General features: G+C 38.7%; 2 protein-coding genes, 1 long non-coding RNA gene and 1 pseudogene across 10 annotated transcripts; 2 read left to right on the plus strand and 2 right to left on the minus strand.

Moving 5' to 3' along the window:
- Positions 1 to 12,338: 12,338 nt before the first annotated feature.
- ppfibp2a (PPFIA binding protein 2a) lies at positions 12,339 to 38,533 on the minus strand. Of its 7 annotated transcripts, XM_042502937.2 has the most exons (24): positions 38,395 to 38,530; positions 37,179 to 37,420; positions 32,527 to 32,613; positions 30,650 to 30,763; positions 28,743 to 28,874; positions 25,897 to 26,193; positions 25,466 to 25,558; positions 23,541 to 23,652; positions 23,306 to 23,338; positions 22,615 to 22,676; positions 21,870 to 21,948; positions 21,587 to 21,711; positions 21,089 to 21,156; positions 20,945 to 21,005; positions 20,074 to 20,209; positions 18,771 to 18,912; positions 17,866 to 17,994; positions 17,394 to 17,544; positions 17,066 to 17,177; positions 16,688 to 16,776; positions 13,931 to 14,053; positions 13,514 to 13,639; positions 13,234 to 13,422; positions 12,339 to 13,135 (listed from the first exon to the last, which is right to left on the minus strand). In XM_042502937.2, the coding sequence occupies exons 1-24, from the start codon at positions 38,456 to 38,458 to the stop codon at positions 12,914 to 12,916; spliced, it is 2,988 nt and encodes a 995-aa protein (XP_042358871.2). In that variant the 5' UTR covers positions 38,459 to 38,530; the 3' UTR covers positions 12,339 to 12,913. The 7 variants fall into 7 exon arrangements, with proteins under 7 accessions (XP_042358871.2, XP_042359096.2, XP_042358950.2 ...); XM_042503162.2 differs by lacking the exon at positions 25,897 to 26,193 and having other exon boundaries at positions 38,395 to 38,533; XM_042503016.2 differs by lacking the exon at positions 23,306 to 23,338.
- On the plus strand, positions 15,202 to 103,119 carry LOC148190425 (uncharacterized). 2 transcript variants are annotated; one of them, XR_015776785.1, is made up of 3 exons: positions 15,202 to 15,357; positions 70,870 to 70,998; positions 102,757 to 103,119. It is a non-coding gene; the product is annotated as an uncharacterized LOC148190425 (long non-coding RNA). The 2 variants fall into 2 exon arrangements; XR_015776784.1 differs by lacking the exon at positions 102,757 to 103,119 and adding an exon at positions 76,584 to 76,711.
- syt9a (synaptotagmin IXa) lies at positions 46,498 to 77,369 on the minus strand. Its single transcript, XM_042488510.2, has 7 exons — positions 76,440 to 77,369; positions 64,153 to 64,648; positions 63,161 to 63,716; positions 51,347 to 51,467; positions 51,079 to 51,250; positions 50,757 to 50,886; positions 46,498 to 47,991 (listed from the first exon to the last, which is right to left on the minus strand). Exons 1-7 carry the CDS (start codon positions 76,585 to 76,587, stop codon positions 47,923 to 47,925), a joined length of 1,692 nt encoding a protein of 563 aa, XP_042344444.1. The 5' UTR covers positions 76,588 to 77,369; the 3' UTR covers positions 46,498 to 47,922.
- Positions 103,120 to 103,127: 8 nt separating the features above from the next.
- LOC148190426 (uncharacterized) lies at positions 103,128 to 106,153 on the plus strand (annotated as a pseudogene).
- Positions 106,154 to 138,152: the final 31,999 nt, after the last annotated feature.

The raw sequence follows: 138,152 nt of genomic DNA on the forward strand, positions 1-138,152 counted from the left end.
TATAGTATTTGGAGAAAAGAGATGTCCCTAGAGAACAGTTGAGGCAGTTGAACAATCAGATCCTTAGATTTATCTTCTTCTTATCTTCTTTGACCTTTCTGAAGAAATCTAGAATTTCTTTAAGTAAGAAAGAGTAAACGTAATGAAGTGTCACTTGGTTTGGACTCCTGAAGAAAGATACAAATATAGAGGATATAAAAATAAAGGAGAAAGATTCTGTTCATATAATAAATGTCAAGAGTTTTATTCCACAGATGATGAACTTTAATATCTCTTGTTGTCACATTTCTTATCTTATCATACAAGCCCTAAAACAACAAGGAAACTGGTTACCAATAAACATTTTGCATTATGTAATGCAAGTAACTTCTACGACCACATGGTGCTGTAATCATGAACAAGATGACGCTATGATCACGTAAAGATCGAGACCAAAGTTAGATAGTTAGATGGAGTCAAAGATAAGAGCAAGTACAGACTCTGTCCTCTTGCACCTGCAATTTTGTTTTAAGCCCATTCTTTATTAGTAAATGACCACCCCTTATCTGATGAGTTAGATGGTTTATTCAAGAAATTGTGGAGGACATGGGTGAAATGCTCTGCTACAATTCAGCATCAGGTAGAACCAGGAGAAGATGGACTGATGGATGGACATTAGACTGGCAGCAATAGAGACAGAGCACACTTAAGTTCGTCCACACTGAATCAGAAGATAAGTCATCATTCACCATTAACTTTGTATTCGGTTAAGGTGCCTTCTTGTTAGGGCTATTAATTAACTGAATTTCAATTTCAATTACAATTTTGACTTCACTTGATTATCAAAACAAGCAAACAACCAAAAATGTCCAAATGCTTCAATGTGGTGGAATGCAAGAGGGTGTTAAGTTTTTATCAGCTGCTGAACCAAAAAATTTGAACCTTGAATAAGACAAAAGAAGAATTTGGCAACAAGGCATTAGAAGGGAAAACAGTGGGCTCATGATGCCCGTGTCAAATGTGTGCAGCAAATATTGATAATTTGGCCAGAAAGACTGTAGAGGTTGGACTGGTTTGATCTTTATTAGGTTGCATGATGAGCTTTCGTGGTGATTTGATCAAAATAGTCTTAAATATCAGAAATATTTCACTTCTGGCCATTTAGTGTGATAATCTCTCTAAGATAACATTGGACATTGAGATAGGCTAACAATACTGAGTTTGACATAAGTAGAAACCTCTAAGGCTAAAAAATGAAGCTAGTGCACAAGTGCCCAAAACTGCAGTTCCTTGAGGGGCCACTTGAGGCAGGTGTTAAAGTGACTCAAACCTCATCGATCCCCATGTTAAAATGGCCAACTTAACAGCAGAAATAAACACAATAATGGTTTTGGCCTCCACAGCTAATTTCCTTAAGACGACTGAACAGGGGGTGAAACTTTGATATAACTCACCCTGTGAGAATATGATTAAGGCTGAAAGGCGTGCATAATTAAGGGCATGGCTGTTTTGGGGGACAGGTTGTTTGCAAGGTGTTGCCACAGTCTATGAGTCGGTGCACCCCTATCTGCTCTACAGTTTCACCTTCTCGTCCATATGGTCCCTTATGGCCCAAAAAATCCACATACATAAAAGTCCACATCCCAATGGATGATGTCACATTGGTTACATCAATTATTCTTATGCATTCTATGGTTTGCTAGTATAACGTTACCTCTCTTATAGAGATAAAATGCTAAAATAATCATTTTGCATACTGGAATCTAATGTTTTTAGCAAGCTACAGGCATTCTGTTAGTGCTAAGGTGTTAGTGTTGCATTTTGTGGCTCTGATGTTTTTCCCCTCTGATGGGCCTGGTTTTCAGAGTATGACATGTTGCACTCTGTCTCTTTGGACTGGACAAAGCTCTGGATGGGGGCAAAAAGAGGGAGACAGAAGAGACAGTGTCTTGCGTTCATCACATCAGTGCGGCTAATAATGTCAAAATAACTTCCGCAGTTGACTGAAGTTGTAGAGTTGAAGACACTAACCGTCTTATCCAAGAGGCCTCTTCACTTCTGCCGCCAGTCAGCAGAACAAATGATGCAGTCGCACCACTTGTTTGAGTCAGCCAGCAAACAGGGTAACTCTCTAATTGAAGATGTACATCACACTGCAACAGTTGCATATTATTAACACACAAAACAAGGGCCAATTGATCATTAGTGCATCAATATCTAGTTTGCATAAAATTATTTCCTTTAAATAGTCTGTGTTTGAGGTGACCCAGGGTTGGCTCATCAATAATGTAAATGAGCCATTAGGGCATTAAGAGGCTGTCTGTGGGAATGACAGACCACCAGGCATCAGTGAGTTAATATCCAATACAGCACTCTCTGTCACACAAGCCAAGGCTAGGCTGATTATAGACACAAATTGCACCTACCTAAAGCCTAGTCCTTTTTTTTACAGTTTAAGTTAAAGTGTTAAAGTTTAAGTGTGACAGTGGTTCACAGAAGTTGTTAAGGTCTTTGATATCAAATTACACATCTTTAATATCTTACATTCTTCAGGTTTACTTACAAACTGTTGTCTTTGTCACAGTTTCAAATAAACAAAAAAGTGATCAGAGATGATTACAAATGCAATCTACTCCTGAGGAGAATTCCCAATGAAGCAGTCAGAGCTCATCTCAGACTGTGCCCTTTGCCTCAATCCATAAGTGCTGCTGGCTGCCACCTGCAACCTTGAGACTCCCCCTCCTCCCCCCGGTCTCCCCTCCACTCTTCTCCATGTCTGCCAATAATAAGGAGCCAGATGAAGTGGCAGTGAGAGGAAATGTTTACCATGAAATTGGTTGTGTCATCTTTAGAATCTGTGATGCAAGCCGCAGAGAGGGATATCAATGCAATCCATCACACCATTGATCCTCGTAGGATAAAGGATTCAAACTCAAAGCCTAAAGGTTATTTAGACAAGAAAAGTCTGTCAGTCTGCAGCAAGTTGCTGTTTTTAGACAATGGTGCAGTAGAATAGAGTAACCCCAAGCCTAAATATACTTAAGTTTGAACTTAACAAGACAAAAACTGCAGGTATTTTTATTCAGCTTCAGTGTGTTCATGGGTGCCCCAGACAAAAGACCTGTGGGCACCGACATGCAAAAGGCCCAACCCCCCTCTTCTAGACAGGAGCAAGATACACAGACACTTTAGTGGTTTTGTTTGTTGTTGTTTTTGTCTAGTTTTGTTTCTTTTTCGGACGTTTTGTGTCTGTAGTCTTTTCGTCGCAGTGCGTCTTTTTTGGGTTTTTTAGTGTCTCTTCGTAGTCAGTTTGTGCCTCTTTGAGGCAACATTGTGGGGTTTTTTAGTCAATTTGTGTTTGTAATCAGTCATTTTTGGTCTCTTTGTAGTCAATGTTGTATTTTTTAGATCATTTTGTGTTTTTTTGGTTGTTTTGTGTGTCTTTCTGTTCATTTTATGTATCTTTGAGGTCATTTTGTGTTTTCATTTTGGTAATTATTTAGTCCTTGTAATCTTTTTTGGTCTCTTTGAGGCTGTTGGGTTTTTTTAGACAATGTTGAGTCTCTTTTGTTGGTTTTGTCTCTTTGCAGTTCCTTTGCATGTCTTTGTGGTATTTTTGTGTCTTTCCTGGTCAGTACCTCTTAATTTGAATGACGTTTTGCTTGTGAAGGCTAATGGAGCCCCTTGCACTTTAGGCCCTTGAATCTGTGTCCAGTAATGCATCCATGAGTATATATATTTTTGTAGGACAAATCTCTCTATCTTCCTCAGTGCATACTTTAAATACAGGAACAGGCTGTTTCATATCTGGTGAAGTACATGGCTAAATTAAGACACACAGCAAACTCTGTTGGTGTTGGTGGCAAAGAAAACATTTGTTTCCACCCCCCACTGCCAGTAGAGATGCTTGTGGAAGTCTTGGCAACTCGTGTGTGGATTGAAAATTCACTCAGTGTGTTTTAATTAAGTTCAGACATTGATCAGTGAAACAGAATAAACATTTACTCTTTATATGAAAAATAGTTGTGTATATGGTATTGGAAAAAGTTATACCATAAGTTCTTCTGTGGAAAGTATAACCTGACATGTCATTTACACTTAGACATGAATCTGTATTGGTCCACGTCAGAGTGGGAGCATAAATCAAGCCTATATTTGGGATGGTAGGATAATGATATACAGTAACAGCTAAAATAATATGATCATATGTCTCAGTGTGAGTGGGCCATATCTTTACCTGCCTTGCCACTCAGTGCCCATGCTCTGCCATCATCCCTGAATGCTAGCTCACGAGGGGGCTCGTTAGCCTACTATTACAGATGTGACAAGCACACCATAATAGCCCAATTATCCCAAAATGCCAAATTTTACTCCAAAGGAGAAGGAGTGAGTAGTGATTAATGGTGAACACTTAAGGGGAAGAGTTAGACAACGCTGTTGGATAGGAGGAAATATGTATCAGGCTGCCACCACTACAGATGCTTCCTCCCTCCTGACAACTGCAATTCATTTGAGATGCTATTAACATGCATAATTATGCTAATCAAGCAGTAATTAAGTGCCAATTCATCAGAGACCATTTTTTGTCTGTAATTTCATCAAGCATGGCTGTTGGGGTTTGTTTTTTCTTGCATATTTCTTTATACAATATTGCCCGAATGAGGCACTCTCATTTCATCTAACAGCCCCTTTGCTGTATGTTTTTGAAGTTTGTAAACAGGATGTGTTGGAGATGGGATGTAATGTATCCCATCTCTAACATTTCATTTATACAAGAGGTTCATAAAACCACAGCACATGGCGAATTCATGAATAAATGCAATGAAGGTCTTCCTGAACCTGAATGACAAAATACCCAATTATCAGTGCTTTCCAAAACAACCCGTATGATCATTCAGAAAACAGTTTATATGAATGTTTGCTGATGTGCCACCCCTTAGGTTCAAGGAAAAGTTTGACATGTTGGGAAATAGGCTTATTTGCTTTCTGGCTGAGAGTTAGATGAAAAGATTGATACCACACTCTTGTTTGTTTGTTTAATATGAAGCTTTTTTATAGTAAGCAGCCAGTGAACTTAGCAAAAAGACTGAAAGTGGGCGAAACAGCTAGCCTGGCTCTGCCGGTGCCTTAAATGCTTGCTAGTTAGCAAGTCAGGCTTGACCTGTCAATTTGTGCTTTTCAATCTTTAAAACCCCATCTGGCTTTCCTAAGGGAGTGCATTTGCTCAGTTGTCGTGGTGATGGTTTAGTTGTACTGTAGTACTTGACATCTGATATATGTGCAACACTTTCACCAAACTGCTCTGCTCCAGTATCAGCAGCGTCATCCAAAACATCAATGACATCTGCTCAGACACTTCCTATTTTAAGGCAGCAGAAGATGATTGTGCCATTGACCGACAATAACCTGGTCTAAAGTCAATAACGCAGTAGTTTCCTGCTGTTTGAAAGGCACATTATTCAGGTAGTTAGATTTGCAGGTGGTGAAAATTATGCATTATTAATGAGAGAAATATCACTTGCATTCTCTAAAATGTGAACATAGCAGAGTGCAGAGCAGAGGTGCTGAGCTACTGGCCACTACTGAAAAATGCAAAGGGCCCCAACTGACTCCAGTGCCCCATTTGCTTCAAGCCTGAAGGAATGGCACCGGGCTTTGAAGCCACTTTGACAGAGTGGCCAAAACATTTAATTTCAATTTCCGGGTCTGTTACGTGATGCCATTTTGCCCAAAAAGACTTTTTCTCATAGACTTACATTTTAAAAGTAATGTATGTAAATCACCAGGTAATTGATTATTTTTAGGTACATCTACTTTGGAGTGTGAACACTTAAATGGCCTTTACTTAAATCAGTATGTGTGAAAAAACATAAACTCATTTATAGAGTTATTTTCCAAACATTATTTATGTGAGTGAGCCTTATACCGAGCTTTTGGGAGCGGGGTTTAAGGATACGCTTGTGCACTTGCTCTATTGACCCTATGATGCAGAAGATCCAAGTAATTTAATACCTGGAAGTCAAGCTTTTTTTGCTTTTATGCGCACTGAGTGCATAAACTTACATAGGAACACGTCTATGATTTTCATTTGATGCATTTAGTCATTGCTCACATTGAATAAGACTGCGTAGTCACTGACATCTCATGTGGCTTTTCCAGCTCGATTGCTTGTGGCCAGCTTCAGATTTATCTGTGTCATCCGTTCACTCTAAATACCCTTCATTGTGATATTTCAATTGCAGTGTTACAACGTTATGAAAAAAGTACATACGTTTTGACTAACGGAAGCTTCTGCCATCTGTTCTGAATTGATTTTTTTGGAAACAATGGAAGTACATTACTTCTGGTCGGTGTGGTAAACCTGCAATGAAACAGGTATTGCAACTAATGGTTGAAAACGCAGGATATACAGCACAGTATGTATAAATACATACACCATGTCGCAGTTTTACTTAGCAACACTTCAAGGGTGTTTTTACTTTCATCACCTGTCCTCTGCTCACATGAACCTACTCGTTGAGTCTCTCTTCGTGTCCCTGTATTGGGCTTCGAAAAATAAGAATACACCAACCCACATAAAGATGTGCAGTTTGCATCCTCTAAAAGCTGTCTGAAACAAAGTATCTATTGGTTGGTACACATCTGTGAGTTTAATTCCCAAATATTTGTATCATTCACAGCAAAAACTGTCATTCTCCGTTATTTTCCATATCTCTGCCCCTGCTTCACTACACAATGCCACCATGTCCTCTTAAACTGTGTGGCACATATGAAATGTTATCCACAATGGCATTTCTCTGTCCAGTTTCACCCAGAGAGTCAGACAGGTGTTCTCATTGGACATGAAAGCCTCTGGTGATGCATGTCAGTCTTGATCACCCATGATGATGGCCTGAGGTAAGGAAACTGCTTCCATTCCTCTGACATGGGAACTCTTTTGAGTTTCAGCACTTTTGTGATAGTTTTGGCAGCCAGAGCAACCGTTCAGATATTGAGGTGGACAGTTGCAACTCCCTTTTTGTCAGTCGTATATGTTTCAATTTCAAGATCCTTTTCCTCGACTATTACAGAACTTGTCATTTTACTTCCTGTCTACCTGTGTGTGTCTCAGACTATTTGCAAATATCCCCGTTCTCTATTCCTATGCCAACAATGTGTCACTTGACCTAAAGGTTGATCTTTGTATAGAAGTCTGGGGTCCTGTTCATCCCAGTGTGTGATGTATATAATGGGCGGAAAACCACCACACTAACATAACTGAGAGCAGTAATATTTGATTAAATGTGATAAGCCAAAAAGAATCCACCTTCTGTTATATTCATTAAGAGTGACGAAGCTTGATAATGTCATATATACATGTATGCGAGCTAAAATGATTTGTCTATTAATCGATGAGCCAATAAACAGAAAATTAATCGTCAACTATATTGCTAATCGATTAATCTTTCTGTCATTTTTCAAGCAAAAATGTCCAAAAATGCCTGGTTCTAGCTAATTAAATATGAACAATTAAAAGAAACAATTTGAAGAAGTTAGTTTGGGCTTTGGGAATTTTTCACTTTTTTATTATTCTTTTTTTTTTTTTTTTTACATTTTATAGACAAAACAATTGGTTAATTGTGAGAATATTCAGCAGATTAATTAATAACAAAAATAATTGTTTGTTGCTGCCCTAACATGAACATCATAACTGTAACACCTATCTGTTGTGGATTTTGTTTTACGTTATATTTGATAAGAGAGACTTTAACAAATGCCCAGATGTGGACTAAATGACCAAAGTGGTGACACAATGCTCAATCTTTGGTGGGTTGAAGGACTCCTTAAATGTCTCTATAATTGTGTTATCTCTTAATGACTGATGTCTGCTCTCGCTTTTAATGAACTGGCCACATTTTTTGAGGCAATGAAAAAGCCTGTCCAGTAACTAAGCAAGAGAGGGAGCATGTTGCCCTGGCTACCAATAAATAGGCCTCTTGGCGCCAAGTGGGCTGATCATAACCAAACTCTTCTACATTAGTTCCCCAAATCACGCCCCATCACTCTTATTTTGGCCTGCCACTGTCAGGGTTTCTAAGTGGTGAGTTCAGATCGTCGGCCAATAATTGAAGGAGATTTATAGCCCCTGAATTCCAGAGTAAATGGTATAAAATAACGTCTAAACCAGATAAGGCTTTTACATGGGATGCAGTCAGCATGGAGAGCAAACAGAGAGAAACAGCCTGGCTGATGGTGGCTGGCTGTACAGGAGGAGATGGGCTCTGAGGTTTGATGGGGCAGAAGAAGGCTCATGCAGACGGCTGGCTGCTCCTTTTGACGGCGTGTCAGGGTTGGCTCGCAAGCTGCTCTGCCGCATCTGGATGATGCAGTCATCATTGTGGCAGGCCTGTCAGAACAAACTGGTGCGCTGGAGACGGATACAGCTTTAGTGGCAGGATGGGGAGTACGCAACACATGCACCACCCTAACATCGAATATGTTCCCCAAACTGGCAAGCTGGTGGCAAGTTAATGACAGGAACGACCAGTGACATCATATAAAAACATGATTACGCTCCACTAAAGACATCTGAGTGAGTCCATAGATCAAACAGACAGGGTGATGACTCAAAGCACTAACACACTGGCTTCTGGCATTACTTTAAACAGGAGCCTTGGTAACAGAATAAAAGTCTGCCTCTATAATTTTAATGGAAAATTTCACCACAAATAGAAGATACAGAATAAATAAACATTACTCTCTCTCACACATACACAGAGAAAAGATGAGACAGAAGAGAGAGGGCTCAGGCATTGCCAAGAGGGGAGTTTCTGTTGCATCACCAATGCAGTGTTTTTATTTGTGATGTATTCAAATGAATTGGCAGTCTCAGTGGGAGAATAATGTGTAATCATTAGCAAAGGGTTTGCAAATTATTTATGCTACGTAAACCATGATAATTTACTTCCACTTCTTTTTCTTATACTGCCATTAACAAGTAACTTGGAAACCAATAAATGTCACAATCGCTTTCACTTAATTAAAACAATAGGTATCATATTACAAGGTAAGATGTCAGTCATACCACAGTCTCCTGCACATAGCAATTTACTGCTAAAGTGTTATGAGAGACGGTGACACAAATAATAGCTATTAAACTGTCAGCAGTGGAGGCTGGATCACATTACTGAAATTAGCTAAGATGCAATATTATAAACAATGCCATCTTCTCTTAACATATGCGTACATACACATCGATAAACCCACATGAATACACACACAGCAGAATGGAGAACACAATTTAGATAGCAAGGTACATTTACAGCCATGTTTTATCTTTTTGAAATGCTTTAACCCTTTAAAACCTGAGCAAATTGGTTTGATTATCTTTAAAAAAAAAACATGGGGAAATGGCAACAGGCAACTTAACAAGACATAAAAATCAGCAAAGAATTAGTAAACACATCATAAGAAAATTTCCTGAAAATAAGCAGAAAAAACAAACAAACAAGAAAATTACCTTAAAAAGTGCTGAAATTAATATATGTATGTATATATATATATATATATATATATATATATATTTTATATGTTTAATTGTTTCTTCCTGTAATATGAAATTAAATATAAAATTATTCTAATTATAAATACAGTTTTCTGGACATTTTCCCCTATTTTTTGAATAGTTTTCTAATAATCCTGCCTTCTATTTTAAAAGGTATATTTTGGCAATATTTTGCTAGCTTTTACTACTGTCTTGCAATTTGTTTGACATTTCTTGCCAAGTTGATCATTGCCTTTTCCCCCAAGTTTTTGAAAGATATCAAAACAATTTGCTCACTCAGGTTTCATAAAGGGTCTGAACACAGCACACGAAAACTTTCAAAGGGTTAATGCATGCTTGTTTGTATTTTTGAGATTGATCATTTTATTTTGCCTAATTAAAGGAATAGTTCACCCATAAATTGACCATTTTTATTAGTCAAAAACTTCGTTTTTCTCAAATGCCTCCATGGAAAACAGCGAAAATATTGATTTATTTATTGATTGGGGACCAAGTATAAGAACAGCAAAACTACATCAAAACTTCCATTTACAAACTCTCACACAACTTGAGCAGTATAATCCAGTCATTTATTCAGCATGTGTTTTTGCTTAAAAACAAAACAAAAAAAACCCTTTGTATTGGAGTCTGGCTTTTAGGAGAGCAGAGATAAGTTTCAGTGAGACTGTAGCGAAAATACATCAGCAATGAGCAATACCTGGATTATGCTGCACGAGTTCTGCAAGAGTTTGTAAGCAGATGTTTTAATGCAATTTTTGCTGTTGTTAACTTTGGTCCCTAATCACATACATCAGTATGTTTGCAGGTTTCCATGGAGGCATGCCACAAACTCAAAGATTTCTGTATGAAAACACTATAACATGGCATGACTGATATACAAATGGTCATTTTGCGGGTGACGTTTCCCTTGAAGAGTCCAGAATTGCTTTTAATATTTAGTTGCTAATCCTGGACTGTCCATCATCCACCTGGCCAATGCACAAATGACACAGAGCTCTCATTTGTACCACAGTGAACTGAGCCCAGTATTCTTCTTGTCATGTCCTTTGTGCTGGCATGACACCATGTTCCAGTTTGTCCAGCTCATAGAGTAATTACAAATGTAGTTATGCACTCTCACTACACATAAAGGAAAAAAACACTAAGGCAAAATGACAAACAAGTTAACCCTCAGTGGTGCACCTCAGTGAGTCAACTGTGAAGGTTCAGCACTGGTAGCTTTTTATGGCACACGACATATCCACAGGCAACACTGACATCTGCTGGTTTAAAATGAGGATTTTCTTTACCTTAAACATTTACTAAATGTGCATATGCTGTCTTTCATCATAAGTGTCATACACTTCCCCGTCACTAAAAAACATTTTTGTAGTACTCTTACCTCCACTGTATTCAGCTGTCACATTTGCAAATCCCACTATTCCAGTCCTCATTCCTAATGTCCTCTGTTTTCCATTTAACACGGATCAATTAAGTTGCGTTGCACACTTATCAGCAGGACTAATTTATTTATGAACCTGTCATTTGTAATCATTGATCCGGATGTTTACCGTTAGGGAACTAATGATATGCAGAGGTAAAAGATTCCCTAATTATTGTGTTTTGTCTAATTGAGGCTGTGTGTTTCTGCAGGAGGGTTCAGAGGGGAGCTGACTGCGGCCCTGCCTGCCACACTAACAGACGCGCCTGCAGAATCTGAGTAGATTTATTTATTTAGACTTCATTTCATTACAGCACTTAGGCTGTGTAAAATGCAATACTCTGACCAAAACTGGTTCTGTCTCATTTAGCAAGCACAGTAACTGCAAAAAAAACTACAACACACTGGGAGTGGATAAAGTGAACGTTGGTTAAAAGCATGCGAATAGCAAACTAGAGGCAAATTTAGCTCCAGTCAAGGCAATCGTCTTAACGTCTTATTACGTGTTTGAGCCACAGTATTTTAATAAATGCCATATCAACACCACTCTACTCTGCTTGAAATGGCGATTTAGTGTTCTTCCTTCACTCCAGTCAAAAGAATTAGATATTAACCCTTTGAAACCTGGAGCAACATTGCTTCTCGTGTTCTGCTTTCAGAGGCCTTTCAAAGGCATAGTTGACATCAAAATGAAGGTGGTCCGGGAAAGGGAGGCAGAAGTAGCTGTAAGGAAGTAGGGAAGGGGCCACCGGCCCACATCTGTTCAAAGTACCAGATTGCTGTATCATGACTAGTTATTGTTTACCAATAAAATTGTCAAAATTAGTTTCCTCACACTTGAACAAAAATTGAAAAAATACAAAAATGCATAGACATAGTATTCACTCTCTACTATGTTTTATCAAGATTTTCATTTTTTCTGACATACTAGAGTTAAAATAGTGAAAGCTGTATATTGTATATTGTATTTTATGTTTCATATTATAAACTCAAACCACAAAACATCTTTTTGGGTTTAACAACATTCACAGCACAGCTGTCTATAACTGCCTCAGTTTAAATGAAAGCTCTTAATATTCACGAGAGTATGGTGTATTTTTGCATTTTTGTTTTTTGACCAACAGTGGGCAGTCTTTGATCAACTGCTCATGTCGAGATCTGAGCGCCATCCTGAGGAGATGTCTCATTCACTACATGAAATTTACTGCAACAATGCCAATCATTTTCAGAAATTAAAAATTCTCTAAACATAAACTTGAAAACATCATTTTCTCATATTAGTCTTGTATACTGTAACTGAGCTAAAATTTAAATATGATTCGAGTGAGCATGTAAACAGCAGATGGCAACAAAAGCATCTGCTTTGATTATCCAAAAAAATTACAATAAGACAGCTGACCTCATGTTTATTTTATTATTGCATATTCACAATGTTCTTATGAAACAAGGTTTGAGTTGCAGAATTTTAAGTTATACAAAATCAGATGGTGCAGAGGAGTAAGTCTACTGTCAAAAAAATGAAATGATTTAATTTGGGGATTTTATTTGTCAGTCAAAGAGAATGAATGAGAGACATCGTTGAAGTAGTCAATCCAAATATATAACAAGAACAGGTTGTCAGTATTCTAACTAAATCTCCAGATGTTTAGATACAAAATAGTCAGTAAAATGCATTGTTTTAAAGCAAAAGTATAAGCTTTGGAATCCATCTGTGTAAGGAATGCAGAGAGCAGCTTTCATAAAACACAATATCACCATTCATCACCATTTTAGATGAATTTTGCTAAAGCAACATCTGGTTACAAATACATTAACAACAATTAACATCACCTGTTTAACACAGCATCTTTGCAGCCCATCCAGCAAATCACAAATGGAGTCATCTTGGGTACATTTCTGCATCCAAATTTCCACTGTTTCACAAAGTCACTTAGTGAGTGAGAGGAAAGCGTGCTGTATTTTTTGAAAAATTATTGTTTTGGGCTATTCGCCTGAGCTTTTACGCCCGTGTGCTCCCGCCTCTCAGCCTGTCTGTCCAAGGTGGGGCTGAGGCCCCTGAGTGCAGCAGAAGGTAAGCGAGAAACCCCGTTCACTGTGAGCGCTCCACTGTCTATTGGGCAGATATAGTCTGCAGATTCATCAAGTCTCCTCTTTCTGAGGTGACTGAATTGGGTGAAGCCCAGCTTCTTTGGCTGAAAACACACAAAAAGTTAACCCCATAAATAAATCATTTAGATTTTTTCTGTTGCAACAACGACAGAACATTTTGATTCTTAGATCATGCTGTTACCTTTACTTTCGCCGTGGTAGTGAGAGGTACATGGCCTGTGGCGTTGCCATATTCTCGCTTCTCCTGCGTGGCCTGATGCCCCACCAGGGCAGAGAAGGCGGTGGCAAGGTGGCGGCGGAGCAAAGTCTTCTGTGGAGGAATATTTAACAGCAGGGCCAAAGTCTCAGAGCTGAAGCGTGGCTCTAGGATCTATGGAAGAGCGTAGTGACAGCAGGAATATATTTAGGTCTCCAGGCGTGTAATACCAGTGTGACTTGTAGACAAAAGGTCCAGTACTTACAATCAGCCCACCATGGACGCCACTGCCCCGTAGATTAGGTGCATACTCTGCAAGATCCACTGCCCTCAGCCACTCCATCACGCGATGGTTAGACCACTGCACCACCTCTGACGGAGAGGGCTGTTTCTGAAGAAGGTAAATATATATATAAATTAACTGGAATTATACCTCTTCTATCTGATTCTTAAATGTTTGGCCCTTCTTCTAAATATGTGGGCAGAGTGAAGCTTAAACAGAACCAGGACTTTGGAAACAAAATGCTCTGTTTGGATTTATTTCATGTTTGTCTGTCGCCATCTTGTGGACAACAGTTGTTATGACAGCTGCTCACCATCTAACATTAACAAAGACAACTACTTTATACAGTTTAGCCTGGCACAATCCACAAGTTGAGCTCTAGTTTTTCTCCTAGCTTACCTCTTCCCCCGGCCTACGTCGAAGACAGTTGGGGTTGAACTTGTTGGCATGGAGAACATGGATGGCACATTTAATACTGAGATGATGAAGCTGGCTGGTGACCTTCAGAGTCAAGAGGTCATTCTGAGTAAACAGCAAAAGAAAGTCAGTGAACTTTATGAAAATTATACAAATTCACGACATTGTTTTATTTTATGATTAATTCTGGAATTTAAAGGTCCAGTCTTTAGGGTTTAAGGGGGATATATTGATAGAAAGTGAATATAATAAGAGGATGATTTTCTTTAGTGTATAATGTTCTGAAAGTAAGAATTGTGTTTTTTATTTATTTTTATTGCTTTAAAGTATTAGCCGTTTATATCTATAAGTGAAAGTTAAGAGGTTTTGAAGTGGGGCTGTGTAAGACGCTCATGTAGGCTATAGTTATCGTAGGCCTATCACATACAGTAGACAGGGCACGCACCCCAAAGCTCAGCATAATACTGTGGGTTCATATCAACACTTTACAATTTTTGCCACTTTAACCCTTGCAACCCTTGTTTTCTTGTGCCACGTTCAGACTCCCTTTTTATAACCCATAAGACCCTTTGAAAACCCTTTGATGTCTTTTGGAAACATAGGGCAAAAAAGGCACTGACCAACTTGGCAAGGAATTTCCCATAAATTGCAGGAAATTTTACCTAAAAATTTATTTGAAAAAAAATGCTGAGTTATTAGAAAATACTACAGAAAGTTTGGGAAAATGTCCAGACAGCTATATTTATATATAATAATTACATATCTAACATTATATTACAAAAAAACTGTATATAAACCAATACATATATTTTTAAAATATATATTTTTTCAGCACTTTTTTCTTGTTTGCCTTTGCAATCTTTTTACCTTTTTACTTTTTTTGTGCCAATTTTGGGGCCATGTCTTGTTATGTAACATGTTGTATTCTATGTCTTTAAAAGAAATCAAAACAATTTGCTTAAGTTTCAAAGGGTTAATAAAACCTGCCTACAAATGATCGCTGCTTTACCTCGCGGTCACACAGCCCTTTCTTTTGGCGCTACATTTTTCAACCGCATAACGACCGTATCCCTACGCAGACGCCCACCTGAGCCGTGCACGGTATTAGGCCGCCGATCAGCTGTTTGAGTCAAACTTTCGGCGGGTTATCGATGAAAAAACAAATACAAGAGTGATAAAGAGGGCGACGACGAAATGGCTACTATCGCGGAGACGAGGGGACACTTACACACCGGAGTACGAGAGAAAAAGTTTTGAAAGGAGATTGAACAGGCCGAAAATGTGACATAAAAGGGAAATGCGTGGAGGCTGTGTGTGCGAGCAGAAGCTAACTGTGGACTGTAAACACACAACCTCAGGATCCGACTGAGTATCAACGTGCCAGCACCTCACACTTCACTGGTTATTTGGTGAGTCGCTTCATACGTTTGTATCTTGATGTTTGGGTACAGCGGTGCTCTCCTGTGTATCTGTGGTTTATTTGGATGTGGTTTTATTATCCTCATGAAAGAAATAGTAAATGCAAACGCAGAGTTATCTCAGTCTTGCAGGTAAAGTGTTGATATATGTGTCAAGTGTAACTTTATTTGAACAGCCCAGAAAAAAAACATTAGCATGCAAAATCTTCAGAAATGTGACGTTTAGTTAGCACTTTCAGACAGGCAGCAGGATAATAGCGTGCACGGCTCAGGGGTCCTCTGCAGGAAGACGGAAGTTGTGCGGTTGATGTTAACCCCTGAGCTGGGCTTTACGGTGCGCCGATATCCAGCTTCTACTATCACTTTTACAGCCCCCCGGGGTGACGAGCATTGTCATAAGGACATTTTTTTAAAACGTGAAACCGCTTTATTCAGTGTTTTTACCGGTTTAAATCACCTGATGCCTTTGTTTTGAAAAGGGGTCGGCCTGGCTGATTATTGGGGCCAAGATTTGTAATTATGCCCATTATCTGAATCGATATTTTATTTTAATGATTGCTGATAAAATTGATAAATTAAAAAGTGCAAAGAAAGCGTTAGGCATGAGAGGAACTTTTACTTTGTAGAACCTCAGAGAGATATTTTTATTTATTCATTTTTTGCTTGAATTTTCACTTGACTTTATACAAAATGTTGCTGGGAACTTGCTGTAGCCTATATGATGTTGAAGTTTTGATTAAATGTTTGCTAAAGGCATTTAAACAAAAGTTTTGTGTTGGAGCTTGTTATATTCCAAATTCTAAATATTGACAGAAAGATTTTCATTGTCATTGTAAATGCACATCTATTCCAAATATTGATTGTCGGTCTCATTAACTACTAATAATCCTTATTGGTATTGGCCCTGAAAATCCAATGTCGGTCAACCCCTCCAGTTTTGAATTGGAGGAGATCTGCGGATGATTCTGCTCGAGTAAAAACCTCCTGAAGGTCAGCACACATTAGGTGCTGGGTAGCAGCCTGTCTGCAATGAGCCCAACAGCATCAGTGAAACACTGATTTGTAACATGCAAGTGATTAATTCAGTGTTATTACTGGATTTAATCATCTTGTCTAGTTTGTTTTGGAGAGGAGCGGAGAAGAGAAGGAATTCTAACTGGGAGTTCAGGCTTGGCACACAAAATGAGTTTCAGTGTGCTGAAACCTACAATTCTCACTACTAGATGGCACTAAATCCTACACACTGCTCCTTTAAATGAATATATTTACAGCCCTGTGCTTTAATAGATGGCGTTACAGTACATGCGGGGTTAAGTCTTACCACTGTGAGGTATTGTATCATTCGACCATCCACTCGGGCTTCATGGAAATTGTCTTTATACTGAGGCAAACCGATGTCATCCAACCAACCTAAATGGGTGAAAATCAGACATTAACTCAATTCACTGTCTAAACTTTTGAGTGCTGAATCATCAGCTGTCTAAACATATTTACTAAAACTGCTCACTTAAAATAGCCTGCAGTTCCTGGTTTCGAATGCTGGCTATATTTGCATTTTTTATAATACATTTACATCTCACACTGTACATGTCTTTGTTTGGTTCGGTTCACCAGAGGTCTCATTGTCTGTTCGTAGATCATATTCAAATGAGAACACGCAGCTCGAGAAGTAAAATATTCCATGTAGAAAGAGTCTTACGAGTGACCCAGATGTAGTCCAGCTCTGACGATTTCTCTATAACTTTAGTGGTGAATGCCTTCAGAGCGAGCTGTAGCTTCTTCCTGTGCAGTGGATTCTTCATGCCCATCTCCTGGGGTCAGAAAGGATGTTGTTAGAAACAAACTAAATTTTGTGGTATAATCAGTGGTTTACCCACACACCATGCAGCTTGGTGTAGCCTAATAAAACTTCCAGTTTATCTGTGAATATTTTTTCTGCTACAATCTCATGGTTAGATCGGTAAAAGCACGACAATTGAGTTTTGAATTCAAGATATTTCTAGTTTATTTTAAAGTGGCATTCATACCTTTTCAAAGTCCTGGGGTGTGGCAGACAGCAGAGTCTGTCCATTTTCAACCCACTGCCTGGTGAGATTGACGTACTGGCCTAGTCCATAGTCCTCTAGCCAGCCACACACCTGCTCCTTGGTCCACTGGCTGAATGGAATATTCATATCACTGAAATTTAAAACAAAGAAGCACAAATCAGATTATTTTTTATAAATGTATTGCAAAAGTATTTAAAATCATCTCCTTATTTCATAAATCACACAATACATTTAAAACAGAATTTGTTACACTGAGGCCTTTCCAAAAGCCCTCAAGACACTTTCTTTTGGTATTGAAGGATATGGTGGAAGTGAGTGATGAGGCAGGAATACCACACAAGATTATAAAAAACAGCAAAGCATAACAGCGACCAAGCTGATACAAAACCCTTAAACGCCTAGAAAAGGAGTTCTGTACTGCCAGGTCAGGCAGAGGCACACTGAACTTTACCGTGCAGAGTTAAAAGATTCGGGGGTCCTGGTCAGTCTGGGTCCTGCTGTTGCACGCAGTCCTCCTCTTTTAAACTGACCGCCATCTGGATCCGCTGCCTGGAGCCCTCCAGACTGGGTTCTTCGAAGTCTGTATGTGCGAGGGTAAACAGTAAAATGATTATAGATGTGACAAAAGTGGTACATTTATATGTTGTTGTTGATAATTATAAACAATAAGATGCAAGATAAAGGTGAAATCAGAAATACTTATAAAACTTAAAGTCAGTTACAGTAATCCTTATTCAGCATCTGATATTTGTGTGTAATTGTGTAATTTCAGTTATTGTATAGTGTTTACTTGGCAAGTATAATAGTAGGGCAAGTGAAGACAGTTTAATATGTGCATAACCTATTTATTAATGAAAAAATCCTTCTATATTTTCCTCTCTTTATGTTACAAAGACCTATATATTTTAATTATAAGGCTGTCAAATAATAATATTATTATATTGTTAATCTCAATTAATCATTTTTTATTATTGATATGTTTTCAGTGCTTAGTTTGAATTTTTAAAACAGTGTGACGTGATTGGCACCACTGGACTCCGCAGGTCATATACTTTCATAACCAGCGTTACAACTCAGCCCAGTACAGCCTCTTAAAAACAGGAATGTCGGTAAAGCGATTTAAAAAAAAATAAAAACGGACCTTAATCATGCGATTAATCGTATTAACGCTGATGATGCTAATATTACGCGCAATTGAAAATATTCTATCTAAACCATGTTATTTAGACTTGCTGTACATAATCATACATAAACTTCATTAAGGTCTATTTAATGTTTAAGTTCCTTTTTTTTTGCCCTGTAGTGTAATTTGTGTTGGCGCATTGTTGATGTATCACTGTATTTCCCCAAACTCACTTTCCCCAGAGTCTCTTAAAGCTCCTGTTATTCTTCATGTATTCTGGTGAGCCCACAGCTCGTTGGCCCGCCTGTGTGTTTGCTCCCGAATGAACGGGGGAATTATCGCTTGAAGTGCTGTCATCAACTTTCTCCGGCTTTCCTGTAAGAGGTTACAAAAACCACAGTTAGTGTAATACTACCAAGTACTAATATGGTTCAAACTGTGTGAAAGGCTACTTAGATGCAACATGTCATAGATGCATTTGATTGGTGAAAAAAAGGCAGTTTACTTGTGATAATTAGAGCAGACATAAACTCCCTGTAATCTTGCCAAAAACAAAAAAACCCCATAAACAATGGGGACGATTAAACAATCTAAATTAAAGGTTTACTGTTGTTTAGGCATTGTTAAGGACGAAATCTTGCTGACTGAGTAAAAAGCAGTAAGTGCAGTTTTTTTTTCTTTTCTTGCATACCAAACAGAACACTAAGAGCTAAGTAGTGCATGTGTGGCCGCCTCTTTTTATAGTACTTCTCTCAGCAGAGGGAGCACAGGTTACAGTTGAGTTAAGCAAATAATTCATCGGTTAATGCCCCATGAAAAAATAAAGGGTTTGAGCTAAATATTACAAGGTGTGATGTGTATGATACGGGCTGCAGTCAGAACGCAGCAGGGTGGGGCTTAAGTTAAAACTGGTCAGTGAAGCTGAGGCAGGGTGGAGCTGGGATGAATGTGGTCAATCAGAGCAGGAGAGAGGGTGTGTTCGCTAAGGGAAGTCTATCCCATGATCCATCTGCTCTGTCAGTAGCCCCTGCAATTAGATGTGATCAAAGGTACAGTGGTCCTCTAGTCAAAGGAGAGTGGTTTGCTCCAAATATGAAAACTGCCGTTGCTCATGGGAATTGCTGGCCTCGTGACCATTTCACATAAGAAAGAAGTCTGAACCTGCGTCAGGGGTTATTACTGCAAACTATCCAAGGCTGTAGCCAAGAAATCAATATTGGGTGGAGGGACCAAATCTGCAAGGGTGTGGTTGCGGTACCATAATGTGAAAATATATTTCCTACTATATTTTTATCATACTACTCCTTTCCTGTGTGTCATAAGCAAGTACAGCTATACAGTATATTGTGCAATACGCATACAGCTTAACATAAATGATTGACTCATTACTCAGACTTCATGGGGGATACCCGACAAATATAGTTATGTAGATAGATATTCACGTGAGTTTTCTATGTCCCTGTGTACTGGGCACGGCAACACAGCTTGGACAAACCACACGTAAAACAGCAGTACAGCTCATATGTGTGCATTTACTTTGGCTGGAGTCTCCATCTTCGCTCCCATCTGGAGACCTCTGACTGTGGATTTCACTGCTGTCTCTGCTCTCATTCTGCTCTGAAAGAGAGGAATTCACCGGCAGCGTCTGACTTCTGGTGTCATCCAGACCACTCTGGGAAACCACACAGATACAAATAGAAGAGACAGTAACTATAAATAAATGTACCAATTTTCCTGCTATTTTAATGGGAGTTTAAACATAGAAGAGTTGGCTACTCTAAAAGTAAGATAACCCTCAGAAAGCAGTCAAAATCAAACAGAATTTTATCCATAAGGTTAAGCATTGTCCAAAAAAAAAATATTGTGTATAATGTAAAAAGCCATTTGAAATCACATTTTTCAATAACCAAATTGTAATTTAACTACTACAGAATTGTGTGGTACTTTGCAAATTGTCCTACAAAACATGACAACAACTCACACAACAAGTTAACAAATTACATATACTGAAAAAATACTTTTTTAAGGAAAATACATGTTTAGGAAACAACATTTTCATTAGGTGAATGCAAAAATAATTATTTTGATTATAAGTTTAAGTAATAATAATAATAAAAAAATAATAATAATAACCATTTCTGGTGGCGACTCGCGAAGGTAGCAACATTGAATAAACCTGTTGACTAATTCCGCCAATCCCAAAAATGTACAAAACCCTGTACTTAACAAATGCGCAAATTTTAAGTTCTCCCATGTACCAATGTATCTTGTAAATGTATCTTGTAAATACTGTAGGAAAATAGATAAATAAAAAAGCAAAAGAAGCATTCTGGGTTGATTATGATCTACATTAAAGAAGAAATGACAAATTATTGGCCTGTTAGGCTAAATGTTGATCACAAAATACCTTTTGTAAAGGTCCATTTGGCAGATCATTCAAGCTACTTGATAAAGTATGTGGTTCTGTTCTGAGAAGATAAAAGTACAATAATTTTAGAAATTATACTTAGAAATATTGGAGATGTCCACTAATGAAAAGCTGCATCACTACCTGGAATCACTGTCCTTCTGCGCTGATGAAGTAGATGTTTGCTGGGAGGAAGAACTGCTTATGGAAACCTGTGATGAGTAAAGAAAATAAAATTAAAATTATGTCCATACAAACAAAACACTTAAACAAGATGCTGTTTGCACTAGCGTTGTTAAAAATATCTATTTATGGTTACCTATCAATTATGCATGTTTGAAACCGTTTCAGTACTCATTTTCATTGATACAAATCCAGCTGCACTTTCAAACTCTCGCTTATTGTTGATATTTACTACAGTCATTCTGCTATTCTCTGCTACTAACCAACAAAAAAAAGACATTGTTTTCATGGTATAGTCTTATTATATTTATCTTTTGACATTTTTTAAAACAATTTTATGCCTTCAATGTCAATTTTTCATCTTTTGGTTTCGAAAATGGTACTGAAATTCAGTATTTTTCAGGGTATTATTTCAAAGTTAGAAACTCTAGCAGTGTGACAAGATAAGTTTGCACTCACTTCAGACTTTACATCCTCAGATTTTGTACTGGCAGAGTCAGCATTCTTCATCAGTACATGCTCCTCTTCCTCACTGCTGCTCGATGGAGTCCTGCCATTTGACAATGAACGAACAGCAGATGGAGCTACAGTAACAAAGAGAAACAAATACCTTTTCCGTAACTCAAGCAGTGTACAAAACTGTTCGAAAGGGAAGTGTGGAAGCTTTTACTCTTCTTAAAATTGTTGCTAATGTAATGCAGATGACACAAGGGAAGGACAAATGAGCGAATAAGCTGTTTACCTTGCCTTGTGGTGTGAGTGACTTCTCTGAATTGCTTGCACTGATTCAGGAGCAGAGTGAGCTCCTCAATGCGTCGGTCCTGAAGAAAACAGAGGAAACCCATTTAAGATGTTTATCTAAGGTTAGGAAACACACATATGGACCATCGGCTTCACTCAACTACTGACCGAAATGCCACACAAACGTCCCACTTTCACCATATGGCCTTTACATCAAAGTAGTGAATAGGGAGGGTTTGACACAGGCCTGGCTGGAAATCTTAGTTGTGGTAACCAGCTGCGTGCAGTGTGTGTTTTTTGAAGTGGTGCCCATGCCTGGTTTTGTCATGGTTCTCTTAATGCAGCGCGCTCCAAAATTAGGCTTGGCAGGTCGAGGCCTACTTAAGTGTGGCTTTGCCTGAAATGGCCCGCCTTGGGGTGTGTGGACGTGTGTGTCTTCAGTAGTACGCCACATGTAGGCCCGTGTCTGTGAGTCTTTAAAGTCCAAGATTCTCTGGGAGGGAGAAGACAAAAGCCCCTCTGTGCTATAAATGGTCGGAGGGCGGCGCCTCGGAGAAATGACAACATCTAAAAACAGTTACCTTCTAACCTTTTAAACAGCATGATGATAGCAATTATTTATGCAGGCTGGTGAGACACTTTACATTGTAGTAAACTGATGACAACACACACACACGTTGCTCTGTGCTGCATAATCACATCCAGCTGTGTTGACCAGAAGGCCAAGGTTTCCACTGGTAACTTACCTTTTCATCATTGGCAGCCACCAGTGACTTCATTCCACTCCTCAGCCTCTGCAGCTCCTGGTCTATAAAGAGAAACCCCACACTGATCATTAATCTGTATCGGCAGCTGCCCATGCCTCATAAATTAGCGTCTTGTATGGACACGTAGTGACGCATGGTTATTTTGAAAGAAAGAAAAGGCAAAATACATGCTAGCATGTTGTAGATTTATTCCTCACCAGAGTGCCATCCAAACCATGTATATTTAGATTCCCCCAAGCCCTTTTTTAATCTACCATTCATAGCTTTAGCCATGTCAGCGTTTACATATTTGGGCCCACAGTCCGTGGACACTTCCTTTGTAACCACTGCAGGCACACAGGCAGCATTGCTGGTGAGTGACAGTGATTATACCGGGCGAGTGCCCCAGAGATGTGTTTATCTATGACAGACAAAATTAAGAACAAACAAGACTTTATGCTCTCAGGAATCCATGACAGCATAAATGGAATGACAGAGCCAAAGGGAGGATAGATAGTGCATCGAGTAATTTTTGGAAACCAGTTGGTGATTGTCAGCGCTGCCCCTCAGAGCACAAGGAAACAAAAGATAATAAAATAAAGAGGCATGTCTGGAGTAAGGAAATAAATGAAAGATCAAAGTTAGACATGGCCCGGGGGTTTAAAATGATTTTCATTAGGTTCAGGCTTACATTTGGTGTTTAGCCTCTTCCTGTACATCTCCTCTGAGAGAGACAGAGAGACAGAGACCCATGATGAGACAGTTTATAAAGGGCCGAGAGACTTTTCCCACAGCTGTTACTGTGAGTTAATGTATGCAAAAAAGCAGCCGTTACCATGTCACCTCTTAGGCTGGGTAACTTTGTCACAATGACAGGCTGCTGTTGGCAGGTCGGTGGAGGGCTCAAGGCTGGGTGCTTTGCTTACCTCTCTCCGAGCTCTCGGGGGATAGAGAGGGTCTGGCCAGCAGCTGAGTGTGCAAGCTCTCGATCTCAGCGTTCTTACTGAGCAGGAGCTGCTGAAGGCTGCTGATCTCTGCCTGGAGGTGCCACACAGTGAGAGGAAACTTAGCAGAATGCATGCATGCAATTCTGTGCACTGTATGTGCCAACACATGTCATGATAAAACATCTTTCCTATTGACAAAAACAAGACATTTACATGCAGTGAGTGCACGTGCCCCCACTTGAAACACAAATATCTCACCACTATACATAAAACACCCACAACAAAGCACAGCAATCCTTTTTGAGTATAAAGGGGCCAAATATTGGGCCACTTCTGTTTGGAGTTCATAGGTTGTTTTGAAGTAGGTTGCAGATAAAGAAAAAACAGATGGCAGTAAGTTAAGGTTCAGGCTGTTCTCTGTGCCAGTGTGTTCTGTTTGTGTGTTGTGTAGAAAAAAAGGAAGGTGAAAAAATAACCTTTTTGCCTCATTTACTCCCCATCTCACTTTATCAAAACACTGATCCCTACTGGTTTCTTTAAAAAGCTAGAGTTAGATACATAAACACACACATAAAGATATTTTTATATAGTCCAGTATCTGCCATGTCAACATCTGTAGCCAATTATTCCAGTGTGCATGCACGTTTTCCGAGCTTGATTCCAAAAACATATTTGCCTAGCGATTTGCTACCAGAAGCTAAAGCTCAAGAAGTAAAGTGAAATGTAATACATGTTCATTTTACAATTCTAGGTAAACATCCAGGTACTGTAAAGATTCAAATGGGACAGGGCTTAACAATGAGGATTGCCTAATTGCCCAGGGCAAGTAAAATCCCATGGCGGGCTAGTAAATCTAGTAACTCACTTGCCCAATTGGGCAGGCGGTTAAAAAGAATTGAGCACTTTGTTTTTCTGTAGCTGATAATGGGAGTAGCCAAAGAGTGAGCCGTCTCACTTTCTTCTGTTAGGGGTTGAACATGCGCCATACAAATCAGGCACTCCTGCGAAAATGGCGACAGATTTAGTTTGAATTTCAGTTATCCTGGAAACAGGAGTATAGCTGGGTGGCATTGGAGGATGTGGGCGAAACCTTTGCTATGTATTGCGCAGTTTTCCATAAGTTTGAGTGCAAGGTGAATAACTTCATTGGCATATGAAGTTTCTGTTATTTTATAGCTGCTTATAACTAAAACAATATGTATAGGGGCAAGTAACAATTGATTCTGGCTAAGTAGATTTCCGACCCACTTGACTTACCTAACAAGTGAAAAAACAACATTGGCGTTGAACCTTGCAGATGGTAATACAGTTTTTACATACACAAGCAACAAACCAGGTGTACCTTATTTGAGAACTACTGAAAGTATTGAAGTATGTGGATAATTCCAACCTTTAAAAAATGTCAGGCAACATTTATATGATGAAGAAGTAAATTCAAACAACTGTTTGAGTGGGCAGCTCAGTAAAATATATCTAATACAAAGACACAGGCAGATATTGTACCGGAAGGGGAAGACCACAAGAAAGACTGAGCAAGAGATGATGAAACAATGGGAAAGATAATGATTTTATCAAAAGGGCAAGAGCAAGTAAAATTTCTCAAGAAAGTCTGTGAAGTTAGTGCCATGGGATCATGCCAACATATACAAGTAGGGCAATAAAAAGGGGACTAAGCCATCATTAAATCTATGTCTACAGGACTTTAAAATAGAAGGTGAAATCGTTCTCAGACTTCTTAAGAAAACATAGGTGAATGTGCAAGACAGAATGACTCACTTAACTGGAAGGAACATCTGGTTTGGACAGCATTTAGGAAAGTTGAGCGGACAGTTAGCAGTGGAATTTGGGCACTGATGGTGTACTGCAAAGTCTAGACGCCATGAAAAATCAGAACTTTCTTTTACCTTTGTTACTTTGAGTTTCTTCTCGTACTGTATCTTCTGATCCTCCAAGTGCTCCACTTTGTCCTTGAGAATCCTGAGCTCTTTCAGTAAGACCTAAAACAGAACGTATGGGAAGAGTTAGCTGAAATATTTAGGTGATGTCAGTAAATCTGCACGTTGTTCTTTCATAAAGCGCAATGTTAAATATTACACAACTTGCACTCTATTAGTTGTGACACACACTTGTGCATAACTGATAAATGCAATTTTTCAGATCGAGTTGCACAATAACATTAATTGCTGCTTTAGTGAGCACAGGAACATTTGGTGCTGCACAGGATTTTTAGTGAGTGCTTGTGTCATTTGCATCTGAAGCTGAGGATTACACACACTTAGTGAGACAACCCATGCTGCACATAACATTACAAGTCATGCAGGCAGGCTGTGCCTACACTTTCTTCTCCGAAGTGGTTCTGGTGCTCTGCATCTGAGCTACCCTCTTCCAGACCGCATGTGTTCCCATCAGGCCCATTTGGAACCTCCTCTAGTTTGTGTGTCACCCCTGAGGATCTGTCACAGGACGGCCCGGGATTTGAGCCCTCGCCCTCAGTGGACTCAGTGGGGCAGGCCACTGGAGAGCTGCCATCAGCTGGGATTTCTAAGGCCTTTTTCTCCTGGATCTTGGTATTGATCTCCTTCTGAAACCTGCACATCTGCTCCTGCAGCTCACTAATGAAATTCACTACAGTCTGACAGATGCAGTGGGGGAAAAGAATTGAGAGAAATACTCAGAAAGAGAAGAGGAAATACTGTAAAGTAGGTGTTTATGTAGTTGTTTGTGTGTGAATACATCGTTTTAGGAGTGATCTTTCACATCAGTTTTTCCTCATGTCTACATAATGTGATATTTTAAATCCAGAGAAAGTGTAGATTTGGTCTTGAGCCTGAATACATAGTCACCCAGAGAAACAAACACATTCTCATCCCAACTCGTCAAATATTCCCTCTTTGACAGTGGACCTAGACGTCAAAATATGACACACCCAGGTACCCTTCTGTCAGTTTTAAACGTTGAGGGACAGCATATCAATTAACGCCTGTTCCATTGAGTCTTTTCAAAATAAACTTCAATTCAGGTTTACTTCCTTAGGTTTAGGCAACAAAAGCACGTGGTTAGGTTTACAAAAAACATCATGGTTTGGCTTAAAATAAGTACAGTTGTTATTAACATCATGTAATGTCAGGTGACACGTGTCACCACTGTAGCATGCTATAGACACTAGCACATTAACTCCACTGACTTTGGTATCACATGGGAAATAAACAGCGGGCTCCCAGGTGAAAGTCCAGAGTTTGTTTGACCGATTCACCTCCCCACCTCCCCCACCCCTCCGCAGACTTGTTGCCGGTTAAACTGCTGCCAGTCAGTGCGTTGCATATTGCTGTTAAGGGTGCCTCTGTGTGTCAGTGTCTTAACACTGATATCCACTGACAAAGCAACAGTTTTTGAGGAGTTGGGTTGTTGTCTGCTGCATCAACAATTGCCATCACCCAGTACATATCATTGCGAAAGTTGCCTCTTCGCATCGGTGTCTTACACAGACATCACTGAAAATATGCAGCATTTAATGAGTTGGGAGTGAGGACGGGCTGGAGAAAGACAGATCCTCGACTGGTGCCCATAAACAGACATGTAATCTCATCTGGTCTAAACATATTATTTTTTGTTTGTTCATGAGCCTGAATCATTGCCTTGACCATAAATCTATTAACACTTTACTGTTCCATACTCAAGAGTTCAGGCATATTCAGTTTAGGTTCTCTGCATTGATAAATCACAAAAGGGGTGAGCAGGTTTGCTACCCTTTAGAGGTGATCTGTGCCCATGTTCCTTCAAAAAGAGTGTAAACAGCAGCCAAGCTATGCCCGGACTGTGGACAGAGGAAGTCTCACTTGGGGTCCAGTACAGCGGATATGACAGATGATATGGAGTGCCTGCGTGGCTAAATTTAACTGTGAGCTTACTGGCTCCACAGCAAGGAGGCTTCCACTTTGTGTGTGTGTGTGTGTGCATGCATGCGTGAACATGTAAATGTGTGGACATGTTTGTGTAGTAGAGGCAGCACGTGGGAGGCCAGTAAATAGCATTTTTTTCCCTTTTCTCCTTAAGTCTAAGCAGCTGTTGTAGGGAAAGTTGTACACACGACGAAAGCAGGATTAAGAAGTGTTGAAACATTGCTGTCTACGAAGTCACACATACAGTATGCCATTTCTTTTTATGAAGAAATACCAAAACCAAATCCATATAAACACTTGAGCATAATTAAGTATATCTTTTTCATGAATACAGTTCAGATGTTTTTGGGAGCATGCTTCCAGTTAGGAAGAGGGTTCTCTTTTTCAGAATGGCCAAGTCAACCTTTACCCACCACCGAGAACAAAATTCTCTGAGCTGAAGCCTACACACACTCATATTTGGCCCGCAATCCATCATGCCAGCTTTGCTATGCAGAAACTCTTTTAACCTGCGTACACAAAGGCTCTTTGACCAGCAGTGTTTTGACAGTAACTACATATATTATAGTATCCTGCCTGCTGCTTTCCCTGCTTCCCCTTTCTCAAATTTATATGGTCAATGAATGCCCAGGAAGTCTGCTGGTAACCTAACACATCGCTCTTAAGCAAATACATGATTCACTTTGAACTGACAAAAAATTTAAACCCTTTCGGAGACCTTTTTTTCCTGTGGACTTTGCCCAGGAACAACTAGCCATGGTTTGGGCAAATGTTCCCCTCCATCCGTCCAGAAAGTGTTTATGATCTTCCATAAAATCAGCAGCTGACTTCAAGGTTAGATCCATCAGAACACAAGACAGATTTTTGTGTGTACCCTCGTCATTCCTGGCAGAGTTAGGCTCAAATTTCCGAGGACTAAAGTGAAACAGAAGTTGCTGAGGATTTTGGCTAAACTAATTCCTCCTTGTAAACAGTCCTCAGTGAACAAACTGGAAGAACGTTTGGTTATGAGGCATTCACATTAAGCAAATTTGCTAATTACAGAAGTATCATCAGAGTGAAATGATTCCCTCAAACTAAGTACATCGTGCCACTAATTAAAGAAAAGCAAGTAAATCAAGTCCAACTGGCACTGCTCAACAGGGCAATCTTGTTTTGATGAATATATATTAGCTTTAAACACATTCTTACAAACAAAACAAACATACCTACAGGCTGTATTATAAATTAAAAATACAATACCATAAGAAAAAGGCAGAATTGGCTCAGAGAAAACCCCTACCTCCGCTTTGTGCTGCCTTTCAGCCCCATGGCCCTGTTTTCCCTCCATGTCTGCCAGCTTTAATTTCAGGTAGGAAACCTCCCCCATAAGATTCAGCTTCTGGCTTTCCAGTGACGTCCTATGCAGGAGCTCCTGTCATCAACAACACACAGCAAGCGCATGAGGCAACACAACAGACACACAGGTACATACAAACATACATGAATACATAATCCTTTAAATGACACGCGGCACTCAATACTTACTGAACAAAGACGGCATTAAGTATGAGGCACAGCAAGCTTCCACTGCTGTAATGACGGTCCCCTCAGACAAACCCACTGGTTTCAGACGCTGTTTGAGTGGCTAAATATACACAACCCATGACCACTATTTATAATGCCTATTTCACAGCTCTCTCAAAGTACACACACAGCAGAGGGGGAGAGAGAGTGAGAGAGAACGATACCAGAAGCATGCAAAACATTCATAGAAACAACATTAAAATAACTTTGACAGGTGCATTTTCCTGTCACTTTGAACTGCTGCCAATCAAACCTGGTGCTGTGGGAGACTATGGGTCAGCTGTAGTTCTGTGACTATCTCTTCTGAATGGCTGTCAGCCTTGAGAGTTAAGCCACTACTATGCGGGCAGATGTATTACTAATTTAGTTGATGTCAAGCAGGTGCTAAATCACTTAAAGTCCAGAATTGAGCATCGGAGGCAGGCAAACAGTACATATGGATACATCCATTTAAAACTCCGGCTTTGGAAAAATATCTGGGCTTCTTCTCGAGTATACACATGGAAAATATTAGAGCTTTGTCACCAGGAAGAGATTTACGGCTCACGTCCAAAGCCTCATAATGACCATGTCTCCAAGAAACCAGCCCTGGCTGCCCTTTGATACACTGCACACAAACAGCACTGAGCGTAGAAGTAGACACCGAGAGCTTTAAGTTTTACAACTCATCAGATAGTTAAAAGACACATTCCTGGCGCTCAGTACATTTGTCAGAATAGGTTGAAGCAGTCTAGTTTAGTGGAAATTTCGCAAGAGCAGCAAGTGTAAAGTACATTGATTTCTGTGTACCTGGTTCATCTTATTCCACGGTCTGACTGCAGCAAAAGAAGAGTAAGTGTGTTTCCCTCATGGATGCAATGGTTTCAAATGTCTTGTAGTTTTAGACGATTTCAGTTTCATGCATCCATTCCATTCAGTGTCCTCTGTGGTGTTTAGCCGTCTCTTGTAGAGCAAACAACTGAAAGTTGCACACACACACACACACACACACACACACACACACACACACACACACACACACACTTCGAACTCTCAAAGAAGCACCACCCCTGTTCTTTTTCCCTCCCATCTCTCCACCTTTTTCAGCTGTTCCTCACTTACTCATTTGTCCCTCTCTCCTTTCCTCTGTCTCTCTCTTTCTCTCTCCTTCTGTCTCTCTATGTGTGTGTGTGTGTGTGTGTGTGTGTGTTTGCACACGTGTGCATGTAGGGTCCTTGTTGTTTCACATTGGGGGTGTGGCCAATGCTGTAATCACCTGCCCAGACAGACCAGTCTGGCCCTGCATAAACACTTTGAGACACTGCCGTGGAATGAGTCGGAGTGTCCCAAATATTTTGGTTGTCAAGGTAATCTGCAGCCAGAAACAGTGGAATCTGAGCTAGGAATTCACTCTCAGGAATGTGAAGTTTATGAGAAAATATCTGCAGAAGAATCCTCTTTAAAAGAAAGATAGATAGTCTTGGACCCTGTCACATGTTATTTAATGGAAAAACAACATTGAAATAAAAACTCTGGATGTAAGGGAAGTCAGAGTTTCCTGATTTTGGTCCAGTATACATCAAGCATTTTGGTTTTTGGTATTGACAAAGTCCATTGTAAGTTGTTTTGGCACAAGGTCAGTACCTGCTGTAGCATCTCCTCTGTGGAGTTGAGTTTGTGCTGATGCTCCACTAAAGAACTCTGTAGATCGCTGATCTTGGCTCCTTGAGCTTCCACCTGGTCTGTCAGCACACTCACCTGTGTGTAGTTTTGTATGAGGACAGAAAGTTAGTTAGATGAGTCTTTTTTAAACCAACACTTAACAATCAAACTGTTTTGCCATCATTTAGTTTCACCCTTTCTAACATTATTCCAGTCCGGGCTCAGCAATATTCTGTAGGCCTTAGATACTCTCTCACAGTACACATTAATATCAGCAATTTATATTTAATTGCTGTGTTCAATGAAATGTCTACATCTGCGCCAGATCAAACAGGGCAGTCGTTTCCTTTGAAAAGAAATGAATGATCCTTTGTGCCTCAGTAGAGTGCTTGCAACACTTCAGTGGCTCTGGCAATGTCAGCAGAACGCAGGTTAAATGTAAATCCGCAGAGAAACTATTAAGGCCACATAATAGCTAATCACATGCTTAAAAGGCTGGATGGACCAGCCAAGTGGAACGGATTTTCTAAAGGAATGTTTTATGTGGAGCCTGAAGAAACAAACAGGGCACCTGCTCTCACACACACCTACACGCTACAGCACACGGTGGTGCTAGCCTCAACCTGTCTGAGAGAAGCACTTGTTCAGCACTCCTCGTAACTACACACACCTACACACATGCATATGCAGACAAAGACATCACACAAAACAAGACATTCTGGTGTTGTAACAGCATGAAACCCAGATTTATAACTGTTGCTACACCCATGCAAAGGAAATACAGCTATTACGCAACGTTTACAGCACAATACCGTGATCTACCTTTGCCCTCGTCTCTTTCCTCTGGCGCTGTTATGCGATATGGGCACTGTTTAAAAGTAATTCCTACAGTGTGGTGTCATATGTTCTCTTTTGTTTAAGCTCACTAATATCCAGTGGAATTAATTCACCTTTGAAATGGATGTCCAGGCAAGCTTTAGGTTCAGGCCTGTTTGTTGCTGGAGGCATTACGTCTTTGAGTTGTCCATACCATTCTCGTGAATATGATATCTCAAGAACGCCGTGAGAGAATTCCTTCAAATTTGGCACAAACATTCACTTGGACTCAACAATGAACTCATCATATTTTGGTGGTCATTGGTCAAGGTCTTTCTGGCCTTGTGTCTGTCTCATTCATGTGAATGCAATATCTCAAAAAAAGGCATGAGGGAATTTCCTTAAGTTTGGTTTTGAGAAAATTCCTTCAAATTTGGTACAAACATCCACTTGGACTCAACAATTAACCTGTTACATTTCAGTAGTCATAAGTAAAAGGGTAGCGTCACTGTGAACTGGTTTGTGACAGTCTTGTTTTGAATGTGATATCTCATGAGGGCCTGACGGGAATTTCCTCAAATCTGGTACAAATGTTCATTTAACTCAGTAATGAGCTGATTAGAATTTGGTGGTCAAATGTCCAGGCCACTGTGAGCTTGTGTCTGTCTCGTTCTTATAAATTTGATATCTCAAGATGGACTTAAGGGAATTTATATTTAGTGACACTAATCTTGGGCATCCACCTTGAAACTGTGGTGATGGTATAGATCCTCTCTGCTGCTGGGTTGAAGATGTGTGTGAATCATCCACGTTCTGTAATATCTCACTTCTTTGCAGCAGCACCTATATTTGAAGTATTGTCTATTGTCATGGCGACATATGAGTCTGGACAGACATGGCTGTGAACTGTAACTATAACCTGGCTGGTTCTCGGAGGTATACAACTGTGAGGCAGTACTTCTAGTTTAAGTTTGTCTAAATCTTACACACAGAGAGACCAACAGAGATCTATTGTTTTGTATGTTAGGAGTGACTAATCTCACCTGCAGAATCAGTGACTCTTTGTCTCCCTCCAGACGTGATAAGCGCTCCTGGTAGGACTCACTATTGCCAGGGGAATGGAGGTTTACCTTCAAAATAAAAGTCAGCTATTAAATTCAGTAAATAGACTGTTAATATAGGACAGTTGCCCAGTGGGTGGGATTTGTTTTTCTTCAGTGAGGTCGCAGCATTGGACACATTCAGGCAAAGCTCTAGTCACAAACTTTGTTGTGTCAGTGGGTCATGAGTGGAAATGTCTGTAAGTGGTTTGCAGGTCCTAATCCAGCATTAAAAATGTGAACATTTTATACTGGCTGATTAGTGGAAAAAACATTTGAGTGAAGGCTGATCGGGGCTGCTTGTGTAGTCAGGGATATTTCAGAGCCATCAGTGTGCAAGGGAAGCAAAGTGCAACCAAATGGGCTCAAATTTCTCCAAAATCCAGGCTTTCAGCCACAATCATGGAAACATTATGTAGACCAGCGTTCATTATCCCGAGCCAACGAGTGGTTTGCAATAATTTTGAAATACCTTTAAACCTTTAATATGCTCTTTGCATCAGACTTTAAAATACACTAAATACATGTGTTACAGCTACATAACAGTACAGTATGCATACATTAAGTAAAGTTACATATATTCTTTGACTTAACTGTTTGTGATCGATAACATTTTTGTCCCGCACAGTCCCTCCTCTCGTCCCCTCAGTATTTTTCATGGTTCAGTTTTTGTGGCCAATAGTCTCTGGCTTACTTTAAATTGTGAACAGCTCTCATATGTTCTTGCTTTGTGCTTCATTGTTTTTAAAATGTTTTCAAGCCAACTTTAAAAAAATAAATACAAAGCTAGATCCAACTCCTCCTTTTTACAAACAGTGATCCAAACTTTCTTTTATTTCCAAAATCTTGGGAAACGCACAAGTGCTCACAACACTATATATATCTGAATAATCTCCAGTGGGGATTATGTCCAAAAAGCAGCACTGATCTTTGAGTTAAACTAAATCACTATATGCATACACTGTATTGCGATTCAATCCAAAATAATAGCCAACACATCCTCTGAGAAACGTCACAGTTGTAATTGTTGTTTACTTAAAAGTGTGAAATATTTCAAAAATTTAGTATTGTCACATTTGATCAGCGCTGCCTAGTTTGACAGTTTGACCACATTTCAAAGCTAAATATGACCAAATTATTTAATTAAAAAATGTTACCAGCTACAGCTTTAACCAAAGACATAATACATATCCAAAAAATGTCATGAAGATTAGTCATATCTCTGGTTTCTGGAAAAAATTAAAAACTACTTTTCCTATGTAAGTTAATAGCTGACACGTCCTTGATACATTATGCATCCATGGCTCAAAATTGTACATAATAATGATTGACAAGTACATGCATGAAAATGCTTCCTCTATGGATTTAACATTCAGTAAGAATTATAAGCTAATGGAGGCAGTGAGGACTAATGCCTTCTTAATGGCAGCAAGATGGTATGTGCTGTCCAAAGATTCCCTATAGGTTACAGTGGCAGGAAATGATCTCAGCGGACAAGCATATCCATTTATCTTCCACCTCAAACACTTTAACCCTATGACCAGTTTGCAGGATGTGTTCAGCATGTCATCCATGATGATCCATTCAAAGACATTTTAGCTATTGTGTCAAAATGTTTTATTTCAGCTTGAATGAACGATTCGTCAGTGGTCTGGAGAGTTAACTCGCACCTCTGCAAGAGCCTTACTGCTCTGTTGAGTAAAATCAAAAATGTTGTTTAAGACAGAGAAAACAAACCATGCAGAATGTGTGTAATCAAATAAAAGGTGATATTCCCTGATGGTCCCTGAAATCCTTAAAAGTTTGTAGGAAAAAAAATCAAGGCCTCAAAGGTTTTTGAAAAGTGATGTAAATTAGGGCTGGGGTGACGCGTCGACGTAATCGACAGCGTGCATCATGAGAATGTGAGTTGGCAGAGCATGTTGTTTCGGCGCTCGTGTATTAAGTTAGAGCGTGCACACTGCTCGCCTGAGCGGCGGTTGTCAGGTGCATCTCAGCTGCGTGTCAGCTGCAGCACATCTAGAGAAGCGGTGGCTTGCCGGTTTTCACGCGTTATGCTCGCGTTTGTTGACTCGATACCACTTAATACTGCAGTTTAAAGTCTCTCTCTGTCACAGAGATGAGGAAAAACAAAGATGTTTGTTTTACCTCAACTACCTTGCTTCCCTTTCAAAACAAAAGCTATCTGACTGTGTCTCTGTGGACAGAATGCCATCATGCTGATACAATGCATTTTATTTTTTGAAACATTTATAGCATGGGGTTGTCAGCTGTACAGGAGCTTGTATAACTTCATAAATGAGGAATATGTGTTTATAAATATGAAAATACAGCACTCACATCAGTAGGCAGCTCTGTGCCTGAAGGCCCAGTTAAGGCTGGACTATTTTAATGCAGAAAGAATGGACTAGTTATAATTATTTCTGTTAGAGAAAAGTTCTAGTGTTATTCAAATTGCACTAATTTTACTGTTTTTAATGTTAAGTTGGACTCCAAGATTTGAGGTTTGTTACTGTTACAAAGAGTAACTGTTCTGTTAAGTGACTTGAATTTGACATTGTTTTATTTATTTTGCTGTTGGATTGCTAAATGTAGATTGCACTTCATTCCGTTAACTTAAATGGAACAAGCTCTTGCATTAATTTTATTTTGGAGAGACTTCATATCAGACTGTAAAACACAGATTACCAGTTAGGACTGGGCTATTTTTGTTGGAGAATAATGCCCTGCAGTGCAGACAAGTTTTAAAATGTTATTTTTGGTAAATTTGTTGTCATATTAATTGGGTAATAAAAAAATAATAGTTAGACCAATAAAAAAAACATTGATAGATTAATAGATAAAAATAATCATTAGGTGTAGGTCTAATGTAAATAGACATGGCTCAATGAAAGTGCTTGAATTTATATGTATTCTGCAGATGTAGAAATGGCAGTGCATTTCATATCGTCTGCCATCACTGTAATGCAGCACAATGGAGAAGTGTTCACACAGTTTGTGTGAGTTTTTGTCAATCCTGATAATTATCTGTGTTGTAACGGTAATTAACCTTAATCTGTGTCTCCAACAATGCCGTGTTGGCTCCTTGAATTTGAGTACAGTGGGCCTGGAAAATCATTGAACGGTCCTTAAAATCTGACGTTTAAAATGGTGTGGGAACCCTTCAAAAGTGAGCTGCTTCTTTTTCCTTTAGAGAGCATGTGTTGCATATTCTGCAGCACACCTCTTCGACTCACAATCTAAAAACGTCTTTCTCCCAAATCATCTACCATGGCAGCTATAATTATGTTGTAAAAGCAACAACACTGCAAGACCAAAACAAACAACCAAGATCCTTTGTGCAAGTTCTGGTGCAGTGCAAAGGTCTGAAGAGCAAACATGCAAGTAGAGAATGTCTTACCTTCTTCAGCCAGGCAAAATGTCTGTAGAAGTCAATATCATACTCCATTCTGCAGGCCCATTGTATTGTAGGTCTGGCTCTTAGATACTAACAGAATTGAGCCGATGCTATTATGCATCAAGGAGGATGAACAGATACCAAAGTCCACAGACAAAGCAGTGGCTCTTAACTGTGCTGTACCCTCAATCTCCCTGATCCCAACTCCTTTTACAGACCCTCCATACTGCAGTTGTAGAGAGAGCAGAGAGGACCTTGGTCCGTGTGGTTTGGATTCTGAGCAGCCTGAGACTTTTAGAGCTGAGGCGAATAACTCAAGCTATGCCAGTTGGCTGTACTCCCTTTCTTTCTTCTCCTCCCTTTTTTTCTACCTCTTTCTTTCTAACTCCCCCTTTTTGTTTTCTCCTGTTCTCAAGCACACTCAAACCACTTTAGTATTTCTGCTGCATTTCTGCTGCACCTTATGATCTCTCATCTTTGTCTGTCCTCTCTGTCTTCCTCCCCGTACCTCTCTCTGTCTGTCTCTAACCCGTCTTGCTCCGTCTGAAGTACCTCTCGGTCGAGCTAATTTTGTGGGGCTTCCTAAAGGGGCACAGGGGAGAGGAAACATTCTGCAGCACATGCTTGTCAGATGTTGTGCAGAGCAAGAAGTCAGTAAAGACGAGGCAGGAGGAGGAGGAGGAGAAGGAGACTTAGGGGGAGCATGAGCGTTAAGTTGATAATATTATAGTGAACTTGAGTAGAGGACAAATATTAGTGGTAACCTGGACTAGACATACAAACAACTGTTGCAGAAAAGAGAGGACAGGAGTAATCCAGGGGTATAAGAATGAAGGAAATGAGGGAGTGAAAGGGGGAGCAACTGCTTGTACTTGAAACAGGAGCTCTGGATCTCATTACTGGTGCAGTTTGCAATGAATCCTTCTTTCAGCTCTCTACGTCTTTGCAGTCAGGAAAAAAGCTCTCCAGATGTTGATGACCACGATCAAAGACCTAATAAAACCTGTGGACTCGTGGAGTAGTGTACTATAGTAGTATGTCTTTGCACTGTGCTCTTATCCTTTCTCATACAGTTGGTTTTCTATATCAGTTTTGGATTCATATTTGATGTAGGATTTGCATGTTACATAATGCTGTTCTAGTTTATCATTCATCCCTGTTTGAGTGTTCAGAGGCCATCAGATGATGCAGCACTCACCTCATCTCTCTTCAGCCATTTTAGTATAATGTGTGCTGTTTCAGTGGAGACTTGTTTCCTGAGAGAGTCCTGTTCTTCCTCACTCCGCTGCCCCTCCAACACCACCCTGAGGGCCTCAGTCAGCTGGAGAGCCTTGAGGGAGGGGACCGTGGCTGGGGCGAGGGATGAGGTGCACTCTGAGGTTTGGCAGTCCTGGCCATCTAAACGCATCAGAGCACTGAATAGCCCTTCACCCATTTTGCCTAGAGGAAAGAACAACAGAAAAATAGCAGAGAAAATTTGATTACAGCATCCTTGTTTCTTGGGCATGAGTGTTCAACAGATTTGAGAGGTGACCGGTAGGCTGCAGTACATTAAGAATAGTTCCTGAATTGGCCTCTTGGGGATGCTAGTGTGCTCCAGTGTGGCTCACTGGATGTAAACAGCATCAAATGGCTGTGCACTGTGGGATCTGAAATCCACAAATTATAAGTTCAGCTTGAAGGTTACTATAATCATCATGTCTAAGCTGCAGAAAGTACTTTATAGTCTTTGAAGTTGAATCAAAGGTACAGTGATGCAGTCGGGACACAATGGGGACATTATTTTTTAATGTTTAATGTTCAGTGATATAGTGTGTGACGTGTAGTTATTAGTCATCATCTGTGTACTAATGGTTGCACTGTTAACATAATAGAACATTGTCTTCTGACCCTGTACAAACACACTAACAGACTGCTGAGGTTGTGACAAACCGCACTGACTGAAATGTATCACCTCTGCTAGAAAATAGCAGAAGACACTGGAAAGGAACTTGTGCAATTAGTGCAAAGGGAGTTTTAAAAGCTCAAGGAGAAGCACTAAAAATACAAAAGCATCAAACTGAGTGAGTGCCTGATCGCAGAATATAAAAAAAGAAAGATTACAGAGAAGAACTCATCTGTCGGGGAAAATTATTATGTATTTTCTACACCATCATAGAATCAAAAACTTGCTTTCTTCTATTTCAGTCAAACCTCTCCAACAGAAAAAAACAGATCTCTCGCTCTCAGCAAATGCTTTACTTATATTCTTTTCTTTTGTAGCTCTTGTTTGAAACTTATCTGTCACAATTTTAAAAGTTTTCTTTCCTGTGTACTGTATATGTGAAAATCACGTGGGCAGCACTGGCAATATGGAGGCCTGAAATTACAAACTGAGCAGTCCCAAGGTCTGATAATGAAACAAAAACTCTTACCAGCGATAATGTCATCCATTTGCTCCAAGGCAGCCTCCAACATGTGGCTGGCATTTGACGCCATGGCAACAAACTGTCTTACAAAGCAGCACTACTAGATCCTTTTTAACTGGTACGAAGAAGAGAGTGTGAACTGGTGGAATGAAAGGGAGTAAGACAGAGAAAGACAGAGCGTCGCAGACTACTCCCCTTTTTTGTTGCGCTTAGATCTTTTTACAGCAAAGCTACACACAACAACACAACACACTACAACAGCTGTCCTGACATCTGAGTGGCTTCCAAGTAAATAACCTCCTGAATGTGGCTTTTGGGTTTTAACTCCCCTCTCATTTTGTGGCCAGAGCCATACCCATTGTCAGCGCTGTCATCCACATCAGGCCAAAGCTCATATTTAGAATGGTTTGTTTCTTTGTTTCTTAAAGTGTTCATAGTTTGTTTGTATACACTTTCACTAAACATCAGCTACAAGCGTGAAAGTATTTGACCGGTTGGTGAAAAAAAAAAAAAAAAGTGGAAGAAACAACTATATATTTAGCTAAAAACCAACAGTTTTGGTGGAGCCTCAGAGGTCACATCAGCACATTGGACCATAGTAACCAGATTTTGATTGATGTTGATGACAGAGGATACACTGTATAATGATAAGCAGTGCACAATGAGGCTGGAAAAAGCAGCGGCTGACTGAACAGTTGCACCCAGAAGAGCTTGGTAATATTTCATTCATTCATTCAGTGTTTTGACTCAATATACTGACTTTAAATATGCTATCATATTTGATGTAAGACCACATCAGCTTGATAAGCTAGGAAAACAATGATGTGTGTTTCATTAATCATACGTCTTTGTTATGAAGAAAAAGCTTTCTTTGGGGCAGAGATCACCTGTCACCTGAAGGGAACATTAATCTGTGGAGATAAAAAGCCAAACAATGTAATTTGTCATTGATACTAATACATAAACTGCATTTCATTTAGCTTGTGTCCATGTTGGTTCGAACGGCATTGCACCAAAGACAAAAAAAAAAATCCACATCCAGTTGTGCAAACAAGAAAATAATGCATGCTATCTGATAAGAAATTACAAAATGTTGCAGTCAGATTTAAGGCTCCTTTGTTGTAATACCTTAATAACCTCTAAAAACAAACTTTATTTTAACACTGTAAGTACTAATACATTATCTTTTCTACATATTTCACTGTGAAACCTAAAGAGTGCAAAGTAAAATTGTTTTTGCATTTAATGATCATCTCTCTTTTGGAGTGTAACTGCACAAGTGCCACTAAGATTATATCTGATCTTATTTAGTCTGAGTAATTCACTTGACTGGTTTGACTGGTTGGGCAGCCCCCTTAACCTTGCTATCTCTTTATTGATATGTGTGAAATTGGGCTATGTAAATAACATTGGCGTGACTTGTTACCTAAACTTTTATATTGTGTTTTGGTCCCTAAATTGTGCTTAGATTTGCAGAGAATGGCCAACAGGGTGCATCACAAATCAAGAAAAATAACATATCTTCATACAAAAATCTCTATATGAAAAGCACAAAGAAAAAAATAGAAATGTACTGTAGGTTTTCAGTTTTGGTGTGTAGGTTGTTCGTCTGTTGGTGCTATGGGTTAGGGTACACCTTTCAAATGTTAAAAAAAAGAAGAAAAAAACTTAAATAGAAAGTCTGCAAGCGCTTTTATTTTTCTCAAGATATTAAAAACATATTCTCTTTTAATGTTGGATCTTTCTTGATAATGTGTATGTATTTGAATAAATATTGCACAGCATATGTTCTCAAACATATTATCTTAAACAATAATTTAGCAGTTGCTCATTATCTTGGCTAACCACATGTGAAAGTACACTAAACCGTTTTTTTTTTCTTTTCTATTCACACTGCTGTGCTACTTCGTCTTTGAATTCCCAGAGCACATGTTAAATTTCAGAAGGTCAGCGCCCAGCCTTGTGGTCTATACAGGGTCAGGCCCCGGTCCACATCCAGAGATGGGACAGAGAAGGAAAGAATAGAAATATATGTCAGTATTTCTAATATCATTGGCCAGGAAACATATTTGTACTCTTCCACTGTGAGACAGATAGTCCTTGTGAACCTGTTCCTTAAAGAAAAGACTTCAAATTAAATTTAAAAATCCCTTATCACCTCACCAAATAATTAAAATCTTTGTTTTCTATTAGTGATAGATAACAGTATCAGTGAGTGAGCCTTGAAGTCAGTCCTGCCATAATATAAGGCAAGTTAGAGCAAACTTATTTCTAATATTCTACATCAGTAAAACACGCTTGTATTTGGTAAATGGTTGATATTGTTGTCACGTGCTGTTAATATTATTTAAGTTCATTCAACATTTTATGTTTAGTTTGAACAGTGTATTCTAGATGGTTTACGCGAGGGTTATATGTTTGGATTTGCTATTATTCTTTAAGTGAATACAGAATAAATTATAGAATACAGGAATGTGCTTTTGTTTTGCAACGTATGATGGTGCTGCAAGACACTTTTTAGCGCACATAGGTAGAAAAAGTTCAGGATGACGTCATGTTAGAAAGATGCAGAGAAGTTTGTAAAACCTTGGGTTCAAACAAGCTTTTGATCTTAGTATTGCACATGTGTGTTTGACCGTATAATGTTTCGAGTGATGATGTGTATCAACACATAATTAGTGTCGTTTAAGTAGGAGTAGAACATTACTTTGGTAATGAACCAAGCTGAGCTGTAACGCTGGATACGAATCCCTGCCTGGTTTACTCCAGACTGTCATTTAACCAGCCTCAAGGATTGTGGGTACACTGGGTTTTCACAAGAAAGCTGGTTTTAGTCCATAATTGAGATAATTCACAGAATGTGTATAAGGTATAAAAGTATACACTATGTGTATAAGGTGTAAAAAATACTTAACAGAAAGAAGGGAAATGCCACTATTTCTGATATAAATGCTTTTCTACAAAAGCATGTGCTTCATGTTCTCTTCTTGATGATAATTTAGTATACACTTAGTATTGCTGCCTGTTTTATTTTTAATTCCCCTTATAGGCTCTAGTTTGTTTGTGCTTTGGCATCTCAGAATTCTTTATGTCATGCCAACAAAGCAAACAGACAAACAAACAGAAACTAAATCTCCATTTGTGTGTCAGTGAATGCCAGACAGAGATCCGTGAGGGAGATAGATTTATACCTGAGGTAATGTGGTGATTATTTCAGTTTTTGGAAATGCAGATAATATGGGCTGAGTTGTAAATGTTTGTTCCAGTTCTCAATCGAACGGTGACTTTAGTTCATGCTCTATTCTTGATTTACCACAGTTTGTAGTGTAGTGCTGTAACTTTTCATTCCCCCCTAAGGCCATTAGCTAAACTATAAAAATTTTTTTTAAAATGTTTTGACACAAACATCAATATTTATATGTAATTTAGATGATATCTCCTCTCGTTATTAACCAATTGTAGGCTAGGTGCAATGGCAGAAAATGACAGCATACCTACAGTCCTGCATGTTTACTGTGTAGTTCTGTGGATACTTATCAGTGGAGACTCTGACCTTGGTCTCACCAGTATGCTCACACTAATGTAGTTTCCGCAGAGAGGAGAATCGATCGTGTTGAAGATGAGCTACCCAGCCATGGTCAGTTTAAGGATTGCCCTGAGCAGATCCTGTCCCAGCTGATGGGACCAATTATTGAACCAAAGGGGGAGATGGAGGAGGGAAATGCACAGCTCAGAGAGGTTACACTGGTGCCTTGTTTATATCCCATCACAGCTGCACAACACCAACATCACTGCAAGACAGTAGAACATGGAAAAGGACGAGGATGAGACATTCAGTTTTCTCTTACTATCTTTTCAATCGTTTTGCTCTTCATCCATTCTCCTTGTTTCATCTTTGTCTCTCCTAGTTAATTAACCTCAGTTACAGATGTAATTTACAGTTGATAGTTAATCCCATTATTAAGAATTGACCCTGAACCTTTGCTGTACAAATCTCATTTTTATTTCTTTCTTATCAGTTTTACAGATTTTTAAAAAGGCTGAGTTAAAACAGTAGCTTTGAATTCTGCATACTTTAATCAAGAATGTAATTAAATTCTGTAATATGTTTTTTTTTTTTTTAATGAGACTCTGATTTATTTATGTGTTCCCCTGAATGCTGAAGTCTGCAATATACAAAGTTAACAGAAACTGCTTTTTCTGTAGTTTCCAGACACACATTTTCATCCCAACTCGTCACATGCTGCTCCGTCAGTGACCTTACGTGTCTCGTTCAGAATGAGAACGGGCTGTTTCTACAGCAGTTGCATTAACAGTATCAGTTCAGTCTTGACATCTAGCAGCACTACTGGAGACACAAGGCACTTCCAGCTCAGAAACATTTATGCTGTATGTAATAAAAGCCTTGAGTGTGATGTAGGGACAAGAATCTGCACCTTAAAGTTTATTTTTTTCAAAGTGCCCCCCTCCCCCACCCAGACACGTTTTAAAGTACGTGAAAATACTGATACTGATGCTAATCTTTATTCACCATTGTTTTTACATATAATAGTAAAAAAAGAAGAAAAACAACTCTAAAATGCAGATTTCGTCTTTCTCTCTAATTGAGAAATTCTGGGTCTGGCCTCCGTCCGTCCAACCACCACTGCTTGGGGTAGGTTTCACTTCTTTCTGCTTTTTTCCAGCTCTGCTTGCGCTAGTTTTCAGTGAAAGAGCAGCGTGCATCAAGATGGCTATTATTAGAGAAAACACTGGAGAGTTCAGCTACACATGTTTGAGCCTCAGTCAGACTCAGACTTTGACGAGCAGTCTGCTGTGCGCCAAAATCAGCATCTAGTAAATGTGTCAGAATTGTAAGTGTAGTTTGCATTTTTTATTTGTTTATGTTGTTTGTTAGCTTGGTGGACTAACTGGCAAAGGCTGACACTGTGTGCTGTAGTTGTGAAACATACAGTATCTGCTAAAATGGGGTATATGGTAGATAGTGTGAGGAAGCTCCAAGGTCTAGTTTGCATGTCTCCTTATTGGTTTGTCACTGTTGGGAAAAGAAAGTGTTGTTTAGCATGTTACATTTGGTGTTGTTGTTATTGTCCCCCAGAGACCAGAGGACCCCGAGCAACTGCTTCTGTCACTTTATGGGTAGAGCTATAGCTCTGGCAGGAAGTTACTACTCCAGTGCATAAAGAGGCCACATTCTGCAATTTTAAAACAGTCGGTATATCATTGCTGCCCAACCTGTTGTACAGCAGTTGACACACAATAAAGTGTTTGATGCAAAGCATCCCAAATATGCCTGTGTGCCGCCCCCACCTAGAGACAGATAAGAAAAAATAGTGCTACCTTATACTTAAATAGCTACCCATAACTCTAGCATTTAAAAAAAAACAAGTTACTCTTCTAGTCCATGGGTGTCTTAGGATTTTGTAGGTGGTATTGCTGCTGCCCATAGGGTTGATTTGGCATATTTGCTGATCACATTGTGGATATTTAGTGCACAAACATGCAGAGATCTTTTAAGTTACTTCATAGTCCCAGAGTTATGAGTCAGCTTCCTTCTACAGTGAAAGAGGCTCCTAGGTTTAAAAAAGTGAGTTTTAAAAACTGAGAATCAAAGTAATAACAACCACACTAATTTTATTCACAAGACAACTGCTAATAGTTGCTGCACATAAGACCTCATACTTCTAAACTGTCGTACTTTTTTGCCTCTGTGCTGTCGAGTACATGGCAGACAGATAATTACAGAATAAGATTATATGTGAAAAGAGCGCCTCTACCCTTCCTTGTAACCATCCACCTGGCTGGTTGGAATTTGTACTGCCTACTAGAAATGTGTCATACACAGCACCCACTAACAAGACCTTAACAAGCAACCCACACACCCCTGTCTCTGCGATGACAGCCCACACCCACCCTGTCTTTTTCTCTCTCTTAGATGATTTTCCATCATGATACACACACAGGGTGAGGTATAATGAGGGGCAGAGTGAGTGGACAAGGTCATTGTATCAGCCAGATGGAAGCAGCTGGAGGATAGTTGACTTGAAGGCACCTTGGGCGACCACTGACACTCATACTAAGCAGAGCTGCGTTTTTCATCTGGAGCCTCATAGCTTCAAACATCCATGGATAGCAGCCTCCATGGAAACCCTCGTAAGATAACATCTTTATATGAGAGTGACAGTTGGAACAGCACAGTAGTCAGGTAGTTAAACTCACAAGAAAATGGCATTTTGTTTGTTTAGCTTATAGTTATATGACGCACATCTTGAATACAACTAAAATCTTAGGAAAAGAAAAAGATTTTTTGAGGGAGTGTCAGCTGGGGCTGAAGCCAACACAGCGAGTGCCAAAAATTATAGTTCCTCTAATGGCCACTTGAGGCCGGCTTCAATAGCGGGTCAATTCCCATAGAAACCCATCTTAAAATGCCCAGTTTTACAGCAGAAATAAATGTGTTTACAGCCAGGTATAAAATAAATAAATAAATAAAATGTTGGTATCTATAACTAATTTCCTCAGAGGGGGGTACAATTTTGCATAACTAGTGTAAATACATTTTATTAAGGCTTAAAGTTAATCACAGGTGGCCCCATATATGGTCATTGTGGGTTCCAAAACACCAAGATGGCATCAGTTGAAATGCCAAATTCGAGACTGTAAAATGACCGTTCACAAACCAATGAGTGACATTACGGGAACGTTGACCATTATTTTTACAGTCTATGGTGTCGAACCGTGTTGTCAAATTGAGAAGTTGCATATTTAATATGATGAGAGGTTAGGCATATTGGAATACTGCTCAGGTTTTTGGCGTTGTCCAGATTAAACAGTTAGCCCTAAATAGTGGACAAAATTGCCATTCACTAAAGAGAAATTTCAGTGGGTGAATACATGCCTGTGATTGGTGGAGAGTCTTACCTATAGAGTCCAGTAGAGGGCAGAACCTGTGTAAGACAGAACAGGATTGTGCTGTGACCCGAAGATATTTGTATTTAACGCAGCAATGCATCTAAACTTTTTGTTCACTTTATTCATCGCTCAATAGGCAAAATGAAGCAAACTATTTAACTGATTACACGTTTTAAGTTACATGGCGTGGTACATTCTGTTTATGCAGAGATACAGAAGATTAAAATGATGTAGCATGCGATGAAATTGGTGAAATTGGCATGCTACTTTAATATTCATGAAGTACAAGGCATTATCAGATTCAGTTGCTTAATCAGCTTCAGCTCTTATTTCCTGTCCTGGGTGTTATAAGATAGCAAGACAGACTGTTCCTTTTGCTCCGCTCACCCCCCCCAACCCCCCATCTGAAAATACTGCTTTTAACCTAGAAAAGGTCCAAGACTTTAGTGTTCATTCATGTATCGGCTTCATCATCATCATCATCATTATTTATTTCTAACCTCTTACAGGCCGGGGGGACATGAAAGTCAATCAGAAAGTCAGTGCTTCATTTTCCTGAAAGCTGAACAATACTTTTTGAGTAACTTAAACATTGTAGGCCTACTTAACTTTCCCTGAACTCAAAACACTGTAATAGGAACACCCACAACTATGCATACACGCTGTGAATCCCCCCACCCAGGCTGTAAACATGTTCATTTTTCCTGTAAATTTTGGCATTTTAACATAGGAGTCTATTAGGATTAACTCACTCCTGGAGCCAGCCTCAAGTGGCCATTTTTCCACAGTTTGCCATTTGTTGATGTGCCTTTACTTGGTCCGTCTCTGCACATTCTATAAATATTTTATTTACTGTTATATTCCCTTTCATCATTTTACTAGCTCTTTTTACTGGGTCTTTACCTTACATGTTAATACAGCAACACAAATGTGGTAACAAAGGGAAAAACTGATTCTGACAAGAATTTGTTAAACATACATTTCACACATTACACAAAAATGCATATCACAATTTTAAAGCATATAGCATGTCTGTTTTTTAATATTTTGATGAAAAGGCAATGTAAAAGCAAATGGCGTATTTTACAGTAGGCTCTCTTCCTTCTGGGGGTTTTGAAAATGCAATTGCTCTGAGGGTTGTGCTTACTGCAGCTTTGAATTATCCATTAAAACAGCATATACAGTAATGTATGCAGCTTCAAGGATATAATCTGTGCATGTAAGAATCAATGAAAGACATTTTATCCCAGTAACAAAATTTTATTGTAGCTTTTACTCACCACCAGGGCTGTTCTCTCACCAACACACAGGGCAAATAGAACAGCCAAATGTTACAGGTACAGACTTTGAGAAAGGAGTAACAGGAGTATCTGCTACTAAATTAATACACTCCCGGATGCAAAAAGATGATATCAAACTTACAATCACTTCCTGATTAGGTGCAAAACAAAGGCACGCACTGTACTCATCCATCAGTATCTGAAGCTTCATTTTGAATCCAGCAGTCTATCGCTCACCAACAACTTTCCAAATTAGTAGCAACACATTTGAGTGCTTCCAATCCAGTGCATAGTCTAAAATTAAACTGATTGCTCACTGCAAAAGGGGACCATTGCAAATGTGTGCTGTGATAATGTATCTTCTTTTTTTCCCCAGCTGCTTCAGAGTAGTAATTTGGCAAAGGTTCATTTTAGAGTTGTGCCTTCAGACATTCATAATCTGCTCACACAAAGCGCCTTTCTTGCCTGTTTCTGAAATCCACTCAGCTGTTTTTTATGGATTGCACTTCTAATGACACTTATCTTACACTGTAATAGAACTGACATGCTACGAATCATATGACAACTTTAACAATATAATTCAGACTCTAATTCAGTTTTAATTTTTGTATTTTTTTGTTTCACTGATTTTCTAGTTGTCCACCATGTGGAATTAAACTCAGACCCTATTTTTTCTTATATTTCCTGAAATTAAGAAAAAAAATGCACACAAGAATTGAACTGGCAGAGATCAACAATGGTTGTTTTGTTGATGGAATAATATTTATTGATAACATTTAACATATTTTTCTTACATATACTTTGTCTAGAAATCAACTGTCACTGCACATCAACTGACAGAACAACACGTTGTATTCCCAAAAGCAGAAACCGAAACAAACAAATGAGGAGAAGATATCCCACCAAACCATGACCTCATGCACCAAATCACCACCAAATAAAAAAAAGCAGTATGGCAGTTTAACTGGTTGTAAGTGAGTTGTGGCAATACAGGCTCACTTCATTAAAACAAGTAACAAGACTATGTAGAAAACAGTAACTACTGTATAAACCCAGGAATAGCACAGACTTAAAATGTCTGCAAATATGCCTGTTGTTTTTCTTACGGAACATTATATAAAAGAAAACATCCATCTTTGCGATCATTCAACATGCAACTGGTCCAACTGAGCAGAGCTCAAGACAGTTTGTGTCTCTCTTTTCCACAGTAGTTATTCTGTGTCTGCCTCCTTCATTTAGAACCGTGTGTGTGCGGCACTCAGCAGCACCACTGTCCAAAGGTAGAGCCAAGGCTTCAGGTTGATTGGTGCTTTTATGCGTGTTGCTTTAGTGTTGCTCAAGGCTACGGAGAAGGAGGTGTCTTCAGAGAATTACAGGATCCTCCCTGGCTACTGCCTGTGGTTCCCTGGTACTGTAGGAAGAGTCCAGCAGAAACAATACAACAGTGGTTAGAGCTGTGCAATGCATGTGCAAAAAAACCCAAAACAACAACAAAAAAAAAATCCTTTGTCACATTGTCATATAAACAGATGCACAGTCATATCAATAAAACCAAAGCCAAATTTTTTGAAATCCCAGCTTTTTATCTCCAAGCCTCCAAACAGCTACCAACCACCTACAGAGTTATGAATTGGACAGTAAAACAAACAGTGGATGCCTCCCATTTTATTTTTAATTTTTGTCAAGTCAGTTTATTTATGTAGTCACTCAGTTTTATTGGAATAGACTGCACTGCTGTGACTGTTTTACTTGCCAACTGCATGCAACAAGATAAAAGATTTTCCAGAGAAAGCGGCTTAGTTGGCAAACAAACATGTAGATAGATCTGAATTTGAAACCTATTGGCATGTTAGAGCCCCAGCACTTTATAGATTTGGGAGTGGTGTGACAGAGAGGGGTTTGAAGTCAAAAATACAACAACTTCGACTGAAAAGGAATTGGAAGGAAGTAAATAATAAATGGGGTTTCTTCAGGCTAAGTACTGCAAACTTTAATAGCCCCCAAAAGAAACAAAAGCTCAATTTCTCACTGTCTCTTTGTGTCTTGCAAAGCACAAACCTTTGATGTGCAAAAAAATATACACAATAAAGCCATTTTTGCACAGGTCAGAGATGTCATCCTTCAACTTCAAAACGTCCTCCTCTCCGCGGTCTGAATATCAGCTCTGTATCTCTCTTAGCTCCCTGCCTCATCCACTCTTTTGCAAATCTCAAGGTTTTTTTAAATTATGTATTTTTTTCCAAGGGTAAATATTTGGGTAATTGCATGTATTTTAGTTATCACATATTAAAAAGCCTGAACTGCCTACAGAGAGCTGAGTGGCTTTCTTCTGGCACCACATGTACCTCCACATGCCTGTGGCTGAATCATGTCAGAGCTACTTTGTCTCCAGCACTAGTTTCCCACTCCACTGTCTAAAGAAAAAAAGAAGTAAAAGATTACGAATAAGTGAACTAGCACACATTCAAAGACAAGGGATCTGTCCTCTGTAGTGACACGTCAGTAAATTACAAAGATAAGTTAAAATCTTGAACCGTCTTTTTGGTCAAAAATAAGTACAAAAACCTTTCATTTAGTTTTGTAGCGGGAACGGCATTCTTTTCACTGAAGCTTGTTATAAAAGTATTTCACTGCTGGAAAGATGGTCTTTGCATAGAGCTGGGCTGCCCATGCAGTAGAAAGAGGCAAGTCATTTTTAAATTGGTGCCACATGATCAGAGAAAATAGAGAAAAAGGACTGTGGCGTCCACTTCTGCTCAAAAACCTACAACTCCCAGAATGCACTGCACCGCACCAGACCAAGAAAAGCTCCCACTGGTGGGTGACATTATGCAAGCTGGGCCATTTCAACACCAGAAATATAATGGCAGCTGTCTGGTGATAAATGATCTTGACTTACAGTTAAACAGTAAACCAAAATATGTTTCTTAAAACATCTGAGGAGAGAAAAAGGCAATGCATTAACAGTTTCCTGGTTCATATTTGATCAGCACTGGGTAGTTTTACTGTTACCTCCGTTTTTGAGAGAATCTTATATTGTTATATTTAATCACTACTGCCTAGTTTTACACTTTGGTCTGGGTTTGAGAGAGCTCTTGATCTGCTTCTATACTCCTTTATATTCTGAGTTTTAATATATTCTGAATTATAATCTGTAGTTCGACCAGTTGGACAACAGCCCTGGAACCAGAAAAAATCCAAAATGCTGAGTAGGAAGAATGGCCATGATAATTCAGTTAATTTACACATACTACCCACATATTCAAGATACAATTCTACAAAGTTTCCTTTTTGATCAGATATATAATGTTTTTATCAACTGTGTCGTTAAAAAAAGGCCTCTATCAAAAAAATAAGATTTTTACTTTTTACTTCACTGTTCAGCAGCTTGCAGTTATTTCCATTGAAGCTGGCTAAATATCTTTTCACAGCCTCGTTGTAACAACACACTACTATATCAGTGAATACTAATGACTCCACTCTGCCTTAATGACTGAGCAGTGTTAAGCTTATTCACTTATTCATTTACACTTGCCGCAGTTTTTCATCCAGGAGGCCTCAACAGCCTTGCAGTGAAATCGTTTGTGTTGCTAATACATTTTTTACCATAACAGCGTGTTTTCATAAATGTCAGTAATCCATTCATTTGCCTTCAGTAATCTTCTTGTTCCTTTACTGTCAATTTTAACCATGCAACATGCAAAATTTGTTGGCAGCTTACTATTATATATTTGTATATATTCTGTTTTGTTTCCTCTCCTAAATCTCCATACTACAACTATGCAATTTCTCCAAATAAATCTTAGCCGTATCTTATTTTGTCTCCTGGAAATCTGCATTTTGCAAGCACATTGCTTTTTGTAACAAAATCTGCCCCCAAAAGCAAAGAAATTCTTAACATAAAATTTCCATTTTACAGTAAGTGTATCTTGACGGGAACAATTGATTTAATTAGACAAAGATCTGAGGGTCTGTTAATAACAGATAATGCCAATCTACCGAATTGAATTTCATCTGTTCATTTTTACACTTAATATGTGGTTGGTAACAGCATGTTCCTGCCTTAAAGCTAAAACCTCTATGTGTTAGAGCAGTATTGACAGTGTTAGTAGAAAGTTGTGTTTTTCAAGAGCAGAAATGTCCTCATGTTTAAACTGTCACCTCAAGTCACCTCACCTCAACGAGAGGATGCCAGTGGGCGACAGGTTTTCGGGGATATGTGAGCATTTCACTCCAGTGGCCTCGACCGAGGTTGTCTGCATCGTTGCCAACTCGGCACACTCCGATGACCTCATTATGGCCTACACTGTAGGTACCAGAGGGAAAGAGAGGAGAAACAAATGTGATCACGACCTACCAGTGCATTCCAAAAATAATGATGCATTGCATCTTCAGTGTGAAACTGTCAAAAAAAAATGTTTGGCAGAAATAAACAGAGTTTACAAAATCTTTAGAAATGCAAAATACTGTAAGACTTATATAAGGCCTTCTTCCTAACCGGTCATAGTCCATCACTGCAATCAAAAGGCTGATCTGCTCTATATTTTCTGGAGGGACATCAAAGACAATGGCCTCATTGTAGACCGGATTCAGAGTGTTCCTCTTTGTCGATGTCTTCCTCTTTTTCAGTCTGCGACCGTCACACATTAGTGAAACCTTCACGTAAGGATCTATGAAAGCGAGGAAAACAAAATGGGAAGACAGTCATTTTCATTCAGGATATCAGTGAGACTCTGTAGCTACAGACAGTATTAGTTTTTAATTACCAGATGCACCAGTGATATCCATGGCCTTGAGATTGCGAGCCTTTATCATGGTAATGGTCAATCTGCCCGCTGTAGGCAAGTAACAGAGTGAAAACATCAGATCCCCAAGGTCCACATTATCCTGAAAGAAAAGACACACAAAGCACATTTAATCCCCTGATATTAAATAATATCTTGCTCTTGTTGTATATTTAATGCAAATATCTGTTACTTTTTTATTGGTGAAGCAAGTTGACAGTCACTCTTTAAGGGTTCAGTGTGGTAGTTTTAGGGGATTTAGGGCATCTAGTGCTGAGCATTGCAGATTGCAACCAGCTGAGACTGCTCCTGTTTTAGAATTCCTTCAGTGCTCATTGTTCAAGATCTTTTTACCGGGAGCTGAATTATCTGCAGAGGTCTGTTCTCTCCAAAACAACAAATCTAGTGATATAAACGGGTAAAAACACTAAATAAAACAGTTTCACTTTACAAATTAGTCATTCTCTGACACTGTATGGCATGTCAGAGAAGGATGGCTTGGCCACCACATGCTAATGTATGCTCAACTTATCGCTCTGATTACATAAGATCCAAGTATTTTTATACGGAGCCAGATTATCCGCAGAGGTCTTTTCCTCCCCAAAACAAATGGATCCAGTGATTTAAAAAACACAGAATAAAGCAGTATCATGTCTTTTTTCTTTTTTTTTTGTGGCTGATGTGAAAACACAAATGGCCCTCTCAGGAGCCAGTGCTTGGTTTGCCTGTTCTGGTCTACTGTAGAAACATGGCATTGAACATGGTGATCTCCATAAAAAAGGCCCCTCTCCCTATGTGGACATACTCATAGCTAACGGCTCATTCTTAAGTAACGAAAACACAGCAACTCGTCTTTTCAGCTGATTATACACGAAAGGAAATACACCTGTTATTTTAAATTCCATTTCTACCAATATATACCCCTAAATCCTACACACTGGACCTTTAAATAATATTACTGACAATGTTTCTGCCGTTTTTCATATTTGTAACAGAAAGGGAAGAATAATGGCATGGTCATCTGACATTTGGTTGTGGAGTTGAAACATCTCTCTCTACTTTTCTCTGTCACACTGCTCAAATAAAAGTCTCCCACATTTCCCCCGGCATGGAGACTTCTGTTGAGCTGTGGAGAGGCTGAAGCTCACTTAACACTTGCTCTTAAAATAACTCCACCAAAGAAGCGAGAACCAGGAAAGCACACAAACGTGTCTGGTGGAGACAACTCCTCCTACAGTAGGATCTCTCGCTGATCTGCTGGTTTGTTGTATAGATTGTGTTGGTATTTCGAATCAGGTGTCATCTGCTATTAACTTTCAGTGTAATCATTCTTAAAGGGAAACTCAGTGAGTTTAATTAGTGTGTGAACATAAAACCTGTGAGCTGAGAGTCTGTGGTGTCACGTTGCTGCTCAGAGCTGCTCCATTAACTGTGATTGAGATAACAAGATAATGGCATCTAATTTCTCATATTTATTGGGAGATGAAAGTAGATTGAAATGAGGTTCAAATTGTTATTAAAATCCTAAACTAGGGGGAACAAGTAGGAACATTTTTGTAGATAATTTCAATCAAGCTTTCACTTTTCTAAAATAGTCCCTTTTGTATGTTATACAATATTATACAACCTTTGCAGTTTTCTTTAGAGCTGTGCAGTCTAGCCAGGTGTTAGTTAGCAACAATGTGGGTGTGAAATGCTAAGGGGGGTTAATTAGTTTAAAATGTAATTTTTTTTTTTGAAATGTTTAAAATGTAAATATTTGTTTAATCTTTTGCACAATATAAGATACAGTGTGATAATATGCACAATAACTTATAAGTCTTTGGGCTTAGCAGAGTCTTAGGAAGTTTAATTAAACCGTAATTTCATTATGAAAATAGGTCAGGATAAAAAAGAGATTATATTGAAGTCCTCTCTCTTTCTGACAAACTGTCTTTTTCACTCATGCACATTCTACACTGCACACAGCCCTTTCTCCCATTTTCTGCCATTTGTCAGCACTGCAAAGCATGAATTTCCTTTACTGTGATATGGTACTTGTGTATGTGTGTGTGTAAATATTTTAAGACTTCCCCTCCTGAGACCTAAGTCGCCTTGTATCTTGACGATAGTCTTTCGTTACAATCAGGATCAAGTATTCAACGAGGCTATGGTTTAAGGCATTTTAATTTGCATGATGGATTAACTGACAATCCCTCCAGTAAAAAACATCCCTGAAGGATCCTGTGGGCTTTGCACGCTTCATGGTCCATGGTCTTTGTGCACACTCGAGATACAGGTGGAAAGAGTGAGATTAGGGCTGTGCTGCATGTGCTCCAGAATCCCCGTCAAGCAACAAATGGCATTTTGAAACCTGCAGGTCCAATGCACGCTGCAAACCTCAGATAATCAGGCTGTATACTTAATTTCACAATTTCCACTTGTTTATGTCTAAGCACATAGAAAGCCAAAACCGTCAATCAAAATGATAAATATAACCAAAGAAACCAAAAATAAACCATATTTATACAAGTTACCTCCGACCAAGTAATTTGATTGGACAAGAGTCCCATGAGTGCTGATAACAAGTACAACAGCACTGCAGCTTTTAATGTATTAGTCTTTACAGGTGTTCTAAGCCATTACATCAACCTTTAATTAGCCTATAGAAATGGTCGCTGTAACAAAGGTGAACATATTTCCACAAATAACATTTGAGTTAAAGTGTAAAGGTCATCATGAGAAGACGAAGGGAAGGAAAGAAGATCTGATACTTCACTACAAATCTCCTGTTGTGCTGAGATGACATTAGTGCTAGCACGATGTCAGATTTTTACAGCATGATTGCCGTGGCCAGAAGAGTTCACAATAACAATATAGTTGCAAAATTCAGATCGTCTTTAAATTTGTTAAATGTGCATTTTGTCTCTTTTTTGGCTAATAAATTGCACTTAAATTACGAGTGTGGGGAGGTGGGAAGATACTCTGTGACCATAACTGCACCAAATCGAACATGAAGAGCAATTACACTTAATGGATAGTTAAAAAGCACCCAGATGGTGTTGGAGGAGGGACATAAAGCTAGAACGGGAAGAAACAGAAATGATTTAATGGGCACACGATTATTTACAGAATATTATCATATGTGTAGTACATATGATTTCATTTTTAAATATCTCAGTTATCGCCAACACAAGGATATCGCAGTAGATGTTGCATAACTATTGTCTCATCAAGCCATTAACTCATCGGAGTCAGGCATACCACTCAAGCGACTGTCAACAACAGACTCATACAGATTAATGTACATGATTGTGATTATCTTTGGCATTTGTCCTGCCGTATGCCGCTGACCGAATCACAGCTGTGCTTGTATTCAGTGCAACAGCACTCCCTCTTGTGTGATATTCCTTAATTATTTCCATTTTTAAATGATTAAAAAAAAAAACATGCTCCTCCATCAATCTGTTTCCATTACAGAGCTAAACAAGTCAAATCTGGCAATGAAACAAACCATATGGCCAGTCCCACTCCCAGTCACGATTTAATGATAATGATAATCATATCAATTAAGTAAATGAATTTGTACAGTGATTATGACAAATTTGCTCTACTGCATTGGATACAAAGCGTCTGTGCTAGTGTCCAAAGATGATTAGCCCATTTATGAGGGTATATGTGTGGGGCATCTGTCCAAATGTCTGAGAACAAGCATTTGTGCAAGTGTAAGAGTGTGTGCTCTGTAAGTGTGTGTGTGTGTGTGTGTGTGTGTGTGTGTGTGTGTGTGTGTGTGTGTGTGTGTGTGCATGAGCTCAGTAGTGTGAAACTGAAAAAAAAAAAAAACTAAACAGTGTGACAATGGAGCTCTCCAGATACTGTGAATGTCTGGTCCCCATCGCCACCTGTCACATACCATTCAGTTCCATCTAGGTAACATTGATTAACAATCCATAATAAAGGGCAGAAGCTTCAGCACCAGCCCACAAAACAACCTTAAGTTGAAGGTCTACAAAGAAATATCAATACTTCTGTCAATATCAGTGTTTTCCCTCATGTTCCTATCTGACATACTGACAGAGTAAATATCTCTGTCATTTTCACACTCACCAGTTGTCCATTTTTCTACTGCAAATGCAGTCTCCAGATACTGCATATACTATGTTGTGGTAAAGAAATGAAGATCTGCTTAGAACTGATAGATACACTGTTCATTTCTAATCAAGGATAAATTAGGTTAACATACATTAACACTGACTTGATGCTCGTGGCACGTTTGTAAATTGTTATCTCTATTTGATTTTGAGTTCTTTGTCATACTCAGCGTTAAACATTATGTCCGTTTTATTAATTATTTTACTATAGGCTTAAGCTTTCAAGATAAGGGCAAATGTCAGTGCACATCCCTGTGACCTGTTCCATAATGGCTTTTCCCTGTAACAAACGCTGTTTGTGTGTCCACTCTAACTGTAGACGAGCAAACGCATGTACTTGCTCATTCAGTCTGTGCAAATGCGTTCCTCATGGCACTGATTGCACAGAGTGTAGGATCATGAATTAAAGGTATAGTGTGTGGGATTTAGTGGCATTTTGCTGTGAGGCTGCAACATTGTAACTAAGTGAAATTTCTCCCATGTCCCAAGAGTGTAGGAGAACCACTGTGGCTAAGGCAAAAACATGAAAATGTGAAATGACCTATCTAGAGCCAGTGTTTGGTTTGTCCATTCTGGGCTACTGTAGAAACAATATGGCGAACTCCATGGAGGAGGACCCACTCCTAATGAAGCTTGTTAATAAAAACACAAAACAACAATTCTTAGTTTCAGGTGATACACTAATGAAAACACAGTTATGAATATTATTTTCATATTCTGCCAATATAACCCTCTAAATCATACACACTGAACTTTAAAGGCCTTTCCACAACAAGTCCATATTTTTTGTATCGGAATACATTTTTGTTCTTGTTATTGCGAAAATTCACACATTTGCTCCCATTCTTCTCTCCTCTGCATGGTACCTCTCAGGCTGTAGTCCGCGATGACCTGAGTCATGAAATGATGATGTGCAGCTATTCAGTTGCGCTCTGCTGTAAGCATCATCATCGCTGTTGTGTATTTCTGAATAGGCTGTCTCTTTGTCGTGGAGGATTGAAAGAAGGATATTGCTTCAATTTTCCTCTTCTTTTTCTTGCTGGCTCCCTGTCCACCTCTGCCCTGTTCAATTTTCCTCACTGTCACTTGGTCAACAATAAAGGCTTTCCATGGATGAATAAAAATAATAATAACCATAACTGAATCTGTTCTGACAACTTTGATGATGGATGAAAGTTTCTCAGTGTGTAATTGTGACCCGCACAATGTAAAGTCATATTTATTTTTAAACGTGCAACAGATGACAATGTTGAAAAGTACAGACTTGTGCCAAAAAGGCTCTTACTTGCAGTTAGACATGACCATTAAAATGTGGACATCACCCTCCCTCTGTAGGGGGTATCTATCTTTCCGACCGCAGTGCTGCAGTTTACAAGAAACTAATGTACTTTATCAGGTTGTGCAGATATGACTTTTTGCATGAGTACATGGCATTTTTATTTTGCTTTTCCACATCCTTTGTACACTGTGTTGTGTTTAAAGACCCATATAAAAAAGGCTGAACTGAGCCGAGTTTAATTGGAGCTATTGTCAATAAAAATCAATCAAAGTAAGACAACTGCACCTAATTAAACCTAACTAGTTAGCCCTTTTCCAAAGATTTGATACCAGGATCTTAATGCAGATGTCTTCAGACTCTTTCTGGTTGTTAGAACCTCCTCCATGTTTTATGTGCACTGTACTGTCAGGCCATAGTGATTATCAACACCACACAAATTCAAATGAATATACTTCCCACATTGACGTCCACTATTTATATACTGCTACTTATTTTTGTCACTTTTACGCACTCAAAACCCAGTTAGACTTTGTTTATGTCATTAAAGTGGGACACAGCTGCTGACTTTTTGGATGCCAAGTGTGGTTATGATTGCCGTATGTATATGCCTTGTGCTGTGTGAGGGGCTGAGCAACTACATTTACCTTTTAGTGCAAAAAGATTGGCAGAGCAAAGACTGTTGGATGGATCCATTTACCCTGCTTTTGGTTTTAGTATTCAAAAGCTGCACAAATGTAACAGCTGAGTAAAGCTAAAGGATACTCTCTCTGTGTGTGTGTGTGTGTGTGTGTGTGTGTGTGTGTTCGCGAGACAGAGAGGCAGAAAGATTCTGGTCATCACTATTTTTAGAGGGCATGAGTAGGAAGCTGTTAATGGTCTTGAACACACCATACAAGCTGATATTTGCTGCAATCAGTAGCCTTAGGAACTTTAATCAGGCAAAATCAAGAACATTATGCAACACCAGTGATCATTGTGTTGAAAAGATCATGACCAAAATGGCATTTTAAGCTGATGTATTCAAAAGTCTTTCATACCAGACAACTCACCTCACTCCACTACTGGAACAATTTTTCCCTGCTTACTTTTGCAACTAGAAAAACCACAAAGCTATAACTATATATTTTTATGACTATGGAAATTATTTAAGAAATTCAAAGTGCAGAATTCATAAACTGTTAATGATCTTCAAAAACAAAAACACATACACTGACACATAATGTCATTCCTAGCTTTTTGGCATTGCAAAACAGCCCAAAAATCTTTACTGAAGTGTCTGCTTCTTCGTTATTAGCTGCCTGGCAGACCACTTCTGCTTTTATTGTTTCGCTTCTCGTCAGGCATCTGCCATCATCTGAGACTGCTGTGCAGCTGCCTTCTTTTGTTTGGATCTTCAGATATTATTTTTTTCTGGGTCAGTTTGGAGTTCTCCCCTCATAATTGAGCAGAGATATGAGTCTGACGAAAGGCGGAGCATCCACCAGCATAAGTCCAACCCCAGTTTCAAGCTACATGATCACCTTGTAATGCAAAGAAATCATTACAACTGTCAAGTAGTGCACAGCTTTTTCAGTAATCATAACTGACTGACGTATTCACAGTCTACTCCTGCTACAAATGCTATTACTCAATAGCATGGGGGTTATCAGTGGTATTTAGCTTCATAGATATGAGTGAGAAGGGGCCTGATACAGTTCAGACAACCTAACCATCCCATTAAATATCAGTTTTCGTCAGTTCATCAGTTTATTGACTTTTTGAGATTTTGAAAGTTCAAGTGCTTTGAAGGGTCTCAGGAGGATTATGACTTCTCCTCCAGCACCTCCTCAAACCAATGCGATGTCTTTTTCCAGGCTGAGGGCTTTTTTTCTTTCTTTTCAAGCTTTTCCTCAGAGTGATGGTCTGGTAGGGTCTAGATCTCTTCAACCATCTTTTGGACCAGAATGTCCTTCTCGGACATCCGGTTCTCCTGCTCTTTGAAAAACTCTTCTTTCTCAGAGGTGTTTTTCTTGAGGGTCGGGATATCTTCAACCATATTTTAGACCAGAGTGTCCTTCTCAGACATCTGGTTCTCCTGCTCTTTGAAAAACATAACTTTCACACACATGCTTTTGTCGAGGGTCGGGATCTCTTCGACCATCTGTTGGACCAGAGTGTCTTTCACGGAAATCTGTTCCGGCTTTTCTTTGAAAAACTCCTCTTTCTCAGAGGCGTTTTTCTTGAGGGTCTGGATCTCTTTGACCATCTGTTGGACCACTATCCTTCTCGAACATGTGATCCTCCTGCTCTTTGAACAACTTCTCCCTCTCAGAGAGGTTATTCTGTAGGGTCTGAATCTTCTCATGCGTTTGCTACTTGGCGGCCTCAAGGTCCTCTGACACCCTTTCAGCTTTGGACTGAACCTCATTGTCCAGCAGTTTCTGAAGGCTGTCACTCCTTTCTTTTTCAGCCTTGAGCTCAGCTTCATGGCTCATGTTGTTTTGATGTGAAGCTTTCAGCTGTTCAAGCTCTTGCTGAAGAGCTTCATTTTTATCTTTTTCAGCCTGGAGCTCAGCTGAAAACTTCTCTTGGCTGATCATGTAAGTCACTTTGAGGTCCTCAAATTCTTTTTGCAGCACCTTCTTCTGCTTTGTTTTGATGGTGTTGCACACCTCAGTGGCGAGTCTCATGGTGTTCATGGTCTCTGGGTCACTGAGCCTCTTCAGCCTCTCCAGTTCATTGCGGGTGTCGTTTTCTTTGTTTATTAACATTTCTTTGAGGCTCTTTTGGCGGGCCAGCTCTTGCTTGGTGTCTTCCAGTTCTTTGCTGAGCTGCAGCCTCATATTGTACTCCCAGCAGCACTTGGCGTGCTCTTGCTCTAATAAATAACTCAGCTGACTCACTTGGTCTTGCTGGGAAGGGCCCTGGGGCCTCCTGTTGTTTCTCCTCTGCTCCATGGTTTGCTGGTAGAAATGTCTTGTGTTAATGTAGTCTGTCACTTAAGAACAGCTCTGTCTCTATCTGTGATGTCTCAGTAATCATCACAGAAATCTTGTGCTCTCTCACAATGGTGTGTCTCTCTCGAAAGGCCAACTGATACTGACTCAAGACTCAACGGGTTCTGACTTATACTGACCACATAGCGCAATGTAAATGTGATGTAATCAATTCCATTCAATTTTATTTATTTATTTATTTATTATTATTTATTTTTTGAATTTATTTTATTTATTTTATTGCCAAAGCTAAATTACAAATTTTTGAATAATTTTATTTTAACACATGAAGACTATACAGATAATCACAAAATAAATACACTTTGAAAACACAGTCTTTTACAGCTGTAATCAGAGTCTTTAACATTTTTCAGGTAAGGGACTCCACTATGTATTTGGTAGTATTTATTTATATGAATATGAAGCACTTTGTGTTGTTGGGTTTTTTTTGTACCCATTTTGAAAAGTGCTGTGTACATCAAATTTCACTTTTTGCCAACTTATTCTGCAAAGGTAATGGCATATGTCAGTAAACATATTTATTTGTTTTCACTAACTAAACCACATAGTTTTGGCACCTAAAATCTAACAAAACTGAATAAGGACGCTAATAAAACGGTGATAATGGGCTGTTAAAGGCCTTCTGAACCTATTAGCAGAAGTGCTCTGTTAGCTAATTCTAGATGATTATACTGCTGTTATACAAATTCACCACGTTCAAAACATGTTCAACAGATGCCTTCAAGATGCATTTCGGCTCTTGTAAAGCAGGACTACCATCTGGCATAAAAATTCATACACAAAAAAATTGACACACAGTGGAGCAGTTATTCTGAATGAATGATAATGAATATGAAAATTAAATGAAGCAGCTCTCTTGCACTATGCTAGAGACTAAAGCAGAAAACACAATAGCAAGGTTCAAGGTTTTAACAGGTTTCTTTCTCGGCTAAATTACATACATCACATCACTAAAGTGGCTATATTTAGCCTGGATTCACAGATGGATAAGTAAGGCACACAAATTCACGTTACTAAGGTACATGGCTGAAACTGAAATGGCCGCAGTACAAACCATTTATGTACATATGCGGGGAAGGACAGAGCAGCAGGAGACAAGCCTTGACACCGGTAGAGGTAGATGATGCTTTTCTTGTTACCGTGAGAGACAGACATACACAGCTGCACAGTGATATGGTTCCATGCAGGATTATATGCTGTAGAACTGACTCTGCATTATGCTAAATTGTACCAGGTACTTGCCATTTTAGTTCAGCAACAGTCAAAGTGTTGTATTAAAAAAAAAATACAGTATACTACAACAACAAGGCTCGGTTATAACATTGTATTCACGAGAGATATTATTGATATTTCTGAACATACTGACATTGCTGAAAATAGGTCCAACAGGACAACAAACTAGCCGTTACATAGATTGTTAACAAAATCCACGTCAGTCAAACTTATTTGAAAGACAAAACAAATGTGATTTATGATCCATTGTAAACAACTACTGCCATTTACAGACTGACTGATATTTGTTACCCAGCTGGACCTGTTTTTTGCTACGTTGCCATGTTTCAACTTGGATCTCAGAAACGACTTTGGTGAGTGAAAGGTTATCATAACGGATATAACCAAGGACCGGTGACTTAGGAATGTAACCCCTGCTGTACAAACACCTGCGCCTCATTGATCTTGCTTCTCTGACCTCCATGGTATGGAATGAATTGTCTACAGCAATCAATGGCAAGGAGTCTCATAAATGCCACTTAAGCATGCCATGAAGAAAGGGATCAATTGCGCATTACGGCTGGATGAGCTCACACACTGAGATGCCTGTCCATGAAACAGTCACTGCAAGCACATACACGTAATTCCAGACATATTTTGCTATTAAACAATGGATTAATACATTTCAACTATACAAGGCATCACTAACAGTCAAGAACATAATGAGCTCTTACTTGTATAGACGGTGATAAAAGCATTGCAAAAGTGGCACTGATGACCTCATACTCTCTCACACATACATTTATACTTCTACCCCGTGAGGACCTTTGCTGAAAGAACGTATTACCTAGCTCCAAAATGTTATCACTTTGCAAAAATGTCTTCACTTCCCTGAGCTTCAAATCCAAATTGTCCCCACTAAGACTGACATGCAAGAACACATGCACAAGTGCATGCATGCACGCACGCACACACACACACACCCTCAATGCAGTAACATGGTGAGGGGGCTCAACATCTCATTGACCTAAGGCAGCCTCACCCTGTATTTCATTTCCATATGTTTAAAAAGGGTTGACCTCAGAAGAGAGCACTGAATTTAGATCAGTAGTGGTAGATACAGTTAATGTGTGTCAGAATGAAAATGTCTCTCTGTCCTTCACCTGTATCATCTAGCTGTAATGTGTACAGTAATAATGGGTACAAAAGGGAAGGGTTTTCATTTACCACTTATCTCTTATAAAAGTAATATCTGCATCTGCAGATTTTCTTCATTTTGAATTACTGCTCCTGAGTATTTCTTAAAGGTCCAGCATGTAGGATTTAAGGGCATCTATTTGCAGATACAGTATACAATATTGAAAAACTGTTTTTATGTGTTTATGATCACATGAAAATCATTGTGTTTTAGTTACCTTAGAATAAGTTGATTATATTTACATACGTAACGGGTCCTCTCCCAAAGTCCCACATGTTGTTCTACAGTAGCCCAGAAAGGACAAACCAAACACTGGCTTTAAATAGGGCCATTGACATTTTTGCATTTTTGCATTTTTGCATTTTTGCATTTGCCCTGTAGTTCTCCTACACCTTAGCCTACAGGAGAAGATTCAGTTCTGCTCCCCCACCTCTTCCTTAAACCAAAGTCAACATTTCAAAAAATGTTACAAATTGCTCTACAAAGACTGAAAAGAAGCAAATGTGTAGAACTTGTTTTGTATTAGTACAGATGCCTGAGATCTGCTGCTGGTATTGGCCAGTCTGTAAAATACTGCAGGGGAACTGTGGCTGGTATTGAATGCATACTTTACTCACTGCTACAATACTCTCCATCTCAGCAGCAGCAGGGAGTGACATAAAATCCTCCTCTTCAAAGTGAGACCTAATGACCCAACCTGCCAACTAATTCTCCTCTCGTTTATTTGGAGCTGACAGCGCAGTGATCTTAAAAACCAGTCAACTTTATTTTACACTTTATACTGTCAGTGACGGACACACTGTGATGAAATGAAGGCTTCAAACTTGAGCAAATACGTAGCTCTCAATAAAGTTGAAGCAAATCTGTCAAACCTGATAAAACACCTTTTGCCATTTTGTGGTAATAATAAAAAGTTAAATATAACATGGCATATCTAAGTGAGGATGACATCTTTTTGAACATAATTAAGTGCTGACTCACCGAGGAGACGTACTGGATTTCCCGGCAGAGTTTCGTCTCCCTGGGGAAATCTGCCAGATCCAGGAAGTTGTCCACGACCACCTGACCAATAATGTCATGCCGTGAAAACCGGTCGAAGTCATAGACGCTGAAGTGCAGCTTACGCGTGGGAAGCTCAGAGTATGCCACGGGAAACAGGAAGACCTCATCAAACACAGGATTCAGGGTCTTGCGGTGCACCTTGGTCTGGTGCTTGGTCTTACGATCAGGGAGCAGGTAGATCTTCACATAAGGGTCAGAGGTACCAGAGAAGTCCTTGGCTGGGAGGTCCTCCGCTTTGTGGATCTTAACTATTAACTGTTCCAGATCACAGTCAAATTTGAGGATAAAATGGAGGCGCCCACAGCCTCCACCTCTGCGACTGCCTTCATCTCCCTCAAGGGAGCGCTGTTTGTAGAGCTCAGGTTTGAGGCGACCCAGGCCCAGCCCCATTCCAGTGAGGGAGTCCTGCCTCTGGAACTGCGCCACGTTGAAGTCTGGGTTAGACAGGTTCATATGTCGGCGAATGGACCCTTGTCTGTGGGCAGAAGACAATAACAAACATAACCATGCAGCATATACGGACTGACTCACATTTACTTCCATACTGGACGATTCTGCACCTCACAATTTACACCCAATGCCAACGGTGCGTGCCAATGCTTGCTTTTTTATTGACCCAAACAGAGTTTTTTAGTTGATAACCCTGATCATACCTTAACCATAATTTTATTGCCTTGACAACAATCTTTTCATAACCTTAAATAAATTGGAATTAAAAAGATATTAAAATAAGCAACAATTTAAGAAACATTGGCATTAAACATCAATAAACTTTGGCTCTGGACAAGGTTTTGCAATATATGTGACGTTTTCTCTCTGTTAGTGGTGTTGACAGCCACGAGCACTGATCAGTTCAACAACCAATTATGTTAAAGCTGGTTGGACGCAAAGGTCAAAAAACTTATACTGACCCAATTTCAGACATCAAGTGACCGGAGGGCGGTGGTTCAGTGGTCTGTCTCTGCATACGAGGGTTGGTGTGAACCCCATTTTCCCGGCTTTTACTCTGGGCGTCCAGAGGGATGTCTGGAGATGTGTGACTGATCTTCATAGCTGCCTCTGGTGTGGCCATGACCACAGGTGGTGGTGATAAGGGGGTCACTGGAGCCTCCACTGACACCACAGATGCCATAGGTGTGGGCTCTCTAGTGATGGAGCAGTGTGACGACTCACGGCGGTTGTGCGTCGGGGGGTCCACTGCTGTGTAAACTGGCTGCCTGGGTGCAGGCTGGGATGGCAGAGGGTTCATGGTGGGGTTGAGGTGCCCATGGGCCTCCTTGGTGGTGGGGGAGAGCCCACGCTCCCTCCATGGTATCCAGCAGAGTTTCCAGGAGACAAACAGGGAGACCCCAAACAGGGCCAAGCCACAGGCGGTCACCACCAGTGACAACAGACTCACCGATATATCTGGGAAGGTGTAAAGAGAGACAGAAAATAAGGATCTGACAATCAATTTATTTTGCTTTCGGCTTGGTTGCAAAGATGTACCTTAACCCTTTCATCATTGGTGCCATGCCACTGTTCCAACTGCCCAAATTTCCAAAGCCCCATTAGTCCAAAAATGTTCCATTGGACCAAAGTCTATTTCTCTGACAGACAGTTAAACAAGTGCATATGCTTCCATTTCCCATTTCTCCTAAAATACATGCTCCCTGTTCCTACTTTCAGTATCACAGCTGCATTTAAGCCACTGATCTCAGATGTTTTTACCAGGCCTTTGTGGCATTTGAGCCACAGCTAGCAGGTGTTTTTAGTGATTCTTTGTGGCATTTGCCAGTGGTGTTTGGCAACCAAACCTGGATGTTGTCCATGGACCCATCTCCTGCTTTTCCCGCGACTTTTGTGCCACTAAACCTGTATGTTTTAACCTAAAACAATGATTTTCTAACCGCAAGTGGGTTTTGTGCTTAAACCTAACCACACATTCACAATAGCATTGTTGAGAAATGTACAGTTGTAACATGTTAGCTACAAAATAATGCACAAATGAATCCATGGTACAATGCAAACTTTTGGGGGGTTGTCTAAATGCAGGTTGTGTGTATTTTCAGAGAAACAGGTCCTCTGAGCAATGACTGCTTGTTTTTTTGGGATGACAAGCCTTCAAAGAAATAGGCTTTCAGCCCAATGGGTCCAATGGCTATGACAATTACAGTCATGTGTATGCGATATGAAACTATTTTCCCAATCACCTGTGACACCTATGTCAAATCATCCTTCTCAGCACTATGTGACAAAAAACTTTTAATCTTGTTATAACCATGGAGTTTCAGGCTTTTTTTTCTCCTCGTCTTTTCTTTATTATTATTCCTGTGACAGACAATCCTCAACAAGATTAATTAGGATTAACTACAGTTATTTAATTATCCTCTGGAGCCTCGTATCTGCCCCCAAGTAAAGTGTGCCCCATGCTGTAATTTCCAGGCCTTTGCTGATAACAGAGGAAGAATAGTGTGTTAAAACCAAAGCAGCATTAAATGCCTGCTCATACATTCTCATTTTAATACTGTAATACTGTCAATTTGTTGAGATGTTCTTTTATTCACAACTATTTAAAATGTTTACAACAGTTTTGGAAAAGATTGATTTAAAGTAAGCTGAATTTACAACCTCTTTATACTGAGTCTGTTGGTACAACTGTTTTTTTAATGGACAAATAAATGAACACAAAGTATAAATTGCCATCTTGTCAGCTTCAACACGGACAGGTGGAAACCAGCTTATTTAATTTGTCAAGTACAAATCCACATCACCATTAACACACACACACACACACACACACACACACACACACACACACACACACACACACACACACACACACACACACACAGAGAGAGAGAGAGAGAGAGAGAGAAATTCATGTTGAGACAGCCTTTGAATTCCTCATATTTAGAAGAAAAAATGATATTGTGTCAAACACTTTCCTGCCTACTTTCTTACACTCAGTGTTGATTTAAGCTCTGCAGACTTACTTTGTCTTCCGCTAAAACAGTGAACAGTTATAGAAAGCACATGGCCGAAAATTGAAGGTGTCTGTGTGAAGATAACAGTTTGGTGAAAAAAATTAAGGTAATAGTTATTTGGCTTGTTTTTACCAGACCCACCAAGTCTTCTGCAGTAGTGATTTTAGAACCAGACATCTTCTGACAAAAATGCAAAGGCAGCTATCATGCACAACCTAAATGTATGTTAATGTCTTTGTGGGCAGGAGCAGCAGCAGTGGCTGTGGGAGTATAAAAGCTTTACAGGAGTATCACACCAGTTTGCAGTCTGTCAAGTAAGAGTTTATGGTTTTCAAGTATGACACTGAATATTCCTGCAGTGCATTTGTTTACACCAGCAAAGGGTGTGCGAGTCACCATGGAAAGGGAGGTGAGGCGTGAACAACGAGAGCCATCAAGGGCTTTCTGAATCATCTCTGTTCTCAAGCAGTGGGTGACTTTTCCCTAAAGAATTCTTTTTTGAAACATAAATCATAGAAACTGCTGCAACGCAACAGCACTGAGGTAAAATCTATGAGTCAGTGTAATAACACAAATTTTATTAACCTTTTTAATAGTATATCATCTTAGAGGAAATACATAATGTAGTGATTTATGTTTAATCCTTGTGTTTTGTTGAAATTGTCTTCACGTCCTTGTTGTTTGAATTCCCACAGGCCCTCACTGCTGTGTGTGTAAAAGCAATAACAAACAATTCCAAAATCTTTTTTTTCTTCTTCTGACCTAATTTAATAAGTTGGAAAACACTGAAATATAGCAACAGAATTTAACTTTTCAATATTGGACTTGTGAAACGTTATTAGTTTAAAGTTATACTCAATCTCCTTTGCTATATTTGTGTTTTTTGGTGCTGTGTCCACTGTTTTTCGAAGCATTTTCTTGGATGTGTGCTGTTTATGGTCCTGATCTCACCTGCAAACTGTTCCTTAGAACAGTCCCAAGTAAAGCAAAATAAGAAGAAAATAGGAAACTACAGACGGAGGGCAGTGTCTCCGCAAATAAATACAATGCCACACTTTGGTCGTGGGTCATAAGTGATTATTTAGTCTACACAGTGTTTTCACTTTTAAAATCACATTTATGAGCAATTCTAATAAGATAAATTAATTAAAGTAAAATTACTGAATTAAAGTCATGAAGTATCAAGTTGATAAAAATGTTAAGTATATTTTTGAGAGGTCAGATGGCCCCTGGGGTTAAGGTGCACTTAACCATTTTAGATAAGTAAATTCAACATATAGATTTTTGAATTAAAAGCTTTACTTTACCGTTACCAAAAAGAAATTGCTTCCTGATTTTTGCCAGAAAACTACTGTAAGTCATCTGCAATGTGTTTTACTGTTAACAATTGCATAAAATGTTTCTAGATATTGCCAAATGCTTGATGCGATGCATTAAATGTTTTATGTCTCAGTATTCTGAAGCAGTCCACAACAGTGTTTTTACAAACTGCTCATATCAGCTAATAGACTTCATCAGAAGAGTTCAGGTCAGAATATAGGTCACATTATAATAAGGTAGGAGAGTGTCTCTGAGATTAATTTTTTAAAGCCTTGTGTAATTATCAAAGGCATACTATATGTTGTGCCCCCTCACTCTCTGTGCTCCTACACATGCTTGAGTTTTGATTAGGTAAAAAAAAAAATGATTAAAGTGTCTCTTCAGGCACTGATTAAAGCACTATAAACTCATCTTTGTTAATCAAAATTACATATTCAGAAGTTATTTTCCCCATGCCTTATAATGGCTTATGTAACTGTACACCTTGGCCTCATGTAGTAAGCGTGGATCTATGAATATGCAAATTGGTCCCAACCTCTTTCTCCACCAGTCATTTGCCTGCAGCTAGAGCGCAAGTGTTCACCCTCAACTGCTCATCACTATCTACGACATTAGAAACACTGCGGTAATAGATTACATGCGTTCAGCTAGACTACATTATAAAACAGCTAGTATTATGTCGCTAATTTTAGATAAATCTGTTCCCAGTTGTCAAGCTACACCTGGCTTCTTCTCTGATACCCTTTGTTTTACTGAAGTGCTTTGGTTTGTTTCTTTGCTATGTGACATATGAAACTCAAGCTGACTGAATCTGTGTTTTTAAGACTCATTTACAGTTTTAAGGCAAAAATACTCAGCCATGGTGTTGACCGCTTATTTCATCCATTATATGTATTGAATCATACAAAAACACCATATGGAAATATTAACAAGGTTAAAAATGTGATTTTCTTTGGAAGGAATCCTAAAGTGCTGATTACTGTTGTCACTCAACAGCAGGGCCCTGTGTCCACCAAGGTGTTTTTTTTCTAGCTGAAAACATCAGGTCATGAAAATCCCAGCTGGGAGAGCACTTTGGTGGCACAGTGGTATTTTGGCTAAGAAATTTCGTTTACGTTGGTTGCTATGATACATAATATCTGTTCAAGTGAACAAGCATAAGGTAGAGTACTTGCTTTGGATATGACAGGAGGGTTGAAGTATGCAGGGAGAGATGAGTGTTTGTTGGGTTCATAAGAACAAACATAGGCTTTATGCTTTATACTGATAGACTTCTCTCTCCATTGTTGTTGTTCAGTATTTGTTTGTCAGATGTGACAGTTTGTCGTCACAGTAGGCCGTTAGTCCATCCTCCACTGTGACTGGACAGCTGAAGTGAGAGTAACAAGCGTTGTGTTTTTACCCAGAGTTGAGCATTTTTCAGCTCTCTGCCCTGAAAAAAACATTCACGCTCATCACGCTGCTGGGGTTTGTAGCAGGACCTAAATACAGAGCTTTCCCATTGCACATCATTAAAAAAAAATAAGCTGACCTTGGAAAAAAAAACAGTTTGGTGGACACGGCTGTCCATACCAACAACAACAACAACAACTATAACTACAACAATAAAAATGTAGTTTTAAAAAATGCTCTTACACAAAAAGGTGCTGAAGTCCACAACTATGACGACAACAACAGTGGTGAACAACATCGTTGGGATTACTTTCAGAGCGATTTAAAAAAAAAAAGCTTGGCTGAGGAATGCTACTTCACATGTGTAGATTTCAAAAACAGATGCTCTTTGGATACAAGGACAAAAATTACCAAAAAAGGAGAGAGAGGTTAGACTTTCTTTTTTCTTTTTCTTTGTCTTACCTCTCACTCATTTGTCACTTTCAGAGTGATTTGATGAAGATCAGAAACACTGCAGCTAATCCATATCCATCGTAATTTACAGGGTGTCATGTTCAACATGGCAGATGACTCAATGTTGAGGTTCAAAACACATATGCATTTGAAAAAGCAAAGTCTTTATAAAGACAAAGTCAAAAAGAGGGACATTTAGGATGTTATCGCGCTCATCCTCAGAATCAGAGTGGTGTCTCGTTATTATCATCGATGTAGATGAGGAGACAGTTATTTTCTTCTGGTGTTCTTTTCGTTTCCCTGCACAATGTACAGCAGTTAAAGGTCAACAGTATCTATTCCCCCTAAGCTGCCAATACAGCTGGAGAGCACAGTGCATGCTTGGCACCACAGTCTACAGAAAATGATATCATTAATCAGTATGGATGCTCACATTGTTATTGTTATAGCTATTGTTTTTTGTGTGGACAGCCCTTAACTGTTATCTTTGTCAAAACAGAGTATTCACCTGAGGGATATGGTGTCTTAACATTAGACCATAATTAAATCTAATCTTAAGCAGTTCTTTTCACATACATCTGTGGAGGATATAATACAACAGATAGTTGCTTTGTAATTAACAGATTGTGACAGCATGGTGAAACCAGCATTATAAATATTGTTCTGAACCCTAATGAGCTTTGATAATATCCTGGGCCATTTGGTCATCAAAAGCAAAGGACACATCTATTGTCACATCTACTGCCTATTGCAATTTCAGTACGTTGTTTGTCTTTTTTTTTTTTTTTTTAACCTAGTTTTGCCCTCTTCTAGTCTTAATGGATAGGTCCACCAAATCACTTCTGCTTCACTACAGTGGAGAATGTGGGGAATATACCATCCACACAAGTTCAGCCAAAGCTAATATAATGCCTCAGCAGTCCGCGTTACAATAATTAAACAAGAATCTTCCAAAGTTATGGTCAGATATATTCACGATTCAGAATAGCCTCACGTCAGCAACCCAACTCATAGCTGAGACCAATACTTCTACAGCTTAGGGCTCATAAGGTCAAATGCTCATTTATGATTATTGTAAGGGTTGCACAAAATTTTCTTTAATAGATCATTAAGTGAAAATGATGTTAGTTATGTCACTGATTGATTATTTTTCTATATTTTCCTATGATGCTACATAATGCTAACAAATCAAAGTGAATAGTAACTACCCTTTTCGAAGATAATATAATGTTGTTTTACTATAATGTTAAGATTCATGTGCAGGAGTGAACTGTTGCAACAACTTTTGATGAGTTTGAAGCTGGGAGATACAGACATTTGCACCATAATTTAAGTTACTTAAAAAAAACAAAAACATATTAAAAATCCTGCCCTGTGATGGTGCATGCATTGTTCATCTACAGAACTGACTCTGTTATGGTGGTACATCATGGTAGTTATAGTTTTTTTTTTTTTAATTATTCTTATTTTTTGGGCTTTTTTGCCTTTATTTGACAGGACAGCACTAGAGTGAAAGGGGAAAAGAGCCAGGATGACATGCAGCAAAGGGCAAAAGAGTTGGAATCGAATCCCACAGCTGCTGCAGCAAGGACATAGGCTTTGATCACAGGGCACCCACTCTATGAGGTGAGCTACAGTGCGCCCCGATTTAGTATATTTTGGACACTTTGTTTTGTGTACTGTGTCTAATATTGCACTAATGAACTGCCAACTCTGTGTAGCTGCTGTAATGTTTACTGTCATTTACTGTATAAAAATCTTCATTTTCTGTGCTCCTGCACAGTGTGTTATTTTTAATAGCACCAGTCTGCTGTATCATCCTAACCATGTCTATTATTGGCTGATCCTCGTTCTGTGCGAGGGCAGTGATACAGACTTGTGCCCAGTTTATGTGCTGACTGTGCAACCGTTGCCAACAGTAATATAGCAAAGGAATTTTATTGATGTCAGTGCTGATGAAGAGTTATATGGATTAAAAAAAATAACTCAACAGAAAAGTGATAAGTGTTTAATCAGTGTAATTACTCTGATCATAGTAATAAGTAAAATGATCCCATTTTAATTTAGAGGCACTAATGATTGTTTGTTACTACCATTACATTGTTTGGCACAGCGTACCACTTTATCAGGCAAAAAACTCCAGGATTGCAAAGAAATGCATGTTGATATAATTTAAAGAAACATAGCAATCATAATTAACATAACTAGCGTCATTAACAGAATAATGAAAGCAAATTGGTGTATTTTTCATGTGAGCTTACAAACTCACTACGCATAACTTCAGTGATGAGCTGACTTTATGAAGCAATTGAAAAATTAAGTTAAACAACGAGGGCTTGAAAAGATAGCAATGAATTATTTTTTCCTATTAATATGGTGCATGTATTGTCAGGTAATACCTGACAATAGCTTGGTGGCTTACTTCACTGTTTCACACTTAAACCAAAAGCATGACTTTTACTTGGCAATATGGGGGCAATATTACCATTACATCTTGTGGAGCTGTTGCTTTACCCTTACTGAAGCATGTCGAATTTGTTACAAGTAAACATTTTACATTGCCTGTGTCCAGACCTTCAAATCTGCGCACTCCATGGATTTTGAGTTGACTGATCCGTCTGGCATCATTACATGAAACAACAGTTTCTCTGCTAAAATAAAAAATGGCCAATGAACATTGCGGGGGGACTTGATTCACAAGAAGGCCTAACGCCATTGTCAAACTGTTGTCAAATGCTGTCAAGCGTTGCACCAGAACTAATGAGCAGCAGCATCAACAATGGCAAGAATTATAGTCAAGATAGAAGCTGCCATCCAGGCTCTTTTAAACCGACATGTGCTCTCAACATCGCCTGACATTATCATTTGTACTCACTCTGCTCTTAAAATTCCACCAAAACAGGTATGGTTGCGGGACGATGCATTAGTCTGGACTTAATATGACATATATGTGAGGAGGATATGTTGGTCTCTAGTGATTGGTTAGAAAAATCTGATTCCCCTCCACCACAGAAATAGCTTAGAGTGGACGCAATGTCAAACTGACAATGAAAATGGTGTGTAATGAGTTGACAATTCGGTCTGATATCAGGCAACTGTTTACAGTCATGGTATTCAATCCTCTTGTCTTTTTTTCCATCTCTAATTCTAGTGCTCTCTATCCACATTTTCAGCTGAAAGAGTTTGTGGTTTTGAATTAAGCTGTTTGGCATTTCAGCGTTTCCTGAAACATCTCATATCTTTGCACTTACAGAACTGTTTGCTATTTCAGTTTGTGTTTGGAGTCTTTGATGATGCTTCATCTGATTGATATCACAGACACAGAATTTCTCCCTGAGAGAAAAACACATGTTTAAAAAAGAGGAACAAAATCACAGAACATCTTGCAACCAGGAATTATCTTGAACTGAATCATGCCTGGCAAGCTCTATCTGATGTCGAGCTAAGACTTGAAACATTTACTAAGGAATGCTGTAAAACTTTGTTAGATAAGAGTTGATGTTTGGTTACGCCATAAAAATTCACATTAGTCAAATGTAAAATAGACTATGTGTCAGTCTTCGTTTGGTCAAAACAAATCTCAAAAAATCTCAGACTTTGGCAGCAATAGCTTTGCATTACCTATCATCCAAATCATACAGCACTGCTTAATACTGGACTGGTTCTGTGTGTGTGGGCGCTGCCATAAGACTTCGCACAGGAACTCAGACAAACTGTCCTTTCTCTGCTCTGAGATTCTGTGAATACTAGAGTATGTGTGATTTGGGAGAATTATGTGGAGAAATTGAGGGACTTGCCATCTGAGGACACTAAGTCCATAGTCAGCTTGGCAGTCCGCCTGCAGAGTGCTGCCTGGCTGAGAAGAATCTATCGACATCTGGAAGGGTTCAGAGACTGCATCACAACAAAGAGGCTGGACCAGTGCTAGAGCTCAGGACCTTCAAAGGTGCAATGGTGTAGGAGGAAAGCAAGTGCTGAAAAAGCAATATATGAACCTCTACCTCCTGCAATGTTATTTGCCTCAAATGTACCTACCTGTGAGAAAAGACTGCATTTATAGTTATTTGAAATTGCTTGATTTTTCCTTTGAAGCAGTTATTATCAACATATCTGTAATACACAACATAGAATTTCACACGTGTGAGTGATTCTGATTGGTTGTCCTCAGGGCCCTGACCACTGCTGGTTTCTAGCCTCACAGAATGTTAGTTGAATTGACCTGATAGTAATGCTTCTGATTCTACTTTGACAGCCATTATTAAATGTTGTGCACGTTTCGCCAAGTCTTAGATTAAGTGATGCATACCACCCTCATCAGCAGCTAAGCTTAATAATTATAACATTAAATTCAATATCTTTAAACCAATATGTCAAAATGACAGGTTTTACTTATGTTCACAATCACATCATATAGGGCGGATAGATTCCCATGTTGTTGACTTGCAACTGCACTGTGGCAATTTAATTTAATGTAAGCGCACCTTGAATGATGCACTTCGATCTTTTGAAGATCTCAGCTTTCAGTGAAATTAAAATTTGCCAGTGGGTGTTAATGGGTAACTTGGATATGTTTTAATCTGGACCCCATTTCCCATGTTCCCAAGGTTGTATTGAGCAACAAAGCTACATCTGGCAGCAGCTAAACAAACTGCAGTGTATCACCGGGGGCGATTATGCACACTCAGTTTATGTCCACTAAAAGTGCTTGTTTTTGCAACTGTCAGGCTCAGGTTGTTATTCTATGAGTCTTACAACATTATGGAAAGAGACTTACCCTTTTGTGTAAGATCTTTTTTGTTTCACTAGAAACGGCCCTAAAATCGCCATCGCCGAGCTCACCAGACTCCATAAACCGTAATTTTATCATCACAAAAAAAAATTATAGTTTAATAAGTCTGGTGGGTTTGCAGATAGCGATATGGGGCTGTTTCTGCTCAAACAAACGGATCTTACGCCTTAATAAAAAGGTCCATCTCTGTAGGATCCTTTTCCATAATGTTGTCAGATATTTATATTAATAATCTGAGCCTATCAGTGGCAAAAACAAGCACTTTTAGTGGACGTAAATTGACAGGGCATAATTGCCCCATGTGGTTACTGTACAGCCTGTTTTGCAGCTGCTGGCCACAGCTCTGTTGCTCAATACTGGACAGATCTAAAAACTTGTTGATCCTATTAGTCACTTAGACACAAAAACATGGGAAAATAGAGTCGATATTGAAAAATACTGATTGGTTGGTTGATTGATTGGCTGATTTAACAGTTTACAACAACTGGTGACAAAGGTAGCTCTGAATGCAACCTAAATCTTAGTAAGGAACAGTGACTTCCTGGAGTGTTATCACTGCTGTGAGGTTGCTAGGCAACCAGCAGAGATTTAGGAAAGTCTGATCAGGAAACAATTCTGCACATAACTTCCCGCAAAACAACAGGTTATTATTTTTACACCTTGGACAGAGCTAAGCAAGCTGTTTCCCCCAGTTTCCAGTCTCTGTGCTAAGCGCGGCTACCAGCTCCGGCTTTTTATTTCACGGATAATTATGATATGTATCTAAACAACAATGCAGAAGGGATGGATGTATTGATTCATCATTACACTGTTTTGTAATTGCATAATTGATGATCACTCTGATTATCTTTCTACTGCCAGGCACATCAGACAAAGATGGTCACAAATAGGCCTTCATCTCTTACATCTGACTTTTACCAGTGTGGCTTTCTCAAGTTGGAAAGTCTGCATTTTGTTTTATGTCCACAATGTCTAAGAACAGAAGACCTACCCTTAACAAAGACACTGAATCCCATTCAGCCTGTCCTATACTCTCGGCCAAAGGCTGCTGAAGTTTTGATCTTTTATCTACTTCCTTTGTCATTCTTTTATGGGTGCTGCAATCATGCTTTGTAACACGTGTCAGCTGGAACTGAAATTAAATCTTCACTTCGGCATCTACTTGCAATTCCACTTCTCACACTGTAAGTGCCATGGAAAAGAGGAGACAGGATGGGCCTATGTGATGAATGAGGGAGGGAGGAGAGAGCTGGGAGATTAGGGAATAGAGCAAATCAGGAGGAAATGAGGAAGGAAAGGGGCTGATGATAAAGGTACAGAGTGGGACAGAAACAGGAAAGGAGTGGGAATTCAGACAGGGTTTCTGTGTGGTGAAGGATGATTAATGATAATACAAACTAATAGAAGCAGAATGAATAGGGTAGGTATGTGGAGGACTGCAGTCACTGTGCTTTCTCGCCCTTTTACATTATCTCCGTTATTTTCTGTCTCCTCTGCACACACGCACCGACACACTCACATGCACGCTTGCCATCCCGACGTAGACTGTTAGCCTAGGTGTTAGTAATGATGACACGTGACTCTGTGGTCACGTTAATTCCTCAGATGTGAGTGAATGTCCGCTTAGGTGCTCAAAACTACGTCCTATTTGTGCATTAGACTCACACGTATAGCTTATTTTAAGTTTAGTGCATACATTGAGTTAATGTTTCACCCTGTCTGCGTGCTTTAGATGAGATGAAGAATTAAATTTAATTTAGAATTAAAACTTTCAAAGAAGTAAGATGCAGTCGACTGTGTGCCACCATAACTGCTGCCGGCGAGCGCAGGTAAGCGGAACTTATCCAGGGAGGAAGCCAATACATGCAGCTCTGTAGCCTATCACTCCGTGACTAACCATATCACTGCCGGTCTCTGTGCACGTGTCAAGAATGACCTGAACCAATACCACAAATTCTGAAAAATATCAGTCTCACGTTTAGAAAGATGAACTGAATATTTTAGATCTCGAATTTGGCTGTAAGTGAAAAGGAAAGGCTGTCACCGTGCAAGTGCATTGCAAGAAAAAAAAAAAGATTGGGTAATTAATAATGTTAGGGGAAATGGTGCAGACCGAATTCTGAAACAAAGGGTTTTGGTTGTGAAAGCCCTCTAAACAATAGCTTGGACCACCCAGTGAGTTTTAGGTGCAGAATGTCCAATGAAAAAGTCACATGCGCGTTCACCTCAGTTCAGTTAAATGCAAACCGTTGAATGAAGCGTGCAAATGATGCCTCACCTGAATCCGTATAGCGTGGCCTGGCGAGGTCTCGGAAATAGTAGATAAAATCCAGGCAGTGTTCGTTCTGCACTTCCCCCTTCGAACAAAGATCTGACAGGAGTTCAAGTGCCTTTTGACAAATCTCGTCATCTCTGTCTCCAGGCATTTCCCACCAGCATCCTTATAAATGAAGGGTCTCTTATAGGCACCACCACCACCACCAAACCACTCCGCCCGCCTGACAGTCACTTATTCCACGCTGCTCGGCACGGTTTCTGGACTCAACCACGCATCTAGCGGCACGCCTACCTACACGATGGATGGAGTCGACGGAGACGCTCTGTGAGAGAAAGAACGAAAAAGTCCAAGTGATCCAGAGAGCAAGAAGCGTTTCCCACGTGTGAAAGACAGAGAGTTTTTATGTAACATTCAGACAAACGGTCTCTTCACACTGCTGCTCTGGTTGAAAGCCACCGGTTGAATCCACGCATCGCCACTGCGGCGCCGTGCGCTGTCCGGGGTGCTGAAATGTGTGCGCGCTTCAGAGCCGGACTCTCACTACAGTGAATCTTTGCAGCAGGCGGTCCGTTGTCCTCCAATGTTTTTTCAAGCGGTAACAAGCTCAGGAAAAGTTGAGCAGCATCTTACTATAAGGAGAAAAAGCTGGATTTGAGAGCGGCACAACCTGTAGGCTGGAGCGAAAGCCGCTGAGGCGGACATGGTGTGGTTGTGCCTGAACGTGGCCAATCAGAGGATGACATGTTTTTTTGTCCCGTTTTGTAAAATGAGTCTCTTTTTTAGCGACACAAAGCGTAATATCACTGAAAAGCTACGTATATAACATTGCATGTGCAAGTTTTGAGCAAATTAACTCAAAAGATACCGCACCATTAAAACCAAATGGAATTGCTGTCACTCCCCAGATGAGAGATGTGATTTTTTTTTTCAGTAAGATTCACGTTGCGGTCCTACCAAGACAGCCGCAGCTTCTGCAATGACATCCACGATTTGTCTTGCCATACCCTGAACTAATTACAAATTAGGAACAGGCGCATGCACGAAGAGAGAGAGAGAGAGTGAGTGAAAGGGGGGGGTATTTATTTTCCTGTCTTTTTTATCGTTCCTAATCGTTTCTGGACTGCTCAGGGCATAATTATAATCAACAACTCCATATATTCCTCATGGGACAATCAATGTCAATATTTCAAAGCGCGTGCATTGTTGTGCTGTCATTCCTGTTCTGCATTACTCAACCGATCAGTAAGAAGTCTTTCTGAAGGCACACAGTCAATTTCACCTTCACTGAGTTCATTTCAGTGATTGACAAGCCCAGTAATTACGGTATAGACTCAGTGTGGTTTCAGGCTGCATAACATTACACTTGAGTAGAAAAAGTAATAGCCTGAGTGCGCGCACCACACCACAAGTGAAACACTCTGAGACGTGCACCATACAAAGACACATGCTGTAGGCTATCTTATAATGTTAACTGAGAAATCATCTTTTGTATGATATAAAACGGCCCTTTGATGTAATTGAGATGTATAGAAATCATTAATATATGGTTACTAAAAGAAAGTTCAAAGAGGATGCCAGTGGAGGAAACAGTGAAACAGCATTTTCTAGAGTAAATATTCTTTATTAATATATCACAGCTTCAAGATCTCCCACATTTTATAATAAATTCAAGAGAAAAACAGAAGAAGAGATACAAAGGAAAGGAGTTTTAAAATGACAGATAAATTGGGATGCTGTGTTTGTGATTTTCATGCTTGTTCCACCAAACAAAAAGCCCAGCAGCCATCTCCCATCAAAGATAAAGAGTTCTTTTAATGAGCTGTGCCCCATGTGCATTTATCTCTTTGCTCTGCTGTCTTACAAATGGCGTATTGTGCTCTCCTACCTTGTAATAATGAGAGCCTAGCAGGGATCCAAAAGACTTTATCTCTGCGTAAAGGAGCATGTGTATGTGGTAAGCATGCCATCTATGTAAAATACAGGTCCTCTTGCCCTGCTTCGAACAGTGAAGGAGGTGGAAATGTTGTAAGTGGAGAGACAAGTAGGTGAAGGTGGTTATAATGTGTGTGTGTGTGTGTGTGTGTGTTTTCCATTCAAAAAAATCTTCACACAGCAGTAAGTCAGCTTTCTTGGTGTCCATGGCAACAGTAAAAGACAGAAGGCACTCTTCACCCATTTCTTCTCCTCAACTCTTGCTCCACCAGCCACTCTCTTCCACACCATCCATTAATGCTTCAGGCTTTTTTTTTCACTCATCTTTCTCCTCGTGTTTTATTTCGTAATCATTTTTCTCCTCTCTCGTCTTCTTTAATCGTAAACTGCTTCCTAATATTTTTTATCTTCCATCAGTTTCTCTATCTCTCCATGTTTCTTTCCGTGGGTCTGTAACTCATTTTGTGTTGCTCATGGACTAATGGAATTTTTCAGAATCAGAATCAGAATTGGGTTTTATTGCCAAGTACATTTACATGTACAAGGAATTTGAATTGGTGATTGGTGCAAAAACAGTTAATATAAAGGAAGAATAATAATAAAAAAGGTAAGTTTTAAAGAAAACAAGACTTAAGATAAAAATATCGAAGCAATAAAAAATGAAAAAAAATAATATAAAGAACAGAAAATGTATGTACAGTATGCCAGTTGGTGGCTCAACAGAACAACATTGGGGCAGTGCCCTCACAGTTGAAAACAGGACAATATGAAGAATGTGTGCAGACACTGCATGGACTGCATCTTCGTAAGTTCTCCACCAGCTCAGTGTGGACTGCTGCTTGTCTCACTTCATTAATACCCCTTTTTTACCGACATGCAACTGGTTCTGTTAGAGTTTTGGGTTTGTAACAGCAGTGTGTGTCACCTTTGTGAGGCATCACAAATGAGGCAACAATTTATGCAATGAAGGACTTGATCAAAATAGTGCTGGCTCTGGACTTGATAAAAGGACTTTTTACATGTTTACACATAAATGTGCAGTTACCTTTCCACTATATTGAGGAACAGAGGCACCAGATTGCTGCCAACATCCTCTTCTCAGGTTTATGGTTATGTTGATGCCCACGGGTTTTGCGTGCTCTCAATCGTGTTTTTGCTTTTTCATTTGGTAAGAGATTTGTTTATAACAGTTTGTGTGTGGAGAGGACTTTTTTGAACAAAGGATGGAAAAACCCTGTTTACAAAAATACCCGTGTCCCTGTACACTAGGCCTCATAGACAAACAGCCCTCTCTTGGGATTAGATGCTTGTGCTCCAATCATGTCTTTAATGAGCTAAAATTGCTGAGACATCATCCAGTTGTCAACATCTGTCAGACATGCAGACACCTGCAAAGCCACCTTTAAGAGGGAGAGGAAAACAAGTGTGCATATGGATGGAAAAACATGTGACATTATTACATCACCAAGAGATCCTGTGTAGAAATGGCGGAGTCCCACCAGTAAACCTTTGGGGACACCAGGGTGTGAGGAACACTAAAGTGTTTCTTTCAACATCACTTGTTAGAAGCCACTGATGATGGAGGATTGAAACCATTGCCATGCTGATACCCATTAATGCTAGCACAGAGAGAAAAATCTGATTGTTCAGTATGCCAAAGGCAGCAGTGATATCAGTCAGTATCAGGACTGAAAACGGGCCAGCTGCGCTGGCAGAGTGAAGTACGTCTGTGATTGGCTGTTTTTGTGAGTTTGCTGCTTTGAACAATGATTGGTTTGGACTCTTGAAGCTGTGTTTGGATTTTCAAGCCTCAAGACACAAGTGTGTACACGCACATGCATATGATGCACAACACAAAGTATGCAGTTTGTTAATATGACCCAAAATCTTCATTTGTAAGGACTCAATTGATTTTCTGATTCTTATTAATTATTCTGCACTAGTTTGAGTTCGGGAGGAAGAAAGCAATATGCATACATAATTTAAAAAATGATTTATATATTTGTGATTAATAAGATGTGATATGTTTGTTTATTGCATACCATTACAGTTGGGATTTTACTGAACAGGCTTTGTTTAAATAGAGTTTGGTGACCTTTTTTCCATTATGTATTAGTGTTCATTTAAATGCAAATGGGCCAGTCCCCTCAGCATATTCCTACATAAATTCTGATTGATTTCATTGGGATGAAACCTGGGACCTTTGGTAATGAGATGTATTTATTGTTTTATGGATCTCTCTTTCATTCCATGTTTCCTGTGGACACAGAAATGGGAGTTTCTCCCTCTGGCTTTGTAATGCTGAGCAGATAATCTCAAGAAAACTATGGCTTGCCTCTGCTGCTGCAGAATTCAGTTCATCGTTTTATGGCTTTGGTGCCTTGGTGATGATGATCTCCTAAACATGTGTTTCACACTTAGTGAATCCTTGTGATTGAGATATTAAATTGTTAGGTTTTGATATGTTTACACATGAAGGGTCATTATCACTCAAAAACTAAAACAGTCTATTCCATTTGCAATTATCTTGTCAGAGAATGTATGAATAGCATTAATTTTTAGGATACAAATTTGGACATCTTTGAAGTATAGTGGATCACAATAGTGAAAGGCGTAGATGGAGTTTTCTGAACGTTCGGTTTAAGTGCAGACATGAGAGGAAGAATAGGAAGCACTGCTTTGACAAATGGATCCATCAGCCACAGGCAGTCGAAAATATATATGTGACTAGATGAGTGTTGAAGAGATTCATTACTCATTATTTTCCACAAAATCTCACATCTGCTGCCCAAGCCTCTCAGCATTCTTTGAATCAAACAAAGTGTGCTTCGTAGAGGGGCTGTGCAGAGAGGAGGAGGAGGAGGAGGAGGAGGGTGGGATAGAATTTTCTCTCATCTCAATTGCTCTTTCTCTGCCTCTATTTTTCTCTGTGGCTAAAAGAGAGAGGCCTTGAGGGTCTCAAAAAACAAAAGGCACAAAGGCAAAGCCAATTCAAGATATTTTGGTGTGTTTTCGTGTGTGTGTGTGTGTGTGTGAGAGAGAGAGAGAGAGAGAGAGAGAGATGTGCTGCATGCTGTATATGAAGAACAGAATAATGTAGGGTGTTAGTGTGAGGGGGGAGGGGTGAAGAAAACTGTAAGTAAGAGAAAGAAATACACTGAGGCAATACACAGAGACACATTCCCTATAAAGCCAACAGAGGTTTCTCAGGCTGGGGTTTGTTGCCAATCATGCATCATCCATAGATAACAGCACTGCTCCAAGTACTTGAAATTTAAGAACTAAAAAAGCTACATTTGGATGCACTGTAAATATACAGTTTTTGAGTAGCTGTAGTTTACAGGTTTAAAATTTAGGGCTAGTTTTGTTGATTTCAAGCTAAGCCATGTGCCTGGGACATGTGTTATAATGATGCTCGTTACCAGGAGAGGAGAAACACGTTTCTTCCCTGTTCCAAAACAAATATCAAACCCTGAGAAGTGCAGCGTTACTCACCTAGCTAGCTCGCTGCTAGAGGTATAGCCGACTGAATGTACACACATGCTGCTTTTGCTTTTTAATGATTATTATAGTTAATCCCATTTTGTACATTTTGTATATGTATTCTGTGAATGATTTTGTACTGGTATAGCTGCAGGTTTGTATTTGATATCATGCCAAAAATATTTTAATTTATTTCTTTCCATTAGTGGTTTGAGGGAGAGATGTTAAGATCAGTGTTCCAGCTATGTGTTGTTACTGAAGCGTCTGCACTTAATAAGAATCTATAAAGTTTTGAAGCTAATTTATTTAGATCTGTCAGTTGAATAATATAGTTAACAGTTTTTGGAGGTTCAAGTGGGTTATGAGATATGTTCATTTTGGTATGGAGTATGGATTTTAGTTGTAGGTATTCAAGAAACTGATGTTTTGTTATTCCATGTTTCTGGAGGAGATCTTTAAAGTCTATGAACTGATTGTTGTGGAAGAGACGGTGAAGGTGTGCGATACCTTTTTGTTCCCATGTGCGATAGTGAAGTGGGGTGCCGTGGAGTTTGAGGTCAGGGTTGTGACAAATAGGGGTGTGTTTACAGGGCGTTGGAGAGGAATTAAACAGCTTCATGACTTTCCACCAGGCTGTCAGAGTGGAGATGGCGGTACTTTTAAAGCATGGGTGTTGTTTGATAGATGTGTTGAGGAAGAGTAGATGTGACAGAAAGATGTTTTTGCAGTATAGTTGTTCTAAGTCTATCCAGGGTGCATTTTGGGTTATTATGTGGCTCCATTCAATAAGATATTGTATTTGGTTTAACAGGTAATAGAAGAGAAAGTTTGGGGCATCTAGACCGCCTTGGGCTTTGTTTTTTTGTAAAGTGGACAGTTTGATTCTTGCTTTTTTGTTCTTCCAGTAGAAATGTGTGGTGATTGAGTCGATAGAAACGAACCATTGACTGTTGGTGGGATAGGCAGCATAGAGAAGAAGTAATTGATGTGAGGAACTATTTTCATTTTTACAGTTGCTATTTGTCCTAGAAGTGAGAGCAGTAAGTTCATCCAGAGGCCGAGGTCATTTTCTGCTGTTTTTAACAATGGTATGTAGTTAAGATCAAATAACTCTGACAGCCTGGTGGAAATGTCAGTGCCCAAGTATTTAGTGTTACTAGCACGAAGCAGAAGTGAAGAGTTATGTCGTGCAGAATCCCATGCATCATCTGAGAGAGGGAGTATAGTGGACTTGTTCCAGCTTATTGTGTAATTTGAGATTTTAGAGCAGGTGTTGAGGTTAAATATTTCATGTAACAAGGGTTCCTGTAAGTACAATAAAATGTCATCTGCGTAAAGGCTTATTTTATGTTGGATGTTTGTGCTATGAACTCTTTTAATGTTTTGGTTTTGACGTAAAGCTGCAGCAAGAGGTTCTATGAAGATTGCAAATATTGACTGAGAGTGTGGGCATCCTTGCCTGGTACCGATGTGAAGTGTGACACCATCTGATATGATCCCATTTGTGGTGACTGTGGCTTTAGGTGTGGTGTATAGTGTTGTTATCCAGTGAATAACGACTCCCCGAAAATGAATCTGTGTAATGTGTTGAATAAGAAAGTCCACTTAACTTAACTGGTTAATGATGTTAAATAATCTTCGTGCATTATCTGAAGCATGTATTTTTTTTAATGAAGCCTGTCTGACCGTGATGTATTAAAGTGGAGATGACTGTTTTTACTCTGACGGCTTTGGTGATGATTTTTAAGTCAGTGTTCATAAGTAATAAGGGGCAGTTACTAATAGGTTGGGTTGGATCTTTACTGGGTTTTAGTAGAACTGATGTAACGGATGTATTCATGTGTGAAGGGATTTGTGATGTTTTTTGTATTTTTGTTGTTAGCCTGTAAAATAGTGGGGATAGTATGTGCCAAAAGTTGTTATGGAATTAGGAGGGAGGCCATCTGATCTGGGTGATTTATTGTTTGGCATTTGGAGTAGGGCTGTGTGAAGTTCATCTGATGTTAGTGGTGCATCAAGGATGTCTGCTTCTTGTTTAAATAATATGGTTAAATTCAGGTTATTAAAGAAAGATTCGATTTACTTGTTGGGACTGTACAGACGGGGAAAAAAGGTGCAAATGTTTTAGTCCATGTTGGACTTTTACAACTTGGGCTGTGAACCGCTGATTGAAATATGTTGAAATTAAATTCTGGAGAGAGGATCATCGTGGTCCTTTTAAAAACCTCAGGACTTTGGTAACAGTACATTATACATTATCTCCTCTCTTAGTTGTAGAATCCCATGTCTGCACAGTTGGGCTGACTGAATAATAACAATAATAATAATACCTCTTATTTATAGAGCACTTTCCAAGGCATTCAAAGACACTTTGCATAAGTCAAAAATTATCATAAAATAGAGTACACTAAAATACATACTAAAATACACACATTATTCACACACATCTGAGGCAGACTAACAGAGGAAGTTTGTTTACTTTTCATAACAACATAAAGTCAGTTGCTTCATGGCACTTTTTCTTATATATAAACCAAAATTCTGATGAAGCCATAAGGGTGTGAATAGGTCACACATGCATGTCGGCATGATGCAGGAAAAAAAGGACTTTTATCCAAGCAGACTTGTGAGACACCAGATGAAGCAGCACTTGGCTCAACTGTTAGTCTGGTTTACAGTTTATGTGTGGGCAGTATCGGACAAACACAGCTCAGTCAAATCAGAAGGAAAGTACAACATGCAATAACAAAAGCAGATAATAGGCTTGATAATTAGAATGGCTCAAACACCAGGCATCTTAGATGATGTGACAGGCCCCTCTGGAAACAGACGCCTGTATATAGCTACAGGAAATGTAATGAGCCAGTGAGGGACAGCTGTGCAGGCAGGTAGCAGGTCACAGGGGTAATCTGTTGATGGAAGCAGGTGTGTAAGAGCAGGATGTTCACCACAGGGGCCTGGTGAGCATGTGAGGTAGGACCAAGGTAATGCAAAATAACACATGAAACAGACATATAGGCAAAAGCAGAGTATGCAGGAGTCAAAGTGACAGGTAGATATTTTAACAGATTGATTGGTATCATACCAGCTCTGTTTGCCACCCACTCACCTTATCAAACATTACATACATATGTATACTTGTTACAGCTGGCCTGTTTACTCCAGAAGCAATGTTCAAGCAAAGCCCTTGGCACATATCTATTTCTTCCTCATAATTATCATACTTAGAGTATGCTCAAAATACTTTTAGCTCTCACCTACAAGACAACACTTTGCATTGACAAGAAAGAAAACACAGGACTCGCAATTTCCTATAACTGATACCACATGGAGAGATAAACAGGAAGGACCCCAGGTGAGCCGACAAATGTTTTATAACAGTGATGGATGTCCAGAGGGACGAGCAGAGCAACACACAATCTAGCTGTGATGGAAGCAGAGGACAGAATGTAACAGGAACTGTAGAGTGCACAGTCATATTTAATTACAACTTCAACTTAAATTATACTGATAAAGTTTATCAGCATCCCCAGTGTTTTCTCTCCTACTTGTGTAGATTTAATACCCTGTGCTTTATAATTATTCCCTGACTGAGGCCAATGTATTAAATGTGCAATGGCTTATCCATTAAGTGAGGCGAAATGGTACAGTTATGGCAAAACATTGCTCACTCTCATAGTGTGATCATGGTTTTTCCGTTTTTATTATTATTTTTATTATTATTATTGTACTGCTTTTTCATGCAGCTAAAGCATTCATTCAGTTGCACTTCAGTATGAGTAGGTATAAATGTCTCAGGGCATTTTTCATTGGTAGTGAATGATCTACTTAATTTCGCTGATTAAAACACAAGTTTCTTATTTGCATTGAAAACTACAAAGGTATAATGTTCAGAAATTGTCCCTTACTGTTTGTAAATAGCATAGCGGTTGAAAGTAAAAGTGAAATCCAACGTCAGATTTAGTGTCGCTTGCTATATTTGTGTTTTTGGCGCTGTGTCCACAATTTTACTAACTTCCATTTGGCTGTTCACAGTCTGGCAGCTGGTCTCTACCTTTTAATAAAGACCCTGCCTCACCAGCATACTGTGCACAGAGACGTACTGAACACAGCAAAACAAGAAGAAAATGAGAAAATACACACAGAGGTCAGGGTCTCTGCGGATATTCACAATCACAGTCAGGCTGTTAGTGGGTCATTAATAATGATAAAAAGGGATTGCTTTTGTTCAAGTCTATACATTGTGTTTGTTTGTTTGTTTGTTTGTTTTTAAGAAAATCCTGCATACTAGAAAAAAAATTCCAAGATGTAAACTGCTTTTCATGTTAGACAATCTTATTAATAAGTCGTTGTATTTACAAATCAAAGAAACATACTTTTCTTTTGGTGTCGACCCCATGATTTTAACTGCTTTTGCGCCAGTGTAAAACATGCTCTATTCCCCTGTGACCCTGAGGAGGATAAAATGGTTGTGCATACTAATTATCATGCTTACATCAAACTGATCAGCATGTAAAAATCAGATTAGACTTGGAGATTTCTGTGAGTGGTATAATGATCTCTGTAATCATCACTGTATGGCTGGTTGCTTTACAAGGATAACCCCATTAATACTGTATCCTTAACAAAAGAGCCTTCAATAGGATTGTACATCCAAATAGACTATCCCTTGGCATTGTTGCTGAGCTAAGACAAAAAGTCTCTGTTTCTCCCTTGGTTTTTGCAGCTTGTAAGGGCTGCAGAGAGAGAAAGACAGAAATACATATAATGCTGAGCTCAGCTTCTTCCAGCCAATAGCCTACTGTTTGCTGTTAATTATCCAACTTACTTGTGCAGGCCACAAAGACATACATTTCTCTCTAAAAATAAGAGCCGCTACAAGATATCATACTGCACTGTGCCACATTAAGACAGTTGGAGCATCGAAACTGAGCGAATCCTGTCAAACATAAGCATGTGACGTTATTAGCTTTTGTCAAGGAGAATTGGCAAAGCAGTTTCAGAAGCAAAGCACAGTAATTAAGTATTTTTCCATATAAAATATACTTCTCAGACATTTTGCGTTAGTGAACCGGTAGACTAAAATAATCAAGTAGGGCTGTCACACGTTTATTAATGCATTGATTGCGATGCGATTAAGGTCGGTTCTTTTTTTTTAAATCGCATTAATTGCCAGCCGATATTTTTTAATTAATGATTATTGCAAATATTTTAATACTAATTAAAATGTCATGAAACTTTGCATGGTCATAATGTTTGACATGACAGATTCACTGCAGGGGCACTTTGATGGTCTCTGGCACATAAACTTTTTATCCCACAGGACTGTTCAGTAATGATGCAGCCAGTACACTGTGACACCGGCTGCTACAGTTGCAATGCAGCCAATAGTGCACTAATGGCACATGGAAAATGCAGAGTTGTCAAACAGGCAACGAGATGTCAAAGTAGCACCTACCACACCGCTGAATCATTTTCCACAACTTCTACAGCTTTGTGCCATTATGATTACAACAGTCAGACCTGCATATTCCCAAGTGTGAAACAAATTGGCCATTTAAATGAAATATACAAATGCAGTCCTCTGAATACGATAAGTGGGGGTGAAGGGAAGGTCTGCTAATTAAAAATAAGCAGTTAATTTCATGCCATGAAAGCATCAACTTTGAAAGGTTCAGTCTTAAATGAATGGAAGAATGGCCATAAACCTCTCTGTGAGCCAGAATGCAAAATAATGTGTGAATGATGCTAAAAATAACCTCAGAGGCACATGCTATTCTCTGTAAGCAGAGAGAATTGGATTAGATAGAATTAGATATTGGATATTAGATATTTCTCTCTTTCCATCTTGCTTTTTGAATTCCATTAACTGCTCGTGGTGCACAAAATCTACGCTCTCCTAGATTTTTATCATTTAGTCAATTTTGACATATACTGTAGGATAATTGTGTGGTATCAGGTCTGCTGTGATAACTCGACAGCATGTAGATTTATGTACTTCAACTCAATAAGATGGTGAATAATAGATTTTATTTGAAATTAGATGCTTTTGTTAAGCAGTCTGTGTGTGTGTGTGTGTGTCTGTGTGTGTGTGGACTGCAGTTACTGTATGTTTCTTTAACTGTGAGAGAACAGAAGCCAGCTATTTTCACAGTTAACTGCATGACATAAAACATAAACCCCAAAGGTGTTATAAATATTTTACCATATCAAGACTCAAGACATAAAGAAGGACTTGCAAATGAAAAACTTAATCGTATGGAAAGCCTGACTTCTGTTGGCTGCTGTGGTCGAAACTTTTTCTTTAAGCATAGTTTACATCTAATATAGCCAGGAATACAGACCTTACCAAATCTCTACAGCTGCATTGTGGGTGGTATTTTTACTGCATTTCCCTGTAGGATGACATGAGATTAGCTCATAAATATCAGGGAAGATTGGGGTTTTCTTTCCCTCAGCACTGATTTGTTGTACTATTTGTACAGCAGGCAGTTTCTTATAATTAGGGAAAACTTTCCCAAGATTCTCAAGACAGTGACGAGAGTTAAGAATGTCCACCCACAATTATTAACAATCTACAGTTGTCAGACAATACTAACAAGTGAGAGAGCTGACACCTGAGTGTTAAGGCCAAAACACACTTTTGATAACCAAACATTCACGGATTGATAACCAAACATTCACGGGGAAAGGGAGCTAATTTGGTTGAATTTAGATAAAGCTATTGGCAAAACATGAGATCCTTTTGGTGCCACATAATTAGTCCATAAACTCATGAGTGCTTTACATTAAAATGTAATATAACACAACAGCCATTTTAAATATGTTATAACCTCAGAGGTCTACAAAATGACAACTCAGCAGCACCAGAAACCATCATCTCAAAAAATTATCATGTAGCCAGAAACAAATCTATACTGGGAAAATAAGAACAATACCATCAGCAGCCACAGCTCATGTAACAAGTGGCCCACATGCCAGAGGAAAATTTTGGCAGCCTTACATATGTGCATTTAATACATATTAAAGCAACTTTTGTAAAGTGACGTTATATATTTATTGAGAGATTGTCACTTGTGATTTGGAAAGTCATTGCTGTGTTTCCAGCAGCTTTTTAATCAACAAACGTATGTTTTGTAGCAACCTGTCACTTCATTTCTAGCAGCCTCTAGGTGTTATTGTTTTCCAAGACATTGCTGCTTTTCTTGCCAAGATAGTGGCATGAAAAGTGATTGTATTTTACTGAAAAGTTACTGCTTTTATTGCTGTGATAGTGAGATGACAAGCAGTTGTTTTTCGCTGAGACATTGCTGCTTTTCTTGCCATGATTGTCTCCCTCAAATGGGGTATTTAAAACCAAAACAAGATCTTTTCCCAACCATAATCAATAGGTTTTTGTGCCTAAACCACTACATAATACCTTGCAAATGTAATGTATCTGTGGTTTGCGAAAAAGTACCATGCTTACATTTTTTGTGGAGATTGGGCTGCTTCACTCGTCCAATTGAGGCCTCCCTGTTGTCAAAATAAGAGTTATCGTAGAACTCTTTTCTAAATGGTTAGTCCCTAAAAGTGTACAGCCAGCACAGCATCTTGTCTGAGATCATAAAACATCTACAGATGAACTTAATCCATTGTGGTTGAGGCAGGAAATACTGTGTTGAGGAATAGCAGTTAATCTGTGAGGATCAATCCCTACATAAGAAAGAGTAGCAAAGTGATCTGAACCAAAAAAGTTGTTGTTGAGCCACCTTATAAAGTTACTAGAAAGATGTTCTGGGTTTTTCCAGAACACGAGCAAAATGATATTACTTAGGGACTGAGGGAGACTCATTCTGCCCGTCCATCATCTCCACCTGTGTGATTGGCAGACTGCAAGCTGCTCAGGGAACGAGAGGTGTTGCTCTGCTAGACTGCGCGTTGCCTCAGGAGGGAGCCTCCCAGAGAGAGGTTAACACCTGCTAAACCTGCTGAGGCTTGTGGGAGGACGCTCCTATAAAAAGGATTTGGTTGGGAAAGAAGAAGATAAATGCACACACAGCTTTCAGCTCTAGTTGACATGTCTACTGTTCTGGGCAAAGATAAATGAAATTGGCATTCGTATGAAATCAAGACAGTCTGAAAAATTGTCGACCTCTCTGTTTATCTTTGTTATGCTGTAAGATGTCGATGTTATTCAGGGTATTTGACTTACCACCTCAAGTACAGGTTTAAGCTGTAAACCTCAGAACAGAGAAATAAGCCTAGAATTGATGCCAGGCAACTTGCTCTTTTAATAGATCTCCTGGGCCTAGTCCACAATATATCTCTGTAATCACCAGCACTTAAACTGCTGTACAGCATTACAGTGTAAAATCTGGACCTCCAATTTTCATTTAACACCTGTTGATTGTAGAATGTGTATTGCATAATAACATGAACAACAGTGCACATTATTTTGCCCTAGCATTCGTGCTGGGTGGTTTATATTGCTGTTTTTTGCACAGCCCCAGAGCTTACAAATAGAATTTGTTGGCAATCCATTTAATATAGATTTGAAAGGATGGGACCATTTTGCAATGCTTAGTCGCTCTTTTTAATTTAGCCAAAAAGCACTGGGGAATGTCTTTGCTCTGCTAATCACTATTACAATTTACTTCACTTGGAAAGCACAAAACTGCTAGTCACATACTCTGCAGATGCTCCATTTTTGGTCATGGTGCATTATAACAAGTAGAAGAAAGAAAATAGTTAGCATAAACATGAGGAAACAATGGAGCTGACATTACCAGATTCAGTTTGTTACAGTTTGATGAAACAATCAAGGAATGATTAAAAGCTTCCTTAACATTATTTCCCTTCTGGAGTAAAAACACATAAAATGTTGACAGCTGGCATTTCACAGCCAGTCAACTGATGAAAATGTTGGCATTGTTCATTCCTGAAAACCAGGGATAAGTTACATTTCTACTTGTCATATGTGACATACCAACGTTTTTTTTAGATGATGCAGTTCTAATTACATATATGTGAACTGACCTTGTCATTGAGTGGTGGAGGGGATGGTGGAAAGCATGACACTTCTGCTGGGCTGCAGGACACTTCAGACCATTGTTTGAGAGCAACAGAAAACTAATCCAGTTGTCTTTTAGCAAAACATTGTCGTCATTTACAGCCGTGATTGTGCCACAAAAACTTTTTTGTTTTTGAGAGAGCGAGAGAGACAGAGAGCTTCATATTCAGCGATGATTGTGCCACCAAAAATTGGTTTCTTTAGCAAGACATTTGTGGCATTTGCAGCAGCAATTGTACCACAAAAAATGTGTTTTTTTTTTTAACTTGACAGCATAATTATGTCACCAAAAATGGTCCTTATCTTGGGGTTACATAAGTGACATTTCCAGCTGTGGGCGTTTTTTAAACCAGACCTAGGTGGCTTTTCCATCCATGACTGCAGCAAAAAGGGGGTGTTTTTTAAAGAGACATCAGTGGCATTTCCAGCCATAATTGGGCCACCAATCAAGTGGGTTTTTTTATGGAGTCGTCAGCCCCATTTCTAGCACTGATTGTGCCAGAATAAGTGGGTGTTTACTTAGAGAAATCAGCTACATTTCCAAACGTGATTCTGAAGCCACAAAACAGGTATTTTAAGCCAAATTATTAAGCTTCTCTTAACCATAACCACGTGGTTTTTGTGCCTGAATATAGTCGGATGTTAACTACAGCGTAAATGGATGGGATAGTGATAGAGGATGGTTGCATTCTGATTTTAATGTGAATAGACCTTCCCGAATCACACATAATAATATTGAAATTTGTGTGTGTAGCATCTTTTGACTGGTTAATTTTTGAGTGAAAGCTTCATCTTGAGGGTGGCTACTAGTGTTACCAGTGTAGTATATCCTCTGGGTTGGTCTTACACATTCCCAGAGCATCAGCAGGGTCACAGCATCTTACTGTGAGAGCTCTGTAAATAGACTCAGGGGAGCAGGACAGGGCGAAGGTTCACAGTTATGTGTTTGTTCGTGTGTGTGCGAAGATCCATCTGTTAAAGTGTGTACTAACATGTACTGCATAATGCATGTGTGGAAAAGGCTCTGGCAACACGCCCGTTCACAAACCAATTAATCACCATAGCAATGCCAGTCCAGGTTTGCTGCAGATATCCCCCATGAAAGGACTTGATCTAAGTAAACCTTACATGTTATGTGTGTAGATGACTGAAAGTAAGTGGATTGGCTTGTTAACTGTTATAGAGACTGTGATGAGATTATGTAAGTCCAGTCTCCGTGTCCTGACCCAACACACCATACTGGTGAAAGCCACCTGAGGCTGCTAAATCCTTCAGTACAACATGTTATCTGGGCTCATATTATATTGAACATACAGTATGCACCTAGGGACAGCAAGCTATCTCATGTTTGGGAATGTGTAACCATGTCAGTAATAATTTATCAGATAGAATCTGTGAGGCTGGATGTCTATATTGCACATGTGTCCCGTGGGTTCAGTGTGGTTAAGCGTTCAGCTGAGTGTTTCAGACATAACAGCAGTGCAATTAGAAAACATAAAACTATATGCAAATAAATGTAAATATTTCATTTGTCCATACCTTGATTTGTTATCCACTCTATATTACATTTATAATTAAAGTTGACCCTTAACTCCCATCAAGAGTAGTTAAAAGAGACCACAGGCAGATATTTGTGATACATAAAACTAATAGGATGCTTCTTGAATTCTAATATGGTTTTCATGTAATTGAATCATGCATGTTTCTTCTCAAGCTCCATGTAATTATCCCAGGATTTTCAATTTCAAATCCATAGTCTTCTTTTTCTTTCCCTCATAAATCTGCTTCGACTACATCAATGTAGATTGAAAACCAGAGAACCGGTTTCTGTGTCTCTCAGAGGGCAGAACAACCAACTAAGATGAACCATTGCACCAAACCACCAACAGCCAATCTCAGAGAGCCGGTGATGATGCCCCCCTGCACAGCCTGTTGCCGTGGTAACAGTGCGGCAAGTACCTCTAGCTCTTATGTCTCTGGTTATGGCTGTCCGTTTCCATTCTGAGGTGAAGGGATTGATCACTATTCTGCTCACCAAGTGTCGAATCAAGGTGGCACTGGTGCAGAACAGCAGGGAATTGCCTGAACTGACGCCAACTACCTGTTTCTTACTGGACAGGGAATACCTGATGAAAACACTGATTCCTTCAGGGTGAAATCTGTTCCCTCCGCACGGAAAGGGGCCATGTGGACGAGAGGAATACAGCTGATCTGTCTCTTTGGGGCTGTAATCAGTACAAAGTTATAAATTCTTGCTCCATTTTTAGCCTGAATGTTCCATTGCATTTTTAGATATACATATCCAAGCAGAGTATAACTGCTTTTTCAGCAGGCATGCTTCACTCAGACACTCTTGTGGGAAAGCTGATCTTCTGTCGCCAGAACTGTCCACGACTGTGGTGGATGTATCAATTAGAAATTAACATTTTCTGGCTTTTGTATCTACTGGCACAGTTGAGATTGCTTAGCAACACAGAAGTAAGCTAATTAGGAAAATGTGTGTTTGGGGTACGGCTGTGAAGCACGATGTTATCAAATGATAACAGTGTTAGTCACAAGGGCGGCAGAACCTGTTAAGATGCAAATAACCATGACAAACAGCACAAGTGTGTCCCTTAATAGTAGAGAAAATCTGCCACAATAAATCATTTTGACATGTGGCATCACATGAGCAGTATTGAGCCATGTTAGCATACTCTAATAATAGAGTTAATTTCTCTATTTAATAAATAAGTCATTCCTCCAACTTGACTGTAGTGGCTGCACACTAGCAAAGAAGGATTCTTCATGCATTTTGTGGAGGCATTTCTATTGCAGTGATGTTATTCAGAGACCACTTGCTGCTTGTGTTTACTCTTGAAAAGGCATCTTTTCAACAGCAACCAAATATTTCTCATAAGATTGAACAATCTGTTGTGTGAGTTGAGACGCATGCTTGCAGTGTGCTCAGAAGATGCTCCATGTCTGAATAATTCATTCCAACAATACTACTGAAACCTTCTGGATCTGAAACCACAGCATGTGATTCCATTCAGTTCTGTGCATGCGTCATTTACATATGCACACTCATTATCATCATTCAATTCTTTCACATCACAGAAAATTTGAGGAAAAAGAAAAGCTACAACTTTTTCATAAAAATGACTTAAGATGTGTCTTTTTGCTGCACAGACATATCTCCAACCATTAATGTGCACATTACTGTATCATCCAGAAGAAAACGGCATAGCCATCAATGAAGCATTAACAAGTGCATCTCATGCACTTGTCAGCTTTATTGAATATTGGAATTTATTGGACTAAAAACATAATGCCAGATATACAGATGCTTGATGACAAGTGGCAAATCCAGAAATTATTCATAGAGGTTGCTGGATGTGGCCACTGAAAATTTTGGTGTGGCATGCCAAAACCAAAAGCCATGGCTGAATTTTAGGAATTCGATGAAGCTGTTGAAGTATTGGCTTGTTGGCTAAGTTAATATGGAGAGAGTTAAGGCATTGCATACCGATATACTTTAATTTCTTAGTTTACAGTTAATAATACTTCTTGTCTGATGTGCTGACTAATGTTGGGTTCACACCGGACGTGGAAGCAGCTGAAATGTTAAGTGTCGCGCAGCAGCCGGTCAGTAGTCTCCTGGCTGTTCACAACAGGAGCACATTTCTTCACAGTGGTCAGCAGTTATTCTCTTTCTCTGCTTTTTTCAAATCAAACAGAGAGCTCTGCATCTTGGGTCTCTGGCTGTGTACTTTTGTCTATGAATTTATGTATGCGTCTGTCAGTGTGTGTCTGCTTGTTTCTCTCCCTCTGTGACATGGTCATCATGATCAGATCATTGATAACATATCTAATATAGAGTTTATATATTGTTCATAGTAGAGTATTTAGTGTATTTTCCTGCCAGATTTGCTAGCTGAAAAATACACCAGACCCCAAAACTAAAACTGCAAAACTGCATAAAACTGCAGGTCATGAGCGTGTTATGGAGCTCGGAGCCCCTGCACGCCCAGTGTAACAGACTGACAGGGGCGCTGAAAGCAAGTGGCTGGCACTCCAGGAAAAAAATGGTGCAGTTTACTTACTTTCTGATTCCAGTGTGAACCCAGAGTTATATTGGTACAGTTAACATTTTGAGATCCATAACAATCCTGATTTAATATGCTATGTATCATCTATAAATGGTGGGTAGCTCATTGTTCTTTAAAAAGCCTAGTTGTCCTTTTCCTTGAAAAGGCAAATTAAAAGGCTTTACATGATCCCATTTTCATTCAGATATCTGAGGGTGGGAGTTTAAAGGACCCTTTGAAATGGTCTTCCCAGTTGTTCCCTCACAAAAAATTTGCCAAAGTTTGGAGCATTATTAAGCCCCCTTGCCGACAAGCTATGACAACATGGCTGGTACCAATGTGTGCAGGTATCTTGTTTTACAAGATGTAAGCTACCTTTGTGCTAGCTTAAAAAATAAGTGTGCCACAGCCTCTTAAAGACAGTAATGTTTCCCTCCAATTATTTTCGCCTGGGGAGGGGGGGGGGGGGCTTTTGGTAAGGCTAGCAATTGTATCAGGGGGCCATGGTTTACTGGCCACTGATGACTTCTTTATAGCTTTTGTGTCGGCTTATTCTGCTTATGACATAACCAAACACATATACACGCTTCCCACATCCCATGCAAGCATACAATGGCAAGTGCTAACCAAGCTATAGAATAAAAATAGAAGCCTTGAAGCCTTTTGGTGAAAGGGAATAACACTACAGCCAATACAGGAGAAATAAACAGGATTTGAAGGAGCACGAGTTATATTGCCTGCAACAAAGAATTCCTCAGTGAGAGAGTCACAGAGAGATGGAGAGAGAGAGAGAGAGAGAGTTTAAACGATGAGAGAAAACATTAGTGGGAACCATTACGTGCTCTGGCGTTTCACTGGGAGCCATTAGCTTGTATAAACAGGTCGTTCCTCCACTGAGCTCTACTCATTGATTCGCAGATAATCTGTCTTTGCTCTTCCTACTCACACCAACTGAGCACAGTCCAATCTGCACTACAGTACATGTTAATGCTGCCAAAAATGTTACCAGTCTGCCACCTTATTTAGCACATTCAATTGAATTGTTAGTGCTGCAGGATAGAGGAGATTTAAAAATACTCTCCTGCTTCTCCTGAGAGTTTCTACATCTTCACCCTCCAAACTTTGACACCCAGAGGTTTAAACCAAGAATATGGGATTAAACATCTCCTCTAAATCAAATTATTATTATTTTTTAGGGTTTTCTCTGTGTTTCATTGTGTTTTATTGTGTATCATTATATGTTTTTGTAGACTTTGACACACTAAAAGGGCAAATTTATTAATTTTAAAAGTTTTTTTGTTAATATAATATGTGTGTCTCTCCTCATTGAGATTATTACTCCTTTATTGATGTCACTTTTTGTCTATGTATTCCTTCAATGTATTTTCTATGTAATCTATTTAATTGTTGATTGTTAATTGTTTTACTACCCTGAATGGTGCAGATGGTAAACCACACCTGCAACCATAGAGCTCGTCAGCCTATTGATGTGCATTATGTATACATATAGGTGTGGTTTCATCTTTTCAAAAATTTGACCTGACGAAGATCCAAGCAGGATCAAAACGTTGTCTTTAACAAAATTGTGTGGCATAGAGTGTGCAGGCGTTTTTTTGCCTCATGAAAGTTTTTTGAAAGCTTTGCATCTACGTGATGTACATATAAATCTTGCAGGATAGCCATCACCGTGTTTGTATTGATGCAGGTTATATCTATTGCAGAGAATCATTTTGGACAATAAATATCCTCTGTTGATGGTGGTGTAACGATAAAGCTCCATAGCACCATCACACCTCTGGTGTCCTGTCTCTTATGTGTTCAGTTGCACACCTGCAAGGAGTGTGATGCCTTTGTGACCACATTAACACTGTGCCAATCTGCCAGAAGCTATGCTTTTATCCATCTGTCTCAGTAATGGCCAAAAGAACAGTTAATACAGGCTCTTTGAAGGCTTCACGTTGTCTTACGTTGTCTTCACATTGTCACTGAGATGCATCATTTGTGGCCATGTCCTGAATTTACACCTTCAGGGACGGCTCCCTGGTACATGAGTTGATGTTGTGAGACAACATGATGCAGAGAGTGTGAATATGTCTGCTCATACTGTATCCTCTGGTGCAGTTGTGATGTTCCTCTTTACACACAAACAAGATTTCTCCCATTTGCTATCTGGGTTGAAATTAGTCTTTAAAAAGTGCAAAAGAAAGGGAGCGCACAAGAGAAAACAAGTGGATGAGTGAGACAGCGAAACTAAACAGAAACTTCATGAGGTTAATGTTTTGTTGCGGTGGCTTACAGAATTTAAAATAACAGCAGAAAACTCTTCGCAATACTCATGTAGAGTACTGGTAAGAGCTACTGCTGAAATATTGGCAAGGCATCTATCAAGCATGTTTGATACTTTTGATACGTTTGATGGGACTGCAGTATCTCAGGATGAAAATCCTGTATTTGAGAAAAGCTGGGCCCTCTTACCAGACCTTCCAAATCGACTTAAGCATGACTCGAACCAGTCCCGTATGTAAATGCAAACCCACGCTAGAGCAGATGCCACATACAGGCAAGATGTAAGCATCTCACACGCAGCTTGCCAAGCCCTCAGTCAGTGTCTACACCTTGTTTTACAAACAGATTTTCAGAAGTGAAGCACCTCCAAACACACCAACTTAACTAGAATTATATTATCCAGAGACAGAGGAACACAAGCATCTCTAATCAACAGCCTATTAATAAACAAAGAGTAACTGTAGGGCAATGGGCCTCAGCCAAGCACAGACTGTTGTTAGGGGTGATTGGAAAGTAATTTAAAGGGCAAAATCATTCACATAGCACCACAAAAAAAGAAAACAAAAAACAAACCACTTCTCTTTATTAACTGTGAGTTTTCTTTGTCTGTGACATTCTGTCCTCTGTGCTCTGGGAGTACTGACACATGTATGAGGAAAAATGTAGACTTTTAGCAAAAAACAATGCTTTGAATCACAGAAGTTGGAAGTGCGTGCTGATAGATGCACTGTTAAATCTGAACACATCTGTCCCGTCAGACGGTCTACAGAGTTAAAAACATGAAAGCTGAAATGCATCCAGCCTGACAACCGTCCTTTCACACTTTGTTGATCTCTAGTTGCCATGACTTTAGTGAGCAAGTGTATCTAAAGGTTGCAAAGATTTTGAAATTCTATTAAGATAATGTGGAAATGTTCGCAAGTTGGAAAACCATTGTTACTGAAAGTATCAGCTAAATGTCCACTGACAATGTTTCTCATTTGTTTTCTGTTAAATCTTGCAGTACACTATAAATTTGAAGTGACTACAGCATTATTTTTATTTTTACCTTTGTATTAACATTTATTAGAAATCGCAGTCTTTCCGTTATCACAGTTCTTTTGTTGACTAAACACAAACAGACTGAAATCTGGATGTGAATTTGGGATTCAGGTGTCACAATCCTGTTCTTTTCATATCCACCATACAACCCAACAGCCTCCCTGCAAATCCAAAACATAAAGTCAGTGTTTCATTAACTCAAAGAAATGCTTCCTCAACATAATCCAGGCAGCGATTACATCATCACCACAACACAGTTAGGAATACAACTTAGTGATACACAAACTTAATTTCTAGGTTTTCTAAGTCTTAATTTCAGAGTGATAGTGTACATCTAGAGGTGATACAGACAGCCTGAGTACGAATGGAAAAGAATGGATTGTGTCCACTAATAGCACCATGATTTGTGCAGAATTAGCACTAGCAATATGCTCCGTTTTAGCAGACCATCCACAAAAAACGCTTTTCTCCATATTTCAGAACAAAGATTGCTTCATAATGAAAACTACAGAGAGCACAACATTTTGAAGAAAGCGTTAATTTTGTTTGTTGCCCACAGTTGTCTGTGTGTGGCAGCTGGCTCCAGCATGTCACAGCAGCTGATACCATACATGCGTCTCCAAAATCAAACATTGGCTGTGCGCTTTTACGCATGAGGCTGCAGTTACTCTATTAAGAGGATTTGCCGGGATTTGATGGTGATTGATGTTTCATATTCTGCTTCACATCCATACAGGTTGGGCTGTTACACACACAGATCCAAGGTTTATACGCTGAAATTGTTAGTAATAAGGCAGCCCTTATGGATGAATCCTGAGCTCCATCGAAGCTGTTTCATTTTATAATCCGATGAAAGCTCGCGACACACTTGATTCCCTCCTCTGACTTTAGATTCTAACCATAATATCACCTAATATTTTTTCCCTGTCATAGGGTTTTTTTGGCAGTTTTTCCTTAGTCGATGTGAGGGTCTAAGGACAGAGGGATGCTGTATGCTGTAAAGCCTTCTGAAGCAAATTGTGATTTGTGATAATGGGCTTTATAAATAAAATTGACTTGACTTGACTATATAATTTCAATGTCATTCAGAGCATTCATGAGCTTTAAAGAGAGAGAAATTGTGCCGTATGCACGGGTCTCAAAGGCATTAAATAGCGCCATTGTAACTGTGGCAATTAGTGCTGGTCTTTGTGATATAGATGGTATTTGCAAAAAAGGCTTATTTGCACAGGTAGGGGGCCATTTTCTACTGAATTTTTGAATATCTCCTAATGCACATACATGCAAATGGGACAGGTTCACCTAGGATGCTGTCTGCTTGGCAGTGCAGTTTGTGTGCAGTTTCAGCCTTTGCACATGCTTTGCTGATTGCACACTATCTTCCTCTCTTATTTGCACAGTTGTAGCGGTAGCAAAAGCCGCAGAAACTTTTGTGGATATGGCCCTGTGTGTAGTAATCCGAGCTTCTCTGTGGTTTGTTGTGGTAAGCTGCTACAGCCACTCATGCACATTAGTGCATGTGCAAGTCCCACTGGCTAGTTCATTTGCCCTAATCTCATTTTATTACCACTGTTTATCAGCTGCTGCTAGCTGCCAGCTCAGCCACCTTCATGTTCAGAACCTCGTACAGACAACTTGTACGCTCTGAATTTCACATAGAGCCCCGTTAAGTGTGGAAACTGAGCTCTGTCACAACCCTGAGGTCTCAAAGCCTCTGTTGAGTCTTAGCAGCACTGTGAGTGAGAACAGAGCAGTGCCAGTAGAATAGATTAGCCAACAGGTAAACTTAACTTAACATTTTTTTCTATATCTATCAGAACCCACAAAAATAATTAACTCTGCTGAGGAGCTCATGTTTTGTATTAGATGGTCTGCTGTATATCTTAAAAACCTTTGTAAAGACTTCCATGAAATTCAGTGGACAGAGAGTCCTCAGGCCCTGGAATAATTGATTCTGTCTTGGTGGCGATCTTGATCTGGGATTTTTATCCTGAGACAATTATCTTATATAGCCATGACTATCAAAACGGTTGATTTCAGCTAACAGACTAATAGACTAATAGAGAAAAAGACATGAATCCAACTCCTAAGGCTGTGCATACAGAGTGAAAAAGCGACTATCCTTAATAATATTTTTGTGAAAAATAGAGACACTCTCTGTTGGCGAAGCCTCAAGTTAAACTATGGTCCAGCATTAGCAGAGTTTTTTACTCACTTGTGGTGTCTCCTAATTACCAAAATGATGTTCTAATTCTGTAGTTGACAACAAAAAGAGAAAACATAAGAACAGATGGGTGTGTGATGCTGGTTTCCTCTGCCTCTTCCTCTGATTCATTGTGACCCAGATCAATCTGGATGGGGGGAAGAAAATCAACAGATCGAGGGAGAGAGGGGGGTTTAAGGTCTCTCTGCATCTTACCACAGAAACATACTCTATACACACCAACATATGAACACACAAACTTAGAAACCGCTGAGGGAAAAATCAAAACAAATGAGGTTTGTTTAATTAGACAGTGGATTACAGGATCAGCTGTAACGAAAAAGACTTAATTACTGATGTAACACTTTCTGGCATTATATTTTTATTAACATGATACTTCAACATGATCTGTGGCTTATTATAGTCAGGGCTGAATTTTCTTTAATTAACATAATACAAATCTGATATCTTTTTGACTATACATTCAAGGCTTTCAACATATTTAATGTGGTTTGAGGCAAGGTCAAAATGCTTGGAAGTTAAATTTTATTGTTTGTATGTGTAGAGTATGGCATCCATTCCTCTACTTAATTTAATAGTCGTTAAAATGTTAATTAATACTGACAGCAATGCTTCACCTAACTTTAACCCCCACTGAGTACACTGATCTTATTATTTTGATGAAGATACACGGGGCAATACATCCTTCACAAACACACTCTAAGTCGGTCAACTATCACACACAGTTGTCAACACAATCAGTAACTTTAATTCAGATCTTTAACTTGTCTATTAAACTAGACAAAAAGTTTCATTTTTCAATTTTCTCTCTGTAGGCTTTGTTGTTGAAAATTTACATTTCTATTTCAGACTTTAGTGATTTTAATTAGTGCATATTTGCAGAATTCAGTGTTTAAACACTAGCTAACAGTGTATAAGGGGCAATGTGTGGGATTATATATATATATATATATGTGTGTGTGTGTGTGTGTGTGTGTGTGTCCCCAGATACTCCCCAGAGTGTTGGATCACAGAGAATTGAAAATGGTCTCCCCAATTTTGAATAATTATGGCCTTGTATTTTAAACTAAAAGAAAACATACTTTTGATATTGTATTCCATCTCTTCCAATATACCTCCCTACACACTGGACCTTTAACTCTCTACCATACAATACCCTGAGGCCAGTATATAGTATGCCATGCAAAGGGTCCACCTACCTTAAGTTTTCAGCATGTCCCATGGGGCATTAGGGTATTCAAAAATAAAGTTCAGACCTTTCTCTTGTTGAGATTGTAGCTTACAAAGTAAGGCAATTATCAGAGTAAAGCTGAAGAAGTTGCAGCAAAGATTATGATTCCTGCTATAATTTGAATTTATAATTCAATGTTCCAACAGGTTTTTTTTGTACTTGTGGGTTGTGCAATTAAATGGAAGTTGTGGCCCCTCCACAATACACAAACCTAGAACATAGGTCTTTAAACACTTTTTAAAATTCGAATAGGATCAAATTAAATAAGGTAAGACAATATACAGTTACTGATATATACAAATGTGGGAATGAGGTGTATGTCTGACAATAAGCTTACATTATTCCATACTCTGTTTTTCATTTGCGTTGTCACCCATCCAAGCTTTAATGTACAGTGACATTCAGGCTCCACAGAAGCCTCATAGTAAGTGTCTGTAGCCTTGCTGTGGAATGCCAGTCAATTTCAGATTAGTGCTCTGTGAATCCCTGCAAAACGCGTTTCCCCAGCAACAGGAAGATAACATGACAGGAAAAATCATCTTGTGTTATCACTGTAAAAGGGTTTTCCTAGTCTTTGGCAGCACTAGAGAGGGGTGACTGTAAATGAAAGAGAAAAAATGAGCAGGACAATAAGCAGAATGACCATTTCAGTTTTGAAATGAAGCATGCATAACACTGGAGCCACATCATGAGCTATGTCCTCAGGGAGGTAATCAGCTGCCCAGGGCTGCAAACTATACTATACACACACCCCCACCCCTCTGTCTTATAGGCCATAATTGTTTATTTAACTAAATGTTCTGAAGATACTGTAATAGTAACATTTCACAGATTTTTCTTGTTGCAAAACTGAACAGGTTATAAATTTAGGACATTGACTGCTGCTGTGATCTATAAATTTGTGGGGAAAAGCCTTTGCAGGGCTAGCAACCATATTGATTTTCCCTCTGGGGTTATTAGCTTATGACATCCTTTATTTCCTCTGTCTCTCCATACAGGCTGAGGAGCTGCTTTCTAAACCAATAAAACGGGGATCCATACTGTACCTGTTGTTATTTCCCTCCCCATTTAAGATAATTGAAAGGTAACTGTTTTTTTTCTTCCTTCCCTTTATATGTTTTCTCAATTAATAGATTGACCCAGTCACATTTGGAAAGACCAGAAGGCAAATCAAACCAAAGTGAGCCGAGTTTGCCAACTCAATCATCCACTATTGTAGTTCCACAGAGCTTTCTCCACTCACGCCTCACTTTCTGTAGAAAACAAAAAAAAATGTCTACTGAAAGACAATAACAATCCACTTTATATAACCAAGCCCCATTCAGTTGAAGTTTTCCTCCTTTCCTTTGAAAGGAAGACAAATGATTGTTTAAACTGCTCAACAAAAATTAGAGATTGTCACATCATAAGACGGATGTCATACCAGTATGAAGCATGCCTGCAATGTGTCATACAACAATTTGAAGACTGGCTTTGTTCCTACATAAAATGATTCATGAAAAAGATACAATTAGGTGAAGAACTGTTGCTGATATTAAGCTTGATTAACATGTATATTATCATGTAGACTACCAAATGGGATGTATCATTATTTAGAGCTTAATTTCTTGAATTGCTTTATGGTCATATGAGGTAACAGTTGTGTAATCACACTGATAAGTGGACAGCCACCCCTGCTGAAGAAAAACAGCTAGATCAGCTTAAGGTGGTTACAAAGCCATCTGCGGTCCTTCTGTCATTTTTGGATGGAGAAAAATGAGAGGGGTCACCTTATCAGTTTGTTGAGGAACAGCCATTTCTGTAACACGCAAGCTTACTTTTATTTAATCCTTATTAACTGATATGTGTCACAGTGTCTGAACGGGTGGAGCTGCTGTTATGAAAAAAAGAAGAAAATCAGACACTGATAGAAACTAAGGTGAACATAATGTTGTTGGACTGGGTGCCACCGCAAAGACAGAATTCTCTGTTTTTTAATCTGCTGCAATGGGGCAATTCACACACTATCGGTGTCATCGGAGCTTGGCTTTGATAGCTGCTGCAGGCAGCACAGCCTCCGCCAGACCTGACTTCTGTACTTCTGGAATTGGTTGATTTTGTGGAACATGAGGATGTCACACTACACTTTGTCAAAAACCTTAAATCATCTGACTGTGCATCTTCTAAAGAGTCGTCTCTCACTGCTTCAATCGACTCCAGTGAGGACATCAAGGCTGCTGAGGAAGCAGACCTGACCTCTGTCCCTCTGGAGTTGGTTGAAAATTTGGGGCATGAGGACATCACACCACAGACAGAAAACGGTCCCCAAGAATTTGATAAAAACAAGGGTTTATCTGTCAGCTCCAATGAGGACGTCAGGTCTGCTGAGGAAGCAAACCTGACTGCTATCCTTCTAGAATGAATCAATATGGCAGACAAGGTAGTCATACCATTGGGGAGCAAGGACAAATTAATGGAGGGCAATCTTTTATAGGACATGGATGTAACATCAGGACCCTCAGGAGCAGAACAACAGGCATTAATCAAACAAAACTAGGGTCTCTATTTCCTGGAGAGGTTGCCTTCATGTAGATGGATGCACTTCCCCAGGAGGATGACAGAGATGTCTGTCGCACCATCCTCAAAAAGATGAAATCAGCATGGAAGTGCTGCTTCAAAGCAAGACATAAGATCTAGCTGCCAAAAGAAGAGAATGTGGATGAGGTTGTTGAGTCAGAAAGCAGTGGCTGGAAATCTGGCTCTCCCTGTCCTGAAGAGATCTCTCCCACAGACTCATTCAGCTCCAGTAAGGACATCAAGGTTGCTGAGGAACCTGACTTGACCTCTGTCCCTCTGTAACTGATGGATGTAGAGGATGATGACAACACAACAAACACAAAAGATGATGCACTAAAACCATCCACCTCAAGCTTACCCCCATCAGTAAAGCATCATCGGGACAGGTCTCCTGTCACAAAGAAAGACTTGGTGATGCACATGGACTCATCCCCAGGACTTTCAGGACAGGACAGGCATCCTGAGAGACAGGAAGACGGAGCAGCAACATTAGCCCAGCTCACTGGCCCGAGAAACATCTTCTACACCATAATCAAGGGATTCTTTAACAGCCTAGCTGAAGAGTAGGCTCTCTGATTTCCTAACTGTTTTTGTGGTTTTTTTCCACAGTTTTTTTTCTTCTTTATAGGCAGCAAGTGCAAATCAGTAAAGGTGTTTACACCATTAATGTGAAGGACAAGCTGGTTAGCATGTGTGCTGTGTAGCTGATACTCATCATAGAGACAATCACAGATATGCTATCAAAGGCCATGAATCAGTCTGCTCCCCCACATACTGTAGTACCTTGACCAAGAGGAGTCCCACCTCTTCCCAAGCATGTGGATTCTCACAGTCTCGCAGAGAGAACTTTGTCATCACCAAGTACAAACTCCAGCACGGTATTAAAAAGTCTTTTGGTTAGGCTTTCTGTGAAGTGGCTGGTGCAGAAAAATCTCTTACATCTAAATTCGCGGAGGTCATTGAGACACTGATCACTAATGGGGTAAACTCTGTCCTGTAAAGTCCATAAAAGCCTCAATAAGTGATTGATTCCCAGATGTCCCCTGTGCCACCTGCCGCAAGTTCTGAATTTGCAGAGCATGCAAGAAGATGTTTGCTAGCCAATGAAATCCTTCTTCACACCATTTAAGATGGTAACAACAGAGGAAAAAATCAGATGAGAGTAAGGATGACAAATTTACAGATACACCTACCATCAAAGTCCAGGGTCTTTTTGGAGGCTCTTTAAGAGATGGCAGATGAGAAAGGTCCACGAGGGTTCTGACAAACAAACCGAGACTGTCAGGTTGTCATTAAGAAAACTCATCTGGACACAAACTCTCCTCATCTTCTCGAGCCACATCCAACATCCAGTGAACTCTACCTCACTGGAGTTAGTTGATTATTAAGAAGAGGATGAGATCGGCACTCAAGAGAACATCGGAAACACCCCACCTTCACACTCCAGCGGCTATTTTCGAACAGCATGCCATGAGGATAATCGCAGATACCAACAAGAGCCCACATCTGTCTGAAACTCGTACCAATGTGACGAGCTTAGATCATTCTGGTGACTGTGGCGATAATAAAAGTGATGTTTTGATGGAGGAGGGTGTCATGGATTCTTCGGATACTGATGCCAATGCGACCAAAGCCAAGAAGACAAACAGAATCTTCCCAGTCTTCAGCAAGGTATGTGTGCATTCACTTAGGGAGTGAAATTGATTAGACCAGATTGAAAGACAGGAGGAGAGACTAAATTAAACACGATAAGACACCATTAGTTCATAACTGTGGGTCTTGTAGTCACAGGCATGACATTTTTCTGTAGGCTGATGCAGAAGTTAGCTTTGCCCTGGTTCTCCCTGTCAAAGAGCCTATGGAATTTTTCCATTGGATTTTGGATTATTGCAGAACATAAGCTCTGTGGCAAAAAAAAAATGTTTATGATAATTACACATTTTGTTCAGCAAGATAATCTTCACAAATGAATACCACTTTTAGGATTTTTTTTAAATTCTAAATGAAATCACTAGTAGTAAAAAGCTATTGTTAGCTACTGTTGTTTGGTGAGGCATGGTGTGATGAGGTTCTGTAGTCTCAGTGAGTAGTATTGAGTGAGTGGAATATTTGTTGGCATATTTTATGTATTAGAACAAAATATGAAAGTCTTTTAAACTTGTGTTAACCATAGACATTATTTTGGGCATCTAACTAAAAATCCATTAAAACAAAACCAAAAAAAACACATTGGTTTTGAGACAGGGAACCTGGAGGTGCTGAAATCTCCAGGTTTCAGGACTCATTTCTTGGGTTCTCTGTATGGGACTGTCAACAGGTTCTACCATGGCCCCATGAGTAGGTTACCCAACTGGGCCTCAGATAAGATGCCTATTTGGGGGCAATACCCACTTTGTACCCAGTGAGCCCTAGCATAACCCATGTGGGCAGTTGGCATGGAGCCATTAAGAAACCGGTGGACAATCCCAACCAGGGTCCATTTTTAGCCCATTTACTACCCACATGGGCCCCACATACAAATGTTATTTGAGGTAGTGTAATGAGTTCAACTCAGCTCAACGACATCTTCTGCAGTCTTTAAGCTGAACTATACTGTTTATTTATTTATTTTTAATTTCTGTACTTACCTTGCTGTTTTATTTCAAATATCATAAAAGGCTGAGAGGAAGGAAGACCAGAAGGCTCCAGCTCAGGATCAGGCTTTCAAGACCAAAGGGCTGTGTCTGCTGAGGAGGATCTGGTTGTTCTGCCACTTACTACCTTAAATAAATGAAAAATGAATAAATAGTATTGTTGTTTGGTCAATGTTAAATGATATGCTCGTTCTGATGATATATTGTGTATGTTTTGAAGAAGTCTGCATGGGAGTGCTGCTTCAGATCAAGAATGAGGAATAAGATCTAGCCATCATCAGAGCAGAGCCTGGGTGATGCTGTTGAATCAGAAAGCAGTGACTCAAAATCTGGATCTACATATCTTGAAGAGGTGTCTCCCATTGCCTCACACTCAGAGGGTTTCATGAGCCTCATTCACACTACACAAAAAAAGTTTCTAAGTTCTTTTAGCCTTTACTTGATAGGATAGACAAAGTATTAAAGGCTCCTCCTGAGCAGCTAAAACACTGATCCAACTTGTGTGGTGTGTTTACTGGCCACAGGAATGCAGTATTTAGCAGGTTTACCCATGTTTGAAAAACCTGTGTGATTGCACTAATTTTGGTGGGAAAGTGATAATGGACAGTTGGATGGAGGAAAACCTTGTCACAGACATAGATGCAACACCAGGACTCTTTCTGGTGCTACCTGGAGCAGAACATTTGAATGGGGTCGTCAGGTCAGCCAGCAGCAACACTAATCTGACAAAACCAGGATCTGTAATTGTCTGAAGTGGTACTCTTCATGGAGATGAAACACCCTCCCAGGAGGATGTTTAAGATGGTCTGCAAGATGATGGCTGGGCACAGCCCGAAGAGGCACCAAGGGACCTCCTTCCCGTGGGCTCACCACCCACAGGAGGGGCCAAAAGGGGTCGGGTGCGATGTGAGTTGGGCAGCAGCCGAAGGTGGGGACCTTGGCGGTCTAATCCTTGGCTGCAGAAGCTAGCTCTAGGGACGTGGAATGTCATCTCTCTGGTGGGTAAGGAGCCTGAGCTGGTGCGCGAGGTTGAGAGGTTCCGACTAAATATAGTCTGCCTCACCTTGACACATAGCATGGGCTCCGGAACCAGTCTACTCGAGAGGGGTTGTACTGTCTTCCACTCTAGAGTTGCCACTGAGCAGGGGTGCAATACTAATTGCCCCCCGGCGCAGTGCCTGTATGTTGGAGTTTAACCCCGGTGGACGAGAGGGTAGCCTCCCTCCACCTTCAGGTGGGGGGACGGATTCTTACTGTTGTTTGTACCTGTGGTCCAAACAGTAGCTCAGAGTATCCACCCTTTTTGGAGTCCTTAGAGGGGGTGCTGGAGAGTGCTTCTTCTGGGGATCCCGTTCTGCTGGGGGACTTCAACGCTCATGTTGGCAGCGACGGTGAGACTTGGAGGGGTGTGATCGGGAGGAATACCTCCCCCCAATCTAAACCCAAGTGGTGTTTTGCTATTGGACTTCTGTGCTCGCCAAAGATTGTCCATAACAAACACCATGTTCAGGTATAAGGGTGTCCATAAGTGCACTTGGCATCAGGACACCCTAGGCCGCAGTTCGATGATCAACTTTGTTGTCGTGTCGTCGTACTTGCATTTGCATGTCTTGGACACTCGGGTGAAGAGAGAGGCGGAGTTGTCAACCAATCACCACCTGGTGGTGAGTTGGCTCCGATGGTGAAGGGGGGATGCCGGTCAGACCTGGCAGACCTAAACGCATTGTTAGGCTCTACTGGGAATGTCTGGCAGAGTCTCCCGTCAGAAGGAGCTTTAACTCCCACCTAGTGAAGTCGGTAGTCGGTGCCTGACGTGGCGGCAACACCTGAACCCGTTGTTGGACACCGGCGGTGAGGGATGGTGTCAAGCTGAAGAAGGAGTCCTGTCAGGCCTTCTTGGCCTGTGAGACTCCAGAGGCAGCAGACAGGTACCGGCAGGCCAAGCGGAGTGCAGCTACAACGGTCCCTGAGGCAAAAATGCAGGCATGGGAGGAGTTCAGTGAAGCCATGGAGAACGACATCCGGAGGGTTTCGAAGAGGTTCTGGACCACCATCCGGCATCTCAGGAGGGGGTAAGCAGTGGTCTGTCAACACTGTGTATGGTGGGGATGGTGCGCTGCTGACCTCGACTTGGGACGTTGTGAATCAGTGGAAGGAATACTTCGAAGACCTCCTCAATCCCACCGACATGCCTTCCCGTGAAGAAGCAAGGCCTGGGGATTCGGTAGTGGGCTCTCCCATCTCTGGGGCTGAGGTTGCCAAGGTGGTCAAAAAGCTCCTCTGTGGCAGGGCCCCGGGGGTGGATGAGATCCGCCCAGAGTTCCTTAAGGCCCTGGATGTTGTGCGGCTGTAATGGTTGACACGACTCTGCAGCATTGCTTGGACATCTGGGTCAGTGCCTCTGGATTGGCAGACCGGGGTGGTGGTCCCTCTTTTTAAGAAGGGGGACCGGAAGGTGTGTTCCAACTATAAGGAGATCACACTCCTCAGCCTCACTGATAAGGTCTATTCAGGGATACTAGAGAGGAGGGTCTGCCGGATAGTCGAACATCGGATCCAGGAGGAGCAATGCGGTTTTCATCCTGGTCATGGAACTGTGGACCAGCTCTGGACCCTTGGCAGGGTCCTTGAGGGTGCATGGGAATTTGCCCAACCAGTCCACATGTGCTTTGTGGACTTGGAGAAGGTATTCAACCGTGTCCCTCGGGCAGTCCTGTTAGGGGTTTCCAGGAGTATCGGGTATCGGACCCCCTTATAAGGGCTGTCCGTTCCCTGTATGACCGGTGCCGGAGCTTGGTCTGCATTGCCAGCAGTAAGTCACACTCGTTTCCAGTGAGGGTTGGACTCCGCCAGGGCTGCCCTTTGTCACAGATTCTGTTCATAACTTTTATTGACAGAATTTCTAGGCGCAGACAGGGCGTTGAGGGGATTATTGCTGACCTCAGGATTGGGTCGCTGCTTTATGCAGATGATCTGGTCCTGTTGGCTTCATCAGGCCATGACCTTCAGCTCTCACTGGATCAGTTCGCTGAGTGTGAAGCGGCTGGGATGAGAATCAGCACCTCCTAATCCGAAGTCGTGGTTCTCAGCCGGAAAAGGGTGGAGTGCCCCCTCCAGATCGGGGAAGAGATCCTGCCCCAAGTGGAGGAGTTAAAGTACCTTGGGGTCTTGTTCATGAGTGAGGGAAGGATGGAATGGGATCGGTGCGACGACTGCAATAATGCAGACTCTGCACTGACCTGTCGTGGTAAAGAGGGAGCTGAGCCAAAAGGCAAAGCTCTCGATTTACTGCTCGATCTTCGTTCCTACCCTCACCCATGGTCACAAGCTTTGGGTAGTGACCGAAAGAACAAGATCACAGGTACAAGTGGCCTCCGTGTTGAGAAGAGCCGGATGAGGTGGCTCAGGCATCTAATTAGGATGCCTCCCGGACGCCTCCCTAGTGAGGTGTTCAGGGCACGTCCCACCGATAGGAGACCCCGGAAAAGCTGGCCTGGGAACGCCTCAGGATCCCCCCGGGAAGAGCTGGACGAAGTGGCCGGGGAGAGGGAAGTCTGGGCTTCCCTGCTTAGGCTGCTGCCCCCAGGACCCTGACCCCGGATAAGCAGTAAACAAATGGATGGATGGATATAAACTAGTTATAGAGGGACACTGTGGGAGGAACCTTGCATCCTCGTATGCTGTCCACCATACAAGCATGGGTAATTCCTAATCCCATAGCCATGGCCACAGCTACCATTTTATGGCAGGGATTAAATAATGGCAATCCCTTTTTCCACGTAACTTTATGATGGATGAAGGACCGAAACGTTGTACTGAGTATTTAATAAAAATGTTTTTTGCAAGTACAGGACAGTGTGTGGGACCCCTCTTCTTTTACCTACAAGTGTTTTTTCATCTACGCACCTGTCCACAAAAGTTTTGAAGGTGTGCACTGGCCTTTCTATTGATGTCCATGTAACTTTAAAAATGTGGAATACTTTCTGTAGCCATTTTGAGGTTGAAATATTTGTAAGTTCATGTTTTGGTTTGTGGGCACTGTCTTTTATGATTTACATGCACAGTTTATTTGTCTGTGTTGTTCCTTGTTCTTAGGCTTTGAACACATAAATAGGGCAAAAGGGTCCCCTAAAGCAGTGTGATGGGGAAATTAAAATTAATATCCGTCAATACAAATGGCCTAAATAATGCTATAAAAAGGATGCATATGCTCCAAAAATTTAAGAAAGAAGGGAAATAAATCATTCTTCAGGAAACACACCTGAGTAAGGTACAACATGCAAAACTAGAGAAATTAGTGTTAGCCAAAGTGTTCTCTCACTCTAAACTAAAAGAGGAGTAGCGATCCTTATTAAGAATTACCTCGTTTAGTGAGGAAAAATGTATTAGAGATAAAGAAGGAAGGTATGTATTTGTGATTGGAGCAATAGAAGAACAATACATAACTCTCATGAACGTATACAGTCCACCTGGTAAAGAAGCAGATCTTTTGGGAAAAATTTGATCTCTTCTAATGACAGAAGCAAAAGGATTATAATGGGGGGAGACTTCATTTTAGTGATGAACCAGAAATTATACACTCAAAGTAGAATTACACATAAGTTGGAACAAGCAGCAATGCTATTGAGAAAGGTCCAATTAGAGCTGGGGCTAACAGATGTCTGGCGTTGATTACACCCCTAGGAGAAGGCCTTCACGTTTTGCTTTAATGCAAGTTTATTCGAGACTAGACAATTTCTTTATGTTTAAATATGGCATCTCAATGGTTTTAAAATGTGAAATATTACCAATAACCAGCTGACCATGCACCCGTTATAATGAAACTAAATTGGAACTGGGAACAACAGGAAAGTGTATGGAGGTTAAACAATTCCTTACTTCAGGATGAGTGCCTCAAGGAGAAAATACAATGCTGTGTGAAGTCTTATCTGGAGATAAATGATAATGTGACATTCACAATGCTGTGGGAGGGTGCAAAAGTGGCATTACAAGGAGAAATAATAGCATATTCTTCCTGGACAAAGAGGCAAAGAGAAAGAGAAAAGATGGAAAAATACAGCTATAACCACCATAATAGATAAAAACTCCATACATCAGAGGGGGAAACTGAAAATAGCATCATGTTTAAGAGATTACTAGAGACAAAGACAAAAAATTAATGAGAACTTGGAATTCTTTAACCCACCCACAGTGTCACACGAAAATAATGACCTAGCCCAGGCATCATCAACTAGCGGGCTGCGGTCTGGAGCTGAACCAGAACTTTGTCCTAGCTGGACCCGTGGCCAAGTTGTAATAAAACATAATATTTTTTAAGGAGCATGAGCAGCATAATGCTTGGCATTTAATCGAAAAGTAATCTAAACTGACATTCAGAATCTCTAATTGACATAATCTTGCCCATGTTGGGTATTTTGTCATCGCGGATCAAACAGCTGATGGTCCGACAGCAGCGCAGTGAGACAGACAAACAGAGCGCAGCTTCTCCTCAAAGCATCAGTGTCTGAAACAGACACATTTGCAGAGCTTCTTAAGACTTCTTAAGACTTCTACAGACTACTTTGTGTTAGTTTCAGCTTACATGACCTTATTTTCACCCTTTTTCTAACCGGGAATGTTGGCAGGCTGTTGGCAGCTATAGGAGAAGTAGGCCTACTCATAAGTTTTTACTTCCCAAGTAAAATGATTAATAGCACAGATGTTTAACGGAAATTTAAATCAAAGTCCTGCATGTCAGGAGAGGTTGGTCTATTATCAGCATAATGTGCTTAAATTTGCCTGAAGTTTGTTTAAAATGGAGCTTTTTTATATAATGCTGGGAAATGTAATAAATAATAATAATCATATGTTTATTTCACTCCAACACACAATGGTCAAATGAGACTATCAGTGAACTATGAGGACAAAAAACAAACCACAAAAAAGCTAAATAATCATTAATTTATCGTAATCGAGGTAAAAATGTTAAATTAATCGCGATTCTGATTTTAGGTATGAGGTTCGGACCTTTCCTGGGAGGAAATCAACTGGACCCCTTTGAATTTTAGTTGAATACCCCTGACCCAGCCAATATTAGAAATGGATATCCTAAAGGTTATCCAGAGAGGAAAATCTGGAAAGAGTCGCGGAAGTGATGGATTTACCTATGAATTTTATAATTTAAAAATTTAATTGCTCCCATCTTATGTAGAGTTTTCAACAATATCTTATAAACAGGAGATTGGCCAGATACATGGAATCCAGCAATTATAACTGTAATACCTAAAGAAGGAAAAGATCCGAAACTATGGTCATCTTATAGACCGATGTCCCTTCTAAATTTTGACCAAAAGATATTTACATCAATTAGAGCTAACATACTTTCACATGTACTACCTAATATAGTAAACCCAGATCAAACAGGATTTTGTTAAAGACATTCTTTTAAGTGACAATGTGCGGTGCAACATTCTATGCTATGGTGTGTCTCGGCACATAATTTTATGCGGTTTTCAGCTGTTTTTGGGACATGTCATATTTTGATATTTTTCTCCATACAATGTGCGGCGCATTAATGTTATTGACTATGCATGAAAAACAAAGCAACATATGTTAACATTAACACTAGATGCTGAAAAAGCTTTTGATTAGTCGTCATGGCCTTTTTTATTTACAGTATGTGAGAAATTTGGATTACATCAAATTTTCATCAACTTGATTAAGGGAATTTACAAATGCAATCCAAATGCAAGAGTAAGACTGAATGGAACACTATCTAAGGCTTTTTCTTTAAAAAGGGGAATAAGAAAGGAGGACCCATTATTGCCAGAATTATTTGCTCTGTGTATTGAACCGAAAATAGAAGGATAAAGGGCCTCACATTAAAGGAGGATGAATATGAAATAGCGATGTATGCGGACAATATAATTGTGCACCTTACAGATATATATCACATATATATAATATCATTACCTGTGCTACTAGAGGAAATTATAAATTATGGTGCACTGTCTGGCTATAAATTGAATTTAAGTATTCAGTGTTAGTACAGTATATTGTCAAATACACTGAAAGAATATCATAGTATAGTATGTCGTCAAAAAATTCTGAAAAAAACATCATAGTACAGTATGTCATTAAAAATCATGAAAAAAAACATCATAGTACAGTCTATTGTCAATATGATGAAAAAACATCATAGTATAGTATGTCATCAAAAATCAAGGAAAAACTTCATAGTATACTGTCGTTAAATATGAAAAAACGTTATAGTAAGTCATCAGAAATCATGAAAAAAAATGGCATCGTATTGTATGTCGTCAAAATAATGAGAAAACATCAAAGTTTATTATGTCGACAAAAATTATGAAAAATCATGATAGTATGCTATGTTGTCAAAAATATGTTGACAAAGAGTCATAGTATAGTATGTAGTCAAAAATCATAAAAAACATCATAGTATAGTATGACGTCAGAAATCAGGAAAAAACATCACAGGACAGTTTGAAGTAAAAATCAAGAAAAAACAGGACAGTATAGATTGACAGGAAACAGGGAAGAGAAAGAGGAGAATGACGCGCAGCAAAGGGCCTCAGGCGGGATTTCGAGCCCTGGCCGTTGCAGAAGCCTCAGCCATATGGGGCCACGCTCTACCACGTGAGCCAGAGGCCTCCCCAAATCCCTACATTTACGCAGTCACCTGAACTCCTCCAATTGACTGACCGAAGGGACAAAGGGAGAGAGAGGAATCTGAGAGCCGCAGACAGCTGTGTGATTTCACTGTGGTTATAAACAAGTTTGCTTAAAATACTCAGCTCTTTTGTTCTTGTGATGTGTTGTTCTGTAAGGGTTGTGTATGAGAAGTAGAAAGAAAGTGTCCCTCTACTTCATGATGTTTTTTTTCTGCGATAAGGCTGTTAAAGTTCTTGTGTGATGGGGCATCACCGGCTCAGTGGATGGTGTGGGAGCAAGTCTCTGCGCTTTGCTGCATGTCGTCCCCTCTCTCCCCCTTTCACGTGTAAAATAAAGAAAAAAGGAGTTCTTGTGTGCTTCTAATGTTGTTGCTCTTATTGTTCCTGTATGAAATGTTACTGGCGGTATGAACTGCTTTGTGGTGTTGTTTTTCCAACATGCCATATTTGGGTGTTTTGGGCCCTTTTTTAAAACATTCTATGCTATGACATGTCTGGGTATGCTATTTTATGCAGTTTTCAGCTTTTATGTCAAAATTTGACATTTTCAAAATTTTGACATTTTTCACCATACTATAGTATGGCATTATTGGTTGTTTTTTCGGCATGGCATATTAGGTTGTTTTTGGCTGTCTATGGCATGGCCTGTTTCAGCACATGATGTTATGCAGTTTTCAGCTGTTTTGGGGACATTTCATTTTTTGACATTTTTTGCCTTTTCGGACATCTTTAAAACATGCTATAATATGGTGTTTTTGGCAGTTTTCAAAACATTCTATGCTATGTTGTGTTTTGGCATATTATTTTATGCTGTTTTGTGGTGTTTTCAGCTGTTTTTCGGACATGTCAAATTTTGACATTTTTACCATACTATAGTCTTGCTTTTTGGTCATTTTGTCGAAATGCTATCTTATATTGTTTTTGGCCATATTTGTGCGTTTTAATGCTAAGGCGTGTCTCTATTTTATGCTGTTTTGAGGTCTTTTTAGCTGTTTTTGGGACATGACCAATTTTGACATTTTTGCCATACTATAGCCTTGCTCTTTCGGTCAATTTTTCGACATGCTTTTTTAAGTTGTTTTTGGCCATTTTTATACGTTTTAATGCTAGGGCATGTCTCAGTAAGTTATTTTATGCTGTTTTGAGGTCTTTTTAGCTGTTTTTGGGACATGTCCAATTTTGACATTTTTGCCATACTATAGCTTTGCTTTTTGGTTCATTTTCTCGACATGCTATATTATGTTGTTTTTGGCCGTTTTTATACGTTTTAATGCTAGGGTGTGTCTCAGTATGCTATTTTATGCTGTTTTGAGATCGTTTTATCAGTTTTTTGGACATGACCAATTTTGACATTTTTGCCATACTATAGCCTTGCTCTTTCGGTCAGTTTTTGGACATGCTTTTTTAAGTTGTTTTTGGCCATTTTTAAACGTTTTAATGCTAGGGCGTGTCTGAGCACGCTATTTTATGCTGTTTTGAGGTCTTTTTAGCTGTTTTTGGGACATGTCAAATTTTGACATTTTTGCCATACTATAGCCTTGCTCTTTTTGTCAATTTTTCGACATGCTTTTTTAAGTTGTTTTTGGACATTTTTATACGTTTTAATGCTAGGACATGTCTCAACACAGTATTTTATGCTGTTTTGAGGTCTTTTTAGCTGTTTTTGGGACATGTCAAATTTTGACATTTTTGCCATACTATAGCCTTGCTCTTTTTGTCAATTTTTCGACATGCTTTTTTAAGTTGTTTTTGGACATTTTTATACGTTTTAATGCTAGGACATGTCTCAACACGCTATTTTATGCTGTTTTGAGGTCTTTTTAGCTGTTTTTGGGACATGACCAATTTTGACATTTTTGCCATACTATAGCCTTGCTCTTTTTGTCAATTTTTCAACATGCTTTTTTAAGTGTTTTTTGGACATTTTTATACGTTTTAATGCTAGGACATGTCTCAACACAGTATTTTATGCTGTTTTGAGGTCTTTTTAGCTGTTTTTGGGACATGTCAAATTTTGACATTTTTGCCATACTATAGCCTTGCTCTTTTGGTCAATTTTTCGACATGCTTTTTTAAGTGTTTTTTGGACATTTTTATACGTTTTAATGCTAGGACATGTCTCAACACAGTATTTTATGCTGTTTTGAGGTCTTTTTAGCTGTTTTTGGGACATGTCAAATTTTGACATTTTTGCCATACTATAGCCTTGCTCTTTTGGTCAATTTTTCGACATGCTTTTTTAAGTGTTTTTTGGACATTTTTATACGTTTTAATGCTAGGGCATGTCTCAGCACGCCATTTTATGCTGTTTTGAGGTCTTTTTAGCTGTTTTTGGGACATGTCAAATTTTGACATTTTTGCCATACTATAGCCTTGCTCTTTCGGTCAATTTTTCGACATGCTTTTTTAAGTAGTTTTTGGACATTTTTATACGTTTTAATGCTGGGGCGTGTCTCAGCACGCTATTTTATACTGTTTAAGGTATTTTTAGCTGTTTTTGGGACATGTCAAATTTTGACATTTTTGCCATATTATAGCCTTGCTCTTTCGGTCAGTTTTTGGACATGATATATTATGGTGTTTTTGGCCACATTTGCACGTTTTAATGCTAAGGCGTGTCTCAGCACGCTATTTTATGCTGTTTTGAGGTGTTTTGATTGGTATTTGGGACATGACCAATTTTGACATTTTTGCCATACTATAGCCTTGCTCTTTGGGTCATTTTTTGGACATGCTATATCATGTTGTTTTTGGCCGTTTTCATACGTTTTGATGCTAGGGCATGTCTCAGCATGCTATTTTTTGCTGTTTTGAGGTCTTTTTAGCTGTTTTTGGGACATGCCAAATTTTGACATTTTTGCTCTTTCGGTCAGTTTTTGGACATGCTTTTTAAAGTTGTTTTTGGCCATTTTTATACGTTTTAATGCTAGGGCGTGTCTGAGCACGCTATTTTATGCTGTTTTGAGGTCTTTTTAGCTGTTTTTGGGACATGCCAAATTTTGACATTTTTGCCATACTAAAGCCTTGCTCTTTCAGTCAATTTTTCGACATGCTATATTATGTTGTTTTTGGCCATTTTTATACGTATTAATGTTAGGGCGTGTGTCAGCACGCTATTTTATGCTGTTTTGAGGTCTTTTTAGCTGTTTTTGGGACATGTCAAATTTTGACATTTTTGCCATACTATAGCCTTGCTCTTTTGGTCAATTTTTCGTCATGCTTTTTTAAGTTGTTTTTGGACATTTTTATACGTTTTAATGCTAGGACATGTCTCAGCACGCTATTTTATGCTGTTTTGAGGTCTTTTTAGCTGTTTTTGGGACATGTCAAATTTTGACATTTTTGCCATACTATAGCCTTGCTCTTTTGGTCAATTTTTTGACATGCTTTTTTAAGTTGTTTTTAGACATTTTAATACGTTTTAATGCTAGGTCGTGTCTCAGCATGCTATTTCATACTGTTTTGAGGTCTTCTTAGCTGTTTTTTGGACATGCCAAATTTTGAAATTTTTGCCATACTGTCGCTTCGCTCTTTCGGTCAATTTTTCAACATACTATATTATGTTGTTTTTGGCCATTTTTATACGTTTTAATGCTAGGGTGTGTCTCAGCACGCTATTTTATGCTGTTTTGAGGTCTTTTTAGCGCTTTTTGGGACATGTCAAATTTTGACATTTTTGCTCTTTCGGTCAATTTTTCGACATGCTTTTTTAAGTGTTTTTTGGACATTTTTACACTTTTTAATGCTAGGGCATGTCTCAGCACGCTATTTTATGCTGTTTTGAGGTCTTTTTAGCTGTTTTTGGGACATGCCAAATTTTGACATTTTTGCCATACTATAGCCTTGCTCTTTTGGTCAATTTTTCGACATGCTTTTTTAAGTGTTTTTTGGACTTTTTTACACGTTTTAATGCTAGGGCATGTCTCAGCACGTTATTTTATGCTGTTTTGAGGTCTTTTCAGCGGTTTTGGGGACATGACCAATTTTGACATTTTTGCCATACTATAGCCTTGCTCTTTTGGTCAATTTTTCGACTTGCTCTTTTAAGTTGTTTTTGGACATTTTTATACGTTTTAATGCTAGGACATGTCTCAACACGGTATTTTATGCTGTTTTGAGGACTTTTTAGCTGTTTTTGGGACATGACCAATTTTGACATTTTTGCCATACTATAGCCTTGCTCTTTTGGTCAATTTTTCGACATGCTTTTTTAAGTGTTTTTTGGACATTTTATACGTTTTAATGCTAGGGCATGTCTCAGCACGCTATTTTATGCTGTTTTGAGGTCTTTTTAGCTGTTTTTGGGACATGTCAAATTTTGACATTTTTGCCATACTATAGCCTTGCTCTTTTGGTCAATTTTTCGACATGCTTTTTTAAGTGTTTTTTGGACATTTTTATACGTTTTAATGCTAGGGCATGTCTCAGCACGCTATTTTATGCTGTTTTGAGGTCTTTTAGCTGTTTTTGGGACATGTCAAATTTTGACATTTTTGCCATACTATAGCCTTGCTCTTTTGGTCAGTTTTTCGACATGCTTTTTAAGTGTTTTTGGACATTTTACACGTTTTAATGCTAGGGCATGTCTCAGCACGCTATTTTATGCTGTTTTGAGGTGTTTTTAGCTGTTTTTGGGACATGTCAAATTTTGACATTTTTGCCATACTATAGCCTTGCTCTTTTGGTCAATTTTTCGACTTGCTTTTTTAAGTTGTTTTTGGACATTTTTATACGTTTTAATGCTAGGACATGTCTCAACACGGTATTTTATGCTGTTTTGAGGACTTTTTAGCTGTTTTTGGGACATGACCAATTTTGACATTTTTGCCATACTATAGCCTTGCTCTTTGGTCAATTTTTTCGACTTGCTTTTTTAAGTTGTTTTTGGACATTTTTATACGTTTTAATGCTAGGGCATGTCTCAGCACGCTATTTTATGCTGTTTTGAGGTCTTTTTAGCTGTTTTTGGGACATGTCAAATTTTGACATTTTTGCCATACTATAGCCTTGCTCTTTTGGTCAATTTTTCGACATGCTTTTTTAAGTTGTTTTTGGACATTTTTATACGTTTTAATGCTAGGGCATGTCTCAGCACGCTATTTTATGCTGTATTGAGGTCTTTTTAGCTGTTTTTGGGACATGTCAAATTTTGACATTTTTGCCATACTATAGCCTTGCTCTTTTGGTCAATTTTTCGACTTGCTTTTTTAAGTTGTTTTTGGACATTTTATACGTTTTAATGCTAGGACATGTCTCAACACGGTATTTTATGCTGTTTTGAGGACTTTTTAGCTGTTTTTGGACATGACCAATTTTGACATTTTTGCCATACTATAGCCTTGCTCTTTTGTCAATTTTTCGACATGCTTTTTTAAGTGTTTTTGGACATTTTATATCGTTTTGATGCTAGGGCATGTCTCAGCACGCTATTTTATGCTGTTTTGAGGTCTTTTTAGCTGTTTTTGGGACATGTCAAATTTTGACATTTTTGCCATACTATAGCCTTGCTCTTTTGGTCAGTTTTTCGACATGCTTTTTTAAGTGTTTTTTGGACATTTTTACACTTTTTAATGCTAGGGCATGTCTCAGCACGCTATTTTATGCTGTTTTGAGGTCTTTTTAGCTGTTTTTGGGACATGTCAAATTTTGACATTTTTGCCATACTATAGCCTTGCTCTTTTGGTCAATTTTTCGACATGCTTTTTTAAGTGTTTTTTGGACATTTTTACACGTTTTAATGCTAGGGCATGTCTCAACACAGTATTTTATGCTGTTTTGAGGTCTTTTTAGCTGTTTTTGGGACATGTCAAATTTTGACATTTTTGCCATACTATAGCCTTGCTCTTTTTGTCAATTTTTCGACATGCTTTTTTAAGTTGTTTTCGGACATTTTTATATGTTTTAATGCTAGGGCATGTCTCAGCACTGTATGTTATGCTGCTGTGAGGTCTTTTTAGCTGTTTTTGGGACATGCCAAATTTTGACATTTTTGCCATACTATAGCCTTGCTCTTTTTGTCAATTTTTCGACTTGCTTTTTGAAGTTGTTTTTGGACATTTTTATACATTTTAATGCTAGGACATGTCTCAACACGGTATTTTATGCTGTTTTGAGGACTTTTTAGCTGTTTTTGGGACATGACCAATTTTGACATTTTTGCCATACTATAGCCTTGCTCTTTTTGTCAATTTTTCGACATGCTTTTTTAAGTGTTTTTGGACATTTTTATCGTTTTAATGCTAGGACATGTCTCAGCACGGTAGTTTATGCTGTTTTGAGGACTTTTTAGCTGTTTTTGGGACATGTCAAATTTTGACATTTTTGCCATACTATAGCCTTGCTCTTTCGGTCAATTTTTTGACATGCTTTTTGAAGTTGTTTTTGGACATTTTTATATGTTTTAATGCTAGGACATGTCTCAGCACGGTATTTTATGCTGCTTTGAGGTCTTTTTAGCTCTTTTTGGGACATGTCAAATTTTGACATTTTTGCCATACTATAGCCTTGCTCGTTTTGTCAATTTTTCAACATGCTTTTTTAAGTGTTTTTTGGACATTTTTACACTTTTTAATGCTAGGGCATGTCTCAACACGGTATTTTATGCTGTTTTGAGGTCTTTTTAGCTGTTTTTGGGACATGTCAAATTTTGACATTTTTGCCATACTATAGCCTTGCTCTTTCGGTCAATTTTTTGACATGCTTTTTGAAGTTGTTTTTGGACATTTTTACATCGTTTTAATGCTAGGGCATGTCTCAGCACGCTATTTTATGCTGTTTTGAGGTCTTTTTAGCTGTTTTTGGGACATGTCAAATTTTGACATTTTTGCCATACTATAGCCTTGCTCTTTTTGTCAATTTTTCAACATGCTTTTTTAAGTGTTTTTTGGACATTTTTATACGTTTTGATGCTAGGGCATGTCTCAGCACGCTATTTTATGCTGTTTTGAGGTCTTTTTAGCTGTTTTTGGGACATGTCAAATTTTGACATTTTTGCCATACTATAGCCTTGCTCTTTTGGTCAATTTTTCGACATGCTTTTTTAAGTGTTTTTTGGACATTTTTACATCGTTTTAATGCTAGGGCATGTCTCAGCACGCTATTTTATGCTGTTTTGAGGTGTTTTTAGCTGTTTTTGGGACATGTCAAATTTTGACATTTTTGCCATACTATAGCCTTGCTCTTTTGGTCAATTTTTCGACTTGCTTTTTTAAGTTGTTTTCGGACAGTTTTATACGTTTTAATGCTAGGACATGTCTCAACACGGTATTTTATGCTGTTTTGAGGACTTTTTAGCTGTTTTTGGGACATGTCAAATTTTGACATTTTTGCCATACTATAGCCTTGCTCTTTTGGTCAATTTTTCAACATGCTTTTTTAAGTGTTTTTGGACATTTTTACACTTTTTAATGCTAGGGCATGTCTCAACACGGTATTTTATGCTGTTTTGAGGTCTTTTTAGCTGTTTTTGGGACATGTCAAATTTTGACATTTTTGCCATACTATAGCCTTGCTCTTTTGGTCAATTTTTCGACATGCTTTTTAAGTGTTTTTGGACAGTTTTACACGTTTTAATGCTAGGGCATGTCTCAGCACGGTATTTTATGCTGTTTTGAGGTCTTTTTAGCTGTTTTTGGGACATGTCAAATTTTGACATTTTTGCCATACTATAGCCTTGCTCTTTTTGTCAATTTTTCAACATGCTTTTTTAAGTGTTTTTTGGACATTTTTATACGTTTTGATGCTAGGGCATGTCTCAGCACGCTATTTTATGCTGTTTTGAGGTCTTTTTAGCTGTTTTTGGGACATGTCAAATTTTGACATTTGCCATACTATAGCCTTGCTCTTTTGGTCAATTTTTCGACATGCTTTTTTAAGTGTTTTTTGGACATTTTTACACGTTTTAATGCTAGGGCATGTCTCAGCACGCTATTTTATGCTGTTTTGAGGTCTTTTTAGCTGTTTTTGGGACATGTCAAATTTTGACATTTTTGCCATACTATAGCCTTGCTCTTTCGGTCAATTTTTTGACATGCTTTTTTTAAGTTGTTTTGGACATTTTTATACGTTTTAATGCTAGGACATGTCTCAACACAGTATTTTATGCTGTTTTGAGGACTTTTTAGCTGTTTTTGGGACATGACCAATTTTGACATTTTGCCATACTATAGCCTTGCTCTTTTGTCAATTTTTCGACATGCTTTTTTAAGTGTTTTTGGACATTTTTATACGTTTTGATGCTAGGGCATGTCTCAGCACGGTATTTTATGCTGTTTTGAGGTCTTTTTAGTTGTTTTTGGGACATGTCAAATTTTGACATTTTTGCCATACTATAGCCTTGCTCTTTTGGTAAATTTTTCGACATGCTTTTTTAAGTTGTTTTTGGACATTTTTACCGTTTTAATGCTAGGGCATGTCTCAGCACGCTATTTTATGCTGTTTTGAGGTCTTTTTAGCTGTTTTTGGGACATGTCAAATTTTGACATTTTTGCCATACTATAGCCTTGCTCTTTTGGTCAATTTTTCGACTTGCTTTTTTAAGTTGTTTTTGGACATTTTTATACGTTTTAATGCTAGGACATGTCTCAACACGGTATTTTATGCTGTTTTGAGGACTTTTTAGCTGTTTTTGGGACATGACCAATTTTGACCTTTTTGCCATACTATAGCCTTGCTCTTTTGTCAATTTTTCGACATGCTTTTTAAGTGTTTTTTGGACATTTTTATACGTTTTAATGCTAGGGCATGTCTCAGTACGCTATTTTATGCTGTTTTGAGGTCTTTTTAGCTGTTTTTGGGACATGTCAAATTTTGACATTTTTGCCATACTATAGCCTTGCTCTTTTTGTCAATTTTTCGACATGCTTTTTAAAGTGTTTTTTGGACTTTTTTACACTTTTTAATGCTAAGGCGTGTCTCAGCAGGCTATTTTATGCTGTTTTGAGGTCTTTTTAGCTGTTTTTGGGACATGTCAAATTTTGACATTTTTGCCATACTATAGCCTTGCTCTTTTGGTCAATTTTTCGACATGCTTTTTTAAGTGTTTTTTGGACTTTTTTACACGTTTTAATGCTAGGACATGTCTCAACACGGTATTTTATGCTGTTTTGAGGTCTTTTTAGCTGTTTTTGGGACATGTCAAATTTTGACATTTTTGCCATACTATAGCCTTGCTCTTTTGTCAATTTTTCGACATGCTTTTTTAAGTGTTTTTGGACATTTTATATCGTTTTAATGCTAGGGCATGTCTCAGCACGCTATTTTATGCTGTTTTGAGGTCTTTTTAGCTGTTTTTGGGACATGTCAAATTTTGACATTTTTGCCATACTATAGCCTTGCTCTTTTGGTCAATTTTTCGACATGCTTTTTTAAGTGTTTTTTGGACATTTTTACACGTTTTAATGCTAGGGCATGTCTCAGCACGCTATTTTATGCTGTTTTGAGGACTTTTTAGCTGTTTTTGGGACATGTCAAATTTTGACATTTTTGCCATACTATAGCCTTGCTCTTTTTGTCAATTTTTCAACATGCTTTTTTAAGTGTTTTTTGGACATTTTATATCGTTTTGATGCTAGGGCATGTCTCAGCACGCTTATTTTATGCTGTTTTGAGGTCTTTTAGCTGTTTTTGGGACATGTCAAATTTTGACATTTTTGCCATACTATAGCCTTGCTCTTTTGGTCAATTTTTCGACATGCTTTTTTAAGTGTTTTTTGGACATTTTTACACGTTTTAATGCTAGGGCATGTCTCAGCACGCTATTTTATGCTGTTTTGAGGTCTTTTTAGCTGTTTTTGGGACATGTCAAATTTTGACATTTTTGCCATGCTATAGCCTTGCTCTTTTGGTCAATTTTTCGACTTGCTTTTTAAGTTGTTTTTGGACATTTTTATACGTTTTAATGCTAGGACATGTCTCAACACGGTATTTTATGCTGTTTTGAGGACTTTTTAGCTGTTTTTGGGACATGACCAATTTTGACATTTTTGCCATACTATAGCCTTGCTCTTTTTGTCAATTTTTCGACATGCTTTTTAAGTGTTTTTGGACATTTTTATACGTTTTGATGCTAGGGCATGTCTCAGCACGCCATTTTATGCTGTTTTGAGGTCTTTTTAGCTGTTTTTGGGACATGTCAAATTTTGACATTTTTGCCATACTATAGCCTTGCTCTTTTGGTCAATTTTTCGACATGCTTTTTAAGTGTTTTTGGACATTTTTATCGTTTTAATGCTAGGGCATGTCTCAGCACGCTATTTTATGCTGTTTTGAGGTCTTTTAGTTGTTTTTGGGACATGTCAAATTTTGACATTTTTGCCATACTATAGCCTTGCTCTTTTGGTCAATTTTTCGACTTGCTTTTTAAGTTGTTTTTGGACATTTTATACGTTTTAATGCTAGGACATGTCTCAACACGGTATTTTATGCTGTTTTGAGGACTTTTTAGCTGTTTTTGGACATGACCAATTTTGACATTTTTGCCATACTATAGCCTTGCTCTTTTTGTCAATTTTTCGACATGCTTTTTTAAGTGCTTTTTGGACATTTTTATACGTTTTGATGCTAGGGCATGTCTCAGCACGCTATTTTATGCTGTTTTGAGGTCTTTTTAGCTGTTTTTGGGACATGTCAAATTTTGACATTTTTGCCATACTATAGCCTTGCTCTTTTGGTCAGTTTTTCGACATGCTTTTTTAAGTGTTTTTGGACATTTTACACTTTTTAATGCTAGGGCATGTCTCAGCACGCTATTTTATGCTGTTTTGAGGTCTTTTTAGCTGTTTTTGGGACATGTCAAATTTTGACATTTTGCCATACTATAGCCTTGCTCTTTTGGTCAATTTTTCGACATGCTTTTTTAAGTGTTTTTTGGACTTTTTTACACGTTTTAATGCTAGGACATGTCTCAACACGGTATTTTATGCTGTTTTGAGGTCTTTTTAGTTGTTTTTGGGACATGTCAAATTTTGACATTTTTGCCATACTATAGCCTTGCTCTTTTGTCAATTTTTCACATGCTTTTTTAAGTGTTTTTGGACATTTTATACGTTTTGATGCTAGGGCATGTCTCAGCACGCTATTTTATGCTGTTTTGAGGTCTTTTTAGCTGTTTTTGGGACATGTCAAATTTTGACATTTTTGCCATACTATAGCCTTGCTCTTTTGGTCAATTTTTCGACATGCTTTTTTAAGTGTCTCTTGGACATTTTTACACGTTTTAATGCTAGGGTATGTCTCAGCACGCTATTTTATGCTGTTTTGAGGTGTTTTAGCTGTTTTTGGGACATGTCAAATTTTGACATTTTTGCCATACTATAGCCTTGCTCTTTTTGTCAATTTTTCGACATGCTTTTTTAAGTGTTTTTTGGACATTTTTATACGTTTTGATGCTAGGGCATGTCTCAGCACGGTATTTTATGCTGTTTTGAGGTCTTTTTAGCTGTTTTTGGGACATGTCAAATTTTGACATTTTTGCCATACTATAGCCTTGCTCTTTTGGTCAATTTTTCGACATGCTTTTTTAAGTGTTTTTTGGACATTTTTACACGTTTTAATGCTAGGGCATGTCTCAGCACGCTATTTTATGCTGTATTGAGGTCTTTTTAGCTGTTTTTGGGACATGTCAAATTTTGACATTTTTGCCATACTATAGCCTTGCTCTTTTGGTCAATTTTTCGACATGCTTTTTAAGTTGTTTTTGGACATTTTATACGTTTTAATGCTAGGGCATGTCTCAACACGGTATTTTATGCTGTTTTGAGGTCTTTTTAGCTGTTTTTGGGACATGTCAAATTTTGACATTTTTGCCATACTATAGCCTTGCTCTTTTGGTCAATTTTTCGACATGCTTATTTAAGTGTTTTTTGGACTTTTTTACACGTTTTAATGCTAGGACATGTCTCAACACGGTATTTTATGCTGTTTTGAGGTCTTTTTAGCTGTTTTTGGGACATGTCAAATTTTGACATTTTTGCCATACTATAGCCTTGCTCTTTTGGTCAATTTTTCGACTTGCTTTTTAAGTTTTTTTTGGACATTTTTATATGTTTTAATGCTAGGACATGTCTCAACACGGTATTTTATGCTGTTTTGAGGTCTTTTTAGCTGTTTTTGGGACATGTCAAATTTTGACATTTTGCCATACTATAGCCTTGCTCTTTTGTCAATTTTTCGACTTGCTTTTTTGAAGTTGTTTTTGGACATTTTTATACATTTTAATGCTAGGACATGTCTCAACACGGTATTTTATGCTGTTTTGAGGACTTTTTAGCTGTTTTTGGGACATGACCAATTTTGACATTTTTGCCATACTATAGCCTTGCTCTTTTGTCAATTTTTCGACATGCTTTTTTAAGTGTTTTTGGACAGTTTTATACGTTTTAATGCTAGGACATGTCTCAGCACGCTATTTTATGCTGTTTTGAGGTCTTTTTAGCTGTTTTTGGGACATGTCAAATTTTGACATTTTTGCCATACTATAGCCTTGCTATTTTGGTTAATTTTTTGACATGCTTTTTGAAGTTGTTTTTGGACATTTTTATATGTTTTAATGCTAGGACATGTCTCAACACGGTATTTTATGCTGTTTTGAGGACTTTTTAGTTGTTTTTGGGACATGTCAAATTTTGACATTTTTGCCATACTATAGCCTTGCTCTTTTGGTCAATTTTTCAACATGCTTTTTTAAGTGTTTTTGGACATTTTTACACTTTTTAATGCTAGGGCATGTCTCAACACGGTATTTTATGCTGTTTTGAGGTCTTTTTAGTTGTTTTTGGGACATGTCAAATTTTGACATTTTGCCATACTATAGCCTTGCTCTTTTGGTCAATTTTTCGACATGCTTTTTTAAGTGTTTTTGGACATTTTTACACGTTTTAATGCTAGGGCATGTCTCAGCACGCTATTTTATGCTGTTTTGAGGTCTTTTTAGTTGTTTTTGGGACATGTCAAATTTTGACATTTTTGCCATACTATAGCCTTGCTCTTTTTGTCAATTTTTCAACATGCTTTTTTAAGTGTTTTTTGGACATTTTTATACGTTTTGATGCTAGGGCATGTCTCAGCACGCTATTTTATGCTGTTTTGAGGTCTTTTTAGCTGTTTTTGGGACATGTCAAATTTTGACATTTTTGCCATACTATAGCCTTGCTCTTTTGGTCAATTTTTTCGACATGCTTTTTAAGTGTTTTTGGACATTTTTACATCGTTTTAATGCTAGGGCATGTCTCAGCACGCTATTTTATGCTGTTTTGAGGTGTTTTAGCTGTTTTTGGGACATGTCAAATTTTGACATTTTTGCCATACTATAGCCTTGCTCTTTTGGTCAATTTTTCGACATGCTTTTTTAAGTTGTTTTTGGACATTTTTATACGTTTTAATGCTAGGACATGTCTCAACACGGTATTTTATGCTGTTTTGAGGACTTTTTAGCTGTTTTTGGGACATGACCAATTTTGACATTTTTGCCATACTATAGCCTTGCTCTTTTGTCAATTTTTCGACATGCTTTTTAAGTGTTTTTGGACATTTTTATACGTTTTGATGCTAGGCATGTCTCAGCACGGTATTTTATGCTGTTTTGAGGTCTTTTAGCTGTTTTTGGGACATGTCAAATTTTGACATTTTTGCCATACTATAGCCTTGCTCTTTTGGTCAATTTTTCGACATGCTTTTTAAGTGTTTTTGGACATTTTTACATCGTTTTAATGCTAGGGCATGTCTCAGCACGCTATTTTATGCTGTTTTGAGGTCTTTTTAGCTGTTTTTGGGACATGTCAAATTTTGACATTTTGCCATACTATAGCCTTGCTCTTTTGGTCAATTTTTCGACTTGCTTTTTAAGTTGTTTTTGGACATTTTATATCGTTTTAATGCTAGGACATGTCTCAACACGGTATTTTATGCTGTTTTGAGGACTTTTTAGTTGTTTTTGGGACATGTCAAATTTTGACATTTTGCCATACTATAGCCTTGCTCTTTTGGTCAATTTTTCGACATGCTTTTTAAGTTGTTTTTGGACATTTTTATACGTTTTAATGCTAGGACATGTCTCAACACGGTATTTTATGCTGTTTTGAGGACTTTTTAGCTGTTTTTGGGACATGACCAATTTTGACATTTTTGCCATACTATAGCCTTGCTCTTTTTGTCAATTTTTCGACATGCTTTTTTAAGTGTTTTTTGGACATTTTTATACGTTTTGATGCTAGGGCATGTCTCAGCACGCTATTTTATGCTGTTTTGAGGTCTTTTTAGCTGTTTTTGGGACATGTCAAATTTTGACATTTTGCCATACTATAGCCTTGCTCTTTCGGTCAATTTTTCGACATGCTTTTTTAAGTGTTTTTTGGACATTTTTACACTTTTTAATGCTAGGGCATGTCTCAGCACGCTATTTTATGCTGTATTGAGGTCTTTTTAGCTGTTTTTGGGACATGTCAAATTTTGACATTTTTGCCATACTATAGCCTTGCTCTTTTGGTCAATTTTTCGACATGCTTTTTTAAGTTGTTTTTGGACATTTTTACATCGTTTTAATGCTAGGACATGTCTCAACACGGTATTTTATGCTGTTTTGAGGTCTTTTAGCTGTTTTTGGGACATGTCAAATTTTGACATTTTTGCCATACTATAGCCTTGCTCTTTTGGTCAATTTTTCGACTTGCTTTTTTAAGTTGTTTTTGGACATTATTATATGTTTTAATGCTAGGACATGTCTCAACACGGTATTTTATGCTGTTTTGAGGTCTTTTTAGCTGTTTTTGGGACATGTCAAATTTTGACATTTTTGCCATACTATAGCCTTGCTCTTTTTGTCAATTTTTCGACTTGCTTTTTGAAGTTGTTTTTGGACATTTTTATACATTTTAATGCTAGGACATGTCTCAACACGGTATTTTATGCTGTTTTGAGGACTTTTTAGCTGTTTTTGGGACATGACCAATTTTGACATTTTTGCCATACTATAGCCTTGCTCTTTTTGTCAATTTTTCGACATGCTTTTTTAAGTGTTTTTTGGACATTTTTATACGTTTTAATGCTAGGACATGTCTCAGCACGCTATTTTATGCTGTTTTGAGGTCTTTTTAGCTGTTTTTGGGACATGTCAAATTTTGACATTTTTGCCATACTATAGCCTTGCTATTTTGGTTAATTTTTCGACATGCTTTTTGAAGTTGTTTTTGGACATTTTTATATGTTTTAATGCTAGGACATGTCTCAACACGGTATTTTATGCTGTTTTGAGGACTTTTTAGCTGTTTTTGGGACATGTCAAATTTTGACATTTTTGCCATACTATAGCCTTGCTCTTTTGGTCAATTTTTCAACATGCTTTTTTAAGTGTTTTTTGGACATTTTTACACTTTTTAATGCTAGGACATGTCTCAGCACGCTATTTTATGCTGTTTTGAGGTCTTTTTAGCTGTTTTTGGGACATGTCAAATTTTGACATTTTTGCCATACTATAGCCTTGCTCTTTTGGTCATTTTTTCGACATGCTTTTTAAGTGTTTTTGGACATTTTTTACGTTTTAATGCTAGGACATGTCTCAACACAGTATTTTATGCTGTTTTGAGGTCTTTTTAGCTGTTTTTGGGACATGTCAAATTTTGACATTTTTGCCATACTATAGCCTTGCTCTTTTGGTCAATTTTTCGACATGCTTTTTTAAGTTGTTTTTGGACATTTTATATCGCTTTAATGCTAGGACATGTCTCAGCACGCTATTTCATGCTGTTTTGAGGACTTTTTACCTGTTTTTGGAACATGCCAAATTTTGACATTTTTGCCATGCTATAGCCTTGCTCTTTCGGTCAATTTTTCGACATGCTTTTTGAAGTTGTTTTTGGACATTTTTATACGTTTTAATGCTAGGGCATGTCTCAGCACACTATTTTATGCTGTTTTGAGGTCTTTTTAACTGTTTTTGGGACATGACCAATATTGAAATTTTTGCCATACTATAGCCTTGCTCTTTTGGTAAATTTTTCGACATGCTTTTTTAAGTTGTTTTTGGCCATTTTTATATGTTTTAATGCTAGGGCATGTCTCAACACAGTATTTTATGCTGTTTTGAGGACTTTTTAGCTGTTTTTGGGACATGACCAATTTTGACATTTTTGCCATACTATAGCCTTGCTCTTTTGGTCAATTTTTCGACATGCTTTTTTAAGTGTTTTTTTGGACATTTTTACACGTTTTAATGCTAGGGCATGTCTCAGCACGCTATTTTATGCTGTTTTGAGGTGTTTTAGCTGTTTTTGGGACATGTCAAATTTTGACATTTTGCCATACTATAGCCTTGCTCTTTTTGTCAATTTTTCGACATGCTTTTTTAAGTTGTTTTTGGACATTTTTATATGTTTTAATGCTAGGACATGTCTCAACACAGTATTTTATGCTGTTTTGAGGTCTTTTTAGCTGTTTTTGGGATATGTCAAATTTTGACATTTTTGCCATACTATAGCCTTGCTCTTTTTGTCAATTTTTGACATGCTTTTTAAGTTGTTTTTGGACATTTTTATATGTTTTAATGCTAGGGTATGTCTCAGCACGGTATTTTATGCTGCTTTGAGGTCTTTTTAGCTGTTTTTGGGACATGTCAAATTTTGACATTTTTGCCATACTATAGCCTTGCTCTTTCGGTCAGTTTTTGGACATGCAATATTACGGTGTTTTTGGCCATATTTGCACGTTTTAATGCTAGGGCATGTCTCAGCACGCTATTTTATGCTGTTTTGAGGTCTTTTTTGCTGTTTTTGGGACATGTCAAATTTTGACATTTTGCCATACTATAGCCTTGCTCTTTTGGTCAATTTTTCGACATGCTTTTTAAGTTGTTTTTGGACATTTTTATACGTTTTAATGCTAGGACATGTCTCAACACGGTATTTTATGCTGTTTTGAGGACTTTTTAGCTGTTTTTGGGACATGACCAATTTTGACATTTTTGCCATACTATAGCCTTGCTTTTTTTGTCAATTTTTCGACATGCTTTTTTAAGTTGTTTTTGGACATTTTTACACGTTTTAATGCTAGGGCATGTCTCAGAACTGTATTTTATGCTGTTTTGAGGACTTTTTAGCTGTTTTTGGGACATGTCAAATTTTGACATTTTTGCCATACTATAGCCTTGCTCTTTCGGTCAATTTTTCGACATGCTTTTTAAAGTTGTTTTTGGACATTTTTATACGTTTTAATGCTAGGACATGTCTCAACACGGTATTTTATGCTGTTTTGAGGACTTTTTAGCTGTTTTTGGGACATGACCAATTTTGACATTTTTGCCATACTATAGCCTTGCTCTTTTGTCAATTTTTCGACATGCTTTTTAAGTGTTTTTGGCCATATTTATACGTTTTAATGCTAGGGCATGTCTCAGCACGCTATTTTATGCTGTTTTGAGGTCTTTTTAGCGGTTTTTGGGACATGTCAAATTTTGACATTTTTGCCATACTATAGCCTTGCTCTTTTTGTCAATTTTTCGACATGCTTTTTGAAGTTGTTTTTGGACATTTTTATACATTTTAATGCTAGGACATGTCTCAACACGGTATTTTATGCTGTTTTGAGGACTTTTTAGCTGTTTTTGGGACATGACCAATTTTGACATTTTTGCCATACTATAGCCTTGCTCTTTTGTCAATTTTTCGACATGCTTTTTAAGTGTTTTTGGACATTTTTATACGTTTTAATGCTAGGACATGTCTCAGCACGCTATTTTATGCTGTTTTGAGGTCTTTTTAGTTGTTTTTGGGACATGTCAAATTTTGACATTTTTGCCATACTATAGCCTTGCTATTTTGATCAATTTTTGACATGCTTTTGAAGTTGTTTTTGGACATTTTATATGTTTTAATGCTAGGACATGTCTCAACACGGTATTTTATGCTGTTTTGAGGACTTTTTAGCTGTTTTTGGGACATGTCAAATTTTGACATTTTTGCCATACTATAGCCTTGCTCTTTCGGTCAATTTTTCGACATGCTTTTTTAAGTGTTTTTGGACATTTTACACGTTTTAATGCTAGGGCATGTCTCAGCACGCTATTTTATGCTGTTTTGAGGTCTTTTTAGCTGTTTTTGGGACATGTCAAATTTTGACATTTTTGCCATACTATAGCCTTGCTCTTTTGTCAATTTTTCAACTTGCTTTTTTAAGTTGTTTTTGGACATTTTTATACGTTTTAATGCTAGGACATGTCTCAACACGGTATTTTATGCTGTTTTGAGGTCTTTTTAGCTGTTTTTGGGACATGTCAAATTTTGACATTTTTGCCATACTATAGCCTTGCTCTTTTGGTCAATTTTTCAACATGCTTTTTAAGTGTTTTTTGGACATTTTATAATTTTTAATGCTAGGGCGTATCTCAGCATGCTATTTTATGCTGTTTTGAGGTCTTTTTAGCTGTTTTTGGGACATGTCAAATTTTGACATTTTTGCCATACTATAGCCTTGCTCTTTTGGTAAATTTTTCGACATGCTTTTTAAGTGTTTTTGGACATTTTTACACGTTTTAATGCTAGGACATGTCTCAACACGGTATTTTATGCTGTTTTGAGGTCTTTTTAGCTGTTTTTGGGACATGTCAAATTTTGACATTTTTGCCATACTATAGCCTTGCTCTTTTTGTCAATTTTTCGACATGCTTTTTTAAGTGTTTTTTGGACATTTTTATACGTTTTGATGCTAGGGCATGTCTCAGCACGCTATTTTATGATGTTTTGAGGTCTTTTTAGCTGTTTTTGGGACATGTCAAATTTTGACATTTTTGCCATACTATAGCCTTGCTCTTTTGGTCAATTTTTCGACATGCTTTTTTAAGTGTTTTTGGACATTTTATACGTTTTAATGCTAGGACATGTCTCAACACGGTATTTTATGCTGTTTTGAGGTCTTTTTAGTTGTTTTTGGGACATGTCAAATTTTGACATTTTTGCCATACTATAGCCTTGCTCTTTTGTCAATTTTTCAACATGCTTTTTTAAGTGTTTTTGGACATTTTTACACTTTTTAATGCTAGGGCATGTCTCAGCACGCTATTTTATGCTGTTTTGAGGTCTTTTTAGCTGTTTTTGGGACATGTCAAATTTTGACATTTTTGCCATACTATAGCCTTGCTCTTTCGGTCAATTTTTTGACATGCTTTTTTTAAGTTGTTTTTGGACATTTTTATATGTTTTAATGCTAGGGTATGTCTCAACACGGTATTTTATGCTGTTTTGAGGACTTTTTAGCTGTTTTTGGGACATGCCAAATTTTGACATTTTTGCCATACTATAGCCTTGCTCTTTTTGTCAATTTTTCGACATGCTTTTTTAAGTTGTTTTCGGACATTGTTATACGTTTTAATGGTAGAGCATGTCTCAGCACGCTATTTTATGCTGTTTTGAGGTCTTTTTAGCTGTTTTTGGGACATGCCAAATTTTGACATTTTTGCCATACTATAGCCTTGCTCTTTCGGTCAGTTTTTGGACATGCAATAATATGGTGTTTTTGGCCATTTTTATCGTTTTAATGCTAGGGCATGTCTCAGCACGCTATTTTATGCTGTTTTGAGGTGTTTTAGCTGTTTTTGGGACATGTCCAATTTTGACATTTTTGCCATACTATAGCCTTGCTCTTTTGGTCAATTTTTCGACATGCTTTTTAAGTTGTTTTTGGACATTTTTATACGCTTTTAATGCTAGGACATGTCTCAACACGGTATTTTATGCTGTTTTGAGGACTTTTAGCTGTTTTTGGGACATGACCAATTTTGACATTTTTGCCATACTATAGCCTTGCTCTTTTGTCAATTTTTCGACATGCTTTTTAAGTGTTTTTGGACATTTTATATCGTTTTAATGCTAGGGCATGTCTCAGCACGCTATTTTATGCTGTTTTGAGGTCTTTTTAGTTGTTTTTGGGACATTTCAAATTTTGACATTTTTGCCATACTATAGCCTTGCTCTTTTGGTCAATTTTTCGACATGCTTTTTTAAGTGTTTTTTGGACATTTTTACACGTTTTAATGCTAGGGCATGTCTCAGCACGCTATTTTATGCTGTTTTGAGGTCTTTTTAGCTGTTTTTGGGACATGTCAAATTTTGACATTTTGCCATACTATAGCCTTGCTCTTTTGGCCAATTTTTCGACATGCTTTTTTAAGTTGTTTTTGGACATTTTTATACGTTTTAATGCTAGGACATGTCTCAACACGGTATTTTATGCTGTTTTGAGGACTTTTTAGCTGTTTTTTGGACATGACCAATTTTGACATTTTTGCCATACTATAGCCTTGCTCTTTTTGTCAATTTTTCGACATGCTTTTTTAAGTGTTTTTTGGACATTTTATATCGTTTTAATGCTAGGGCATGTCTCAGCACGCTATTTTATGCTGTTTTGAGGACTTTTTAGCTGTTTTTTGACATGACCAATTTTGACATTTTTGCCATACTATAGCCTTGCTCTTTTTGTCAATTTTTCGACATGCTTTTTAAGTGTTTTTGGACATTTTTATACGTTTTAATGCTAGGCCATGTCTCAGCACGCTATTTTATGCTGTTTTGAGGTCTTTTTAGCTGTTTTTGGGACATGTCAAATTTTGACATTTTTGCCATACTATAGCCTTGCTCTTTTTGTCAATTTTTCGACATGCTTTTTTAAGTGTTTTTTGGACATTTTTACATCGTTTTAATGCTAGGGCATGTCTCAGCAGGCTATTTTATGCTGTTTTGAGGTCTTTTTAGCTGTTTTTGGGACATGCCAAATTTTGACATTTTTGCCATACTATAGCCTTGCTCTTTCGGTCAATTTTTCGACATGCTTTTTAAGTTGTTTTTGGACATTTTATACGTTTTAATGCTAGGACATGTCTCAACACGGTATTTTATGCTGTTTTGAGGACTTTTTAGTTGTTTTTGGGACATGTCAAATTTTGACATTTTTGCCATACTATAGCCTTGCTCTTTTGGTCAATTTTTCGACATGCTTTTTTAAGTGTTTTTGGACATTTTTATACGTTTTAATGCTAGGGCATGTCTCAACACGCTATTTTATGCTGTTTTGAGGTCTTTTTAGCTGTTTTTGGGACATGTCCAATTTTGACATTTTTGCCATACTATAGCCTTGCTCTTTTGTCAATTTTTCGACATGCTTTTTTAAGTTGTTTTTGGACATTTTTATACGTTTTAATGCTAGGACATGTCTCAACACGGTATTTTATGCTGTTTTGAGGACTTTTTAGCTGTTTTTGGGACATGACCAATTTTGACATTTTTGCCATACTATAGCCTTGCTCTTTCGGCCAATTTTTCGACATGCTTTTTTAAGTGTTTTTGGACATTTTTATACGTTTTAATGCTAGGGCATGTCTCAGCACGCTATTTTATGCTGTTTTGAGGTGTTTTAGCGGTTTTTGGGACATGTCAAATTTTGACATTTTTGCCATACTATAGCCTTGCTCTTTTTGTCAATTTTTCGACATGCTTTTTTAAGTTGTTTTCGGACATTTTTATATGTTTTAATGCTAGGACATGTCTCAACACAGTATTTTATGCTGTTTTGAGGTCTTTTAGCTGTTTTTGGGACATGTCAAATTTTGACATTTTTGCCATACTATAGCCTTGCTCTTTTTGTCAATTTTTGACATGCTTTTTTAAGTTGTTTTGGACATTTTTATACGCTTTTAATGCTAGGGCATGTCTCAGCACGCTATTTTATGCTGTTTTGAGGTCTTTTTAGCTGTTTTTGGGACATGTCAAATTTTGACATTTTGCCATACTATAGCCTTGCTCTTTTGTCAATTTTTCGACTTGCTTTTTGAAGTTGTTTTTGGACATTTTTATATGTTTTAATGCTAGGACATGTCTCAACACGGTATTTTATGCTGTTTTGAGGACTTTTTAGCTGTTTTTGGGACATGACCAATTTTGACATTTTTGCCATACTATAGCCTTGCTCTTTTGTCAATTTTTCGACATGCTTTTTTAAGTGTTTTTGGACATTTTTATACGTTTTAATGCTAGGACATGTCTCAGCACGCTATTTTATGCTGTTTTGAGGTCTTTTTAGCTGTTTTTGGGACATGTCAAATTTTGACATTTTTGCCATACTATAGCCTTGCTATTTTGGTTAATTTTTTGACATGCTTTTTTAAGTTGTTTTTGGACATTTTATATGTTTTAATGCTAGGACATGTCTCAACACGGTATTTTATGCTGTTTTGAGGACTTTTTAGTTGTTTTTGGGACATGTCAAATTTTGACATTTTGCCATACTATAGCCTTGCTCTTTTGGTCAATTTTTCGACATGCTTTTTTAAGTGTTTTTTGGACATTTTTATCGCTTTTAATGCTAGGGCATGTCTCAGCACGCTATTTTATGCTGTTTTGAGGTCTTTTTAGCTGTTTTTGGGACATGTCAAATTTTGACATTTTTGCCATACTATAGCCTTGCTCTTTTGTCAATTTTTCAACATGCTTTTTTAAGTTGTTTTTGGACATTTTTATACGTTTTAATGCTAGGACATGTCTCAACACGGTATTTTATGCTGTTTTGAGGACTTTTAGCTGTTTTTGGGACATGACCAATTTTGACATTTTTGCCATACTATAGCCTTGCTCTTTTGTCAATTTTTCGACATGCTTTTTTAAGTGTTTTTTGGACATTTTTATACATTTTAATGCTAGGACATGTCTCAACACGGTATTTTATGCTGTTTTGAGGTCTTTTTAGCTGTTTTTGGGACATGTCAAATTTTGACATTTTTGCCATACTATAGCCTTGCTCTTTCGGTCAATTTTTCAACATGCTTTTTTAAGTGTTTTTTGGACATTTTTACACTTTTTAATGCTAGGGCATGTCTCAGCACGCTATTTTATGCTGTTTTGAAGTCTTTTTAGTTGTTTTTGGGACATGTCAAATTTTGACATTTTTGCCATACTATAGCCTTGCTCTTTTGGTCAATTTTTCGACATGCTTTTTTAAGTGTTTTTGGACATTTTATATCGTTTTAATGCTAGGACATGTCTCAACACGGTATTTTATGCTGTTTTGAGGTCTTTTTAGCTGTTTTTGGGACATGTCAAATTTTGACATTTTGCCATACTATAGCCTTGCTCTTTTGTCAATTTTTCGACATGCTTTTTTAAGTGTTTTTGGACATTTTTATACGTTTTAATGCTAGGGCATGTCTCAGCACGCTATTTTATGCTGTTTTGAGGTCTTTTTAGTTGTTTTGGGACATGTCAAATTTTGACATTTTTGCCATACTATAGCCTTGCTCTTTTGGTCAATTTTTCGACATGCTTTTTTAAGTGTTTTTTGGACATTTTTACACGTTTTAATGCTAGGACATGTCTCAACACGGTATTTTATGCTGTTTTGAGGTCTTTTTAGCTGTTTTTGGGACATGTCAAATTTTGACATTTTTGCCATACTATAGCCTTGCTCTTTTGTCAATTTTTCAACATGCTTTTTTAAGTGTTTTTTGGACATTTTTACACTTTTTAATGCTAGGACATGTCTCAGCACGCTATTTTATGCTGATTT

The sequence above is a fragment of the Plectropomus leopardus genome, chromosome 1, assembly GCF_026936395.1.
Source record: "Plectropomus leopardus strain MGB_pleo_1.0 chromosome 1, ASM2693639v1, whole genome shotgun sequence".
Classification (NCBI taxonomy): domain Eukaryota; kingdom Metazoa; phylum Chordata; class Actinopteri; order Perciformes; family Serranidae; genus Plectropomus; species Plectropomus leopardus.

Coding starts and splice junctions, on each gene's coding strand:
- ppfibp2a (XM_042502937.2), bottom strand. CDS start 38,458: ATGGCGTCAAATGCCAGCCACATGTTGGAGGCTGCCTTGGAGCAAATG. Junction 28,875..30,649: donor CAGAGGAGATGCTACAGCAG/GTACTGACCTTG, acceptor TGTTGATGACAG/GAGCTCCTGCATAGGACGTC. Junction 21,949..22,614: donor TGGCTGCCAATGATGAAAAG/GTAAGTTACCAG, acceptor TGTTTTCTTCAG/GACCGACGCATTGAGGAGCT.
- syt9a (XM_042488510.2), bottom strand. CDS start 76,587: ATGCCTGGAGACAGAGATGACGAGATTTGTCAAAAGGCACTTGAACTC. Junction 64,649..76,439: donor GCCACGCTATACGGATTCAG/GTGAGGCATCAT, acceptor ACACCTTCCCAG/ATATATCGGTGAGTCTGTTG. Junction 51,468..63,160: donor AAATCCAGTACGTCTCCTCG/GTGAGTCAGCAC, acceptor CTTTTCTTTCAG/GATAATGTGGACCTTGGGGA.